Genomic DNA, 131,869 nt, shown 5'->3' on the forward strand with positions numbered 1-131,869 from the left:
TGGGCTTCAAATTAAAAGCACAATGATCGTTTTATTGCTGAAATGCTTTTATTCAAAGTTATTTCTGAGGATTATGTTGATTGCTTAACCGACCTCTGAAATAGCCGACATGCAGTGTATGACAAAATAACATCAGTTAAATCAATCATTCAAAATAGTATATAAGCCGCACACATGATAGTAAAGTATATTACGTTAAATGTTTTGACAAACTTTGACTTTAACATCTTCATTGAAGATAAACCTGGTAGGATGAACACAAAGTTTTCTAACTTCACACTGTATCGTAGACTTTTTATAAAAAAAGGTCTGCACACAATGTCCAGTACAAAAACAATAAAAAGTGAAAGGATATTCCAGAACTTTTTCAGGAGGACTCACTAATGACAAGGAATAATTCTGATGTAGCTCTGGAGCATTAACACAGGCCAAGCAATTTCAAGCCAGCCATTCCAAAGAGGGAGGTTCAGAGCAGACACTGCAGTAGTCATTAAAATTAATGTTAATAATTTCAGTTCAAAATCCTCAAATGTGGATGTACAATCTTGCAGGTTATATTTATTTTTTATTTAAACATTAAGATAGATAATAAAACTGTGATTTTTGCATTTATGTGAATCTAGAAACATAGTAAATGTATATTCAAATCCAACTAACTAACTATGTGAGGTTCTGGTGAAATGGACACAAATAAGACAACCTGTCAAAGTCTAGTCACTGAGTCATGTATTTAGTCCAAACACTGCTGTAGGTTCACGTGAGGTCCAGTTAGTGGGACATTGATTATAATAAACAATCTTAAACCAGTGGCTGATTATGCATGAAGCCTTTTGTGAAGACCCTGACCTCTGTAGGTGGGGAACCACTGGTTAAGATTTTTAGAGAAAACACAATTCCACCATCACCAACATGGAAAGATGTCAATCTACTTCAATGTCATGGAAGGAGCTAATTAACTTTACCACAGCACACAGCTCTGTTTCCGTTCAGTTGAGAAGCAACTTTTCTGATACCAGTGCTCTTGTCTTCCCTGATGAGTGGGAGGCAAATCTTGCCCTGAAGCATTTCCCTACCTCCAAACCACTTTAATGTCCTAATGATTCCTTCTGTTGCCGACGTGAATGCTAATAAGAAGATAATGCTTCCTGCCATGATAGCAATTTCCAGAGGCTTTCCTGCTGCTGTTAATTCAACTGGTGAGAAGCTTTTAACCAGATGTTTGATGTTATTAGGCGTGCTGAGGAAACTGAGCGCTACCCACACAAGTTTAATGAGCCGAAGGCATTCACAGAGCCAGAAATACATTACATTTATGTCTGCATTCAGGGAATTTAGCTGCTGCTATTATCCAGAGAAACTCTAATGAGTGCTTCAACACAAGGAGATTGTTAACATTATGGACAGCTACATGGGTCAGACCCACAGAAATTAGGATATGATCTGCCAAAGGTATTTATTTCTAATGGACAGATGCAGGCAAACTAATAATACTAGAAACAGGTATAATGATGTAATCTGTCGGGGTGATTTGTCCCCTTGGTTTCCTTAACTTTCAAAACCTTCTGTATCTAATAATTGATTATTGCAATATAAGCCAAACTTCTCAGAGTCATAAATTTGAGCTTGATGTAGTCATCTCTCAATATCATTATCTCTGATGTCCATTTCAAGTAAACACCCATACATCCATTCCTTATAACTTCAGAACCTACCTGAAAAGTTTTCAAGTTTTCTTAAGTATCACAGTGATTCACTGAAAGCTGTTTGTACAGCCATAGCTACACTACAAACAGGGGCTGCTAGTAGCTAGTTCGGCATAGTTTTAATGCTTCTAATTTGACAAATTGTAAACAAATAAAGTAAAAAAAATGGGGCTCTAGTTGAAGCTGACAGCTATTTTACGTTCTTGACTGCAAGCCCCACTGCTGTAATGTAATCAAAATAATGCATCAGCAGGCTGGCTGACAGCAATATACAGATGAAAAAAGACTCTTTTATTGATTATTCAAAGTCTTACTTTACAGCTTTACCTCAATTTCATTAATGTATCAGTGCATTTACATTTTGAGGAAATACGTGACCAGGGTTTTGTATAGAAAACTGGGGAATTTGATCTGATAAAAACTTGAATTGTTTGTCACTCATTAAACCTGCTTAAAATACATTTAATCATTAACTAGTGGATCTTTCAACCAAAAATAAATTAGGTCGGGAGTGCCAGAGGTTGGCTAATAATATTAGTATTCACTGCCATAATAACTTTTTTACCAGGATGTGTACCACACCCTCATTAAGTAGTTTTACTCTTAATAATTCAAAAAACACTTTATACTTGTGTTTTACCCCTATTATCTCTTCAATGTAGTACAGTGTTGGTTTAGATTTTTACTAACTGCCTAGCTATCAGGGGGAAATCTAAATCACCCAGGTAGTGAAATCTCTTGTTTAACCCACGTGTCCCCAGATATTATGTAGTTCCACCGGGCATCCCTCCTGACGAGCAGAGTGAGCAGCTGGAAGATGGCCGCCACCTGTCAGATTATAACATCCAGAAAATGTCAACCCTACATCTTGTGCTCTGTCTGAGAGGAGGTATGCAGATCTTTGTCCAGACCCTCAAAGGCAAGACAATCACCCGGGAGGTTGAGCCCATTAATACTATTACGGATATGATATCCTGTTGGGCTACGCCGTTCACTTGAAGGCAGAAGGGAACCACCTGCTGCTTGGCAATATCTGCTGTGCACTGGCCGAGGACCACAAAACGGGTTTTTAAGAGCCACCCCACTTCTCATGAAGAACATTCATCCTATGTAAATTATAAGTGCTTTGTTTGGATTAATTTTAGTACACTGCTCAAAAAAATTAAAGGAACTCTTTTTTTATCAGGGTATGGCATGAATTCAATTGCACCTTTTTGATAATTATCTGGTCAGTTAAGTAGCAGAGGGGGTCAGTTAATCAGTTTCAAGTTTCTCCCTCTTGATCACTTCGACTGGTTTTCCATTAGTGTTGGCTTTAGCTAGAGTCATTATCTCTACTGGGAGCATGAGGCGATTTCTTAACCCTACAGAAGTTGCACAGATTGTCCAACTCCTCCAGGATGGCACATCCATGCGTGCCGTTGCAAGGAGATTTGATGTGTCTCCCGGCATAATCTCCAGAACATGGAGGAGATTCCAGGAGACAGGCAGTTACTCTAGGAGAGCTGGACAGGGCCGTAGAAGGTCCTCAACCCATCAGCAGGACCGATATCTGCTGCTTTGTGCAAGGAGGAACAGGTTGAGCACTGCCCGAGCCCTACAGAATGAACTCCAGCAGGCCACTGGTGTGAATGTCTCTGCCTAAACAGTCAGAAACAGACTTCATGAGGGTGGCCTCAGGGCGCGTCGTCCTGTAGTGTGCCCTGTGCACACTGCCCAGCACCGTGGAGCTGATGAGCATCATCATCAACACGCAACGCCAGGAGGAAGACCCAACGAGCCAGGAAGGCAAGACTGCCTTGTGAATCAGCCAACGAGGCACTGCCGCGAGTACAATAACCTCTGTCACGCCCAGTATATCAATATATAAGCTTTGTGCGCACTCTGTCTAAGCGCCATTTTTCCTGTGCAGCTTACTGTGTAGGATCAGTGGACCATGCATGACCATTTGCTGGACACCGCAGTTTCCTGACCTGTGACCTCTGAATAAACCTGCTTAATTTTAACTTGAGAACGACGACTCCTCCTTTTGATTTCCACCCGCAACACATTTATCCCTCCTTCTACACCATTTCAAAATAAATGCATCAAAAACAAATAGTGCAGTGGTTCTCAAATGGGGGTACGCATACCCCTGGGGGTACGTGAAGGCACTCTAGGGGGTACGTGAGATCTATAATTAAGCTCATGAGTTCAGTTTGAGGGGGTACTCGGCTGAAATTTTTTTTCAAAGGGGGTACATCACTGAAAAAAGGTTGAGAACCACTGCAATAGTGCATCTGTTTAGACAAATTAACACAGAATTCAGAATATATATCTCTAAAATACATTAAAAAAAACAACTAATATTTAATAGGTCATTCATGGAAAATGTCCTAATGGGATTAATACTAAATTTACAAAAAGCACTTAACATGTGTATTTCCATCACACATCACATGTACAACTACTCCAATGTCCTTTTATAAAAAAATTGTACTGTTTACATGTTAGCTTACTTACTGACATTAAAATAGCATGCTCTATTTTAGACTGAATCAGTAAATGACAATAGTTAAAATGTTCTTAGATGCAACTCGACCAGCTACAGCAATAAAATGCATCTCACAAGTGAATGCATCTGCCATAATGACACAAACGATTAATAACTTCTTGAAGTTGTTCTGGATTAATTATGGATTTACAGATTCATTTATTAGTAACTTCAGTTCGAAATGTTGTGAATTGCAAGTAAATTTAAACTACAGCAATTCACATTCAACATAATTAATGAATCCTGATGAAGCTATACAAACAGCAAAATTACAAATAACGCCATAACTAAGAGAATCAAATGTAAATCAAAAATACACCAATAGGTTTTCATAAAAACATGGGTTTCAAGAGTAAAAGTATGGTTTTCTTTCCTTGCTCCCACACATCTTCAGACAAATCAACTCAACAAGTTTTTAAATGCAGTTTTATTACATGTTCAGGTCGTAACATCCATAGTGCACATAAACCGTAGTGCTCAGCAAATCTGAACAGTCTCAGAACAGGCTCTTGTATTTATTCTTCACTCATTTTGTTTGTATCTTTCTATTCGTGTCACTACAGGAAACTGGTTTATGAAGAGCTAAGATAGTTTTAGGTTGGGCAGCTTTTAAATAAGCTGTTATCACATCTGATAAAAATCTATTCATGAAGTTGGAAAGAGCAGTCCAGCATCTAAAGCCCTGAATTCAGTCAGATACACGGAGAGTATGCAACACTTTACCCATTCCTGCTGTGTGTGTGTTTGTATTTTTGTGTAGGTCGTGCTTACGTAATGGTCTCAGCACAAGAGTCAAAAAGGAGAGCATGCAGGTGTCCGTCAAAGACTCTGTGTTTCAGGTGGTGGTGGGTCCACAGCTGGGTAACTTTGTTTGGAGTAGAGCTGGACTCTGAGTCTCACACTGTAACTGATAGTAGGAATACAGTCTTTGAGTTCATGTGGATCTGATAGATGTGGAGCTTTTCTTGATTAATTATGTGTCCAACCCTCCGAGAGCTAACTACTATCTAATTAACTTTCATAAACCAGTATAAATCACAAACAGCTCTAGCTATTACTCTCAGACAGTCTGGCAATAGAGGCAGCTGCCGCTACTTGACCGTGTGGCAACAGAGGCAGCAGCTGCCTCTAAACATTATGGAAACACATGCAGCTGCCTTTAAACTCTGTACCAACAGAGGTGTAGCTGCCTCTAAACAGTCTTAAAACAAAGGCAGCTACTTCTTAACAGTGTGTCTTCAAAGGCAACTGACTTAAACAGTGTGTCATCAAAGGTAGCTTAATTCACATATCAGTGCCAGTTTCTGTTGACCCCAACACAAACACTTTAATGTTAGGTGCCACCTGCCATTAAACAAGAAGAAAAAGAAAAAAGAAGACACCGGAAGTGCCTCTACGAGCTACCGCTGCCACGATTTGAGTTTGCTCTTATTGAGAACGAAGACGTCCAACATTGTCCGAAACAATTTGTATGTAGCTTTTCTTTTTTAACTACAATTACCGTATATATGCCAACTATCAATCTTCATGTTGTTATGTGTGTGTTGAATTAACGGTGATTCAGCCGCAGGCGACAATGAATAAGTGGCTTCATCAGCTGTTTTGGTTGTTAGTCGGGCCTTAGCCTAATGATGTTAGCCTTAGTGTTTATCGCAGTTCAGCTTGTGACTAACTCAGTTAAAAAAAACCTAAGAAGAGAAACTCAGTGGCAACATCCATAGTAAATGACAAAGGCAGACTTCATGCTGTCATTCTGTGATATCAACATGAGCTTATTAGCATTAGCTGGTTAGCTTTGCTGTTTGGGCAGTAGGCCATTAACAATGGAAAGCGTCTGGTTTATGTCGCTGAAAAACTGAACACTTCTACTCTGTTAGGTTAATGCTGCTTTGTTTGGTACTTCAGCTTTTTTCATTTTCATCAAGTGAGTTATTAAACGTAAACGTTATAATGTGTGACTGTTAGCTTAGCAATATAGATGATGACTCGACATCTTTAACTTGTCTGTTTGAGATGGAGCATTGTTTCATAAGCTCTCAATGATCTCAATGGCTGGATAAGTTTATGAAAAATTTGATGAATTTAATTAAATACAAAATTGGCTCTATTCTAAATTGTCAGTTGCCTTGAAAGCTGTTGAAGGTTTATTACTAATTTTAACTGTGGCTCAAGCCTTTATCTAAATTAACTTTATTGACGAAAATAACGATTTTAAAAATTCCTTCAACAGTGTCAAGATGCAGATCTTTGTGAAGACCCTGACTGGTAAGACCATCACTCTGGAGGTTGAACCCAGTGACACCATTGAGAATGTCAAAGCTAAGATCCAGGATAAGGAAGGCATCCCTCCTGATCAGCAGAGGCTGATCTTTGCCAGCAAGCAGCTGGAAGATGGTCGCACCATGTCAGATTATAACATCCAGAAAGAGTCCACCCTCCATCTGGTCTTGCGGCTGAGAGGAGGTATGCAGATCTTTGTGAAGACCCTGACTGGTAAGACCATCACTCTGGAGGTTGAATCCAGCGACACGATTGAGAATGTCAAAGCTAAGATCCAGGATAAGGAAGGCATTCCTCCTGATCAGCAGAGGCTGATCTTTGCCGGCAAGCAGCTGGAAAACGGCCGCACTCTCTCCGACTACAACATCCAGAAAGAGTCCACCCTCCATCTGGTCTTGCGGCTGAGAGGAGGTATGCAGATCTTTGTGAAGACCCTGACTGGTAAGACCATCACTCTGGAGGTTGAACCCAGTGACACCATTGAGAATGTTAAAGCTAAGATCCAGGATAAGGAAGGCATTCCTCCTGATCAGCAGAGGCTGATCTTTGCCGGCAAGCAGCTTGAAGATGGTCGCACCATGTCAGATTATAACATCCAGAAAGAGTCCACCCTCCATCTCGTGCTCCGCCTTAGAGGAGGTATTCAGATCTTTGTGAAGACCCTCACAGGCAAGACTATCACTCTGGAGGTTGAATCCAGTGACACTGTTGAGAATGTCAAAGCTAAGATCCAGGATAAGGAAGGCATCCCTCCTGATCAGCAGAGGCTGATCTTTGCCGGCAAGCAGCTGGAAGACGGCCGCACTCTCTCCGACTACAACATCCAGAAAGAGTCCACCCTCCATCTGGTCTTGCGGCTGAGAGGAGGTATGCAGATCCTTGTGAAGACCCTGACTGGTAAGACCATCACTCTGGAGGTTGAACCCAGTGACACCATTGAGAATGTTAAAGCTAAGATCCAGGATAAGGAAGGCATTCCTCCTGATCAGCAGAGGCTGATCTTTGCCGGCAAGCAGCTGGAAGATGGTCGCACCATGTCAGATTATAACATCCAGAAAGAGTCCACCCTCCATCTCGTGCTCCGCCTTAGAGGAGGTATTCAGATCTTTGTGAAGACCCTCACTGGCAAGACTATCACTCTGGAGGTTGAACCCAGTGACACCATTGAGAACGTCAAAGCTAAGATCCAGGATAAGGAAGGCATCCCTCCTGATCAGCAGAGGCTGATCTTTGCCGGCAAGCAGCTGGAAGACGGCCTCACTCTCTCCGACTACAACATCCAGAAAGAGTCCACCCTCCATCTGGTCTTGCGGCTGAGAGGAGGTATGCAGATCCTTGTGAAGACCCTGACTGGCAAGACCATTACTCTGGAGGTTGAACCCAGTGACACTGTTGAGAATGTTAAAGCTAAGATCCAGGATAAGGAAGGCATTCCTCCTGATCAGCAGAGGCTGATCTTTGCCGGCAAGCAGCTGGAAGATGGTCGCACCATGTCAGATTATAACATCCAGAAAGAGTCCACCCTCCATCTCGTGCTCCGCCTTAGAGGAGGCATTCAGATCTTTGTGAAGACCCTCACAGGCAAGACCATCACTCTGGAGGTTGAACCCAGTGACACCATTGAGAATGTTAAAGCTAAGATCCAGGATAAGGAAGGCATTCCTCCTGATCAGCAGAGGCTGATCTTTGCCGGCAAGCAGCTGGAAGATGGTCACACCATGTCAGATTATAACATCCAGAAAGAGTCCACCCTCCATCTCGTGCTCCGCCTTAGAGGAGGTATTCAGATCTTTGTGAAGACCCTCACAGGTAAGACTATCACTCTGGAGGTTGAATCCAGTGACACTGTTGAGAATGTCAAAGCTAAGATCCAGGATAAGGAAGGCATCCCTCCTGATCAGCAGAGGCTGATCTTTGCCGGTAAGCAGCTGGAAGACGGCCGCACTCTCTCTGACTACAACATCCAGAAAGAGTCCACCCTCCATCTGGTCTTGCGGCTGAGAGGAGGTATGCAGATCTTTGTGAAGACCCTGACTGGTAAGACCATCACTCTGGAGGTTGAACCCAGTGACACCACTGAGAATGTCAAAGCTAAGATCCAGGATACGGAAGGCATCCCTCCTGATCAGCAGAGGCTGATCTTTGCCGGTAAGCAGCTGGAAGATGGTCGCACCATGTCAGATTATAACATCCAGAAAGAGTCCACCCTCCATCTCGTGCTCCGCCTGAGAGGAGGTATTCAGATCTTTGTGAAGACCCTCACAGGCCAGACTATCACTCTTGAGGTTGAACCCAGCGACACCATTGAGAATGTCAAAGCTAAAATCCAGGATAATGAAGGCATCCCTCCTGATCAGCAGAGGCTGATCTTTGCCGGCAAGCAGCTGGAAGATGGTCGCACCATGTCAGATTATAATATCCAGAAAGAGTCCACCCTCCATCTTGTGCTCCGCCTGAGAGGAGGTATTCAGATCTTTGTGAAAACCCTCACAGGCAAGACTATCACTCTGGAGGTTGAACACAGTGATAACATTGAGATTGTCAAAGCTAAGATCCAGGATAAGGAAGGTATCCCTCCAGACCAGCAGGGGCTCATCTTTGCTGGCAAGCAGCTGGAAGACGGCCGCACTCTCTCTGACTACAACATCCAAAAGGACACCACCCTCCATCTTGTGCTCTGCTCTGTCTGAGAGGAGGAAAACTAAGAAGACCCCTGGTGGAAAAAGCATAAAGATTTTGCAGTGCTTTTAATAGTTTACAGTTACTGTTAGAGATGAGCCGGATACCCAGCTGAAACGAGTATCCGGTACGGATAAAGCACTTTTGCCGAGCACGAGTATTATACGAGTAATACGAGTCAATATCTGTGCTCGGACTGAATGAAAATCCTCACACAGCGTCACAGCGCTCCTCCCCTTCACACACCGCTCTGCTCACTCACTCACAGAACAGCTCTCCGTCACTCAGGTTTGCGGGTCTTTTCCGTTAACGTTTAGGGTTTCTTCAGCTTGAAGTTTGTTTTTATTTCAGTTTGTACTTACTTATTAACCAGTAGAGTTCTGTTAAACGTGGGTTCGTTCAGACGTGGTGCTGGTAGAAAGCGACTCGCGTTGCGTCTCTGCCTGTTTTTTCGCTGCATCGCTCTTGTTCACATGAATGTGATTATACCGTGTTTGTTTTAATTACCCTCATCCGAAGCAGGAGAGACCCGCGTCTCCTGTCAATCTTGTCCCCGTGAAATAGCAAACAGCATCAGACTATTTGATCTGTAGAACACAGTCTCCCCGCCCCCCTCTCTCTCTCTGTCTCTCTCTTACTCACTCATACACACACTCACACACACAAACACACACACAAACACACACACACACACACACACACACACACACACCTGGTTTGGAAATAAATTTAAAAAAAATAAAAATAAAAAAATCATAACAAAATTTCAAAGTTAAAAAAGAAAGTTATGTTGAGTATGAAAACACTTGTAACACTTCTAATCAGCAGTAAATATAACAATTTCTGATCAACCCATATCAATTGCATGCTTAAAATAACATACTGGTTAAAGCCCCGCCTGTTTCATATACAGATAATGCTGTACTCGCTCATCCCTAGTTACTGTATTGGCTTATCTTGTTGTTACGTGTTGATCATTTTTTAATAAAAGGCTTACCACTGTCAAATGCCCTCATGTGTTTTTTTTAACCGAGAATGTTACCTTACTGCTTTTGAAACATTTTCTGAAACAAATGTTTAATTTTTTTGTTCTTTCCTCAAGTTTTTTGTAAAATGTCAATTACAGAAGATGCCTATCAATCTCTAGAAACCTGATGAACATTTTAGATGTCCTGTTTGATTGGCTTTTTTATGAGTGATTTTATTTTATTAAAATATCTTCACAAATGAAATGTTTGACTCTGGTACTGCTGGTTTTTCAAAATAGATATTGGAATAGTATTTTAATAATGGAATTTAGCCACAAGGTGTCACCAGATACTAACAAATCTCTAAAATTGCAACTTGATATGTTGAGCTGTTTCATGTTTTGCTTCAACAGTGATAGATAGATAGATAGAGTACTTTATTCATCCCCGAAGGGAAATTAAGTTGTCAAAGCAGCCGGTATATTTGAATACAATAAAATACAATACAATACAATAAAATAAAAAAATATTGAGGTAGAATAAAAAACAGAAACACAAGATAAATAGGTAGATAAGGTGCAGTGGCAAGATGATGGTAATAGTACTGATGATATGATGGTAATGTTATTGTTAGACAGTATATAAAAATAGTACAGTACATATAGTATATAATATAACATAATATATATTTATATATGATAGTAATTATACCAATATAATAGCAGTATATAGTAATAATGGCAGCAACAGGATATATAATAATAATAGTAGTAATAATATAATAATAATAATTATAATTATAACATGTACACATGTATAAATATGTGTATATAGACTTATATATACAAAGAATATACAGAGAGTATGATATAATATATGATATATAGTAGAGGTATAGATATAAGTATTTGACTATACAATAGGTAATATAATATACTATGAGTGTAAGAATATGTAGACAGAGTGTGCAAAAGACAATATTATTGTATAAAATGATATATAATATCAGTATGGTTTATATTAACACATATCACATATGATGTGAAGTAAGTGTTCCAGTATATGGAGCGGAGTGTTGTACAGGGTACACAGTGCAAGGAAACACGTTTAGTTCAGTTCTGTGATGGTGGCTCTGACAGAGGTAGATGAGTTGTACAGTCTTATTGCGGTTGGGAGGAACGATTTCCTGTATCGTTCCATTGAGCAGCGGGGTTGAATGAGTCTGTGGCTGAAGCTGCTCCTTAGCTTGTCCAGTGTTTTGTGGAGGGGGTGAGAGGGATTGTCCATGATTGCCAGCAGTTTTGCCAGCATCCTGTCCTCCACCACCTCCTCCAGAGTGGCAAGCTTAGAGCCAACCACAGACTCTGCCTTCCTTATGAGTTTTTTCAGTCTGTTGGCGTCCTTTGCCTTGATGCTCGCACCCCAGGACACCACAGCAAAGAAGATGGTGTTCGCCACAACAGATTTATAGAACATCTGCAGCATCTTGTTGCAGACATTGAAGGACCTGAGCCTCCTCAGGAAGTAAAGCCGGCTCAGGCCCTTCTTGTAGACGGCCTTTGTGTTGGTGGACCAGTCCAGTTTATTGTCCAGTGTGACACCCAGGTACTTGTATGCAGACACCACCTCCACATCCGTCCCACCGATGCAGACAGGAGAGGGCAGGGGCTTGTTCCTCCTGAAGTCCACCACCATCTCCCTTGTCTACGCCACGTTGAGCTGCATGCAGTTCTCCCCACACCACTTCACAAAGCGGTCAACCAGGTCCCTGTACTCAGCCTCCCCCCCACCCTCAACACACCCCACAATGGCCGTGTCATCAGAGAACTTCTGCAGATGACACGACTCAGTGCAGGGCTTAAAGTCAGCAGTGTATGTGATGAAGAGGAAGGGGGACAGTACAGTTCCCTGGGGGCCCCCGATGTTACTGATCAGACGATCAGACACACAGTTCTGTAATCTCACAAACTGCGGTCTGCCCGTCAGATAGTCATCGACCCAAGTGATGAGGGGAGCACTCACCTGCGTGCCCTCCAGTTTGGCCTTCAGCAGTCTGGGCTGGATGGTGTTGAAGGCGCTGGAGAAGTCGAAGAACATGATCCGGACTGAGGTGTTGGGTCTGTCCAGGGAGGAATATGCCTTCTGCAGCAGGTAGATGATTGCATCATCAACCCCAACATGGGGCTGCAAACTGCAGGGGGTCTTGTGATGGGCACACCAGCGGTCTGAGGTGTGCCAGGACCAGTCTTTCCATGACCTTCATGATGTGAGAGGTCAGTGCCACCGGCCTGTAGTCCTCCAGTGCAGCAGGACGTCCTTTTTTAGGCACTGGGACCAGGCATGGTGTTTGTTTTATAATGGTCATGGAAGAGGTATATTCATATACATTTGTGACGTAGATATAGTAGCAATACACTAACAGCCCTCAGATCTGTTCTCTTATGGATGTGTCAATTACAGAATAGTACAGCACGCCATTATGGTTTGTTTTATTTGAAAAGTAACTAGCTGTTATAAAAAAACTGCAATAATTAAATTAATTCAATCCATTAATTGTGTCATTTTGGTTTACAATAGCTAGCTACGTATTTTGCAAAGTAACACAGCGTGATCTGCGAAGAATCAAGGTGATGGTGTACTTTTGTGTGGACATACATACATCCTATTCTCACTGCTGTAATAGGTTAGCCTACTGTATACACATAAACTTGGTATTGAAATGAACATGGCTTCAGTGTAACAAGTAATCTATGTGCCTAGGTAATGACAAAGACGTTCAAAAACAACAGAAAGGTATAGGTTTGAGTTTCTAGCAGACAATGTTCCCAACCAGCTGCATCCAGGGTCCAGCTGAGCTAGGCTTGCCTAGTCTTGCTTTCAACTACATTTAAGTTCCCTGTTGTAGGATAACTTTTGCCAAAAAAGTGTCAACATTTCCAAGCTTAATTTCCCAAGGAAAGTTTCCGAAATTGTTTCGCCCCTTTGTAACCCTTATAATGACACAAACGATTAATCACTTCTTAAAGTTGTTACAGATTAATTATGGATTTACAGATTCATTTCTTAGTAACTTCAGTTGTCAATGCTGTGAATTGCAAGTCAATTTGAACTACATCAAACAACATTCAACATAATTAATGAATCTATAAAAATATCAAAATTTCAACACCATAACTAACAGAATAAAATCTAAATAAAAAAAGCACCAATAGATCTTCATAAAAACATGGGTTTCAAGAGTAAAAGTATAGTTTTTTTCCACCCTCCATCTGGTCTTGCGGCTGAGAGGAGGTATGCAGATCCTTGTGAAGACCCTGACTGGCAAGACCATTACTCTGGAGGTTGAACCCAGTGACACTGTTGAGAATGTTAAAGCTAAGATCCAGGATAAGGAAGGCATTCCTCCTGATCAGCAGAGGCTGATCTTTGCCGGCAAGCAGCTGGAAGATGGTCGCACCATGTCAGATTATAACATCCAGAAAGAGTCCACCCTCCATCTCGTGCTCCGCCTTAGAGGAGGCATTCAGATCTTTGTGAAGACCCTCACAGGCAAGACCATCACTCTGGAGGTTGAACCCAGTGACACCATTGAGAATGTTAAAGCTAAGATCCAGGATAAGGAAGGCATTCCTCCTGATCAGCAGAGGCTGATCTTTGCCGGCAAGCAGCTGGAAGATGGTCACACCATGTCAGATTATAACATCCAGAAAGAGTCCACCCTCCATCTCGTGCTCCGCCTTAGAGGAGGTATTCAGATCTTTGTGAAGACCCTCACAGGTAAGACTATCACTCTGGAGGTTGAATCCAGTGACACTGTTGAGAATGTCAAAGCTAAGATCCAGGATAAGGAAGGCATCCCTCCTGATCAGCAGAGGCTGATCTTTGCCGGTAAGCAGCTGGAAGACGGCCGCACTCTCTCTGACTACAACATCCAGAAAGAGTCCACCCTCCATCTGGTCTTGCGGCTGAGAGGAGGTATGCAGATCTTTGTGAAGACCCTGACTGGTAAGACCATCACTCTGGAGGTTGAACCCAGTGACACCACTGAGAATGTCAAAGCTAAGATCCAGGATACGGAAGGCATCCCTCCTGATCAGCAGAGGCTGATCTTTGCCGGTAAGCAGCTGGAAGATGGTCGCACCATGTCAGATTATAACATCCAGAAAGAGTCCACCCTCCATCTCGTGCTCCGCCTGAGAGGAGGTATTCAGATCTTTGTGAAGACCCTCACAGGCCAGACTATCACTCTTGAGGTTGAACCCAGCGACACCATTGAGAATGTCAAAGCTAAAATCCAGGATAATGAAGGCATCCCTCCTGATCAGCAGAGGCTGATCTTTGCCGGCAAGCAGCTGGAAGATGGTCGCACCATGTCAGATTATAATATCCAGAAAGAGTCCACCCTCCATCTTGTGCTCCGCCTGAGAGGAGGTATTCAGATCTTTGTGAAAACCCTCACAGGCAAGACTATCACTCTGGAGGTTGAACACAGTGATAACATTGAGATTGTCAAAGCTAAGATCCAGGATAAGGAAGGTATCCCTCCAGACCAGCAGGGGCTCATCTTTGCTGGCAAGCAGCTGGAAGACGGCCGCACTCTCTCTGACTACAACATCCAAAAGGACACCACCCTCCATCTTGTGCTCTGCTCTGTCTGAGAGGAGGAAAACTAAGAAGACCCCTGGTGGAAAAAGCATAAAGATTTTGCAGTGCTTTTAATAGTTTACAGTTACTGTTAGAGATGAGCCGGATACCCAGCTGAAACGAGTATCCGGTACGGATAAAGCACTTTTGCCGAGCACGAGTATTATACGAGTAATACGAGTCAATATCTGTGCTCGGACTGAATGAAAATCCTCACACAGCGTCACAGCGCTCCTCCCCTTCACACACCGCTCTGCTCACTCACTCACAGAACAGCTCTCCGTCACTCAGGTTTGCGGGTCTTTTCCGTTAACGTTTAGGGTTTCTTCAGCTTGAAGTTTGTTTTTATTTCAGTTTGTACTTACTTATTAACCAGTAGAGTTCTGTTAAACGTGGGTTCGTTCAGACGTGGTGCTGGTAGAAAGCGACTCGCGTTGCGTCTCTGCCTGTTTTTTCGCTGCATCGCTCTTGTTCACATGAATGTGATTATACCGTGTTTGTTTTAATTACCCTCATCCGAAGCAGGAGAGACCCGCGTCTCCTGTCAATCTTGTCCCCGTGAAATAGCAAACAGCATCAGACTATTTGATCTGTAGAACACAGTCTCCCCGCCCCCCTCTCTCTCTCTGTCTCTCTCTTACTCACTCATACACACACTCACACACACAAACACACACACAAACACACACACACACACACACACACACACACACACACACACCTGGTTTGGAAATAAATTTAAAAAAAATAAAAATAAAAAAATCATAACAAAATTTCAAAGTTAAAAAAGAAAGTTATGTTGAGTATGAAAACACTTGTAACACTTCTAATCAGCAGTAAATATAACAATTTCTGATCAACCCATATCAATTGCATGCTTAAAATAACATACTGGTTAAAGCCCCGCCTGTTTCATATACAGATAATGCTGTACTCGCTCATCCCTAGTTACTGTATTGGCTTATCTTGTTGTTACGTGTTGATCATTTTTTAATAAAAGGCTTACCACTGTCAAATGCCCTCATGTGTTTTTTTTAACCGAGAATGTTACCTTACTGCTTTTGAAACATTTTCTGAAACAAATGTTTAATTTTTTTGTTCTTTCCTCAAGTTTTTTGTAAAATGTCAATTACAGAAGATGCCTATCAATCTCTAGAAACCTGATGAACATTTTAGATGTCCTGTTTGATTGGCTTTTTTATGAGTGATTTTATTTTATTAAAATATCTTCACAAATGAAATGTTTGACTCTGGTACTGCTGGTTTTTCAAAATAGATATTGGAATAGTATTTTAATAATGGAATTTAGCCACAAGGTGTCACCAGATACTAACAAATCTCTAAAATTGCAACTTGATATGTTGAGCTGTTTCATGTTTTGCTTCAACAGTGATAGATAGATAGATAGAGTACTTTATTCATCCCCGAAGGGAAATTAAGTTGTCAAAGCAGCCGGTATATTTGAATACAATAAAATACAATACAATACAATAAAATAAAAAAATATTGAGGTAGAAAGAATAAAAAACAGAAACACAAGATAAATAGGTAGATAAGGTGCAGTGGCAAGATGATGGTAATAGTACTGATGATATGATGGTAATGTTATTGTTAGACAGTATATAAAAATAGTACAGTACATATAGTATATAATATAACATAATATATATTTATATATGATAGTAATTATACCAATATAATAGCAGTATATAGTAATAATGGCAGCAACAGGATATATAATAATAATAGTAGTAATAATATAATAATAATAATTATAATTATAACATGTACACATGTATAAATATGTGTATATAGACTTATATATACAAAGAATATACAGAGAGTATGATATAATATATGATATATAGTAGAGGTATAGATATAAGTATTTGACTATACAATAGGTAATATAATATACTATGAGTGTAAGAATATGTAGACAGAGTGTGCAAAAGACAATATTATTGTATAAAATGATATATAATATCAGTATGGTTTATATTAACACATATCACATATGATGTGAAGTAAGTGTTCCAGTATATGGAGCGGAGTGTTGTACAGGGTACACAGTGCAAGGAAACACGTTTAGTTCAGTTCTGTGATGGTGGCTCTGACAGAGGTAGATGAGTTGTACAGTCTTATTGCGGTTGGGAGGAACGATTTCCTGTATCGTTCCATTGAGCAGCGGGGTTGAATGAGTCTGTGGCTGAAGCTGCTCCTTAGCTTGTCCAGTGTTTTGTGGAGGGGGTGAGAGGGATTGTCCATGATTGCCAGCAGTTTTGCCAGCATCCTGTCCTCCACCACCTCCTCCAGAGTGGCAAGCTTAGAGCCAACCACAGACTCTGCCTTCCTTATGAGTTTTTTCAGTCTGTTGGCGTCCTTTGCCTTGATGCTCGCACCCCAGGACACCACAGCAAAGAAGATGGTGTTCGCCACAACAGATTTATAGAACATCTGCAGCATCTTGTTGCAGACATTGAAGGACCTGAGCCTCCTCAGGAAGTAAAGCCGGCTCAGGCCCTTCTTGTAGACGGCCTTTGTGTTGGTGGACCAGTCCAGTTTATTGTCCAGTGTGACACCCAGGTACTTGTATGCAGACACCACCTCCACATCCGTCCCACCGATGCAGACAGGAGAGGGCAGGGGCTTGTTCCTCCTGAAGTCCACCACCATCTCCCTTGTCTACGCCACGTTGAGCTGCATGCAGTTCTCCCCACACCACTTCACAAAGCGGTCAACCAGGTCCCTGTACTCAGCCTCCCCCCCACCCTCAACACACCCCACAATGGCCGTGTCATCAGAGAACTTCTGCAGATGACACGACTCAGTGCAGGGCTTAAAGTCAGCAGTGTATGTGATGAAGAGGAAGGGGGACAGTACAGTTCCCTGGGGGCCCCCGATGTTACTGATCAGACGATCAGACACACAGTTCTGTAATCTCACAAACTGCGGTCTGCCCGTCAGATAGTCATCGACCCAAGTGATGAGGGGAGCACTCACCTGCGTGCCCTCCAGTTTGGCCTTCAGCAGTCTGGGCTGGATGGTGTTGAAGGCGCTGGAGAAGTCGAAGAACATGATCCGGACTGAGGTGTTGGGTCTGTCCAGGGAGGAATATGCCTTCTGCAGCAGGTAGATGATTGCATCATCAACCCCAACATGGGGCTGCAAACTGCAGGGGGTCTTGTGATGGGCACACCAGCGGTCTGAGGTGTGCCAGGACCAGTCTTTCCATGACCTTCATGATGTGAGAGGTCAGTGCCACCGGCCTGTAGTCCTCCAGTGCAGCAGGACGTCCTTTTTTAGGCACTGGGACCAGGCATGGTGTTTGTTTTATAATGGTCATGGAAGAGGTATATTCATATACATTTGTGACGTAGATATAGTAGCAATACACTAACAGCCCTCAGATCTGTTCTCTTATGGATGTGTCAATTACAGAATAGTACAGCACGCCATTATGGTTTGTTTTATTTGAAAAGTAACTAGCTGTTATAAAAAAACTGCAATAATTAAATTAATTCAATCCATTAATTGTGTCATTTTGGTTTACAATAGCTAGCTACGTATTTTGCAAAGTAACACAGCGTGATCTGCGAAGAATCAAGGTGATGGTGTACTTTTGTGTGGACATACATACATCCTATTCTCACTGCTGTAATAGGTTAGCCTACTGTATACACATAAACTTGGTATTGAAATGAACATGGCTTCAGTGTAACAAGTAATCTATGTGCCTAGGTAATGACAAAGACGTTCAAAAACAACAGAAAGGTATAGGTTTGAGTTTCTAGCAGACAATGTTCCCAACCAGCTGCATCCAGGGTCCAGCTGAGCTAGGCTTGCCTAGTCTTGCTTTCAACTACATTTAAGTTCCCTGTTGTAGGATAACTTTTGCCAAAAAAGTGTCAACATTTCCAAGCTTAATTTCCCAAGGAAAGTTTCCGAAATTGTTTCGCCCCTTTGTAACCCTTATAATGACACAAACGATTAATCACTTCTTAAAGTTGTTACAGATTAATTATGGATTTACAGATTCATTTCTTAGTAACTTCAGTTGTCAATGCTGTGAATTGCAAGTCAATTTGAACTACATCAAACAACATTCAACATAATTAATGAATCTATAAAAATATCAAAATTTCAACACCATAACTAACAGAATAAAATCTAAATAAAAAAAGCACCAATAGATCTTCATAAAAACATGGGTTTCAAGAGTAAAAGTATAGTTTTTTTCCACCCTCCATCTGGTCTTGCGGCTGAGAGGAGGTATGCAGATCCTTGTGAAGACCCTGACTGGCAAGACCATTACTCTGGAGGTTGAACCCAGTGACACTGTTGAGAATGTTAAAGCTAAGATCCAGGATAAGGAAGGCATTCCTCCTGATCAGCAGAGGCTGATCTTTGCCGGCAAGCAGCTGGAAGATGGTCGCACCATGTCAGATTATAACATCCAGAAAGAGTCCACCCTCCATCTCGTGCTCCGCCTTAGAGGAGGCATTCAGATCTTTGTGAAGACCCTCACAGGCAAGACCATCACTCTGGAGGTTGAACCCAGTGACACCATTGAGAATGTTAAAGCTAAGATCCAGGATAAGGAAGGCATTCCTCCTGATCAGCAGAGGCTGATCTTTGCCGGCAAGCAGCTGGAAGATGGTCACACCATGTCAGATTATAACATCCAGAAAGAGTCCACCCTCCATCTCGTGCTCCGCCTTAGAGGAGGTATTCAGATCTTTGTGAAGACCCTCACAGGTAAGACTATCACTCTGGAGGTTGAATCCAGTGACACTGTTGAGAATGTCAAAGCTAAGATCCAGGATAAGGAAGGCATCCCTCCTGATCAGCAGAGGCTGATCTTTGCCGGTAAGCAGCTGGAAGACGGCCGCACTCTCTCTGACTACAACATCCAGAAAGAGTCCACCCTCCATCTGGTCTTGCGGCTGAGAGGAGGTATGCAGATCTTTGTGAAGACCCTGACTGGTAAGACCATCACTCTGGAGGTTGAACCCAGTGACACCACTGAGAATGTCAAAGCTAAGATCCAGGATACGGAAGGCATCCCTCCTGATCAGCAGAGGCTGATCTTTGCCGGTAAGCAGCTGGAAGATGGTCGCACCATGTCAGATTATAACATCCAGAAAGAGTCCACCCTCCATCTCGTGCTCCGCCTGAGAGGAGGTATTCAGATCTTTGTGAAGACCCTCACAGGCCAGACTATCACTCTTGAGGTTGAACCCAGCGACACCATTGAGAATGTCAAAGCTAAAATCCAGGATAATGAAGGCATCCCTCCTGATCAGCAGAGGCTGATCTTTGCCGGCAAGCAGCTGGAAGATGGTCGCACCATGTCAGATTATAATATCCAGAAAGAGTCCACCCTCCATCTTGTGCTCCGCCTGAGAGGAGGTATTCAGATCTTTGTGAAAACCCTCACAGGCAAGACTATCACTCTGGAGGTTGAACACAGTGATAACATTGAGATTGTCAAAGCTAAGATCCAGGATAAGGAAGGTATCCCTCCAGACCAGCAGGGGCTCATCTTTGCTGGCAAGCAGCTGGAAGACGGCCGCACTCTCTCTGACTACAACATCCAAAAGGACACCACCCTCCATCTTGTGCTCTGCTCTGTCTGAGAGGAGGAAAACTAAGAAGACCCCTGGTGGAAAAAGCATAAAGATTTTGCAGTGCTTTTAATAGTTTACAGTTACTGTTAGAGATGAGCCGGATACCCAGCTGAAACGAGTATCCGGTACGGATAAAGCACTTTTGCCGAGCACGAGTATTATACGAGTAATACGAGTCAATATCTGTGCTCGGACTGAATGAAAATCCTCACACAGCGTCACAGCGCTCCTCCCCTTCACACACCGCTCTGCTCACTCACTCACAGAACAGCTCTCCGTCACTCAGGTTTGCGGGTCTTTTCCGTTAACGTTTAGGGTTTCTTCAGCTTGAAGTTTGTTTTTATTTCAGTTTGTACTTACTTATTAACCAGTAGAGTTCTGTTAAACGTGGGTTCGTTCAGACGTGGTGCTGGTAGAAAGCGACTCGCGTTGCGTCTCTGCCTGTTTTTTCGCTGCATCGCTCTTGTTCACATGAATGTGATTATACCGTGTTTGTTTTAATTACCCTCATCCGAAGCAGGAGAGACCCGCGTCTCCTGTCAATCTTGTCCCCGTGAAATAGCAAACAGCATCAGACTATTTGATCTGTAGAACACAGTCTCCCCGCCCCCCTCTCTCTCTCTGTCTCTCTCTTACTCACTCATACACACACTCACACACACAAACACACACACAAACACACACACACACACACACACACACACACACACACACACACACCTGGTTTGGAAATAAATTTAAAAAAAATAAAAATAAAAAAATCATAACAAAATTTCAAAGTTAAAAAAGAAAGTTATGTTGAGTATGAAAACACTTGTAACACTTCTAATCAGCAGTAAATATAACAATTTCTGATCAACCCATATCAATTGCATGCTTAAAATAACATACTGGTTAAAGCCCCGCCTGTTTCATATACAGATAATGCTGTACTCGCTCATCCCTAGTTACTGTATTGGCTTATCTTGTTGTTACGTGTTGATCATTTTTTAATAAAAGGCTTACCACTGTCAAATGCCCTCATGTGTTTTTTTTAACCGAGAATGTTACCTTACTGCTTTTGAAACATTTTCTGAAACAAATGTTTAATTTTTTTGTTCTTTCCTCAAGTTTTTTGTAAAATGTCAATTACAGAAGATGCCTATCAATCTCTAGAAACCTGATGAACATTTTAGATGTCCTGTTTGATTGGCTTTTTTATGAGTGATTTTATTTTATTAAAATATCTTCACAAATGAAATGTTTGACTCTGGTACTGCTGGTTTTTCAAAATAGATATTGGAATAGTATTTTAATAATGGAATTTAGCCACAAGGTGTCACCAGATACTAACAAATCTCTAAAATTGCAACTTGATATGTTGAGCTGTTTCATGTTTTGCTTCAACAGTGATAGATAGATAGATAGAGTACTTTATTCATCCCCGAAGGGAAATTAAGTTGTCAAAGCAGCCGGTATATTTGAATACAATAAAATACAATACAATACAATAAAATAAAAAAATATTGAGGTAGAAAGAATAAAAAACAGAAACACAAGATAAATAGGTAGATAAGGTGCAGTGGCAAGATGATGGTAATAGTACTGATGATATGATGGTAATGTTATTGTTAGACAGTATATAAAAATAGTACAGTACATATAGTATATAATATAACATAATATATATTTATATATGATAGTAATTATACCAATATAATAGCAGTATATAGTAATAATGGCAGCAACAGGATATATAATAATAATAGTAGTAATAATATAATAATAATAATTATAATTATAACATGTACACATGTATAAATATGTGTATATAGACTTATATATACAAAGAATATACAGAGAGTATGATATAATATATGATATATAGTAGAGGTATAGATATAAGTATTTGACTATACAATAGGTAATATAATATACTATGAGTGTAAGAATATGTAGACAGAGTGTGCAAAAGACAATATTATTGTATAAAATGATATATAATATCAGTATGGTTTATATTAACACATATCACATATGATGTGAAGTAAGTGTTCCAGTATATGGAGCGGAGTGTTGTACAGGGTACACAGTGCAAGGAAACACGTTTAGTTCAGTTCTGTGATGGTGGCTCTGACAGAGGTAGATGAGTTGTACAGTCTTATTGCGGTTGGGAGGAACGATTTCCTGTATCGTTCCATTGAGCAGCGGGGTTGAATGAGTCTGTGGCTGAAGCTGCTCCTTAGCTTGTCCAGTGTTTTGTGGAGGGGGTGAGAGGGATTGTCCATGATTGCCAGCAGTTTTGCCAGCATCCTGTCCTCCACCACCTCCTCCAGAGTGGCAAGCTTAGAGCCAACCACAGACTCTGCCTTCCTTATGAGTTTTTTCAGTCTGTTGGCGTCCTTTGCCTTGATGCTCGCACCCCAGGACACCACAGCAAAGAAGATGGTGTTCGCCACAACAGATTTATAGAACATCTGCAGCATCTTGTTGCAGACATTGAAGGACCTGAGCCTCCTCAGGAAGTAAAGCCGGCTCAGGCCCTTCTTGTAGACGGCCTTTGTGTTGGTGGACCAGTCCAGTTTATTGTCCAGTGTGACACCCAGGTACTTGTATGCAGACACCACCTCCACATCCGTCCCACCGATGCAGACAGGAGAGGGCAGGGGCTTGTTCCTCCTGAAGTCCACCACCATCTCCCTTGTCTACGCCACGTTGAGCTGCATGCAGTTCTCCCCACACCACTTCACAAAGCGGTCAACCAGGTCCCTGTACTCAGCCTCCCCCCCACCCTCAACACACCCCACAATGGCCGTGTCATCAGAGAACTTCTGCAGATGACACGACTCAGTGCAGGGCTTAAAGTCAGCAGTGTATGTGATGAAGAGGAAGGGGGACAGTACAGTTCCCTGGGGGCCCCCGATGTTACTGATCAGACGATCAGACACACAGTTCTGTAATCTCACAAACTGCGGTCTGCCCGTCAGATAGTCATCGACCCAAGTGATGAGGGGAGCACTCACCTGCGTGCCCTCCAGTTTGGCCTTCAGCAGTCTGGGCTGGATGGTGTTGAAGGCGCTGGAGAAGTCGAAGAACATGATCCGGACTGAGGTGTTGGGTCTGTCCAGGGAGGAATATGCCTTCTGCAGCAGGTAGATGATTGCATCATCAACCCCAACATGGGGCTGCAAACTGCAGGGGGTCTTGTGATGGGCACACCAGCGGTCTGAGGTGTGCCAGGACCAGTCTTTCCATGACCTTCATGATGTGAGAGGTCAGTGCCACCGGCCTGTAGTCCTCCAGTGCAGCAGGACGTCCTTTTTTAGGCACTGGGACCAGGCATGGTGTTTGTTTTATAATGGTCATGGAAGAGGTATATTCATATACATTTGTGACGTAGATATAGTAGCAATACACTAACAGCCCTCAGATCTGTTCTCTTATGGATGTGTCAATTACAGAATAGTACAGCACGCCATTATGGTTTGTTTTATTTGAAAAGTAACTAGCTGTTATAAAAAAACTGCAATAATTAAATTAATTCAATCCATTAATTGTGTCATTTTGGTTTACAATAGCTAGCTACGTATTTTGCAAAGTAACACAGCGTGATCTGCGAAGAATCAAGGTGATGGTGTACTTTTGTGTGGACATACATACATCCTATTCTCACTGCTGTAATAGGTTAGCCTACTGTATACACATAAACTTGGTATTGAAATGAACATGGCTTCAGTGTAACAAGTAATCTATGTGCCTAGGTAATGACAAAGACGTTCAAAAACAACAGAAAGGTATAGGTTTGAGTTTCTAGCAGACAATGTTCCCAACCAGCTGCATCCAGGGTCCAGCTGAGCTAGGCTTGCCTAGTCTTGCTTTCAACTACATTTAAGTTCCCTGTTGTAGGATAACTTTTGCCAAAAAAGTGTCAACATTTCCAAGCTTAATTTCCCAAGGAAAGTTTCCGAAATTGTTTCGCCCCTTTGTAACCCTTATAATGACACAAACGATTAATCACTTCTTAAAGTTGTTACAGATTAATTATGGATTTACAGATTCATTTCTTAGTAACTTCAGTTGTCAATGCTGTGAATTGCAAGTCAATTTGAACTACATCAAACAACATTCAACATAATTAATGAATCTATAAAAATATCAAAATTTCAACACCATAACTAACAGAATAAAATCTAAATAAAAAAAGCACCAATAGATCTTCATAAAAACATGGGTTTCAAGAGTAAAAGTATAGTTTTTTTCCTTCCTCCCACATTGCTGATGAACCTTGTTCATTTTCTGACAAATCAACTCATCAAAAAAGTTTTTAAATGCAGTTTTATTACATCTTCAGGGCGCAACATCCATAATGCACATAAACCAACATCTCTACCGTTTATAGATTCTCGAGAAAAAAAAGGAAAAAAAAGTAATGTTCAGCAATTCTGAACATAGTCTCAGAACGGGTTCATGTATTTATTCTTCACTCATTTTGGTTGTTTGTTTCTATTTGTGTCACTACTGGTTTCTGAAGAGCTAAGATAGTTTTAGGTTGGGGAGCTGTTAAATAAGCTGGCATCACATCAGATAAAAATGTATTTATGAAGTTGGAAAGAGCAGTCCATCTTTCCATCTAAAGCCCTGAATTCAAGCAGATACACGGATAGTATGCAACACTTTGCACCTTCCTGCTGTGTGCGTGTGTGTATTTTTGTGTAGTTTGTGTTTACAGAATGGTCTCAGCACAGGAGTCACCAAAGTGAGCATGGAGGTGTCTGTCAAAGACTCAGTGTGTTTTAGGTGGTGGTGGGTCCACAGCTGGGTAACTTTGTTTGGAGTAGAGCTGGACTCTGAGTCGCTGTCCGACTGCACCAGGATGGTGACCTGGGGCCAGCGCCGCCGCTCCCATAACGCGCACTACGCGCTGTGCGTAGGGCACCAAGTCCTGAGGGGGCACCAGAAAATAGGCAACTGAAAAATCATCATAGTTATAATAATTATGTAGCCGAGCGTTTGGTTGTATAATAGGTCCGGCCTCAGCCGACAAAGGACACGAGAGCAGGTCATGCGCTCGGGACAGCACAACCGTTTATTCTCGGTTCATTTTGCAACTTCACTCATCACAGAATCCACTTCCTTTAAAACCCCCTTTCAAAATAAGAGTCACTACCAACAACCCGCTTAGAACAAGTCATCCCTCCACAATACCGTCATTAAATAAAATAGCTTACAATTATAATGCCGATATTATTTCAGTATAGCAATGTTAGGCAGCTTTTGGGCATGTATATCACAAAACAGGCAGAACAAGAGATATATTTAATTGCTCAAAAAAAAAGTTACATGACAAGTCCTGTCATTGAGAGTCCATCAGCAGGTGACAATGTAGAGACCTGTGTGCCCCCTCCAACTGATCCTGCTCTTTGGCCACAAGTTTTAGAGGCGGATCATGTTGAAATAGTACGAAGAAGTCCATTTAAAATCCCATCAGATTTTAATTTTCCAAGGGGACTAGATGGCAGGGCGTATAGCCTACAATTCAAAACACTCTCAAATGGAGAGAAAATCACGAGAAGTTGGCTTGTTTACTCGCAACAAAGCAAAGCTGTGTGTGTTTGTTCTACATAGTGTGTTTACAAAGTAAAGTAAAATTGTGTGAATTTTCTGCTTCTAAATCTTTGCTTTATTGAAGAAGATTGCTAACTTGTATACTTCTGCTATTAGTTTGTATTTATGGATGACTATTTAATTTCTACGAAGATTTTGCACATCCCAATACTTGTGTGTATGTATGTTTTGGCTGTTCTGTGTACTGTGTTTACAGAGTAGATTTTCCTTTTTCGTTTTAATAAAATGTTTAACTGGGGGGGGGGGGCATCATAAAGGAGTTATGCTTAGGGCACCGAAATGGCTAGCAGCAGCACTGCCTGGGGCACAGGCTTCTGGGGCGGCGGTTCAGGTGCAAGGTGATGCTGAGGAACAGTGGTGGGAACCGGCCTTGTTACGCCTCTACTCACTATCACACACACACACACACTCACATACACCTGACTGAATCTTACACAGTCTCATCATATGTCCTGCAATTAATCCTGCATCAAATATTTTTATATATATATATAAAAAGGTGCAAACTAAGTACAATTACTCAAGTGCTAGTTTACTTGTACTTCAATGAGGTATTTGTACCTTATGCAATTTGATTCCTTTATTGTAGCTATATGTGAGGGATCCCTCGCCCAGGACGGACAGAGGTGCAATGGATGTCAAGTGTAGGAAAACATCATCAAGATTAAAGTTTTTTAGCAGCATTGATAGGGTAAACATTTTGAAGGATAACTTCAATACGGTATGTCAAGCAGTCCTGCTGCAATCATAGTCTATGGTCAGCAACCAGCAGGATCATGATCCGCCATCCCGATCAGAGGCACTTAAGTCCACAGTCATTGACCACTGCCGCTTATTAGGATCCATCATGGGCTGCAGCCTCGGTCCTGGTCCACCGCCGTCCGATGCCAATGCAACAAAGGATCCGCCATTCCCTCTACAGTCAGCCCGCACGATATAGAATCCGCCATAATGGATCCAGCATTGCAACCTCTGATGCGCGATCCACAAATCGTAATCCATGGTACGGCCACAGAGGCCCTGGATCTGCGGGAGATAAAGCAAAGGGATTCCGGGGAAGGGGGATAGGGATGGAGAAGAAGAAAGAGAAGGGGGAAAGAGAAGCTCCGTGTGTCATGTCATAAATTCCCTGTGCGTCATCAGGGTTTTTTGCCTTGTAATCATACAATGATACAGGCCGAACTTGAGGGTACACTGAAGCTCAAGGTAAATCTGACTGGCTACTGGTTTGTATGGTAGTACGATGAAAAACATGTGGCCCACTCAGTAGATCAGACATCAATACCTCTATGCCTTTTTCGAACTAAACGCTACCTATTTTAGAAAATAGAACAAGTTACGTTCTGCCGCACTAATTAGCTCTAACTATACGCTTTATCAAAAAGAAAGGTTTTCAGTCTACTCTTAAACGAACAGATGGTGTCCAACTCCCGAATTGAAAGTGAAAGATTATTCCACAGGAGTAGAGCTTGATGGCTGAAAGCTCTGGCTCCTACTCTACTTTTAGAGACTTTAGGGATGACAAGTAAACCTGAATTCTTGGATCGGAGTGCTCTAGCTGGTTGATATGGTACTAACATCTCTTTAAGGTAAAAGGCGCCATATCATTAAGGGCCTTGAAGGTGAGGAGGAGAATTTTAAATTCTATTCTAGATTTAACTGGAAGCCAGTGTAGCGATGATAATACTGGAGAAATGTGATCTCTTTTCCTGGTTCTTGTCAGGACACGTGCTGCGGCATTTTGGACCAGCTGCAGAGTCTTTAACGACTTACTGCTGGAGCCTGATAATAATGAATTACAATAGTCCAGTCTCGATGTAACAAAGGCGTGGACTAGTTTTTCTGCATCTTTTTGCGAAAGGATATGTCTGATTTTTGAGATATTACGCAAGTGGAAAAAGGCGGTCCTAGAAATTTGTTTTAAGTGACTATTAAAGGATAAATCAGGATCGAAGATCACTCCCAAGTTCCTGACTGTGTCATTGGAAGCAAGGGCAATGTCGTCTAGCGCAGCTATATCATTAGATAATCTTTCTCTAAGGTGTTTGGGACCAAGTATTATAACCTCTGTTTTATTTAAGTTTAATAAGAGATAATTGCGGGTCATCCAGGTTTTTATGTCCTTGAGACATCCTCGAAGTTTAGTTAATTGATTACTTTGTTCAGGTTTTATTGACAAATATAACTGGGTGTCATCCACATAGCAGTGAAAATTTACCGAGTGTGTCCTGATAATGTTTCCTAGTGGAAGCATATATAATGAGAATAAAATCGGGCCGAGTCTAATGTTAACCGTAATGAGTCTGCAGAGCTATCGACGAGGTGGTCAATCTCAATGGAGCTCGGGTTTTTAAAGAATTTGTTGTTTATATCGACGGATAATACGGGTTTGAATGTAATCAAAGTATTTCCTTTGTGCCACAGCACTATCAGGTAGACATCTAGAAAATTATTTTTTTATAAGTGGCATATATTCAGATAATAAAAAATCGAAAGGTTATTAAATAATGGTGTGATAGTATTGGATTGCGCGGAAGTAATGTTCAATTCCGACACGATACTGTCAGTGGTGGATGGGTTAATTCAATAGCCACAAAATTTGACGATTTAATCCACTTAGTTACTGTTTAAAGAATCATGACAAATGTTCAATTGTTCAAGCTACTCTTCTTTTACTTGTTTTACATCAGAGTAGATTGAATATTGTTTTATAGAGCAACAATTTATCAGGAAAATCACTGAAATATATTTTATTTGCATGCCTTGTGATCATATGTCTCAAATCCAATTTAGGTTTCTATTTTCAAAGCACCTGCACATCCACACTCCTATACATACAGGTGTATAAGTCTGTGTGGATCACATCTCCCTCATGTTAACATTGCTCATTGAATTTTCGTTTTATTATTTAATTTTATTTTCCAAATAAAAGACAAAATAATTCCCTCTAAAATACACAATAACAGTTAACGAGCTCCACAAACTACATTCTTCAAAATGATCACATAGTTGAATCAACCTTTATGAAGGAGGATGTATTGTAGGACTGTTGCATTAGGCTGCTTTCCCTTTGAGCTGGTGTACCTAATAAACTGAAAACTGATTGTAGTGAGCACATACACACATTCACATTGGAAGTCCTGAGGCTTTCAGTGGTATATTTTTCAGTATTTCCATCTACAAATTGCTACACGAGCAGTGGCATCTATGCATCATTGTTATCATGGAGTTATTCACCATCTTATGTAGAATTTAAGGCAAGGATAACAATAAAAAAAAAAGTCCTTTGGTTTTTTCACAGTTTACTCCGGCATAGTATCAGTCACACTGTAACTGATACTAGGAATATAGTATTTGAGTTCACATGGATCTGATAGATGTGGAGCTTTTCTTGATTAATTTTGTGTCCACTCCTCCGAGAGATAACAAGCTATCTAATAAACTTTCATAAACCTGTATACTGTATATCTCATTGAATAAATCACAAACAGCTTGTAGTCAGGCAACTGTGAAAGATGCCTCCACACCGTATGGAAACAGAGGCAGCTGCATCCAGACATTGGGGCAACAAAGGTGATCCAGGCGACATAGGCGGTTGCCTCGGGTGCATAATGCCGAGATGGCGGCACAAGAGCCTGATTTATCATGACGTGACACATGCAATGTAAAACAATACATTAACGTCGGACCATCAACCTCTAACCCCGGGGACGATCCGGAGGTAGAAGCGCCAAGAAAAGCAGTCCGCCTCCTTTCCGCGCCCATGTTAAATAATTGGGCTGTTTGCACCGGCAGTGTAGTGCCAGGAAGCACCGGGAAGCGCCGCGGCCAGCTTGCGATCAACTGCGATGGTTTCGGATTCTGTTTTATTTTTTCGCTCGCCGCGAGCAAATCGGGCCGGTGTGAATAAACACACCTCATGTCTTAAAAAAAAAAAAAGAAAAATAAGAAGGAATTTCCTAAACTGCAAAAACATGATTTGGTGAAAAAGAAGAGGAGCTGAGCTAGCAAATACAAATGTGCGGACAAACAGAAATAAAGCACAAGCTGCAATACATTGTAGGAGTTTCATTTCCCTTATTTTTTCGCCCACATGATGAAATTTCCCCATCTTTAATTATGTACTTAATCCACATATTTGTCAGTTGTTTCTAAACAGACAGACATAAACACACAAGCACATAATCTCTTATGGGGGGCGGCTACAGGCTTGCGTAGGTCATTCACCTGTGTAGACCATCATCATGTACCCCTGACCCAGCGCTGAGAAGTGCGCATCCTGTGTGAACAGTCAGGTGGCTGCTCGCACGAGAATCTGCGCTTCCACCTCAGGTGTGTCCCTGCCGTACACGCTGCGGTGTTAGAGTCAAAGATGAATCAAAAAAGGATTAAATTATCAGGTGCACAATTCAGAAAGCGCCTCAAAGTAGAGGAGGAGAAGAAAGAACAATATAGAGGTAAGAATCACCCCCCCGATTGTGGACATCATTAATGTTTATTTTTGTCGACATGACATGATATGCTGTCAGTACAGCTGATTTCAGACTCTTTTTATATTTTTTATTATATATATATTTTTTTAGCTTACAATTTTGTCTGCCTGTGTGTGCATCTGTATACAGTCCAAATGTTATTGGGGATGTATGACAGTTTGCTTGTGTATGTTGGGGGGCGCCAATCTGAAACCTCGCCTAGGGCGCCAACATTGCCAGTGCCGGCTCTGATCTAAGCATTGAGGTAACAAAGGCAGCTTCATCGAGACAGTGTGGCAACAAAGGCAGCTGACTCTAAACAGTGTTGCATCAAAGGCAGCTTAATTTACATATCAGTGCCAGTTTTTGTTGACCCCAACGTGCCACCTGCCATTAAACAACAAGAAAAATTGATTGATTTGGAGATCGAGCCTAGCGACACCGTTGACAATGTCAAAGCTAAGTTCCAGGATAAGGAAGGCATCCCTCTTGAACAGCAAAGGCTGATCTTTGTGAAAGAGTCCAACCTCCATCTAGTCTTGCGGGTGAGAGGAGGTATGCAGATCTTTGTGAAAGCCCTAACAGGCAAGACAATAACTCTGGAGGTTGAACCCAGTGATACTATTGAGAATGTCAAGGCCAAAATCCAGGACAAAGAGGGCATCCCTCCAGACCAGCAGCGTCTCATCTTTGCTATCAAGCAGCTGGTAGACGGCCGCACTCTCTCTGACTACAACATCAAGGGAGGGTCCACCCTCCCTCTGGTTTTGCGGCTGAGAGGAGGTTGCAGATCTTTGTGAAGACCCTCATAGGCCAGACCATCACTCTGGAGGTTGAACCCAGCGACACCATTGAAAATGTCAAAGCTAAGATTCAGAATAAGGAAGGAATCCCCTCTGACCAGCAGAGGCTGATCTTTGCCGGCAAGCAGCTGGAAGATGGTCGCATTGTCTCTGACTACAACATCCAGAAAGAGTCCACCCTCCATCTTGTGCTCCGCCTCAGGGGAGGTTTGCAGATCTTTGTGAAAAACCTGACTGGTAATACCATCACTCTCACCAGTGGGAACCGGCCATGTTACACCTCCACCCACTATCACACACACACACGCACACGTACACACACACACACACTCACATACACCTGACTGAATCTTACACAGTCTTAATCATAAGTCCTGCAATTAATCCTCCATCAAATATTTATCTATATATATATATATATATAATATATATATATATATATATATATATATGTGCAAACTAAGTACAATTACTCAAGTGCTGGTATACTTGTACTTCAATGAGGTATTTGTACCTTATGCAATTCGATTCCTTTATTGTAGCTATTATATTTCAGAGGGTTGTGCTGCAGACGAATTTTGTTCTGATAAACTGGGAGTATTTCTGTTACAATGTCCGCCCCCTGAGTACTGTCAGTGGTGGATGGGTAAATTCAATAGCCACAAAATTTGACGATTGATTAATCCTCTTAGTTACTGTTCAAAGAATCATGACAAATGTTCAAAGGTTCAAGCTACTCTTCTTTTACTTGTTTTACATCAGAGTAGATTTAATTTTGTTTTATAGAGCAACAATTTATCAGGAAAATCACTGGAATATATTTTATTTGCATGCTTAGTGATCATATGTCTCAAATCCAATTTAGGTTTCTATTTTCAAAGCACCTGCACATCCACATTCCTATACATACAGGTGTATGAACCTGTGTGGATCACATCTCCCTCATGTTTACGTTGCTCACTGGATTTTCGTTTTGTCATTTGATTTTATTTTCCAAATAAAAGAGACAAAATAATTTCCTCTAAAATGTGGTAAACTAACAACTGATTGTAGTCAGCACATACACATGTAGCGCTCCCCTTGGTAGTCATGGTGATAAGGGCAGGGCTTTTGGGTTCTTTATCAACTATTTTTAACCCTGATTAACTCAGTTTTAATGTTAGTTTTGAATCTCTCTTTTTTGTTTTAAAGTACACACATGAACTGTTTTTAACTTACTTATAAATTCACCTTTAACCTCTGTTTTTCATAAAGATGTTAACCCCTCAGGTCTCTGTGTATTAAAGATAAGTAAATGAAATACACCACACACGGTTTTAAGAAAATAAGTTCTCAATTATTTACTTATGCAATGATTAATGCAATATAACAATAAAATAAAAATATAAATGTTCTTTTTGTCGTTAAACCTTCACAATAAATTCCCCTTTTTTAAGGTAAAAACTCTGAATTGTCCCTTTTTTCACAGGAAACACAACAAAGGAATTATACCTCTTTTGCAAGAAATGTAATAACTGAAATAACCCTGTTTCTTCTTTTCAGGTAAACACAGTAAATAAAAATATCCTTTGTTCTGTTTTAGTGAAACACTATCACAAATATTCACAGATATCAATAGACTTTTTAACCCAAAAATATCAATGCAGAACCTTCAATTCACTCAAATTCACTGAAATGCAATATGTGGGCCCACACACCTGATAACTAAAGCCGGTGATCCAGTTTAACTGGCGACAAGATTAACTGGCGATTTGTTTACCTTTTTCCAGATGTTGATGGTGGGTTGCAGTGCTGGTCGCAGATTCGTCATTTTCACAAAGCGCATGTGTGTGAAGTGCGGTGATCTACTGAAGGTCTCGCTGAAATAAAAATCCTACAAAAACCCTTCCCGAGTACATGTGTCCGTGTCAGCATCACGTTGAGACAGCAATATATATTAAATGTTAAAAAAAAGAAAAGAAAATAGTACAAAACTCTTGACCGGGATTCGAAACAGTGACCAGAAGCACTATCAGCTTCTGATCAGATGACGATCGCACTACGCCACCGAGCCGCTGAAATCTTCGTCGAGTGATAGATAAATGTCTCGTTCTTTGCTTTGTCAGCTGTATGTCACCAGATGTGCTTTCGGGTAACGCCCAGATCAACTGGTGATAGTCCCAACACAGACAAAACGCATATATACTTAATACCAGGCTTTACAATCTATTGCTCCTCTTCATGGGAGACACAGGGAGTTCTGAAGAACACACACGCGTGACCAGCTCCACGCAAAGTGCTTGTGTTTGACGCTGGTGATCATTACAACGCGCACACACCAAAGCAGTGTCAGATGTAAACATCGCCTCACAACAACAAGGCGGAAGCTCCAGCGGTGTTTTTATGAGTAAAGTTGGTGAACGTTCTTCTAATGGACGGGTGAAGCTTCACGTGTCCTCCTGTCGCTGCTGGTTAAAGTCAGCAGACGTGATTTTAAAACACAGATTATAATAGTGATAAATAATAATAATAAAACTATTTATATTTTGTTGTATTTTCACAAACAATGTGGTCTGGTGATACAAGCAATTGTGGACGCTTCATGAAACATCATCATTACAAATAAAGTGCATTTTGTGTCACTATCATCATATCTGTGGTCCACACCAACCATGATATCAACGAGCACATGAAACGCCCACTCATAGTAAGCAGGCGAACTATTTGTGGCTTTTTCTTTGTCTGTGCGCAGGATATAGCAGTTTTTCATGATGTCGTATATACGTGTGGTCGGCACACGGGCGCAGCGGTGTCCAAATGTGTCAAGTATGAATGATAACTCCGAGTTTTTGGGTTAAATTGTGACTGTCACAAGTTAACCTGGGCGTGTTCCCTGACACAATAACTCAAGGTAAGATGTGCACAGGCTTCACAGTCAGCGGATCATAAAGGTGACTCAGTTTCCATCCTCGATCAGTGGCGCAGTGGGCAGTGCCATGGGCACAACGTTCCTTTTTATGTGAATCTCAGCAGATCGATTCCCGTGTTGGGAATTCTTTCACATTTATATTTAGTCTGAAGATGATGAAATATTTTTAATGCTGATGTTTCCTGACGCGTCCTCATTTGGTTGTATCATCACACCACATTGTTTGTGAAAATACAACAAAATAAAATTGTTTTATTATTATTATTATTTATCAATATTTTAATTTGACAGAGTTGTCATAGTTACACAGGGAACTGTATTTACTCCTTCGACTGACACAGCACCAGCATAGCACGCAGCCATCTGACAGCAGAGAAAAACACATTTGCATTACAGAAACTATGAAAAACAAACACACCCGTCCTCTGATGAGCGTTTGAGTTGTTTTCATTCTCCGATGACTGAACCTGATCACCGAGAACATCTTTTAAAACCACGTCTACTGACTTTTACCAGCAGCGACAGGAGGACATGTGAAGCTTTACACGTCCATCAGAAGCACGTTCACCAACTTTACTCATAATAACACCGCTGGAGCTTCCGCCTTGTTGTTGTGAGGCGATGTTTACATCTGACACTTGTTCTGTGTGTGCGCGTTGTAATGATCACCAGCGTGAAACACAAGCACTTTGCGTGGAGCTGGTCACAAGTGTGTGTTCTTCAGAACTCCCTGTGTCTCCTATGAAGAGGAGCAATAGATTGTAAAGCCTGGTATTAAGTATATATGCGTTTTGTCTGTGTTGGGACTATCACCAGATGATCTGGGCGTTACCCGAAAGCACATCTGGTGACATACAGCTGACAAAGCAAAGAACGAGACATTTATCTATCACTCGACGAAGATTTCAGCGGCTTGGTGGCGTAGTGCGATCGTCATCTGATCAGAAGCTGATAGTGCATCTGGTCACTGTTTCGAATCCCGGTCAAGAGTTTTGTACTATTTTCTTTTTTTTTCTAAAAAACATTTAATATATATTGCTGTCTCAACGTGATGCTGACACGGACACATGTACTCGGGAAGGGTTTTTGTAGGATTTTTATTTCAGCGAGACCTTCAGTAGATCACCGCACTTCACACACATGCGCTTTGTGAAAATGACGAATCTGCGACCAGCACTGCAACCCACCATCAACATCTGGAAAAAGGTAAACAAATCGCCAGTTAATCTTGTCGCCAGTTAAACTGGATCACCGGCACTTATTACTTTACTTCAAATAAACCTGGGTACCCCTTTAGTGCATCGGTGCAAGCCTGGATGTCGCTTGGGATGGGCTGGTGGGTGGAGAAGAGGTGAGTTGAGGAGAAGATCCGTCCGGAGGAAACGAAGACCCGTCACTGCCGATGTCGCGGTGTTCGCTCGTCGTCTGCAGCTCCACGCTCCTTTCCCCACAGTCACTGCTGAATAGGTAGCTTGCTGCTAACTAGTACAGTCACTGTGAGCTAAACTAGCCGCTGTGTTAGCTTCTAGCTTCACGTCGTCCTCACGGTTTGAGTAATCCACTCACACCCACAGGAAAATCACCACTGAGTCCTCTGGAGAGTCCGGGTTGAACGCCTCCACGACGTGGTCACTAAACGTCTGTATAACAGTCTCTTTTCGTTACTGTTCTTCCTACATACTCCGCGTGTCTTCTCCTTTTTCGTCCGCCGCTCTCTCCTTTTTCGTCCGCCCTCTTTTCTTCCCGTCCCGAAACAACCTCAGAGGTTAGGTTCCGGCCCATCTCAATAAACCCCATACATGCTGGTACATATTACGTTTACAGATACATTATACTTCAAATAAAACAATAAACACATAATATATACTTTTAACTGTTTTAACACTTCTATAGTATTTTAATGAATTTCAACCTTTTTAATCACACTATTTATATGCTTGGAAGAAATGATATTACTTAATATTTTTAACCGGGTTACACACACATAGACATTGGAAGTCCTGAAGCTTTCAGTGGTATGTTTTTCCATAATTCCATCTACTTTGCTACAGTTGTAGTCAACAAATTGCTACACGAGCAGTGGCATCTGTGCATCATTGTTATCATGGAGTTATTCACCATCTTATGTAGAATTTTAGGCAAGGATAACAATAAAAAAAAATCACATGGATCTGATGGATGTGGAGCTTTTCTGGATTCATTTTGTGTCCACTCCTCCGAGAGATAACAAACTATCTAATAAACTTTCATAAACCTGTATACTGTATATCTCATTGAATAAATCACAAAGAGCTTTTAGTCAGGAAACTGGGACAGATGCCTCCACACCGTATGGAAACAGAGGCAGCTTCATATAGAGTCTAGATTCTAGACATTGTGGCAACAAAGGCAGCTGCATCTAAGGAGTGTGGTAACAGAGGCAATTGTCTCTAAACACTGATGTAATAGAGGCAGCTGCCTCTAAACAGTGTGGCAACAAAGGCAGCTTCATCCAGACAGTGTGGCAACAGTGGCAGCAGCCTCGAAACAGTCTTGAAACAAAGACAGCTGCTTCTTAACAGTGTGGCATCAAAGGCAGCTGACTCTAAACAAGAAAGAAGAAGAAGACACTGGAAGTGTATGTAGCTTTTCTTTTTAAACTACAATAACCGAGTTTATGCCCTCTTTCAATCTTCCTTTTGTTATGTATTTGTTGAGTTAACGGTGATTCAGCCGCAGGTGACAAGAAATAAGAGGCTTCATCAGCTGTTTTGGTTGTTAGCCGGCCTTAGCCTTATGGCGTTAGCCAGAATGTTAACGCAGTTTAGCTTGTGATTAACTCATATTAAGGCATGATGTTAAAACCTAAGAAGAGAAACTCAGTGGAACATTAACTTCGTAGTAAATGACAAACGCCGACTTCATGCTAACATTCCATGATATTAACATGAGCTTGTTAGCATTAGCTGGTTAGCTTTAACAGCTATTAGGGCAGCAGGCCATCAACGATGCTAAGCGTCTGGTTAACGTCGCAGAAAAACTGAAAGCAATTACTCTGTTAGGTTAATGCTGCTTTGTTTGATACTTCAGCTTTTTTCATTTTTATAAATGGATTGAAAGTGACTTATTAAACGTTAATGTTACAATGTGTGACTATTTGCTTACCAATAAAGATGATGTCTCTACATCTTTAATGTGTCTGTATAAGATGGGGCATTGTTTCATAAGCTCTCAATGATCTCAATATCTGGAGATGTTTAAGAAAAAATTTATGTATTTAATTCAATAAAAAGTTTGTTCTATTCTAAAGTGACACTTGCCTTGAAAGCTGTTGAAGGTTTATGACTAATTTAAACTGTAGCTCAAGCCCTTATCTAAATGAATTTTAATGATGACTCCTAATCCTTTTAAAAATTACTTCAACAGTGTCAAGATGCAGATCTTTGTGAAGAACGTGACCCTCTCACACCAGACCATCACTCTGGAGGTTGAACCCAGCGACACCGTTGAGAATGTCAAAGCTAAGATCCAGAATAAGGAAGGAATCCCCTCTGACCAGCAGAGGCTGCTCTTTGCCGGCAAGCAGCTGGAAAACGGCCGCAATGTCTCTGACTACAACATCCAGAAAGAGTCCACCCTCCATCTTGTCCTCCGCCTCAGGGGAGGTTTGCAGATCTTTGTAAAAAACCTAACTGGTAAGACCATCACTCTCGAGGTTGAGCCCAGTGACACCGTAAAGAATGTCAAAGCTAAGATCCAGGATAAAGAAGGCATCACTCCTGACCAGCAAAGGCTCATTTTTGCCGGTAAACAGCTGGAAGATGACAGCACCCTGTCAGATTATAACATCCAGAAAGAGTCGACCCTTCATCTTGTGCTCCGGCTGAGAGGAGGTATGCAGGTCTTTGTAAAATCCCTGACTGGCAACACAATCACCCTGGAGGTTGAGTCCAGTGATACTGTTGAGAATGTCAAGGCCAAAATCCAGGACAAAGAGAGCATCCCTCCTGATCAGCAGAGGCTGATCTTTGCCGGGAAGCAGCTGGAAGACGGCCGCACTCTCTCCGACTACAACATCCAGAAAGAGTCCACCCTCCATCTGGTCTTGCGGCTGAGAGGAGGTATGCAGGTCTTCGTGAAGAGCCTGACTCATCACTCTCGAGGTTGAGACTAGTGACACCATCGAGAATGTCAAAGTTGATCTGAGACAGAAAATAGTCTGGTTTTTATCTTAAAAGAGGAGCAAGCATTGAATTCCTGCTGTTACGTATTGATTATTACTAATAAATGGCTTTCTACTGTCACCTGCACTTACTTTTCTTTTTTTTTAACCGATAGCATTACCTCACTTGTTTTGCATCAGAAGATGCCCATCGATCTCTAGAAACCTGATGAATGTTTCAGATGTCTTGTTTGATCAGCAATCTAATGCTGAGAGATTTTACTTAATTAAAATGAAAAATTTTCACAAATGAAATGTTTGACCCTGGTACTGCTGGTGTTTCAAACTAGGTATTGAAATAGTATTTAAATAATGGTATTGAGCCACCAGATGTCAGCAGATACTTACAAATCCCTTAAATTGCAACGTGGTATGTTCAGATGTTATCATGTGTTACTGCAACAGTGCAGCATTGTGTTTGTTTTATTATTGTCATGGAAGAGGTATATTCATAAAAATTTGTCACGTAGATATAGTAGCAATACACTAACAGCCCTGCATTCGAAAGTATCAAGAAAACACTACTCATGCAGACTGGCTGCAGTGAATTGTATTTGATCAGATCTGTTGTCTAGACATAAGGTAATGTCCCCATTATATTTCAAATCCATTGGATCCTTTTATGTGTTTATTTTGCTTATAGAAGGGCATCCACTGCTTTAACTTAATCAGCATCTTATCTGCAAATAACATGGTGAAGAAGTGCAAGGAAATCCCAATATGTTATGATCAATGTAATTTATTATGCACTCAAATTAATATAAGGCAGTTGCTGGATATGTGATGATTATCAATGCTCATGCAAAGAAAGTTTAAAAACTACAAAAATAGTGGAGCAAAATAAATATGAGAAAGATTTAGAGCACTTTAAGATACTCAAGGTCATGTTGTACAGGTTACAAACAATCCGACGTACACAACAACTATACAAACACAACATAGATTGGTAATCCTGAATAAGTGGGTTTTGATTAGTGATTTGAAACTAGACAGTCCATTCTCTGATGTGTTTGGGAGAGGGGAGTTTCAGAAGGAGGTATGGAGAAAGTTCTGTCACTCCAGGTTTGCTGCTGTTTGGAGCACAGTGGTACAGCTTCACTTGATAAGAACTGAAGGACACAAACAAACCATAGTGTTAGAAATATCAAGATGGTTCCCGTTAATTGTTTTTTTAAAGATAAACGTCAGACAGGCAGCTACAAACTAAATATGCTAAAGCTAACAGCTACCCAATACAAAGCTAAGGCCTTCCTAAGGTGGCCAGGGAGTAGCAACAGTAGCAGTGCAGCAATCAGTGGAGAATTAACTCCATGTTTTCCTCTTCAGAGGAGGAGTCATCCAAAGACATTGTTGCCGTCCAGAATATGTCGGACCCGCTGCAGCCTGATGAGCTTGAACTTTGTGCAATGTTCTCTTGAGCACGCAGATTAGACCCTCACGTCCCGTCTAAGTAAATGCCTCAGTACTGGCTGAGAATGTGCGTGTGTGTGTTCTACATACACTACCGTTCAAAAGTTTGGGGTCACCCAGACAATTTCGTGTTTTCCATGAAAACTCACACTTTTATTTATCAAATGAGTTGCAAAATGAATAGAAAATATAGTCAAGACATTGGCAAGTTTAGAAATAATGATTTTTATTTGAAATATTAATTTTGTTCCTCAAACTTTGCTTTCGTCAAAGAATGCTCCATGTAGCAATTACAGCATTGCAGACCTTTGGCATTCTAGCTGTTCATTTGTTGAGGTAATCTGTAGAAATTTCACCCCACGCTTCCTGAAGCACCTCCCACAAGTTGGATTGGCTAGATGGGCACTTCTTGCGTATCATACGGTCAAGCTGCTCCCACAAAAGCTCAATGGGGTTGAGATCTGGTGACTGTGCTGGCCACTCCATTACAGACAGCAAACCAGCTGTCTGCTTCTTGCCTAAATAGTTTAATAATTTGGAGGTGTGCTTTGGGTCATTGTCCTGTTGTAGGAGTAAATTGGCTCCAATCAAGCGCTGTCCACAGGGTGTTCCAAAATGGAGTGATAGCCTTCCTTATTTAAAATCCCTTTTACCTTGTACAAATCTCCCACTTTACCAGCACCAAAGCAGCCCCAGACCTTCACATTACCTCCACCATGCTGGACAGATGGCATCAGGCACTCTTCCAGCATCTTTTCACCTGTTCTGCGCCTCTCAAATGTTCTTCTGTGTGATACAAACACCTCAAACTTTGATTCATCTGTCCATAACACTTTTTTCCAATCTTCCTCTGTCCAATGTTTGTGTTCTTTGGCCCATATCAATCTTTTTTTTTTATTGGACAGTCTCAGATGTGGCTTTTTCTTTGCCACTCTGCCTAGAAGGCCAGCATCGGGAGTCGCCTCTTCACTGTAGACGTTGACACTGGCGTTTTACGGGTACCATTTAAAGAAGCTGCCAGTTGAGGACCTGTGAGGCGTCTATTTCTCAAACTAGAGACTCTAATATACTTGTCTTCTGCTGAGTTTTGCACCGGGGCCTCCCACTTCTCTTTCTACTCTGGTTAGAGCCCGTTTGTGCTGTTCTCTGAAGGGAGTAGTACACACCGTTGTAGGAAATATTCAGTTTCTTTGCAATTTCTCACATGGAACAGCCTTTATTTCTAAGAACAAGAATAGACTGGCAAGTTTCGCATGAAAGTTCTCTTGTTCGAACCCACAAATGTGATGCTCTAGATCAGGGGTCTTCAATGTTTTTCAGGCCAAGGACCCCCAAACAGGTGGAGAGATGGAGCAGGGAACCCCTACTATATATATTGTATAAAATTGTGTTTTATCTCTGGAAAGACTAAGATTTCGTATCAACAGTCAGAATGACCTTTTTACAGCTAAGTTTGATAAAGTGGTGAGGTACCTGGGAGCTCAGACTGCAACTGCCTGAAATGTAAGACCTAATTAGGACTTTTGAGATCATTGCTGTAGATGTATTTTGGATTTGCTACATATTTCATATAATCTGTATGTACTGTGCTGGACTGTTATAATTTCTGAAAATGTTCAATAAAAAGAATGTTAAAAAAAACAAAAAACAGCAATAATATCAAAGGATGTCAAGCATCTGGCATAGCACAATGTAAGTTGTATTAAAGTAAAGATTGCTTAAATTGACCTTTTTAAATACACAACATAACTCCACTAGGAAAGTAAATCTACGTAAACTGTCTTTCAACCTATTTTAGCATTCATTGAGGTGAAGGCCCCAGTACATAGATTTTGGCTTTTTACAGATTTTGTTGTTTGCAGTAATCTGATACTTTTCCAAAATATAGTTTCTTGTTTTAGCAAATATATCATGTTTTATGTGCTGCATGTGAAGACTCCCTTAACAGGAAAGGCCTGTTCTGTCACTTTAGCCGCAAACATAGCACACGTGTTTCAGTGAGGCAATGACATTGTGTCGTTTTGGCCAATAAATTCCCCAAGGAGTTGTAATATGGGACATTAGTGTTTTCTTGTTTTTCCACATATTTTTATATTATATTAAAATCTTCTGCACAATGAAAAAAAAAAAAAAAAAAAAAAAAAAAATTGTGTTTTATATTAAACTGGGCCTAGTATGTAGTATGGACCGTGTATAAACATAACTACCCTGATATTGTGCATTCAATACTAAGCTATTCAAATATTACACAGGTTCATGTATTCATGTTTTTAATTTAAACATGTGCAAGGTACAGGGTGGCCATGCCACTGCCATTTATAAACATACAGTGGGTACGGAAAGTATTCAGACCCCTATACATTTTTCACTCTGTTTCATTGCAGCCATTTGCTAAAATCCAAAAAGTTCATTTTATTTATCATCAATGTACACTCAGCACCCCATCTTGACAGAAAAAAACAGAAATGTAGAAATTTTTGCAAATTTATTAAAAAAGAAAAACTGAAATATCACATGGTCATAAGTATTCAGACCCTTTGCTCAGTATTGAGTAGAAGCACCCTTTTGAGCTAGTACAGCCATGAGTCTACTTGGGAATGATGCAACAAGTTTTTCACACCTGGATTTGGGGATCCTTGGCCATTCTTCCTTGCAGATCCTCTCCAGGTCCGTCAGGTTGGATGGTGAACGTTGTTGGACAGCCATTTTCAGGTCTCTCCAGAGATGCTCAATTGGGTTTAGGTCAGGGCTCTGGCTGGGCCAGTCAAGAATGGTCACAGAGTTGTTCCGAAGCCACTCCTTTGTTATTTTAGCTGTCTGCTTAGGGTCATTGCCTTGTTGGAAAGTGAACCTTCGGCACAGTCTGAGGTCCAGAGCACTCTGGAAGAGGTTTTTTTCCAGGATATCTCTGTACCTGGCCGCATTCATCTTTCCTTCAATTTCAACCAGTCGTCCTGTCCCTGCAGCGGAAAAACACACCCATAGCATGATGATGCCACCACCATGTTTCACTGTTGTATTGGGCAGGTGATGAGCAGTGCCTGGTTTTCTCCACACATACTTAATACTGAATCTTATTTCTCATAGTCTGGGAGTCCTTCATGTGTTTTTTGGCAAACTCTATGCAGGCTTTCATACGTCTTGCACTGAGGAGAGGCTTCCGTCAGGCCACTCTGCCATAAAGCCCCGACTGGTGGAGGGCTGCAGTGATAGTTGACTTTGTGGAACTTCCTCCCATCTCCCTACTGCATCTCTGAAGCTCAGCCACAGTGATCTTTGGGTTCTTCTTTACCTCTCTCACCAAGGCTCTTCTCCCACAATTGCTCAGTTTGGCTGGACGGCCAGGTCTAGGAAGAGTTCTGGTTGTCCCAAACTTCTTCCATTTAAGGATTATGGAGGCCACTGTGCTCTTAGGAACCTTGAGTGTTGCAGAAATTATTTCGTATCCTTGGCCAGATCTGTGCATTGCCACAATTCTGTCTCTGAGCTCCTTGGGCAGTTCCTTCGACCTCATGATTCTCATTTGCTCTGACATGCACTGTGATCTGTAAGGTCTTATATAGACAGGTGTGTGCCTTTCCAAATCAAGTCCAATCAGTTTAATTAAACACAGCTGGACTCCAATGTAGGAGTAGAACCATCTCAAGGAGGATCAGAAGAAATGGACAGCATGTGAGTTAAATATGAGTGTCACAGCAAAGGGTCTGAATACTTATGACCATGTGATATTTCATATTTTATATTCATATTTTAATCTATACAAATATCAAAATTACTAAATAACACCATAACAAACAGAATCAAATCTAAATAAAAAATACTACAGCAGGTTTTCATAAAAATATGGGTTTATAGAGTAAAAGTATAGTTGTTTTTCCTTACTTCCGATCTGCTGATGGACCCTGTTCATCTTCAGACAAAAAAAATCAACAAAAACTGTTTCTAAATGCAGTTTTATTACGTGTTCAGGGCGCAACATCCATAATGCACATAAACCAACATCTCTACCGTTTATAAATTCTCGAGAAAAAAAGAGAAAAAAAAGGACAAAAAGTATTGTTCAGCAATTCTGAACATAGTCTCAGAACGGGTTCATGTATTTATTCTTCACTCATTTTGGTTGTTTCTTTCTATTGGTGTCACTACAGGAAACTGGTTTTTGAAGAGCTAAGATGTTTTAGGTTGGGGAGCTAATAAATAAGCTGTTAGCACATCAGATAAAAATGTATTTATGAAGTTGGAAAGAGCAGTCCAGCATCTAAAACCCTGAATTCAGTCAGATACGCGGAGAGTATGCAACACTTTGCACCTTCCTGCTGTGTGCATGTGTGTGTATTTTTGTGTAGTTTGTGTTTACAGAATGGTCTCAGCACAGGAGTCACCAAAGTGAGCATGGAGGTGTCTGTCAAAGACTCGGTGTATTTTAGGTGGTGGTGGGTCCACAGCTGGGTAACTTCGTTCGGAGTAGAGGCTGGACTCTGAGTCGCTGTCCGACTCCACCTGGATGGTGACCTGGGGGACAGGCTGGTGGAGCACAGGCTGGTGGGGCACAGGCTGTTGGGGCTCAGGCTGGTGAAGCACCGGCTGGTGGGGCACAGGCTTCTGGGGCGGCGGAAGTGACACGACGTCTCCAAAGACTAGGCCTTTCTGGGAGTGTACAGGTGAGGGGGGGCAGGAGATCTTCAGGTGCAAGGTGATTCTGAGGAACAGTGGTGGGAACCGGCCATGTTACACCTCTATTCACTATCACACACACACACACACTCACACACACCGGACTAAAGCTTACACAGTCCTAATCATAAGTCCTGCAATTAATCCTCCATCATATATTTATATATATATATATTTATAAAAATGTAGAGGTGCAAACTAAGTGCACGTAAGTAATTGCAAGTAATTACTCAAGTGCTGGTGTACTTGTACTTCAATGAGGTATTTGTACCTTATGCAATTTGACTCCTTAACTGTAGCTATTATATTTCAGAGGGTTGTGATGCAGATGAATTTTGTTCTGATAAACCGGGAGTGTTTCTGTTACAATGTCCGCAACCTGAGTATTGTCAGTGGTGGATGGGTTAATTCAATAGACACAAAAATATGACGATTGATTAATCCTCTTAGTTATTGTTCTAAGAATCATGACAAATGTTCAAAGGTTCAAGCTTCTCTTCTTTTACTTGTTTTACATCAGAGTAGATTGAATATTGTTTTATAGAGCAACAATTTATCAGGAAAATATCTTGCAGATAAATGAATGAAATATTGTTTATTTGCAGTCCTAGTGATCATATATCTCAAATCTAATTTAGGTTTCTATTTTCAAAGGTCCTGCACATCCACACGCCTATACATACAGGTGTTTAGAACTCTGTGGATCACATCTTCCTCATGTTTACGTTGCTCATTTGATTTTCATTTTATCATTTGATTTTATTTGTCAAGACAAAATAATTCCCTCTAAAATGCGGTTAGATAAAATTTGAAGGTGCAAAACACAGACATACATACAACACAGATACCTAAATATTGTATTCAAGTAACGAATGGGGCTAACAGTACTTTATTTCTTTCGACGGATGTATATTAAATAAAATAAAAGCACAATAACAGTTGACGAGCACCAAAAACTACATTCTCCAAAATTATCACAGAGTTAAATCAACCTTCATGAAGGAGGATGTATTGTAGGACCGTTGCAGAACGCTGCTTTCCTTTGAGCTGGTGTACCTAATAAACTGACAACTGATTGTAGTGAGCACATACACACATACACAGTGGGAGTCCTGAAGCTTTCATTAAAAATGTAAAGTGTAAGTCTAACTTTCATTGAAGGTGCAGTGTGTTACATGAGAAAAACGAGAATTGCATTGAAACAGCATTGACACTGCATTTTATGGTTTGATCCAGAGGACCAGTTTGATTAGACCATTAAATTGTTAAAGCTGTTTATCAGGCCTTACAAGAACTGAAGCAGTCAGGGTGTGGCACACTGGCAATACAGAAATTAAAAAGACGCGGGTCGCAAGGAGTAGCTGGCTTAGAAACGTCTCAGGGTAAATAAGTTACATTTTCTAAAGTAGCACATTTATTGGCTGTGGCTCAGGAGGTATAGAGCTAGTCGTCCACTAACCAGAAGGTCGGTGGCTCGTTCCCAGTTTCCCCAATTCCACGTTCCGAATTCTCCTTGGGCAAGACACTGAGCCCTTGTGTGGGTGTGGGAACCTTCCACTGAAGGGTGATACACACTTAAATTGACTGATTTGGATAAATGAAATCTCAAATATCAGATGACAGCCTTGAACTTATCCTTTTGGATTTCAGCGAATGCATTTGTGTTTAGAACACAGTTGGCTGACATGCATCAAACCAATGGAAATGAACACTTTTCACACATTGCAACTTTCTGCCAAAAAGGAAAGCAATAGCATTGTACTGTTTTGACAGCTTCGAGCAGTTACTTTGTAGTGAGAACACTGTGGCATGCCAACACCTGAACGCACACAGGAAATGTAAAATGCAACATGACGCCCGAGAGCCCTCTGACTGAATCAATGTGCCTTTTCACACTGCATGAAATAAGGTACGCTATATCTAGAAAAGCGCAGGAGCCAATTTAAAAAGTGAAATTGGTATTTTCAAAAGAAACAACCAAAAATCCCGTCATGGTGAAAACCCTTGTACACACTCATTGATTTAAAGGGGATGGACATCACACTCGAAACATCTCCCAGCATTGCAACAATGCATTTCATTAGCAGCACTGACTACATCTTCTGGAATGCTTGAGTAAACAGCTTCAACAGAAACTTAACATTGGAATCATCTTGAAGGAGGATTTGTTACAGGACTGTTGTATTGGACCAAATAGCCTGGTGACTGGGATGGACAGATTTTTTTCCATTCGAGAAATGTGGTTAAGACGATTCATCTACCATCACTATCATGAAGAATGTGCACAGCATCCTGCTGCAGTTCTAACACCTCTAACTTGGAAATGATAACTCATTCTAACTTCTCACAATATTATTTATACAAAGAGTAGAGGTAATGAGACAGCTATGCAAGCCTGAAATTAGAAAGGAAATTAAATGAAATCTTAATGAACTGTTAACATCAGTGGCAGGTCACAGTGATCATCCAGATCAAAATACAAAAGCGATTGAGGCAATTTGGATACAATAATCAATGTAGATATGCCAGGATGTACAATGATTCAGATACATGAAAAGCAGGGGACTACTAGAGATGAAATGATAGACATTGAGCAGAGGTTTTCAAGCTGCAAGGCGTCCCTCCCAAGGGGGCGTAGATTTAGAGAGGTGAGGCAGAAACTGGATACAGTTAAAGGGGATGGACACATGCTAACACAACAGGAATTCACTTGATGCAATGTGCTGAACACTGTAAGCTAACAGAGGCACTAAGGTACTTTACAGCCCTTGCGCCTGTGTGGCTTAATGTGTGTCCAAAGTGTTTATTTTTCCTTACAGTCATATCACAGTTGGACACATGTTTGTAGATTCACTTTGCATTACACAATTTGGTTATATTATGTCTGGTGCCCATTGAAAACAAATGATCATAAATCTGATAGGATTCATAGGAAAAAGAGGCTCCTTATAGCTGCAGAACAGGATCCAGTGGAAATGGGTAACTGGATTTAATAATATCTAATTTGGCATACCTTAAATAGTGGCAGTTTGTAAAAGTTTTAACTTAAAGCTTAACTCTAAAGAAACTTTCACTGCAAATATTCTAACACTCTATATATTCAGTTCTACACTATATTATCCATTTAGATTTGTCATATTCTTTACATTTCCTTACTTGTATAGGTATTGCATGTGTATGACTAAAATGGCAAAGTTCCCCATTGTCGGATTAATATAGGATGGTCTTATCTTCATTGTTAACATTTTACCTCCTGTAGACAAAGAAGAGTGGGGATGGTCTTGGTTTTGTCTAAGGGGGATCCTGCAGAGTTGTGCTTTAAAAACCTCTGACCACCAGTATGTACAACTTCTCAATCACGTCACTGTACATGGTACTGTCTATGCATGTCAAAAACAATGTACGCAACCAAAATAGTCTATGTTTAAAAATAAAATGTCTAAAATAGTCATCCAACATACACATAAATCCAAGAGATGCAACAGCCGACAAGTGAACAGAGAGTGTTGTTTCTATGTTGTAACTTTAGTTTGTGTGTTTGGCTGCCTGGAGGTGACAGGGCTGGGATCCCAGCCAGTGTTTGTTGAGTCAGGTGTGTGAAACAGATCACTGTAGGGCACGTGCAGTTTCAGCACACAGTACCTGTGGTCTAGTTCATTTTGATCATATGTGACTGTCGAGTAAGGGTTCTCCTCCTGTAAGGAAACAAACACAAACACATACACACACACACACACACACATAGAGAGAACAAGTGCACAAAACACGCATTCACACACACATGTACAGTTCAACATATACAAAAACATACACAGAGATAATCAAGATGAACAAAATAATTAGAAAAGAGATTGCTAAAATTTTGCACCAGCTTCACATGAATTGTCAAAGAAACAAGTGTCTATTTTTTTTACAGTGGCTACCTGTGATGTTACCTCAAGTACATTTGATTCAAGTATTGCATTACCAGATATTTCACCCACAGTCACTAGCAACAGTAAAAGCCCACTAGACAAGACATAACAAAGTGGAGGAGAGGGGTTGGTGTACTCACAATCAGTTGTCTGGTTTTGGGTTGGGTTGGGGGTTAACATGGGTGGGGTCTGGCTCTGTGTATGGCTCTATGGGCTCCATGGGAATCTTCACTGGAGGGGGAACAGAGCTGTTGGGCTAAGTGACAGAGAGAGGAAGTGGACATGCAGGACAAACTGGGCTCTTAAAGGAAAAGGACAGATGAATTCTATATTTTTGCCATCAAAATATGTGTGATAGAGCTTCACCAATTTCCCAAAACTATCAAAGTTTTAGTGTGTATGATTCGGGAGGATCCTGTAAGATGGATGAAGCCAAAGGGTCTTGACCACTTCCTGGTGGCTGGCTGTAGTATAGATCATAAATTCCCATAATGTTTTTACTTAAGATCATTCTTACCACACTGACTTATGTACAGTAAGTTCTTGTATGTTTGTTTTTATTCACATATGTTATAAAAAACGGTTCTGATTGACAGCTGAGACTGAGTTGCAAGTGGCTGAGCTTGTGTATCAGCGAGACCGTAGAGAGCTATACTTCTCAGAGTTTGGCGCCAAATGATGTCACCCGTGCAAATAAGGGATACGTTGTCGATCTTAATTCAGAGTCTATGGTATAATACAATATTATTGGAATGAGCCCTTTAATATCTACAATATCAGCGGGTCCTCTTCCACACAATCTATTTATTTCCTCCAATGAGTTTCTGTTTTAGAAAATCAGTGTATTTTCTTCCTTACAAATACTATATTTACAAAACTATATATGGGAGGTGTTTTTAAAGATTTACAAACAGCATCGACTATTTTGACAGCAAAAATCTATAATGCAGCAGGAAGCCAGAGAATCATAAATCTAGGACGACATTGACACTGTGAGTCCAGTTTTCTTAGTATGACCTTAGAGGATAAACTACAATGCAAACAATGCAGAAGAATACTCAAGTAGAGTATTCTGGCAATTTTCATCATTAGACATAAAATGTACTCACACTGTACTCATACATTTTACTCAGTCTACATTTGTACCTAATTTAATAAATATTAACCATATAAAATTAACTAGTATTTACTCAACATATGTTTCAGTAAAATTTACATTATAGTTAAATAACATATCTAGACTACTTTTCAGCACGATTCTACTATGGATTTGCTGCACTTTTAACATAGACTGCTTTTTGTAAGTGTTAAGATGTGACTTCTACAAAACATGAACTAACAGATGTTTTTAAAGGAATAGCATCTTTCATCCCCAACCCCCCAAACCTATTATGAATCCGCTCTGCTGACCATATATGTTTTTGTTAATCCTTTTCTATATTAACCCCTTATTTCAATTTACAATAACCCCTCTAGTGTCTCACTCACTTCCTGTGAAGTCATCAAGCCCCTTGAGCTAAATGTTTCAGGAATATTCATTCCATTGTGCCACGCTCTGATGTGACCAAGACTCGACACATTGTTAGTTTTGGACTTCACATGTTTTTTATTCGACTGTTACAATTATATAGAACAGCACCAGCCTTGTCTCGGACATCAGCACTGTCCTCACACCAAACAACAAGGACATGAAGGGACACTGAGGTGCTAAGAGTTTGAAGTCTAAAGTGTAGGAAAACAGACAGACAAAAAGGTTGTAGTAAGTGTTGTACAGTGCCTTTTCAGCAACACTGTGGGACAGAAAGGAGAAACATACAGTATTAGTTGGAGAAAAAAAAACTCAGGAAAGATACAAAAGATGGAGTGACACACATTTAAAAACACAGTAAATACCAAGAAAACAGACGCGCACTCGCCAGCTCAGGAGATTACAGTAGCTGACACCACATCTGTTTGTGTGTGTGTCGTGTTTGATTCCATGTTTGACAACATTTTCCTCACCTCCTCGTCGCTCTCTGGCTCTGCCGCCTTCTTCTCTTTCTTATTCTTCTTCTCATCCTCCTTCTTCTTCTTGTCCTTGTCTGGCAGGATGTCGTCCAACCAGGCCAAGTCATGCTGCGAGAACATCAGATCCAGCAGCTTCCGTACAACCATCAGACCCAGAATCTTCACACGATGGAAAAAGGGAAAACACTCCATCAGTTTCCTCTCTTCTATCTAATCACTCTCTTTCCTGGAAACATCTAGTGATTAGAAAATGACTTTAAGTCTCTTCTTAAAACATCAAACTAAAGCATTTCTTGATTTGACCTGAGAGGTTTGTTATTTTAATTAATTAATTTGTTCTATTCATTTAATTTTTTTTTTTCTTAAATTTGTAATCATGTTTTGAAAAAGTGCTTTATGGCTAAAGTTTGTTATTATCATCAACCACAGTCTATAATTAAAGAAGGCTAACATAACATACCACCTTCTACAATAATGTGTTTTCATAACATTTCAACTTCAGACAACTTTATATTTGAGTTACACACTGACCATCACGGGGAAGATGATGGCAAGGAACGTGGACTTGAGGGTCCAGAGGACAGCCAGACAGATGATCTGGACCAGGGTGAAAAGATGGACGCGTCTCAGAGGGACGTGACGCAGGAAGGAGAAGTCTGGCTGGTGTTTGGCTGGCATGAGATACAGCTTGATACGCTCCCAGAACTGAAACAGACAGATACAGAACATGCTCACATGCACTCACAGGTTTGTAACTGCAGGGACTAGTCAGAATGGTCATTCTTTAGTTAATTATTTATCAACTATTTCAATAATCAGGTTTTAGTTTTCCAGCGGTTCTCCAATAAGTTTTAATTTGTTATTTTTTCAGACTGATCATTATCATGTTGTGAGGAGCATCCGTCACACTTTTCTGACATTTTATAGACACACCAATTAACAAGAAAATAATGAGCAGATTGATAGTGAATGTTTTTCTGATTTGCAGTATTGTGTTGTATTGGAGTAAAATAGTACGTGGGTCATGTATGTGATAATCTTCAGTCTACCTGGATACCACTCAGTGAGGCAACTCCCATGTAGAGGAACACTCCATACAGGACTGGCATGGGGATGTACTGGATTAAAGCAGAAAAACACATTATTAAAATACCTGGTAAATGATTTTGGGGGGTAAAAAGCAACATCCTGAGACTCATGTGCGAACTGACCTGGAGGACCGGAGCGAGGAAGATGGAGAGTCCGGTCATTACAAACACCAGGATACCTGTCAATCTCTGCTCCCTAGAAATAAAGCAACGTTATACTCAATATGAAAGATTCACACGTGTATTTACAGTTTTAACTCAAACTCCACTGACTAAATTTACTTTCTTACTTAGAAAGAAGTGGACACCATTAAATGTGACACAGGAAGCAAAACACCAGTGTCAGAATCATCCTACCGGACTCCCAGGAACTGTGGCTGCTCTCCGGGGGCGCTCGACTCGCTCTCCATCTTCAGAGAGTCGATGTGGGCGATGGAGATGACTGTAGCTGCTACGTACCAGGGCAGACCCATGAAGGAGCACACAGCCATCAGTACCCCCACCCAGAACAGGTCCAAGTGGTAGCCACAACCTTTCTGCAGTCAGACACAATAACAGAAAGTGAAAAATCATTCAGATCAAGCCATGAGAGTAGGGTTGAATGATTTCAGGAATAAAATTATTTCTCTTTGATTCTTCTGACAAATGTAGCTATTTAAATAGTATTGTTTTCTATACAATGAACTTTTAGGGCACTGAAAGTATTTAATGATCCCATCTAGGCACAGTGAAAGGCAAACCAACAAACTCTGCATTCAAAGTTAATTATCTTATTTAAAATATTGTTATTTTGTTGATGGACTGCATTTATGAGCATCCTTGTTTTTTGGTAGTTTTTTTCTCATCATAGTAACACCCCACGTTGATTTGTAAAAACAGGCTATGTAAATAAACTGTGATTGATTGATTGAATCATTATTTATGTCTGTTCTGTTATTTTTCTCCAGCACGTATTTCTATCCCTTCAAATGTCTTTGGGTGATCTCTCAAACGGCTTTCTATCTCTGGAACACTAAACACTTAAATTACCTACTTGCTTTTCATTTATCTTGTGCTGTATGGAAAGGTGCTACACAGATAACGTTTATAATTAGTAGTATTGTAAATTACACAAAGGGGTCTTCCTTCTTTAACAAAACCATCTTCGACCCAAATGTGTAGACAGGAGTTGAAAGGGAGCCCAAGATCCCAGCAACACCCTGGATTTCTTTGCTTTATATTTTTTAGCAACGCCGCTGAATAATCAACGTTAACTTACATTAACTTTGACTTGCTGCAGTAAAGCTTATTAAGACACAATTACGCAAGTAAGTAAGCTTCATTTTTTGGAAATGAAACAACATGTCTGGAATGTTGAGTTTATAGAATGCAGACCTTCAGTTTGTTTTCCTTGCGATTTACGATGACGGCGCTAATCTGTTGGTCCATGAAGATGAGGATTGTGACGAGGAGGGCGGGAACGAAGCTGGCCACATACCACCACCAGGGGTTCTTTCCAAACGGCATCACCAACCAGCCACGCTCAGGACGTGTCGGCTGCATGATAAAGAAAAATGTATATATGATTTAACTTTAGATAAAAAAAATCTCATTGCTATTACATTAGTAATAAATCTAAAATATAATAACATGTAGTGGTGGAGGTGATATTCAGATCATTTACTTAAAGTACCAATTTAGCTATGTAAAATAACTGCACTGCATTTACTAGTCATTCAGTATTCCACTTCATTAAAAAGGACAAAGGTCCTATCAATAAATAGGACCTTGCATTCATTCTGCAGTTAATGCCTTCTGACTGACTCTTTGTCACATCATTAATCCTGAGTTATTAATGTGACAGCAGCATTTTACTGTTGTAGCTGCTCCAGATGGAGCTGCTTAATAGACTTTCTATTCAGTCAAGACCTGTGGTTTTCAACCTGGGGTCTGGTCCCTCCAAAGGGTCCCAGTATAAATCTGAGGGGTCCTCGGATGATTTATGGGAGAGCCAAAAAATCTTTTACTTGAAATGTTTATGTTATTTTGATTATTCTTTGTTGTTTTCATGCTTTTTGTGAAATGTTGGATAACTCCTCATGTTTGGCTCTTGGCAAGTTGTAGACCTCTGAAGCATGAAACTCTTATTTTGGAAAAGGTGAAAAATATAAAAAACTACTGGTTGATGAAAAGTATATTATGAATTCATTATATGTTTCTTCAATTCAAAATCTTACTCTTAAACATTACCACTAACTGTTTTCATCAGTAAAATGGAATGAAGTCAAAAATACATTATTGAAGTCAAAAGTAGCAGTAAATACAAATACTCATTGAATGTGTACCTCTACTTTACTTTCCACAACTGCTTGCATGCACACAAAAGAAAACATCTACACAAAAGCAATATGACAAATATATATTTCTGCACATAATAAGGTGAGAAATCAAATACCTTGAACTCAGTTGGAACGATTAGTTTGGGAGTGTCTAACCCAATCAACATGTCCAGACCCACAAAGGACATGATTGACATGAAGATGGCAAAATCACTGATTAACTTCCTCAGCTACACAGACACACACACCAAGACAAAGAAAATGGACGAACAAATACGTGAAGAATGACAGTGAGGTGGGAAAACACATGGAAAGTGTGTGTACATGGTGGAAATGAAGACAAGAGAGAAGAGAAGAGAAGACGAACTCTGTAAACGAATCTTCACATTTATAAATCCACATAAAAAACAATGAACTATGTTAAATGTACAAAAAACACATCCCTGAGGAAAGAAATACATGCAAGTGGTGAGAAAGAAAAGATAACAAAGGAGAAAGAGGTATTTAGGGAAGAGCCGACCTTGATGTCAGTGGGCACGTGCAGCTTGGGGGTGTCCAGCTCCAGCAGGCTGTCCAACCCGCAGAAGACCAGAATAGAAAGGATGATGGCAAAGTCACTGATCAGGGTACGGAGCTGGAGCACATTCAGGAGGGGCAGAGGAGGGAGAGAGCATGGGAGAGGACACTCTAGTACAGCTATGGAGGTTGCAAAGGTCACCAGGTGGAATGAAGTGATGACAGCTCCTAATATTTCATGAATATTCTCAGAAGCTTGAAGGAATAATGCTTGCAGTTTTTTCTATTTTTCCTGCTGTGACCAAAGCCCACGTAAAGACCAAACCAACAATGTGTGAGTCCCTCACTCAACACTACCTGACTTGCTCTTGCCTTGTGAATGGGTGAATGGCATTTAGTGTAAACTTGTACTTTGAGTGGTCCTCAAAACTAGGAAAAGCAAAATATTTGAATTTTAACTAGAAGAGTAAACAACATACCTGATGTGTTCTGAGCTGTTAAACAGTTGGGAGTTTAGAGTTGGTTTGGTCTCTTGTGACGAGTCAATAGAGAATTTCATGCTCTTATGAATATCTCACCATTACAATAATCCATGCTTCACATGCAGGTTAACTTCGAAGGAGGGGAGAGCCTCTAACAGCAGGAAGCCTTCGAACATGTTCTGCTTAAAACTGTGAAGTGCGAGGCTGTCTCACCTTTGTCGGGAAGTAGCGGCTGAACTTGAACTTCTTAAGAGAAACGGTCAAGGAATAGGTTCCGAAGAAGAGGATGAAGGACATGAGGGCCAGGTCAGGAACATACTTACAGGAGTTCCCCACCAGAGTGCCGCCATACTTGACGCACTCTTTCTTACTCAGCTGACTCCAGTCCTGGCCAGTCAAGTTAAACTACAGAGAAAAGACAAGACAAGGGAGGTGGAGGAGGAAGAGAGGAGAAGAGGCAGACACAAGAGAGACAAAAGAGCAGCGATAACGGAAGAAGATAAAATACAGAGCAGAAGAACTGAGACCCACAAGGCTCTATAACAATGACTGAAAAATAAAAAATATCGAGCATTTCATAAATACAATCTGAGGATAACACTCAATGAATCATGAAGCTTCTTCACTGACACTGTCCGAGGACGAGAGCGTGCAAAATCTTAAAGGGGACAAATGGGGCCTAACAGTGGCCCTGTGATCGCAGTGAATCACATTCATGTGATCACAGGTCACAGCTTTGTGCGCAGCTGTAACCTGATCCAACATTTGTTATCACAGCAGCACCATTTTTCATATATAATAGGGTTTATTCATAGGGGTTGTTAACTTAGGTAAAATGTTGAACAAAAAGCTTATGCATAAAATATGATGCGAAAATGAATAAACTGATCATGGCTTCTGATTTTTTTGTGCTAATTTTACTAATCACAACACAAATCCCAATTTGCCTCACAGGTCTCAAGTGCAGTATGTAATAGAAAGGTTCCATAACAAGAGTTTTATTTCTCTAATATTGCCCAGTCTTGGGACACTTGAACATGTCTCAGATATTATAGCCTATCAATAATCCATAAAACACTATAAGACCATCATTTAAATAAATAAAAAAGTTTGCAATGCGTGTTTCTCTCCCTATCCTACACAAGGTTGCTAACAGGTTCTTTAGCTCATTTTACTAGACTGGTCTTTCCGTTACATTAAGAATAGATTTAAAAAATGTCCTCCTCACCTATAAGGCCCTTAATAATATGACACCATTATACCTAAAAGAGCTCATATCACCATATCACCACACTAGAGCACTGCGCTCCGAAAATTCAGGCTTGCATGTCGTCCCTAAAGTCTCAAGGCGCTTATAGTTAGAGCCAGCCAGTCCAGGCTTGTTTTAGACCTGCTCTTAGTTATGCTGCTATAGGTCTAGAATGTCCAGGGAGACATGACACAGGGAGCTTCTCTTTCTTCCTCTTCCTCTTCATCACATTAATGTCTCATCAATACATCAATGTGTTACTGACTTGACCTCCTCCCAGGAGTCCTCATTTTTATTTTTTGCAGATCCAGGATCACTGTGTGTGGCCACATCGTGAATCATGATAGTGGATCGCGAATCAGAGATTGTGATGGCAAATCATAGATCGTGTTGGCAACAGATCATGGACTATGATTACAACAAGACTGCTTGACATACAATATGCCTACTCACATATTCTACCATTACTGACAATCACTCCTCAATTAATTTGTCATTGCTGCTCCCTTCATCTCTATCAGACATTTTGTTATGTATAAATACTTTAAACATGGACACACTTTCCCATTATGTTACAAACTGTTTCCACTTATCAATGTTGTAAATACTGTTATATTTCTGATGTTCTCAGTTACACGTGGCAACTATTGCACATTCTCCGTCCTGGGAGAGGGATCCTCACTCTGAGGTTTGTGAACATGGGCTTTGCTAATAAATTTCATTGGTAGATTGATTTATTACATATCAGCAGGGAGTAATTATTTACCAAATTAGAAAGCTGATAAATGCCTTTTAATCATAGGAAATAAAAATAGGACCAAATGCTTCTTTGTTACTGAGAGTGTCGGGCTGGTCAGGAGCGATTTCCTTCTATGGGTCAAACTTGAGCTGCAACATTTATTCAACAGATCATTTTCATCTGGACATACAGCTCACAGATATGAATAGGAAAGATTCATCAGTGTTGTCAAAGTTCACTTACCAGCAGAGTCATGTTATCATCTCCGAGTGGAGCTGAAAAATTAAATCCCAGCACAGATGCTTGAAAAGATGAAGAAAAAAACAATTAAATCATGAGCAAGATGATGGGTAAAACTTTCCTTTCGGTAATAGTGGTGATGGTATTTTTTACATTCTGAATATCAGACTACAATAATATATCCCAGCCCCATCACTACTTTTCTCAGCATGCACAGTAGTTGGGTCGACACATGCACACTCACTTTTTCAGGCAGCATCCCAAAGTGAGGCAAGAGACAAAAGACAAGACCCGCAAATCATCACAGAGTAGGAATCACGTTTCCTCTTAAATCTGTTTCCATGATGAATCATTATGTTGACATGCCGATCAAATGTTTCCATGTCAATATATCACAAGGGTGACATTAATTATGTTGATAAATTAACAAATGCTGTAGCTCTCAATGTTATGATTGTTATTGTTATATTGAATATCTATCTTTGCACAAAGGAAGCAGAGTGAAACAGCTGCCCTTGGCTCTGTGCCCAAAACAGTCATAGGCCAATTCTATTTCACGTATTTTGTTTGTTTGGTCTGTCCAGTAACAGAAATGTGACACCAACTATTTGTTACCTAAGTGGTAACGGTAGATGAAGTAGTTATTTCCGAATGAACAACAAACTATCTGACTGGTAAATACTCGTATTGTTTCCTAAGAAATAGTATGGATGTAAATAGAAACACCACTTCCTATAAATCCACATACTTTGTGGACTGATTAAACAATCAACCTAAAAATCCTTCATCGGAGAGCATTTAGGTGTTTGTACATGTATGTTTTTAACCTCGGGACAAAGCTTGGCCAGTTGCATCTACTCCATCCTGATTCCAATCTTTCAAAACACACACCAAACTGTTATTCATCTTCTCAGATCAAAAATCCCAAATACTGAGAGGTTGAACTATTCCCTGAAGTGAACAAGACAACATTTGTTATCTCTTAATATTTTATTGGTGAAATCAGTCATTCAGGCAGTCTTTTGGTCATTGTGAACATTTTAGGTGAGAAGCTCACTAAAATTATATTGTTGAATATATATAACGTTCAGAAAACAAAAGAAAACAAAAAGCAGTTTGCAGACTCACCCTGGTCTGGAGCGATGCATTCACATTTGTAGGCTGTTACATAGTCCGGCTTGAAGCCACGGTTAATTGGATAATACTTAAAGGCTCCTACCTGTGAAAAAGACAGTTTGTGTTTTTAACCTTACATAATGTAAAAATGGATTTTGATTGTTGTGCTGTGCATCTGTGTCCCTCCTGTGTTATGCAGTTGTGCCAGTGTGTCGGTCCACGTTACCCACCATCTTCTTAATGGCGTCAGAGATGAATATGAAGGAGATGAGGCTGGAGAAACCCTCCTCTGTGAAGCGGGTCATGTACTTGATGATGTAGCTGGCGTCTGAGATGACCAGCACAAAACACTGCAGACACGAGTGAAGGCCGATCCAGAGACGCAGCTCCATGTAGTCTATACCGTTACTCCTGCAAAGTGTGACATGTTAAAAAGAGATCCTTTCTCACTGTAATTGTATTCATCTGTTCATGTTATGTGTGCATCTTACTTGCTGAATTCATAAAGCAGCTTTTCAAAGATGAGAATGGGTCCTGTTGAACTGAGGATGATAAGAGGTTGTCCACCAAACACACAAAAGACAGTTCCAGCCAAGGCAGTGCCAAGGAAACTCTCCATCACACCCTGAGAGAAAGAGAGGCGACAGGCAGAGAGTTAATCTGTCAGAAAACTGTAAGACGTAAAACACAGGCTGGAGGATTTCAGAGTTACGTTGGATTGTTTAAGTTGGGTAACAGTCCCTCCAATGTTATGCTTGCAACACTCATCCGAAATTCAACCAGTCTTTGTGAATTCCAATTTTTGGTAAAACTACCAAATGTGGGCTCTTTTTCATGTTAAGATGAATTATATTTTAGAGAAAGCCTGTTAAATCCTGGATGGACTGGATTATGATAACCTGGTAGTTGTCTGTAGCCTCCCCCAGCAGGCCTCCAAAGGTGATGGCATTTGTGATGCAGCCAAGGTAGATGAAGAGCACAGCAGAGATGGACTGAATATGGAAGCCATCATAGATATCACTGCAAAGCCATGGGGCCTTCCTTTTAATGTCCAGCCACAATCCACCGCAAAACCTATCCAAACAAGTTGGAGGGTGTAGTTAAAAACCTGGACATGACTAGATCTAATGACATCGTACATGAAATAGTCATCTTCAGCCCTCTCCCACCTCCCAGTGAATTTCAGCTCCTCTCCGAGCTCATGCGGAGCAGGCATCTCTTCATCTTCTCCTCCAGCTGCTCCACCTGCTGAGCCGTTCACCTGACCCAGTTCGTTCAGGTTCAGCACTGACTTCCTGGGACAAAGAGAATTGAGAGAACTGTTTTATATTCAATCCAGCCAATTTTTGATGATAAAAGGCTATTTTTCCCATCCAGCTTCAGACCAAAGCCCAGAGAATATGCTGATAAAGGTGTTTAATTACATTACTCCGAAAACTGCTGCAGGTTAATCAATAGTTCTGGTTCTGCCTAACCTGTGATATTATCTATTATTATATTAACTATTAAATGCTTTCTCAACAAATTGGGAAAATGTGTTGTATTATTTGGTAAAGTCTTCTGTTGGTTCAAATTTTGTGGTGGAACCATGTGGAATCCCCCAGGGTTCAGCTATATGGACTCTATTATTCAACCTGTAAGTGTTGTAGATCAAGTAAAACATGACAATAATTAAGGTTATTTAACTAATTAAGTTTAATTTTATCAAATGACTATAGCCTCACTCTATGTCAAGTCAAATGACAAGACAGAAATAACTGGGTTAGACAGGAAAAAATAACGGACTAATTTTTATTTGCTTACCTTGGCTCCAAAACTATAGAGAACATAAAACCTTTAAATAAAACAAAGAGGCTGGAGCAGCCTGGGTTCTAGTCGACATGTGTTACGTCAATGTACGTGCCTCATTTCAGCCGATGGAACCTTCTTTGGAGGTTCAATGCGAATTTTTGGATCCCATTCCCCTGGAGGGAGGACAATCACCTCATCCAGAAACTCGTCAACACCTGCAATAAGGTCATCACGGTCCCTTGCCTTGTAGGCAACATCACTGAACAGCTGGTATGAAATAAAGAAATAAAATCAAAGTCATTTGTTAGAAATTGTGCATTGTGTGGACAGCATCTATTGGCACGTTTCTAGTCCCAATCACAGCACTTTTGAGTTGGTCACATGCACCCGTTCACACGCATATTGATACAGTACTTCGATATAATCATCCTATGTGCGCAAACAGTAGACAGCACAGCTATTTTATTTTGTGCCTTGGCCAAGGACGCCTAAATCCATACTGGAAGACCTGGGAATCGAACCCCTGACCTTCCTCTACCTCCAGAGCCACAACTACAAATGCCTTTGTCTGTCAGTGGGTGTTGTTCACTTACGTCATCCACCATGAGTGTAGCAATAGCTCTGCCGATCTCATTATAAGATTTGGTTTTGCCATGAGGACCCAGCAAGATGAATAGAAACCTGTCAGAACATAAGGTTAAAAGATTAATTACACACACACATACACACATAGACACACTCACTATCACACTATCACACTATTTGTACATCTGGACATTCATTAGCATAATGCTTTCCCCAGCCCCTTACCCGAACATTAAATATCAAAACTAAATACCTAATCCTTACCCTGTGCTGCATAATAGATGTTCTTATTAAGGGACGTGTAGATCCTACCGATAGGAAATTGTGAGCACGTTGGGTTTTCTGATAGCCCACCGTCCACTAGTCAAATTGCTCCAATAACCTCCAATAACCCATTCATCAGAATATCTTCATAGACCATAATATAATCATATAGTATAACACCGACATAGATATAAAGCTACCTGTTACCCATGCTCCTGTGTCTCCTAATTAGGGTTGCAAAGGGGCGAAAGTTTCCGGTAAATTTCCGGAAACTTTCCGGAAACTTTCCACGGGAATATATAGCTCGGGAATTTTGGGAATTAAAAAAAACAAAAAAAAAACTATGCAAATTAGACGCTGAGCAATTAAAAACATCATTCAAAACTCAATTTTAAGATGTATGGAATGCAGCACACGCTGCAAGTTGAATTTCAACCCTCCACTGTGCATTCTTCCATCACATGCACAGATAGTTCCCAGCATCCTTCACACTACAGCAGGGCTGATTGAGGCCTGCTGTAGTGAGCAGGACTAGTCAGGTAAGTTTCGATGATATTACTGGAGAAAATATTATTATAAATATTATTAGCATGCTGATTGAGAATTGTTCATCTGTTCATCTAGCCTATTTCCATTCATTTATCCATCAATTGTAAAATATTTTTACAGACTATTCCAATTGTTTGGCTAACTATTTATATCTCTGGCATTGCATTAGTGTTTTTTTACAAACTTTTTTCTCATCTTATTCTACAGAACAATGCCACGTGCACTATCTCATATGAGGAGACATTTCACCTTATCCAATGTAGAAGGAAAGGCTGTGTACATTTGCAAATACTTGCAAAGACCTATGTTAAGAATGACACAAAGATGCAGAAGCATATAGTCAAGTGCCCAAAGTTTCCTCAGGGCTCAAATCAGCCTATGACACAACAAAATGTTTAAATTTATGTCTGTATATGACAAGGTAAATACAGTGAGTATAAATTACCCACAACATTTCCAGTTTATTCCCGTTAATTCCCGTTAATTCCCGTTAATTCCCGTATATTCCCGTTAATTCCCGTTAATTCCCGTTAATTCCCATGAAAAGTTTCCAACTTTGAATATTCCCGGAATTTTGCAACCCTTCTCCTAATCATAACCTAATTCTAACCCTAGAAACAAGTCTTCACCCTGAAACAGCCCATTAAAAATGGGTCAGAAATGGTAGGTTGTACATTTTAGGCTCAAAATGGTCCACAAAAAGATACACACACTTTTTGAGAGTGTGTCTCCCTGTCTTGAGAGAAAAGACAAGACATCAAAGACACTCACCTGGTGGGCACAGGGACCTCAGTGAGGCCTCCTAGTGTTGTAGCTTGAGCCAAACGAACAAAGGAGACAAAGGGCTTGTCCAAAAAATCCACCTCGCCAATCAGGACGTTGGATGCCTCGGCATCGCGTGGAATCTTCTTCATGAACTTGTTTTTCAGCTGGAGGAGCAAACGAAAAAAGGTAGCAGGAGAAGTTGAAATCACAGATGGAGGGACGGTGCACTGAAGCTGAACTTTCCTAGCTGACTGCATTATGTGTTCCAAGATCAGGTATTTGATCTTGATTTAGTTGTCAGTGGTGATATCAAATGGTTGGATAGTTACGATGGATTCGGATTCAGAAGCACCGGTAAGCTACGGTCGCTACTCGCTACTGTCTGCCGTGGAATCAAAACAAACCCTCTAGTTGAGGACCGCCTTGATGACGCGGTCCCGAATGCGCCACAAGAAGCAGGCGGAAAACCTGCATGTCCATGCAGCAAACAGACAGGTCTGTCGGCCAATAAGGTCCTTCGGTCCGAAGAATTTTATTGGTTGAAGTTTTCACTAAATATTATGAGAGTGAAATAATTGTTTGTTTTTACTCCTGGTGGGTCTGTCTTGCATTTTAGAGTGTCATTACCTTATTAATACCAATTTAACCTTATCCAAAAAAAGTGTAAAAATGCAACAAAGGTGAGAGTCCCTTTAACATAAGTCAACATCTATTGGATGACCTGCCTTTACATTTTATATTACTATTCATGGTCCCCAGAGGATGTAGCAGACTGACATTTCCTGTAGGCCCACTAGGAGCCGTTATGGAAATGTGGTTAAAATGTTCATGCTCCCATCAGGAAGAACATTGATAGCTTTGGTGAAGGAAAAATAAAATCTCACAAATGAGATTAAATGAAAGTTAAAAACAGTCTAAATCGATTTTAGTTAGAGTTCAAGTACAATTTTGTATTCACTTCACAATGAATGTAAAGAATCTAAAACACGTTTTTTTTTTCCCTAAAGCATCAAAGAGTTGCTGTTGTGGCCATGGCACAGATTCTTCAGTCTTGTTTTCCCCAAATGAATTGCAAACTGTATTTAAAAAATCACACAACACTCCTACGGCCAGCCCGCCCCCTTCTTCTCCTAACCAAGGAAGCACGTGGCAGTGGAGTGGTGGAGGCTTAAATGAAAAGCTCCTGATAATCTGTGTTTAATGCTGCTTTCAGAGTCAACTCACCAACTGTTCCTCTTTCACTCTCTAACTTCTTGGTCCTAACCATAAACAAACATTTCAGTGCCACAAACAGCACAACCAGCTCATTTAACAACAATCCACCCACTCACTGTAGCTGCTGTCTGCAGCAGGGAGTTTACTCTCAGAGTTGCACACCCCTTTAGTGGCATGATATGATGTGATGAACCTCACTGTAGTGTAGTAGTATAGTCATATTGGTCAGATCGAGGAAGCCAGCTTTAGACTCATGAGTTCATTTCTTACTCCCTTTGAAGTTCTTTTCATGATATTTATGCAAATAAAGCACACACACACACACACTAAATTACTACTGCTGGATAACAAAGGATACAGTGATACAGAACCTAGAGTTATTGCATACTTTGGCCCAAATCAAAAGGAAAAGCTAATGGCTGAGGCAGAGATTATATTCACCACTGTTCTTTTGTTCAGAGAAACAGAAGCCCCAACACAAACATACAGTAATGAATAAAAACACGCACACAGGGAGAATATAATTGAAAAAATGACCACCTCAGATGCCTGAGTGTGTGGATTAGAGGGATAAAATACCTCTCTGTATACCTCCTCATAGAAAAATACTCAATTCATCATAAAACACACAAGCAGCATGCAACAAAACACACAAATACTTGTGCTTTTCAATATATGCCATCCGTGTGCAAAACTGACACAATCCAATCTCCCGCAGGCAACAGGAGATTAGCTGCTTACAAATCAATAATGAGTGCAGGGTCTGCTTATATATCCAAGCTAAAGTGAATGTGTAGGATATACAGATAAAGGGGTCTGCATTGGTGTTACACATTAAGTTACCTGTTTAGTTTACTCATTATTCAATAATTCTTATTTTTCCGCCTAGAGAAAAAATGTAATATGTTACACACTGAAAAAATGGAATTTGACACCACAATCATGAGATTCCACTAAGTTTCATTATGGGAAATGCAGAACAGAGTATTTTGGAGCTTGACCTAAACTGAGGGCCAGAAGGGCTGCTTTGATTTTGAAATTTCCTCATGTTGAAATGCAACAGTAAATCACACCTGCATCAGCTTTATTGTGTTGAATTTATGTCAAATTTTTGCACTGAAGTGTTAATCAGGGTTTACAAATGTCAAACACTAGGTCTTTCCAGGTCCACTCCCTGAAATTCAAATACCCAGGATTTTAATGAATCATTGCTACAACACCAGAATATTTCTAATGAGATCTAGCAGGTTGTACAGAAAAACAGAAACGAAATAGAATGGCCCCGGGGCTCCGCTCCTCACAGCGCAACACACTCGCCCAGAGACAGAAGCATTGAATGAGACTTGAGCTCATCACCGCGAAGGAGCCGCTAAGTTACTTTGTAGACAGTGTTGGGGAGTAACGGAATACATGTAACGGCGTTACGTATTTAGAATACAAATTATGAGTAACTGTATTCCGTTACAGTTACAAATTAAATAGATGGTATTCAGAATACAGTTACATTGTTGAAATCAGTGGATTACATGACGGTACTTCTCGAGTTTATTCACTCTCTCGTAAATCCACCGGCGGCAAAACCCCCAGGAAGCAGCTGGAGACCAGGGCTGCCGTAAGAGCGCACCTTCCCCCGGCGGCGTGAAGAAGCCTCACCGCTACCGGCTCGGGGCCGGGACCGAAGCTCTGAGAGACTTCCGTCGCTACCAGAAATCTACGGAGCTGCTGATCCGCAAGCTGCCCTTCCAGCGCCTGGTGAGAGAAGACCGACCTGCGCTCCCAGAGCTCTGCTGTCATGGCTCTGCAGGAGGCCAGCGAGGCACGCCGGGTTCACACCGGACGCTGAAGCGCCGGGCAGCTCTAATAATATCACCCGTTGATCCAGAAGTATAAAAGCATATGGTCACTTGTTGCTCCAACATTAACTGTAACAGCGTCCCAATTTAATGTCATCCATCTTCAAGAACTTCTCCGCTGTTTGCTCCGTTCAATGTCGGGTGTCGAGGGTAAATTACGTATTCTCCGCCCCCCCCTCTCTTTTTATCTTTATGACTGCTTGTGTGTCTGTAGTGGATGGGCAGAGGGGGGCATTTAATAATGTGATCGGTAAAATTGGTAAAATTAAAACTCCAGGACACCAGAAGGGGAATACAAACTATGGGATGCATACTTTATCATTTATATCATATAAAATGTCATCAATATCGTTTCAAATCATTTTTCAGTGTGTTTCCTGGAGCGATACGCTCGCGTCAAGCGCAAAGAGAGAGAGAGTTTAAACTGCTGCTGCTCCACTGACTATAACAACGCCGCAATCATACACTTAAAAAATGCAATACAAACCGGAAGTATTCCAAGTATTCAGAATACGTTACTCAGATTAGTTAATGTAATGGAATACGTTACAGATTACATTTTTGGGCATGTATTCTGTATTCTGTAACGGAATACGTTTTGAAAGTATCCTTCCCAACACTGTTTGTAGAACAGTGGAAACAGTGAAAACATCGAGTTTCTCTGGTCACATCTGCTCAGAGATCAGCTGCTTCATGGGCAGAGCAGAAGCTGAAGGTGGTTTGTACCTAGCTGGAGTGTTTCCTTCTCCTCTCTGCTCTCTCCTTGTGCTCAGTAGAACACGAGACGTGACGCTCAAAGTCAGGATTACTGACACCTTAATCATCCCAATAAAAAATAACCTGAACTAACCCTCTGAACTTGAACTACTTCATTTTAAGTGTGAACCGGCTCAACACTGCAAACAGCTACTGGACTCCAGTCAGCATTGAAAGGCAGAAGTAGAAAGGCTGGATCATCACACTCCTGTGACCAATCTTGCATGAGACTGCGGTAAGGCCCGCCTTTCTCATTAGCATAAGCACACATAAATGAGGGATTAAATAAATGTGGAAATATATTTAAGACATTTATTTAGACATTTCTGTTGTTATTAACGTATTTATTTATTTATTTCTGTATTAATTTATGTATTTCCTTTTTTATTTATTTATTTATTTCTGTATTTATTTATACATTTATTTATTTATACTTAAGTCATGTATGGTCCTCCATATAAAGCTCCACTGTTATCCAAAAGCTAGTAAAAACACATGACATGAAATGGTTGAATACAACATTTACCTGGTCTGTGCTCGGTGTGTCTGAAATGTCGTTCATGCTTCGGCTCTGGGCAGGATCTGTAAATGAAGCATTATTATATTTGATACTAAAACACACAACACATCATAGATAGGATGAAGGGATATAAGGAGATATTTGGTCAGTAACTATTCAGAAATATGTTAAAAAATAATTGTTTACAGGTTATAAATTCAATTTAGCGGCCAGTGTTCCCAGAGTGTTCCACAACTTTCCCATGTTGAATTGTTTCAGTTGTGGATTATATTTTAATGAGCCATTTACCCCCTTTCCTCCTCAAAGCAGATTTGGGAACAAATAAAATTGAACAGAGAGAAAGAGAGAACGAGAACATACTGCAGAGCCCAGAAAATCCTCTCATAATCCCCTTCATCCAGACAGATTCACAAAAGAAACCATCAAAGGATCACACAATAGGATCAAATTCTCTTAAGTAAACACACAATTAATACAGTATGTCCAGCACATTGTGTCCATGGTGAGTATAAACACACAAAGCCATCAAAAGTGTTGAAATCGTGCAGTAGCTGGGAGCTGCCAGGGACCAGTGGGGGTTAGAAAGTAAGAGGTGTGTATCAGTGGGTGACTAAAAGTAAAAAGTAAAGTAAAGGAAGAACAACTATTGAAAAAAATGTGCCATAATAAGTTTATGTCCTGTCCTCAAATTTCTCTGAAAAGTTGCCCTGAGGTGTTTATTGTAAACAAACTGGTGTTTACTCAAACGATTTCTCATAAAACCACAATGTATGGGCTGTGAGTGCATTTCTTTCTTTATAAACACAAAGCCAATGAGTTTTAGATTTCAACTGTGCATTGTTTATATCCATGTTTATTAGCGAACAGTCTTTTTTAAGCCATTGCTAATGCAGATATAAAAACACAAATTTTACATTTGTTAACATAAAGTAACTGTTATTTTAATTTTTTTTTAAACACATGTGCAAACCTGATATGATGCATGCATGTGTGCATGATTGTATGTTGTGTGTTTTAACTCACGCAAGCGGCCAAGGCTGCCTGACTGCCGAGGACGTAGGTCTTCTGTGGAGCGGTGGTTCCCAGAAACTGAAATATTGCTACGACTCAGATTAACCTGAGGACTACGGCCTGACAGAGCAGCAGCAGCAGCAGCAGCAGCAGCAGAGGATGTGAAACGATGGCCACAGCAGATGTGATTTTAACAAGGAAAAGGTGAAATAGATAGAGGTCAAAATGGCAGAAAATAAAGGAAGCGTTAGGATGTAGTTATGGTTTGAAAGTTTTGATTGGTAGTAGAGAAAGTGTACAAACAGAATACACACATACAGAAACCCACAGTGGTGTAATGCAAGGTATATGCAGGTATATGGTGTATCACCACTTGCTTCTCAATAATCATAGCGTATACCCACTTCTAAATCGCCCCTCTGGTGCAGTAGTGTCCTGCAAGCCTTTTTTTCCTAGGAGTCGTGATTGGTTAGTTAGATTAAAAATATCAGAGTAAGCCAAACATAGGCAGGGCAGGGTCATGTCTATGTTTGTTTTCCTCTGAAAATTTCACCTGCCCATTACGTAAAATGCAGTAGAGTTATGTACATAGTAATATTTGTAATATTTTCAAACTGTAACATTATTATTTGGAAACTGCCCCATGAGAAATAATGTAAATTGTGTCATGGTGGCACACTCTGGCCAAAGAGTCTACCCACTACACCACTACACCACTGCACACACTCACACACACACACACACACACACACACACACACACACTCACACACACACACACACACACACACTTACTCGAAGAAGTGTTGGAGGACTTCCCTATGTCTGCCAGAGAACGGTGCATTGGTTTCTTGGTCTGGTGACGGTGTTTCCTCAGCAACACAAAGGTGATCTTCTCCTTCAGATCAGGAAGGATGAGACCGTCGGCAATTTGTCGATCCACGATCTCATCTGGAAAGAGTCAAAGTTTACGGCACAGCTGAATTTGCATGAACAACGTCTTTGACTTCATATGATTTAAACCTTTCCCTACAAATCTAATATTGATATTTCCATGGAATACCCTCGTAAATTCAACAATATTCTGAAAATGGCTGAAGTCTTGACACTTCTGGATGTGCTGCTATTGAACACTCCAGTCAAAGACTGGACCCAATTCTTCAGAGTTTCTCGGTTTACCTTTGGCATTAGCATTTCAAGTTTCTGTTGTATGAAAGACAGAAGTGCAGTCTCAAATTTCACTAACATGTTCTGGATAAGGGTGAGCAGTGTAATTATTTACTACAGGTACAGACACACCAGGGGAGAGGCTGTGGGACTCACCCACTATCTGTGGCAGAGAGTAGCCCTCCAGGTCCAGCAGAATGCTTCCTGTCTGCAGACAGGTCCTGAGCTCAAACAGGCTGTGGAGGGTCAGTGTGGAGACATGAGGCTTGCTCCATCTTTCACCTCCCTCCTCCACCTTCTCCTCAAACTTCACCCACCTACACAGGGGGAGGAAATTGGGGGTTTGGAATCGGAATTCGATAGCTGTAAATCCCATCAAAAGTGTTCCCAAATCCTTGACTAATGAAAGCCCTGACACTCAGGCTGCATGTTTGTGTGTGTCCTAGTACCTTGCAGACTCTTTCCACTCTAATTCCCCCCCCTCGTTCTGTAGTGTGTCCATCTCAGTGAATATGGTGGGTGTTGGGGTGTTGTCATCTTCCCCCAGTATGTGGCGCAGCCGCTCCGCTGCAGGAGACACTGAAGACAAAGGCCAAACAACAGACAGGGTCAGTTTCAGATTTCTATTAAATATAAATTTGCAGGTCACAAATCCCAAGCAACAGATATAACACATATTTACACATGTAAAGATATTCTCGTATTTTTTTTTAATACGCCTATCATTTTTTATTTGATACCATTCTTTTACCATTATTTTTCATAGCTACCATTTGATAGAAGCTAGATTCATCAGTATGTTGTATGTTGTGTTTTGTGGAATAAACACTGCTGCCACAAGTAGACTATAGGTTTTTATTCGTATATTTATCAGTTTGGGATGTTTCCTTTATGCACAGTGGAGACAACAGAGTCTAGAGAGTAAGGTCGTCACATGTGACAATGGTCCCAGGACATGACCAATTTCACAGAATGGTCCTTTGACCAACAAGACTAAATAGTTAACAATCTAAATAGTTAACAATCCCCAGTTACCCTTTTTTAATGAGGATCAAAGTCAGCTCCTCTAATTACTATCTGAAAGAGTTGTGTAATCTATCAGCTGGCACCTTTTCTAAATTTACTCTGAACTGATCAATCTGCATTAACGTCTGAGCCTGGAGGCGCTGTGCAATTGCATCCCAACGATGTGTGTGTGTGTGTGTGTTTGTGTGTGTGTATGTGTGTCTCACAGATCTCCCAGTTTTTCTGTTGCACAGTTTATTCCCCCAAAAGCTTAAAAAGGCAAAAGTCAATAACACACAACCTCATAGATCTGAATGGGTCCAGTTTTAGCTACAATTGTCCGAAGCCTCATGTGAAAGTGCACATTCACAATTTCAATCAACACTTCCGCCTGGAGGGGACAATTATGTAATCCATGGCTACAACAGCACAGTGCATGATTATAACACACTAGAATGTTCCACAATGAGACCAATCAGTCATGTTTTCATGACTTTGTCCGCTCTGTCAGACTAGGAGGTCTGCTGTTCCCTCTTTGATCTCTGACCAAAGTTATCCCACAGAGGCAGATCATGCTTTGTTGTGTTTGCTGTGTTTTCAGTTCAGTCGTGGATCATTGGGTAAAACACAAATGCACAATTCTATTTACTACTTTAACTTCTTGTAGGCTGCACTCTTTTCATACAAAGAGAGGATCTGAAGGACAAACGCAGGGACCAAACTGCATCCAGCACACTTCAGCTTATTTTGTATGTTTGGTCTGACACCTCTACTCATCCCCATCTCAAGAAGCAGCAGGCAGGCGTGGAATATAAAGGTTCTGTTACATCCACTGTACCATGTTGGCCCAGCACCAGATGGCTTATCCACACACACACACACACACACACACACACACACACACACACACACACACACACACACACACACACACACACACACACACAAATAGTGAAGACATGTTTTCCAGCAATGTCACTTCAGCCATTCCCCTTGGGAAGAAAAACTCGTCAGAAGAATGACTAGGAGCATATTGGGGGAGGTAAACATGAGGAGTTGTTCTTGCTTGATATTTTTTTCAGCCCAGTGTTCTGTATTAGTAACTATGGGCATGTTGTGATCTGGTAAGAGAAGTCCTATTTAATACAGTGGTGAATAGTTCTACTATAGTTTAACTGCAGAGGGAGAAATGCCGGTGACACAGCTTAGTGACTGAGACTGTGCTCGTGGCCGTTCAAATAACAGTATGAAGGTTTATCAGGCTTGACGAGCAGCGCTTGAGTGCTCAGTTTAACGAGCGTTTAGTTTCAGTGTGGGACTTGAAGATAGACTTGTGACTCCTGGTGGAAATTACTTCATGCTGAAACTTCTGAGATGAATTATTCACATATTTAAACATGATCACAGGTGTGTAGAGACCCTGCACACGGCTGATAAATAACACACTCACACACACAAACACCGTGAAGGAGGAGAACCACAACCAATTTACCATATGCAACGCGTGCTAAATGAAGTAGTGAAATACTGTAATACTGAAATACCTTGAATGTCTGAAACCATTAAATCACTAACTTCTGATACACATTCTGGATATCTGTGGTGAACCCCAGCTCTAATACAGACTGACTGAATCTTGTTTCTTCAGGTGTTTTCCTCCTCCATTTCTCTTTCATGTCATCTTTACCTATTTGAGAGCCTGGCAGGGTCCAGCAGGAGGCCATGATGGAGGGGCAATAGGCCCTGGGGTCCTGCAGGCTCACTGGATCCACTGAGGTGCTGAAGAGGGGTCCTCAGTCTGGCTTTGGTCAAGAAGAAAAAGACGTCTGGGTTCCTGAGGGTTCTTAGCTCACCCCCATGAGTGGAGAGAAGTGACACACTTTGACTCTTACTCGCGTACGTCCTTTCCCCTTCTTCCTGTGCTCTGCTGCGTTTACAGGTATTTTGCCCCAGCCAGTTCTGTTGTTTCAGTCAGCCGATTTGGTGTGTGGTGGGTTTATGTGAAACCTGCGCCATTCAATCAGTTGGTCTCCTCTAAGCTGTGGCAGAAATCCACCGAAATCTCCAAAGCAGCAAAGAGCCAAAGGCTTTAAGAGGGTTGACACACACCACGGGGCCCTCGAGCACTCTCCTCCCAGAGGTCCATGCACAAACACTCAAGCACACACACTCAAACTCAAACATGCATGAGAACAGCGCGGACTTCCTCGCCCACAGAACTCCTATTGCTCAGAAGACCCAGGTAGTCTGGTGCCTCCAACCATCAACTCAGGCCTTGTGTTTGCGGCACACATTTGGGACGAGTCCTTTCTGGAGCAGGCCAAAAATTAAGCATACCAAAGGCAAAACACTCAAATAACCAAATAACATGCACGTACACAACACATGCACACACATGCACACACAGCTTGGAGTTCCTCAGCTCTAATCAGCTTACAGGCTTCAGACTTCGTGGCCCCTTGCTGCAAAAATATTCATCACATACATACATACAAGCACCCGCAGCTGCAACCTCATCACAGACACTCTTAGTGCAGGCAGACCTGCAATTGTGTGCGCAACAGCATACATCCAACCTGATCATATGCCTCTCACTAATGTGTGTGTGTTTGTGTCTGTGTGAGTGTAAAATCAACAGGTAAAGTGTTGTGTGTTTTATATTTTTAAGGTCTCTTCAAAAAATTGAAGAGTAGAGATACCTTCACATTGACAAATAAAGCGATTTAAGGGAAGCATAGTATAAGAAGACTCTTGGCTCTACTGTACATTGTAAGTTTCATCAGCTATATTATATTTTCAACTTGTTTTAAGTTTGTAAGTTTATTCTATTTTTTAAGCTTGTATGCCCCTTGTATATGATAATTTTCTATATATAATATTAGAATAGCTAAGCCCTAATGGGTTACTTTAGAAAAGTAAAAGAAACAATAGGATCATGGGACACACGTCTGGTACAGACTCAGTTTACCTAACCTGTGAGGTTGATTTGCCCATGATGATCAACACTCCCCTCCTCATCGTCGTAGTGCTCCTCTCTGTCGTGATGATAGCTTCGGTGCGAGTGGTCACGATGCGTGTGGTGATCGTAGTGCTCGTGTCGTGCGCTATGTTCGGCATCACTGGAATGGGAGTGGTGTCTGCGCCTCTTCCGCCTGTGGGAGACTGGGACACCAATGTACTCCGGCTGTGCCTCTGAGAGAGAGAACATGTTAGAAAAAAGATCAAAACACTGACTGCTTGTGGAGTGATGTGAAAGTCCTTGCTAATAAAGCAGTGTATGTGAACACACACTCACATTTGCAGTCTGCAAATATATTGTGTTGTCACAAATATAAACGATGGCAACATCATTTAAGACAAAGCTTCAAAATCAATCTGATTGTGACCCTGACTTGGAGAGAAAGTATGATGCCTCAATTGGGTTGAGTGGGTAAGATCTCCCTTGAGTGAGTCTTCAACTTCTAGTAAGAAGAAATTAGTTCTGTACTGTCGATGTCATGCAGAAGTTTTCAGATGCTTTTGGCTCATCAGAATAATTTAATACTGACATGAGGCCAATAGGTGTTCTTTTCTGTACATGACCGGTACAACCCCTGAGCTTCAAGTGGTGCGCTGCTTCCATTTCCCGAATAATTATCAGACTATCAGGAAAAGTATCTGCCAGCATGCTGTAATAACCACTTGTCATCGGCTTCAAATAAATGCTTTTGTGTGTACTCGATGAAATAATCAGGAACTGTTTGCAAAAACTCAGCATATGTGGGACATTTTTTTGAGGACAGTGGTGCAACATCCCCTGTCTTTAACCCTCAACAAGGGTAAGAAAAAACAACCAAAATGTATTGTCAACAGCTCATTGCCAATTTTTTTAGTTGAAACCATCAGTCTTGTTGAATCTGATATTGAGGTTAGAAAGTCCTTTGTGACAGTTGATGGGATTGAGAAGTGTATATTCCAATTTTCCCCACTACAATACGGCTAATAACATTTTACAAACTAATTGCCATGTATTTAACTTTCTTTGAGGTGATCCAGGGCTGTGCCCACTTTACTCAGCTGATAATCCCGCATTTCTTCCAGGGTTACTGTTGTCTCACCATCATCGTCGTCATGGTGTCGATGACCTCTGCTCCTTCCCCTCTGCCAGTCATGATGATCCATCCTGAAACAGATAAGAAACAGGGAGGAAGAGGTTTACGGAGGAAATATAGAAGCTGGAGGAAAGAAAGAGAGGCGATCGTTATCAATTCATTTTTATTTGTATAGCCCATCTTTACAAATCACAGTTTGTTTCAAAGGGCTTAACAGGTGCGACATCCTCTGCCCATTCCCGATGTAATATAAAGTATTTAAATATAAATATAACATCACTAGGATTATTTTATATTCAATATCTTCCAATAGATCCGATCCACCTGAATCTTACACACTTAGCCTTTAACAGGGCAAAACTTACATAAAAACCCAAGACAGAGCCACATGTGAGGGATCCCTCACAACCGCAAGCATCAGAGCACATCAACAAAATTAACATATTTACAGCGCTTAATATTATCAACATTATCCCTGCCCTCTCTTTGATTCTCCATCAGCAATTACCTAATATACACCCCACTTCCATGAAAAGTTAAAGTGTACAATATGATGTATCAGGGAATCCTCCTCACATTGCTGTACCACATTGGCTGCCAGACCACATGGCAACACACATGCCACTGCAACATCCACAGATCGAAGGATGACAAGAGGAAAACTCAATCGAGAACCCCAGCAGCCCCTCAGGCCCCGGCTCGCGCTCAACACATGGAAACTAAAGCCAACGGTGATACATTTCCACCAACAATAACGGCTACACTTAAACATTTGAGGCTGTGAATCTCTAGATACATCAGTGAGATGTCTGAATATGTATGTTGTCTAAAAAGATGATATATCAAATCCTACCACAGATGTAGCTGGAGTTTTACAATGTCGATTGAGGCCAGAGGCCATTTTTACAGGATGATGAGATAGCCATGATTAACATTAATATAAACAAGTCTAGGATTTGCCAAGTTGTGTTCATCCTAACGCTACAACTCCTCTGATAAGGAAACATTTATTAAGGTTTCAACCAATGGTTAATAAATCATTAATTTATAAGAAACCTTAATGGATTACCCACAATTCTCTCCAAATAGAAATTGAAAAGATTTTTCTTCAATCTTGTTCTTAATTCCAAGTTTTTTCAACTTTAAATGTTAAAGAGTTATTAATTACAGACTATTTCAAAAATGTTATTGTAATTAATTTTCACACACTTGCTGTAGCTAAGTGTTAGTTCATCAAATGAAGATTGAAAAGAAACAGGATTTTTGCCGACATCCCATCAGGCACCAAATTGTCCAGATGCTTAAAGGAAACATAACAGCCCATGACTGACATGCTGCCATCATGTTTCCTCTGATAATTATGTGTATTCTGTTATTCATGATAAAGATTGAGTCCCTACAAAGTAGCTGGGAGCAATGTGACGCACTGTTGTTGTACAGTGTTCATGCTGGGACAGACTGGAGGGAGCAAACCTTGGTGTACTACACTTGTTGTTAACTGAACTGAATTCTTTGAATTCCTTATTGAACCTTAGTGGAATTCAATGCTGGTTTAACATTTTCACAACTCATGAGATGGAAAATTGGATCTGTCAAGTTTGATTTTGTCAAGTCCCACATCTAAAGGCAGCATGCTTAATTTGGACCAGCTTGCAAGGTTTTCCAGTTAGTTGCCTTTAAAAGATCAACACTTTTAGAATGTGATATCTTTATTGTTATAAGACTGAGTTGAGCACAATAGAATTCTCCGACAGATTCATCAGGGAGGGGATTTGAATGAATGATGAGAGCAATCTAAGGTCAGAAATATGATTTCAGTTTACAGCCACCAAAAAGAAAAGACAAGAATTACTACACTGGGATCTTATGCCTCCGCCAAAGACATGTATTTTTCTCAGATTCACATAAGGTTACGGTGACCTTTGACCTTTGACCACTGGTACTCATCTTTGAGTCCAGGTGATAGCTGATCAAAAGTTGAAAAAATTCCCCCAATTCGGTGTTGAAATATCACATTCACAGGGTCAAAAACATGTCACCGTGACCTTTGACCAGCAAATTCTAATCAGGTCATCCATGAGTCCAAGTGAATTGTACCAGAAGTAATACAATTCTCTAGCACATTCACAGGAACATGAGGTTACTGTGACCTTAAACTTCGACCACCAATTATAATCAATTCATCTTTGAGTTCAATTGAATGTTTGTACCAATTTTGAAGACATGAATTGCCTCAAGATGTTACATATTTAGGTGTCATGTTAACAAGAACAGGCCGGACAGACCGAAGTTCTGACGGATGGACGGACAACCTGAAAACATCATGCCTCCGGCCACTGGGTGTTGCCAGCACGGAGGCCTAAAAAATTAACAACACACACACACACACACACACACACACACACACACACACACACACACACACACACACACACACACACACACACAACAATCTACGTATTTTTTTCTATCCAGACATGAACTTGTTAGCGTTAAACATACATTTGTACAGGAATTGATCCCTGAGTTTCCTATGCACTGATGACATATAGCTTTGTCTTTCTAAAGCCGATTTGGGGGAGTTTTCTAGGCTGATCAATAGATGTCATTTCTGATTGCTTACTAGTTCCTGAAGCCTGATCACTGACTGTGAAGGACAGTCACATGAGTCCAGTCATGCACACACACACACACACGCACACACACACACACACACACACACACACACACACACACACACACATGCACAAACATGAATGCATACTTGTGCATGTACACAGTACACGCACATTGTGCTGAAGTAAACTCTAAAAGGTTGTAGTTTGGCATCATACTTCAGACACAGAGAGTCAGGGCAGCTCCTCTTCTTGACACACAGCTATCCTCAGGTTAGTGATAACTTCAACAAGGGTGGATTGAAAAACATCCTTTTCTGAGGCTGACCCCAACCATGAATCTAAAGGGCCAAGCAACCGAAACTCACCAACAAATCCCAAAGTGAGGGAAACGAGCAATGGATCTTAGTGTAGCCCTTAACACAACACTAACACACAACATGAGACAACATCCAAACTGTCTAAAGTCATTGTTAATGACAACCACCTCAAACGGTCAAATTGCAAAATACAACCAGAGCTAAATACAGTTTTCTTGTCCAAATTAAACAAATAAATGTTAGAATCATGCTATTTAATACAATTCAAATCTTTTAAAAAAAGCATTTTTGACGGTATTGGAACATTTACAGCCAAATCTCTAAATTACATCTAAAGCACACAGTTCTCTCTTTTCACCAGCCATTGACATTGGCATTGGCATCAATTTCATCTGTGATCAGTATCATTTTCACAAAATCGCAAATTATCTAAAATCTGATTTTCTCTCTCAATCGAGTCAGAAGGACATTGTGACAAAAAATGTAAATGTCTTACCTTGTGCGACAGATGAAGCTGACGGAACCAAAATTAAGAAGTTAATGGAGGGTGGTTTATATAAAATGATACAAATTAATAGAATAACACAGCTTTCAATATGGTTATGTATATAATTTGTTGAACAAAATGCTGCAGCAAACTGTTCTCAATGACTGCATGGACAATCTGAGTATTGAGTATTAGATGCTGCAGCTGTATGTGTGTGTGTGTGTGTGTGTGTGTGTGTGTGTGTGTGTGTGTGTGTGTGTGTGTGTGTGTGTGTGTGTGTGTGTGTGTGTGTGTGTGTGAGAGAGAGAGAGAGAGAGAGAGAGAGAGAGAGAGAGAGAGAGAGAGAGAGAGAGAGAGAGAGAGAGATACAGAGAGAGAGAGATTGTTTCTGTGTGAGAGAGAGAAAGATACAGAAAAGTATGTATAGTGTTCACTTTGAACATCCATTCCCATCTTCCTCAGTTTTCTATTTAAGATTATCACGGAGGCTGACAAGCATTTCTCCAAGTATTGTATGTACTATTTATGTAATGTTCTATTTGAAGTTAAATTATAGTACACACCTACTCCACATTTCAGCTGGAAATAATTCACTTTTCACTTCATTACATTTATTTTATGGGTTTAATATTTAGTTAGAGAGGATTTTTTTTTAATTTTTTGGCTGCAAACAATGAGAATTGTAGTAATTTAATCAATTAAAATAATAAATCTGACTTTCTAATGTTGTTAGATTTGTTTTGGTACTTCTTATTTCACCATACAAATTTACACATTGAGATAATGACTTATGTTATTAATGTATCTAATGAATGAAATAACTTATTTTCAATTGTCTTGTTTTATTAACAGTCTAAACCCGCAAAATATTCAGAATAAAACAAAGAAAAACTGAAAATGATCAGCACAATGGTGAATGTACTGAAAGAAAATGTCACCAAGTTTAATAATGTCACTCACAGAGATGTTTTATCTTGAGACTAAAGAGGAATAAGTTATATCATGGTTGAGATACATACATCCTGTGAGTAGTAGAGACATTCAGTGTTGATTTGGGTCTTTCATGAGATCAGTTAACTATTAACAAACAATGGAATACATAAACTTAACATCTAGAAGATGACTAACGATGTTGTACTAACCACATGGGAGGCTGTGCTATAAAATGAGCAAACGCCCAGTTGTCTCCTTGACTGTATCTGACTCTTTCAGCAGCATGTGTCACCACTAGATTGCTCTCATAACTAGTTTCCTTTCCCAACTGAGAACATGCTGATGCCGGTGGTGGCTTGCAGTATAGTGAGTAATCCTCTTAACTTCATAGACAGCATAATACATTTGATCCATGAATCTGTGTTAGTAATATATGTGGGGGCAATCCAGGAATCTAAAGACTGGGGCACCTTGGAAAATGTAGCAGGAATTAATTAGTAGCAGGGACTTTGAAGACATTATCACAAAATATATGGAAGGGAAACAGTTTCCAAACTATCTGCAATATGCAAAGTCTTCTAATGGGCGTGATACATTAGAAGAGATTAGCTAATTTATAATGAATGTGCAGAGGCTCTGTGTTGCATGCTGTATTGGAAGGGGGCCCACAAAGACTGCTTGTGTAGGGCCCAAACTTTTGTGCTACGCTCCTATGTTTGGTCAATTGAATTTACGAAAAGCATAACTACTGCTTGATGAAAACAATATAATTACATTTGCTTTATCAAAAGTAAAAACCTCCTACTGGACTCACCAACACTCCTTCACAAACAGCTGTTCACCAGTTTATTCAAAGTTCTGTGAAACTCAACTGAACTCAGTCTGCAGAGCCCCGAACTGGAGAATCAGATGGCGTTGCATTGTCATGAGTGCACCGTTGTTATGATCAACAGCATCACTTACGTTGATAAGACCCAGCCACTGCTGCTGCAGAGTGCTGATTGCCTGATCAAAGATGTTTAATATTGAACGTATCACATGTCATAATCTCAAGCAGGGTAGAAACAGTTACGTGGTTACCTGGATAGAAACAGTTAACTAGGCAGAAACAGTTAACTGGGTAGAAACAGTTACCTGGTAGAAACAGTTACCTGGTTGAAGCAGTTACCTGGTTGAAGCAGTTACCTGGTAAAAACAGTTAGTTGGGTAGAAGCAGCTTTAATTCAGCTAGGTATGTTTCTGTTGAATCACAAATGATAAAGACAGTGGACACAAACTGGCTTACAGTCATGAAAACATGTCCTGGATAACTTTTACCGAACTATTTTGTTTTTCTCGTTAATTTTCCCTCTGCTGCATGCTAATATGTCCTGCGCGTATGTGGCACCCTCCTTTGTACACTATTAAAACTGCAGCAGGAGCCTTGTCATTTGACAGTGTATCTGCTAACTTAAGAGTTAAAGAGGCCCGTGAGCTGTGAGACGTACACTATTCAAATCTTGTTTTATTATGTACAAGTTAAAATACCATGGTCTAAAAATACTCCAATACAGCTTAAAGTCCCTTCAAAAGGATGCCCTGATTTTCAAGAACTTTTTGATGCTATAATACCAATATATTTATACATTTATTTTGTGAGAAGCCCGAGGCTATTTAGCAAGTGTATAATTCTTGGTAAAATATTTAATCATTAAATGTGACCTGGATAGTGAAAATGTATGGATAAATTAAACAATTATGTATATCCTGTGGCCATCAGCAATAATAAATTATGATATGAAATAACAAGCTTAAAGAGATTACAAACCTAAATTAAGTTATGTCAATGTTATTTAAAACAACCTTAAAAATGCCTGAAATGATACATCAGGTTTCTCACTCACAACGTTTGTTACCCATTTACAGTAGTAAATGGTAAATGGTCTGTATTTACATAGTGCTTTACAGTACAGTTTTTTTGTCATTCACCCATGCATTCATACAGTGCATCCATGGGCAGCCCTTTTTCTATCAGTGGCCATTCGGGGGTTCAGTATCTTGCCCAAGGGCACTTCGGCATGCAGATGGGGAAGATGGATCAAACCGCCGACCTTCTGGTTGGTTAGGGTCAATGCATCGGAGTGTAAAAATGCCCTATATAACAATATGTCAGTCATATGAGACAGTTTACTGCAGTATTCTCTTACTTTTTTTGTCATTAGTGCTCTTCATAGACTGACTGTGCTTTTACTACAGTATAGGATCATGTGATGGAAGTTTCCTGGAAGCTGGTGAAAGGAGAACTCAGGCAGCAGCTGATGTCTAATGTAGAAGATTTTAATGTAGACTTGATGCATCAAGGAGACCAGAAGGTGCAACAATAAACAAACGCTAACAGAGTAACATGATTAACTGTCACCTCCAAGTCTGAAGATGTCTCCCACAGCATCCCCATTTATCTTCCACTACTTGTGTCACCCATTCTAACAGCACATCTATGAATGGCTAGAAGAGCTGTCACTCTCTATGTTACATGTAGGTGTTCACATCCTATTGGATAGTAAAGCCTAAAGTATGCATTCCTAAATCACACTGTGTCCTTAAGTCTTGCCACTGGTGAAATACACAAAAGAGTTGAAGTTATATATGAAAATCCCTATAAGCGTAGAAACTACAATGTACTGTTGGTTGGCCCTTTATCTATAACCTGAATTTGGGTACTGCTTAGAGAGAGCATGGAGTATCTGTGGAATTAGACAGGCACTATATAGGCGGATCTTCTCCAGTGTTTACGGTAAGCGTGCTGCGTCATTTCGTCACTTCCTGTTATTGCCACGGGACACGGGTGGTGTAGTCGCTATCTGAATTAGCTCCTCCGCTAAACACAACTGTCTTTCTGTTCTACTACGGCTAAAATCACCGGTATATAGTTAAGGACCCTCACATACCAGCCCCTCCTCTCTGGTGCTTTGTGATTCTGTGTTCTGTTTAAATCTCACACTCATAGTTTTAGCAGCGATGTGTTCTCTCTCTCCCTCTCGCTCCACCGCTCTCTCCTGCTCCGAGTGTCTCATGTTTACTTACTCCTCCGCCTCCATTAACAGTAGTGGTAAATGTAATAAATGTAGTATGTTGGTAGACATGGAGGCGAGGCTTAGCAACTTAGAAGCTCGGCTCCTCAGCTTAGAACCCCCGTTAGCTATAGTTAGCCGGCCCGTGCTAGCCGCAGCGAAGCCACCTAGCTTAGCTTCAGCTAGCAGTCCCTCGACTTGCCCCGGGCAGCCGGGAGCCCAGGGTGGCTGGGTGACGGTCCGGAGGGGGCATAGTACCACCCATAGAAAGCCCACGATTAAAGACCCACCAGCTCACGTCTGAAATAGATTTTCTCCACTCAGCGACGCACCCGCTGAGAATCAAACTCTGGTTATTGGCGACTCGGTTCTCAGAAACGTGAGATTAGCGACACCAGCGGCCATAGTCAATTGTATTCCGGGGGCCAGAGCCGGCGACATCCAATCCAAATTGAAGCTGCTGGCTAAAACTAAACGTAAATACAGTAAAATCGTAATTCACGTCGGCAGCAACGACTCCCGGCTTCGTATGTCGGAGGTCACTAAAGTTAATGTTGAGTCTGTGTGTGCTTTTGCTAAAACGATGTCGGACACAGTAGTTTTCTCTGGCCCTCTCCCTAACACTACAGGTGATGACATGTTTAGTCGCATGTTTTCTTTTAACCGCTGGCTGTCGAGGTGGTGTCCTGTAAACGGTGTGGGCTTTATAGATAATTGGCAAACTTTTTGGAGGAAACCTGGTCTTGTTAGGAGAGACGGCGTTCATCCCACTTGGGATGGAGCAGCTCTCTTATCTAAGAATATTACTAAGTCTATCACATGACAACCCAGAGTTGGGACCAGGAAGCAGAGCTGCAGTGCTAAACACTTCTCTGCGCTCCCTCTGGATCAGTCACCCAACCGCATAGAGACTGTCTCTGTCTACCGTCCGATTCAATTATTTAAATTAAACAATAACAGAGCGAGAACTCACAATAATCTTATACAAATTAACACAACCTCTGGAACAACACAGGAAACTAAGACTTTCAAATGTGGTCTTTTAAACATTAGATCACTGTCCTCAAAGGCTATTTTAGTTAATGAACTAGTCTCAGACTACAATATAGATGTAATGTCCCTTACTGAGACGTGGCTGCATCCTGATGAATATGTCAGTTTGAATGAATCTACTCCCCCCAGTCATATAAATTCACACGTTCCCAGGGAACTCGGGCGAGGAGGTGGAGTTGCTGCTATTTTTAACTCCAGTCTATCAATTAATCCTAATCCTAAACCTAAATTTAGCTACAACTCATTTGAATGTCTTGTTCTTAATCTTCCACGTCAATCCAGGAAACACCAACAGCCAATCATATTTGCTGTAGTTTATCGTGCTCCTGGGGCTTATACTGAATTTCTAACAGAATTCCCTGAGTTTTTATCAAACCTAGTCCTAAAGACAGATAAAATTATTATTGTTGGTGACTTTAATATTCATGTTGACAATAATAAAGATAGCCTGAGCGTAGCATTTATTTCAATACTAGACTCAATTGGTTTTAGTCAGTGTGTGCATCAACCTACTCATTGTTGTAACCACACACTTGACCTTGTGTTATCATACGGTGTCAAAATTGAACATTTAACAGTACTTCCGCGCAATCCAGTACTATCAGACCATAATTTAATAACCTTCGATTTTTCACTATCTGAATATATGCCACTAATAAAAAACTCATTTTCTAGATGTCTACCTGATAGTGCTGTAGCTAAATTTAAGGAAATAATTCCGATTACATTTAAACCCGTATTATCCGTCGACATAAACAACAAATTCTTTAAAAACCCGAGCTCTATTGAGATTGACCACCTCGTAGAAAGCTCTGCAGACTCATTACGATTAACATTAGACTCAATAGCGCCTCTAAAAAAGAAATGTGTAAAACATAGTAAATTAGCTCCGTGGTATAATTCCAAGACACATGAGTTGAAACAAATATCAAGAAAATTAGAAAGGAAGTGGCGCTCCAGCAACAGTGTTGAAAATCTCCTAGACTGGAAGAGTAGTGTTACAGAATATAAAAAGGCTCTCCACAAAGCAAGAGCTGCCTATTACTCAAAACTAATAGAAGAGAATAAAAACAACCCCAGGTTTCTCTTCAGCACTGTAGCCAGGCTGACAGAGAGTCACACCTCCACCGAACCCAGTATTCCTCGATCCCTAAATTGCAATATCTTTATGACCTTTTTTAATGATAAAATTCTAACTATTAGAAATAAAATCAATCATCTCCTGCCCTCAATTGGCACTAATACCCTCCCAACAATAGAGATCTCAGAAACGGCTGAGAATCCTTCCCATTATTTAGACAGCTTCTCTCTGATCACCCGTGATCAGTTTACCAAAATAGTCTCAGGTTCTAAACCAACAACCTGTATTTTAGATCCGATTCCAACTAAATTACTTAAAGAAATTCTGCCCCTAATAGATAATTCGTTACTTAACACAATCAATCTGTCATTATCATCAGGTTATGTACCACAATCTTTTAAAATAGCTGTAATCAAACCCCTACTCAAAAAACCCACCCTAGACCCAGAGGTTTTAGCAAATTACAGGCCAATATCTAATCTCCCCTTCCTATCTAAAATCTTAGAAAAAGTTGTAGCCAATCAGCTGTGTGAGTTTCTCCAGGAAAATAATATATATGAAGACTTTCAGTCTGGGTTTAGAACCAATCATAGCACAGAGACAGCCCTGGCAAAAGTCACTAATGACCTTCTAATAGCTTCAGATCAGGGACTTGTGTCTGTCCTCGTTCTGTTAGATCTCAGTGCAGCATTCGACACAATTGACCATCAAATTTTATTAGAGAGACTAAAACAGTTAATTAACATTAAAGGAACGGCCTTAAACTGGTTTAAATCTTATTTTGCTGATCGCTCCCAATTCGTTCAAATCAATGATGAGTCATCGGTGCGCACCAAAGTTAACCATGGTGTCCCACAGGGGTCTGTGCTCGGCCCAATTTTATTCTCATTATATATGCTTCCACTAGGAAACATTATCAGGACAAACTCGGTAAATTTTCACTGTTATGCGGATGACACCCAGTTATATTTGTCAATAAAACCTGATCAAAGTAATCAATTAACTAAACTTCGAGCATGTCTCAAGGACATAAAAACCTGGATGACCCGCAATTTTCTCTTATTAAACTCAGATAAAACAGAGGTTATAATACTCGGCCCTAAACACCTTAGAGATACATTATCTAATGATATAGCTGCGCTAGATGACATTGCCCTTGCTTCCAATGACACAGTCAGGAACTTGGGAGTGATCTTCGATCCTGATTTGTCCTTTAATAGTCACTTAAAAGTAATTTCTAGGACCGCGTTTTTCCACTTGCGTAATATCTCAAAAATCAGACATGTCCTTTTACAAAAAGATGCAGAAAAACGAGTCCACGCCTTTGTTACATCGAGACTGGACTATTGTAATTCATTATTATCAGGCTCCAGCAGCAAGTCGTTAAAGACTCTGCAGCTGGTCCAAAATGCCGCAGCACGTGTCCTGACGAGAACTAAGAAAAGAGAGCACATTTCTCCAGTATTAGCATCGCTACACTGGCTTCCTGTTAAATCTAGAATAGAATTTAAAATTCTCCTCCTCACCTTCAAGGCCCTTAATGATATGGCACCTCTTTACCTTAAAGAGATGTTAGTTCCATATCAACCTACTAGAGCACTCCGATCCCAGAACTCAGGTTTACTTGTTGTCCCTAAAGTCTCTAAAAGTAGAGTAGGAGCCAGAGCTTTTAGCCATCAAGCCCCACTGCTGTGGAATAATCTCTCACTTTCAGTTAGGGAGGCAGACACGCTCTGTTCGTTTAAAAGTAGACTCAAAACCTTCCTTTTTTATAAAGCTTATAGTTAGAGCTAATTTGTGCGATGTTCCAAATTTGATTAAATGGCAAAAACCCCTGATGATGCTAAGACGCACAGGGAATTTATGACACAAGACACACGGAGCTTCTCTTTCCTGCTTCTCCTTCCTTTTCTCCATATTTATCACATCAAGATAATTCTTATCTCATCAGTACATGTTACTAACTTGACCCCTTTCCCGGAGTTTCTGTGCCTTAGCGCCCGCGGATGCAGGGCCACAGCTGTGGCCGCACCATGGATTATGATTGTGGATCGCGTGTCGGAGGTCGCAATGGTGGATCCAGTTCGGTGGATTCTGTATCGTGCCAGCTGATCGTCGTTGTAATGGAGGATCCTTTGTCGCGTTGGCATCGGATGATGAGGGACCACGACCGAGGCGGCAGCTGATAATGGATTCTAACTGGCGGCGGTGGACAATGACTGTGGATTATAGTGGATCTCATCCTGATGCTGGATCGTGGTCTTGCTGCTGGCCAGAGACTGTGATTGCAGCGGGACTGCCTGACACATAGTATTGAAAAATGTTTAGCCTAATGGATGCTGCTAAAAATCCTGATGATGTTTTCTTACACCTGACATCTATTGCACTTCTGTCCGTCCTGAGAGAGGGATCCCTCACATGTGGCTCTCTCTGAGGTTTCTACATATTTTTACCTGTGAAAAGGGTTTTTAGTAGTTTTTCCTTACTCTTGTTGAGGGTTAAGGACAGAGGATGTCACACAATGTTAAAGCCCCATGAGACGAATTGTTATTTGTGAATGTGGGCTATACAAATAAAACTTGATTGATTGATTGATTGATTGACTATTCTCCTGTTCAGATATAATATAGACTATACATAATATATAATGGCACATACAGTAATGTGTGAGGATGATCAAAAATTCCTCAACAGATCTGAATACTTGCACCACTTTGTGTGTGCTACAAATAATGTTATTGAGTTATTTCTGTATGGACTCTTGCTCTTGGCATGTGAATAATTATCTTCTGTTTAATTTCTGAATTCTGTGTGTATTCAATCATTTTTAATATATTCATCCATATGTCAAGAAAATGTAATTTCATATTCCCGATTGGTTACGATTTGCTTCCGTCCACTGTATCTGTTCATCACCTCAGTGTCTTCTTCACATTTTCATCTCTCTTCAGTAGTCGCTACTTCCCCATGGTATTCATTTCTGCTGCACTGCTCAATGAACCAAGCTATTTGCATTTTGGAGAGATAAGGAGTTAGCCTTTGTTTCGAGATTAATCGAATTAAACCGTGCAATCCGACACACACACACACACACACACACACACACACACACACACCCAAAGAGAGAGTCTTCCATATCTGATGATTTATGTGTTGCTTTGATGGGGACCAATACCTCAGGGCAAAGAAGAATGACTTTACTTGGCTTTCTCCTCTCTCACACATTCTAATATTCACACACATATGCACAAGAACACATTATATAACTAAAATGATGATTCTATTAAAAAAAAAAGTTTTTGGGACGATTTTTTAATCAAAACTATGGATAATTATTCCAGTCCAATTTTAAAATGCGTGTTCATAATTTTTCTTTTACCACCCGTGAGAAGTTTCTAAACCAACTCACAGTGTAGTAGTTTCATCAATTAATTATGATGTTATTGTTCCTTTGTCTATATCGCAAAAGAAGAAGTATAACAAAGGACATCTGTGCCATTTTAACCTCACCATTGTGGCAGGGATAGAGGGTGTTTTATCATATGGCATGTTAGGCGTTGTAAATCAACTTTAATCAAGTCTGACTCTCGCGCTTGGCATTGTCTTATCCCCTTTAACCTCTTCACTCCCATTTAGGAGCATGGCGAATTGAACTGCTGATGCTATTTTGGTTTTCACCCTCACAGCTAAAAATTATAACAATACAAAAATGAGTGGTGACCTTGGGACTTTGGTTTCAAAGACTGGCTCTTGGCAAAGGGAGTGTAAACTCTTTGACAGCAAAGGAGTCTGCAAGGAGACAGTTTGGACTCACTGCAGCTGAAGATGCCTCTGAGTATGTCATCTGCTGTGACCTCTTTAAACTGTAGAGCACACACACACACACACACACAAACACACACACACACACACACTTACAACTCAGTGAACAAATAAAAATTACAAAATTGTCCAGGATGTTTTCATCTGCTTCACTTTTACAGACAATTAAACAACATGGAGGTCAGTGAGTGATCATGACTCACTATTTGATATGTTTACCATGTTCATCAACCATCCACATCCGCATGTGCATGGTTTGCTGTTTTTTAAATCTTTTTAAAATAACAAATTGTGGAATAATGGACATTTAGATCAACGCTGGGTAATCAACATTTTAGGTGGATGGATTATCATGGAGATTTGCAATCAAACATGAATTTAAACACATTTGTGAAAAAGCCTTCCAACTAATTTAATCATCTGACATGTTTTATATTAAGTAATAAGAGGAGCATTGACATAAACAATAACATTGTCTGCAAAACAAAACAAAAGCACATACAAATAATCAATGCATTTTTAAATCCAAGTATTAAAGATGGAAATAAACAGTGACCAGTAGACACATTTTAAACCATGAGTGCTAAAGACGAAGAAAGGTGACGTCACATAGAAGTTTACAGAGATATGTTTTTTATTGTAATTTTTCATTATATGCAAGTCCTTGATCCTGAAGATGTTCCATAATTGCAGGGCCCTGACCGAAAAGGTCTCCCTTTGTTATTAAGGAATGTACGAAGGCAAATGTAAATATTGCAGACTCTCAGATATGGAGATTTGATGCTTTTCTTAGTCACAAATGACAGCAAATGAATCTTGTTGGATTTTGGAACGCTGGTCACCTCTAGTAATTCTCCTCCGACTTAGATTTCCACTGCCTCAACATGTTCCTGTTTACCAAATTTTCACCTTTTAATTTGACTTTTTTATGAATCCAGGTGTTCCATGCTGATGAACAGATAAACGGAGAAAGCTCCCTGCCACCCTCGGGTGAATTCTTCCTCTCTCCATGTTCATGTCACATCCTTTTCCTCTTCACTTGTTCAGGCGTGAGATTTCACTACCTGCGCCGTGGCGTAGGAAGCAGCAGCTGTGAGGGGAGCAGGTGACAAATGAGATTGAATTGCTGTCTCCCCTGCAGTGGAGTTTAATAGCTCCGATGTGATGCAGCAGACAGACAAACAGTTGTGGAGATGCTGAGAGACAAACGCACTCCATCTGTTTTTCCATTCCCTTGGTGAGCTGACATCTAATCTGACCATGGCTTGCCACAAACTACACTGTAAAAAAAGAAAAGTTGACTCAACTTAAAAAAGTAAAGCAACCAGCTGCAACGCTTTTTTGAGTTGACCTAACTTAAGGGCTTGTGAGTTGTGTCAACTTAAATAATTAAGTTCACTCAAAATGTTATATAGAGTAGCTCTGAATGGTGATGTTCTGTTAGACTAACTTAACATCTCCATTCAGAGCTACTCAAATCTACAAGTTAGGAATACTAGATTATATGCATGCTAATGATTTGAAAACATACATCAACAGAACTGGATCGTTTCAGTCGAGAGAACTTAAACTTAAACTTGAAATGCTTAGTTAACTCAACTTTGCTGCCCATCAGTTGAGCTAACTCAAGTTTACTCTATTCATACTGTTGTGGAAATTCAATAATAACACCAAAATTCTATAAAGAATCTGTTTATTAAGAACACAGGGGTTAACATTATATAAATCCAATAACTACAAAAAAGGCAACATTGAAATTGCAGCAGCAGGGATGCTTAAGTGAACTTGGTAACATTATACAATTATTTTCAAAGATAGAATATGTAAACACATAACAAAGTGCAGAACCAGCTCTCAATACTTTAGCTATAATATAGAAAACAGTATGATTGACACTATGAATCACAAAACATGTGTTAGTCAGATACTTGAGGAAACCACTGGCCAAACCCAGCAGTGAAGAAAGTGCATCCATAAAAAACATGTAACAAGACACAAACGTGTTCAGTTGCAGAGATAACCAAATCCAGCACTTAGTAAACACTAACTTCCAATGGGAACATGGGATTCGTAGCAACACTACACAAACTTGTGTAGCTACTACTGAACTTGAAAACATATTTTGAGGAATAAAGTGACATGTCTATAGAAAGTGCATCCATAAAAACGTGTAACAAGACACAAACGTGTTTAGTTTCAGAGACAAACAAATCCAGCAGTTAGTAAACACTAACTTCAAATGGGAACATGGGATTTGTGTAGCTACTACTGAACTTAAAAACATATTTTGAGGAATAAAGTGACATGTCAATGTGTGCAAATATGTGCATTGAACACATGTCTATGTGTCATGGTATCGGGCTACTTTAACAAGTTGTTTTTCAGAGCCTGAACACGGGCAGAACACTCTGTGCCAAGGTTCATAAAAATCTTTTGAAGGGCCTCAAAAGTGTACCTCAACCCTTTGGGGTAGTCCAGGTTGAGGTTGTAGATGCATCCAAAGAGAAGTACAATGGCTGTACTGATGTCAGAGATGTCCTCCACAACAACCTTTTCCCCGATGACAAGGGCAATGTTGATTGTTCTGGGCATTGAGTGAGCTCTCCCAACATCATCTTCAACAATGGTGACTATGCCAAGTTGAACACCTGCAACGGACGTTTCCTCCGAGTCTGTATCATAGAGAAAACAAACAGACATTACTTAAATTTTTAATGTTTTCATCACCACATTTATAAATAAATTATATACCCCTGCCCATGAGTAAAGTGACATGCACCTTTATGAGTTAAACTTTGAGTGCAAGTGACCACTGTTCAAAATATGAAGAAATTTCCTAACGACAAATTTAAGATGCATTAAAAAATACAATTTGTAAGGCCACCAGATAAATTTTGACCACCCAGATGTCATCAATTAATCCATGTGAAGGGATAATTTGTGCGAAATCTGGCATTTTTTTTCTAAAGGTGCTCTTAAAATTCAGCTGGTGTGCAGTTTAAAAGGTGTGGGATAATCCTTTGATTCCATAAGTGTTAACAATCCAAAAAGGATGGACAATATCTCACCCTGACAGTGCATATAAAATCGGCCACAATCCAAACACTAAAACTTGCAGCAAAATTTACTGATTTAAGGTTTTTTTTAGGTCAACCCTCATAGATTACCTCTTGATAATGTGTTTTTACTTTTATTGTTAAAGATTTCAGCCTTAATTAGGGATAACTACTTCTATTACATTAAAGGGAATATAAATAAGTGGTTTTATGCATATTCCTATCAAATGAATGCGTTTGCTCCCTAATCAGAGATGTACTGGCCCCTTGTATATTTATATTGGCCCAGCTATTAAAAAAATGGAAGAAAAAAACTTCAATGGTATAAACCGAAGTATTCTTACCAGACATGTCTTCAGGACGTTGCCTGGATTCTCCCTCAAATAGAGAGGTAGACCTCGGAGAGCTGTGGCCTTCCTTTGTGCAAGCACATTGGTTGTCTGAAAGACACAAATAAAGTTAAAAAAAATATACCATGGCCTGAAAATAAAATCACACCACACCTATTCACAATTTATGTTAATGTCTGTTTGCAATGTGAAAATGCACTCTCAGAAAACCTTAATTTATCTCCTACTTGCATTACCTGTTCATCAAGGTTGTCAAATAGGGCCTTTAAGTCCTTTCCTAGTGTCCCGCTACGTGTTCTGTAAAGCTTTATCAGGTTTGAGGCGTGTGCATCCAAAGATGTGAAGAATGTCTTCTTTAGATCCACTTGAGTGATTCAAAAAAACTCAGCATATATCTAAGAGAGGAGAAATAACAGTATTAGTGTTAATACAGACTCCAATTACAGAAGGTGCCCACATTGTACAGTTATAAACTAAAAAGGTTTGCTACATCCGGAAGCTGAGCAGAATGGTGGAATTGGTAGAGCATTTAGGACATTACACATTATATAAAAAAAAAATCTTACCAACAGTAAACAGTAAACAATAAACAGTCACATGCTGCCTCAAATTAGTCCTTAGATGGGCTATGTATTTCTTTGGGGCACAGATGTCTTTAAAGTCACACAATTGACAAAAAAAGGTGACTTCTACTTCAGTTTTTCTGGACTTTGTGTGTACTCTTGAAAGGTGGCATTTTAACCCACCGCTTGTTTTGAAAGTGCAGCAGCAGTCAGTGTACAGGCACGGCAGTGGCCAGAAGCGTCCCCGGTAGTGGCAAAGTCGGTAATGCTTGAGGAGAATATCCTGATTAGGGTGCGAGAACTTGCACTCCTTACACTGCATCCAAATCCTGTGAAACAAGGAAAACACATTTAGTTTATGAGTTTAACACCACCCAAATGAACAAACTCAATTTGGCTGAGGCAGAGGTAGGCAACCTTTAAATCAAAAGAACCATTTTGCCCACTCTTCGCCCAAATAAAATTAGTCTGGAGCTGAGAAACATATTTGATAAGAAAGCTTATAAAGTTGCATTTATGAAATTATAGAACAATAAAGAACTGTTGACTTTTATAGCTATTTTTACCTGTTACAAAGGAAAAAACACCAAACTCTTATGAAGAGAAGAAAAATACAGAGGCAAGTGTAGGTGTACTTTGAAATAAATTAAACACAGAACTATGTAGGGCTATTTGAGTTACATTTCCCCATATTTGTGGGAAATGTATGTAATAAGTAGTTATTTTGAAATAAATAACACGTGAACGAGCTCTGTATGAAAGCTTAATTGTTAAATTCACCGTTATGCTAAGATTCAAACAGAAAAGACACCAACAGACGACACATACCCCAGTATACACAAGGAGAAGATCATCAAAATTTACCATTATTTTATTGATAACTCAACTTAACACGTTGGTAGTTTATAAACGTAGCACGGTGGTTTGGGTGGGGTTGGTCTACAGATAACTGAAAGTTAGCAAACACGTGGCTTTCACGGGTAGCTAACAGGTAGATTTTATGGATAGCTTACACAAGTAGTTTTGTAAACGTTGTGAATCATTGCATTCGAAAGACAACGGGTCGCAGAATAACCAGTAAAATAGCGGCGGGAGTCTTACCTAGTTAGTGCTGGAAGAAAGTGAGGAGGACACGCAGCCGTAGGACATGCGGTCGGAGGACATCAGTCGACAAAACTTGCCGTCGGGCGATATCAGGCGGCGGAACTTGCGATAGAAGGACGTGCATCTGATCAACTACACCCCAACATGTCCAGACAAGCCCACTCTACCTGAGCGCGCTGGGCTGGCGTCTCAAAACACGAGTGCGCAGTGACGCTGACTACGTCATGACGTCGCTTTCCGGACGCGGAAGCCACGCTGAAGCGCCGTGCAGCGCTTGCTCCAACATTAACCAACATTGTCCCATCATTAATCTTTTTTTTCACTGCACTTCTCCACTTCAATTATTAATTTAATGCCATCCATGTTGAAGAAGTTCTCCGCTGTTTGCTCCGTTAAATGTCGGCTGTCGAGGGTAAATTACGTATTCTCCACTCAAGCCTGTGTGGAGAATACGTAGCCCCACTCTCTCTTTTAATCTTTATCACTGCTTGTGTGGCTGCAGTGGATGGGCAGAGGGGGACATTTAATAATGTGGTTGGTAAAAGTGGTAAAATTAAAACTCCAAGACGACAGAAGGTGAATACAAAGTAAGGGGTAAAAAGAAATCTGAACATGCTATATATATATATATATTATATGTGTGTGTAAATGTGTATAATAATAATACAAGACATAAATATATATGTTCACATATGTATATATGTTTGTTTGTGTGTGTGTGTTTATATATACATATCTAAGTAGATATATTCCATATATAAATGCATTCATATCATTCAATCTGAACTTATATTTGCATCCCGGAGCTGGCTAAGCAATATTTGAAGTTTCCTCAACTTAAAATGTTCAGTTGACTGCACTACTTATTTGTAAACTTGAAACTTTGGGTTTGCTCAACATTTTAAAAAAAAATTTGCTCACTCAACTTTTAAAAATAAGTTAGACCAATGATTTTGAAGTTGGGCTTTTTACAGTGTACCGACTATATGACCTGAACTAATCAAGCCCTTAATGCACAGCAAGACAAACAGGGCTGCAATAAACTGTTCAGCTTGACTTTCCTGTTGCCTATTTTAGAATGAACATACAATTTAGCTGGAGTGGATACAGTATTGAAGCATGAAATCCATATGGCAATTACCAGATTGGCAGGTCCTGACAAAGTGAGTGTGGGAGGAAATTTATCAGGGACACAAAACGTTGAAACCTCAGAGAGAGACAGAATTTCAATAGAAGATCAACAAAATGACAATACTTACAACATAAATGAGAAAAAGTACACTTTCAAATAAATGAAGAGGTGTTTTAAAGTATTGTACAAAAGAAAAGGTCTGACAGAGATGGAGGGAGCAGTAATGACAGATGTAATTATAGAGGTATATAGATTCAAACATGGTAGTATATGTGAGTCTGCATATTATCTAAACAGTCTAGTTGTAGTGTAGTTTTCTCTAACAGCAACAGTATCAGTGTTGGGTGTATAAACTGTCAATGAATGACTCACAGTATATATACCAATTTGATTATATGTACAAATCATACAAAGGCCGCAAACTCATGGTCGCCTTATTGGATTTCTTACAGAGCTTTCAGTCTAGCTCTAGTATTATGGACACACTTAAGAAGCCATTGCCAGGATAATCCATGATAATAATAAAAAAATATATATAATATGAGCTAATAGGCCAAATGTTATCAGAAGATTGCTTTACAACACTATATCTGCTTGCAATAACATTATGGTGTGTTACAAGCCATAGATTATTTACTCAGACAGTTACCTGTTTTGGACATTTTGACTCATGGCATTATATAAACCATTATCATCAGGGCGACTGAGGGCTAATCAGGGCCGGGTCTAGGCAGGGGCAAGAGGGGGCCTGGCCCCCTCAAATAAATGTTGTGCCCCCTCAAACTAAATCCCAATTTATAATAATAATAATATAATAAAGCACAATGCCCCCTCCAGATTTGTGGCTGCCCCCTCATACATGCCTGTCTAGACCCGGCCCTGGGGCTAATCCTGCTGGGATCGTATTAGAGGGTCCGGATAAATTGTGGTGCACAACAGGGGCATATGAAGTGATTTCGACTTCGGCCAAATCAGACCGAGATGGATCATTTGGTGTTATAGGTGTGTATGTGTGTGTGTGTGTGTGTGTGTGTGTGTGTGTGTGTGTGTGTGTGTGTGTGTGTGTGTGTGTGTGTGTGTGTGTGTGTGTGTGTGTGTGTGTGTGTGTGTGAGGGGGGAGGGCAAACAACCTGAAGAGCGTCGTTCACGCGGTGCGTCGTGCGTATTGGTCTGGTGAGGTCCTCCAGAGCGCAGCGCGCTCTCCTCGCTGTGCGTAAAGAGAGCTGTGCCACACAATGCGCCGAGAGTACTTTTTCATATGTTCACCAGCGAGGCTTCTATTGCTCATCGTAGAAGGGAATCAGCTCAGGTGACGGGATATGATCTATTTTTAACATCCAACTCACCAAACAGTCAGACAGATGCCCGGAAGATGGACCCGCTGTACAACGCCACCGATTGTAACGGGACGACCGGCTCCGTTAACTGCAGCGACGGCTTCAACCAGTTCGTCCAGCCGGTGTGGCAGATCACGCTGTGGGCTGTCGCTTATTGCAGCATTGTCGCGGTGTCTGTGCTCGGTAACATGGTGGTTATCTGGATTATTCTGGCGCACAAATGCATGAGGACCGTCACCAATTACTTTCTGGTAAGTAACCGCCGTTTACTTTCAGGCTTACTTTAAATGTAAAGTATTGTTTAATAGGATACAACTTAAAAACATATATATTTTGAGGAATTGAATGATGATATGTAATGTTTGGATTGTTATAAATCAAAAGCTGCATTTCTTTCTCATCATTTTGTGAATTGTTGTAGGCTATATATTGCATCAACTATCGATAAGAAAGGCACTGATTTAATGAGCAACATGATCTTTCTGAGCAAGAAATGTAGTGAGAAAATGCAAGAATTCAAAATTATTTAAGAGATTAACTAATTAATCAACTAACTTGAATCCCATATAACATTAGAACAGACTACTAGTAGTAGTACAATAACATACATACTGATAATCAACAGTCCCCTCAACATCTATGAGCACAGGGGAATATTTGAAATGACTTCTTTGCTAAGCTTTTTTCCTCACACATTGCAGCTCTACAGTATGGAATCATGAAAAACCTCGTATTCAACACACGCTTGCTCTGTAGCAGCTAATGAGGGATGTAAATAATGACTATTTTCAGTATTTCAGGTGTTCATGGAACAATTTATATTTTTGATTATAATTATAGATATTGAAGCTCTGTTTTCAAGTCGCAAAACTATGGAGCATATTACCTCACAGTTGGCCAAAATATATTTATCAACTGCAGCAGCTAGTTTATTTTATGAAATCTTTTTTAAAGAAAACGTGTGATTTTGATGAAGACAAGCATTTCAGAATGATATTTTACTTACCTTTTTTAGTTTTTAACACATTTGCTCCAAAAGTATTTTGTATATTTGTGTAAAAATGTCCTCCGTCTAATCAATAAATTGTGCAGCACTAATGGAGTTTCATAAACTGAGAGAGCTCAGTTGTCTTCTTCATAGAACAAGCTTAAAAATAGTGACCAGTGAGCATACTTTTGGTCATGACGAGACCCTTTATCTTCTCTATTCATTCAGCTCTGAAGGGAAAAGACAGATTCATGTACAGAATTTTGTCTCCCTGTTGTTGTTGTACCTATATGGTTGCAACATGTCATTGGGGTTTTGATTATGTCTTCATAGGGAGAAAGTCATGCATCCCACTGGGCCAGTTCATGTGGACTGTTATATCTGCTGGGTTTCTCACTGGGACTCTGTTGTTCCTCTGCAGGTCAACCTGGCCTTAGCTGAGGCTGCCATGTCTGCGTTCAACACAGTGATCAACTTTGTGTATGCTGTTCACAACGAGTGGTACTTTGGTTTGGTTTACTGCCGCTTCCACAACTTCTTCCCCATCGCAGCCATATTTGCCAGCATTTACTCCATGACGGCCATCGCTCTGGACAGGTTTGTGTGTGTGTGTGTCTGTGTTTTCAGCAGTGTCTGTATTACAAAATAGATGTCTTTAGATTAACAGGAATACAAGCCATTCTTAACGGCAGCATTGTAAATAAATAAGACTGGAAACTCTGACAATCAGATTATATTTTGAAATTTTATCACTATTATTTTTTGAAAAATCACACAATTTTTACCGGTCGAAAAGGATGAGAAATTATGAAACATAAATGTGACTTAAGTGCAGTGGAAGGAAATTCAGCAAATATATCATGAAATACAGTAATCCTATAACATAAATGCAGGAGAGATGAAAAATGGCTGCTTAAACATTGCAATGTGTGGACCATTATGGAGACTGAACTGAAGTCTACTGTGGTGTCTACCATCTGAGATTAGCTTGTGCGCATTCAAAATTAGCTAATAAGCTCGAACAGCTCCGGGAAGAACTGGAAGAAAAAGCTTTATACTGTGGAACACCAAGTTGTCCCGTTTAATACCAAATATCACATCATAGCATTATTGTGTCAATTCCAACAGGAAATGGATGTTTTTTAATAACAAATATTGTTTAAAATGTGACATGCACATACCGTCTGTCTTGGTTTACACAGATACATGGCTATCATCCACCCCCTGAAGCAGAGGATGTCTTCCACACAGACTCGTGTGGTGATTGGTGTGATCTGGACCCTGGCTCTGCTTCTAGCCTTCCCTCAGTACTACTACTCATCTACCGCCCTGCTGCCCGGACGCGCCGTCTGCTACATAGACTGGCCGGAGTACTCCACTGTGGACTTCAAGAAGATGTGAGTATAGAATGTGAGGTTTCTTTTCTTATATATGAAGAGTAGCTAGTGAATAAAGATGGATTACATGACAGCTCCCCAAGTGATGCCACAACGTCTTGTTCGCCCCCTGGTGATTGGCTGCATTGTAGGTCTGAAAATTGAATATGGACCAAACAAAAAAAATAACTTCAAATCTTAAATACATTTTTTTTATGATGGTTTCTTATAACACGTATTTTCAAGTAGCCATGTTTCTGATCTTTTTGGTTATGACTCTGGTGGATGCATGTATCTGTGAGACCTCAAAACCCGAAGCTCCACTCAGAAATGGCAATGCTGTTATTTTGGCTTATTTTTTGTGCAGTGATAGGAAGTTGAGGAAGTTCTAGCATATTTATTTACAGTTCATATGATCAACAAAGAGAGTACAATCGTTTTTCTTTAAGTATCAAACTAACTTTGAGCCTTCTGACAGTAATTGTAATTTTCATGCCTCTTGTTTTCAAACCTGTTGCAAGTAGCTGAGGGTTGTTGCTGCCCCTATACCACAGATTGCCACTTTCACACCTCTATTCAATGAAAAGCAATACATGTCTTATGAATTTCAGGCCTTGTTGTGTTATATATTGTGGAGGTGAAGTATTAAACTCATTTGTTGACACCCTGAACATCTGCTTGGGCCCCAACAGTATTCAGAATCATTTTCAGACTAAATTTTTAATAAATGAATAGGTTCCAGTTTAGAGTATTATCTTACTCCGCTTCAGGCTGCTCGGTGTCCTGCTTCTCGGGGTGGTTTTTCATTTCAAGCCATATTGAGAGTCCTTATTTTATGTATTTCATGCCAAGAATGTCAGAACTGGTCCATCTCTATGCTTAGTATATATCCAGCAGCATTACATCGTACAGGTTAATAAGGTTTGATCCCCATGGTCATCCCACAGCAGACAGAAACACCTTCTGCTTCGTGCTACACTCTGTCTGAACCAGAGCGATAATCATTCTTATGCAGAGTTCATGAATATGAAAAATAAACCCTGAAGCTGAAAATGTGTCCATGAGGAAGTGTATCTGCAGCTAAAAGAGGAAAAGGGCGTCAGTCAATTTTATTTCCAAAATGAATAGGTTAATATTATCCTTGAACACCCTGCTAACACACCTTTTTAAGTCTCTTTCTTAAATCTTTATTAAGTAAGGTTAGGTTCAAGGGGACTTTTCTAGTTGATAAGCAGGTGGAATATTTGTTTTATTTAGAGACTATCCTCTTGGAAAAACAACTTAGCCATGGTTCATCTGTGCAGCTGTAAGACCATACTTATGTTACATTTTTGGCTGACATGGAGAGGACGACCTAAGGAGCGAGACAATCTAGGAGGAGGCGGGTGTAGATTCATGGGTTAATAAATCATATGACTGTTATTTCCCATGTGAAACCAACCATTTATGTGGTTTCTTTTATCCAATAAAAAAATCAAGTCCATATTATCAAAAGGTGTCCTCCCTTCTCTTCTCTCCTGTTGACATGTCTTATTTCTCTGTAGATACTACGTGTGTGTGACACTGCTCATCTACTTCCTGCCCCTGTGCGTTATGGGCTGCGCGTACACAATTGTAGGTGTCACCCTCTGGGCGAGTGAGATTCCCGGAAACTCGTCCGAACACTACAAACAACAGCTCATTGCCAAACGCAAGGTGAGGCGGACGCTCACTATAACTACATCTACTGTTTATTATGTCTTCCCCCTTCAGCCCCCTAACATCCCACTGTCCCCACACACTATCATGTAATTTAATGGCTTTTTAATCCCCACACCAGAAAACAAATAAAATCAACAGATTAATTTTAAACCCACCGTGCACCCCCCTCCCCTGTCTCCACTGTGTTGTCCCGTGGCAGGTGGTGAAGCTGATGATCGTGGTGGTGTGTACGTTCGCTGTCTGCTGGCTGCCCTATCACATCTACTTCTTACTGCACCAGTTCTTCCCGGAGCTGTTCGAGCAGCGCTACATCCAGCAGGTGTACCTGGCCGTCATGTGGCTCGCCATGAGCTCCACCATGTACAACCCGATCATCTACTACTGCCTCAACAGCAGGTTGGAGGTCTTGTCTGCTTTTCACTGTCAAAATGTTGGATTCTTTTAGTTCCTGACTCTCACTTGTTTAGGTGATCTCCTCATGTGACAGGTAATCTGTATTAGTGTGTGTAAAGTGCCGGTTGTTTAATCCACCCTGTTATGAAATATTTGCCCTCCACTCGGCAGGTTTAGAGCAGGCTTTCAGAAGGCGTTTTGCTGCTGCAACGCCACCATCATCAAGGAGGAGCTAGAGCTCAAGTCACCCCGTTACCTGCAAACACAGGTTTGTTTGCGTGTGCGTGTGTGTGTGTGTGTGTGTGTGTGTCGATGTGAGAGAGTTGTCTTCTTCTGTGGTGGAGAGATGAAGTCCTGATCGTCTATCCTGTCTCACCTCTGTTCGACCAGTTTCAGTCAGTATTATCTCTTCCATCAGGATGGCATAAAAAAACTGGCAGTCTTTCCATAGTCCACTGCAGCAACTGCTATTGAAAACATTCAACTCAGTTAGCGGAGAAAAAACTAGAATGACATTTGAGTGTAGGACCCAACAGACCCCTTATGAGACCACATTTAAATCCACTTGATGTTGGTCAGATCTGCATTACAGGCTGTGGGATAGCATTATATTCACCTCATGCTTAAAGTTTCAAATAAACCATGAATTTAACCAAACAGGGTAATGAAATAAGAGTCTGATCTTATATTTTTACTTTTAAATCACTAGGACTAAATGGTTCCACACAGTAATACAAGAACGTCAATATTTCTATAATTCCAAGGAAACATAGCATTGTTAAGCAAAAAAAAGGTAAATGAAGCTGATGATAGTTTTGTTTCTCTTTTCAGGCGAGCATATACCGAGCCAGCAGGATGGAGACCGTTGTCTCCGCTGCCGACCACCCTGCAGCAGAGGATCAGAAGCGGGCAGAGCCTCTCACACCCCGCCTCACTTGGGGGTCACAACCAATGGCTCAGGCTCCGAGATGTTGACCGCATGAGTCCTCATAGTAGAGCAGACACCTCGAAGAGTGATGTGCTGCAGTGTGGAAACAAAGTGCTGACATGTGGTTCAAACCTGGCACTGTATGGGACAATCATGATCAGATGGCAAAGAAATCTGCACTTGATCGGGTCCATTAGTGATATTTTGTTCAAGCCATTTTGCCAAGTGCATGAATATCCAGTCGACATCACGGGGGGAGAAGAAACACTACAGTACACATCACACTGGTTCTTTTCAGCGCTCAGCACGAGTGCGGTGTCGTCACTTGACCCCACAGCATTCTCGGGCTGCCTTTGGAGTGAGACCTTCGGCTTCCCCTGGCAACGGCGCCGCGTCAATTTCAGTCTGTGGCGACGTGTTTGTGTTGTGTGGAAATAGGGAGGGCGGCTTCAGAGCGTGTGCGTGGAGATCTAGCACCTGTTGGACGGGATTAGCCCCTTGTTTTGACAATGTGTAGAGCGGGGTACAGCCGCAGCAGCTAAATATAGAGGACGGAGCGGCAGAAAGGGAGACACATATGGAAGGATTGATAAAGTCGGGGAGAGGAAAAGAAAGGATAGGAAAACATGTGGAGCTTTACTGCCAGCGAACTATCTGTGTGCTCTCTTTACAGGCTAAAGACTGGGGGAAGTGATTCGTCGCTGGTGAGGAAGGAGCGATGCTATTTCAGCCTCAGAGACAACAGCTGCACAACGCTGGTCAAAGAATGTCCACATACAGTTTACTGAACTTTAACAACTCTTTTTCTCATTATGTGAGCAGGGACCAAATATTTGATATCTTGTGGCTCAAGGACGTCTCGCTATTTATGGGTTCATTTCAATAATCTGCAAATGATCCATGTATTGTATTTGTTGTTAGAGAGAATTGATTTGTATTTATATGGGTTTTAACTAGGACTGGAACGACATGTTGATTTGCATGGAGTACTTGAATCCAATCATCAGCGATTCTCAAAACACTGAAGGAAGACACTGACAATAATGATGCTCTGTACACTTTTTGAAACTGAAATGTCTGACAGCAGCTCAAGCGCTTTGCTCAATGTGAACTCCTACTGCTGCTCATGACCCCCCAGGTGGTCCCTCTTGGTTTGGGAGCCACTGCTGTCGTGCAGATCCTAATGGCTCTTGTTGGTAAAGCCTTTTTTGGGGGAGCACATTTACGAGCTGTAAATAGTTTGGTTATGTGTATATTTACATAAAAAACAAAGTGAAGGAGATTTCACAGTGCATGTAACTTTTAGCAGATCCATAATATTAAATGATGTGTATCTCCAATTACAAAGTGAACCATATTGAGCACCATCTACAGTGACTACAGACTTGAGTAAACATTTCTGAGTGATCCCTCTACTTTAAAATATTAGCTTCTGAGATGGATAGTATCAAAATAGATTCCATGTTCAAATATGTCACATATTTTTTTTCAAGTCTTTTTATTTCTCAGGATTAGGGCTATATAAAAAATTGGGATATAAAATAATTGTTTGTAGCAGCCAAAGTGTCAACAGAGACGGCCTCCATGATTTGGTATTTAAACTTCGTGAATCCATCCTCAAAGTATCGCTGCCTAGTTATAAAATTGCTGCGACTCTGCTGCCCTTCACAAAACGAGCATTTGTTATTTACCTCCGATTGAGTTGTCAACACACAATAGTTTATTGATTGATTTGGTGGTAATGAAGATGAAGCCTGTTAATTCAATTCACCTCATAAATTATGACATATTTCTCTCACTTAGATGATGAAGTGAATCAGCTGATTCTAACTATAAAAAGTGTTGGTACTGATAATGGTGATCTTTGTCGTGGGATCTCTTTGTATTGCATCTTTGAAGTGTCATCATTATGTATGTAATGTAATATAGTTAATTTGTGTTGAAGAATCAGATTTTAGACTGCCAACTTAACTTAACAAACAAAATAGTGCCGATCATGATAAATAATAATTATAACAATAATTATTAAGTAATAAAGTATCTATCTTACAAGTGCATATCAGAGAGCTGGAAATCTGTTGCTATAGAAACAGCTACTGAAACTCACAGTGCTACCAGAAGAAATCTGATAACTGGTTTCAGGTCAAATGACCTCCTCATAACATGGATGTGTTTCCAGCTTTGACAAAATGTCCAGTCGGCTGTTCGACTGTGCTGGTTCTCCTGTGTGTTGTGTTGGTTGTGTGGGTTTAGTGTGCTGCCACCACAACACAATCATTCTCATGTCTTCCCAGTGGATATCAGATTAACCAGCTTCAGCTCATAGTCACACTGAGGTACTAATTAGTTTGCTCTTGAAATTAAATATAAATATGCATTTATGTTTTCCAGAGCTGTGAGCATGTGCAAGGCTTCCACCCGAGGTTTGTCAGGAACGTTAGTGAACCAAGCCTTCAGCCACATCTGCACATGCTGTATGATGGGAGATACTTTTTTCAGAGAGTGTGACATGTGCCTTGCATGAGTGCATAGTAGTAGTGTTCCCAGTGTTCAGCACGGGCTGATATTTGACTTTTAAATGAACATCTGGTCGAAAAGAGGAATGTGATGGTAACACTGACTGACCGGATGATGCCTGTGGTGCATAGTGCCACTGACAAGGATTTTTTTTTAGAACAAATCAAACCTGAACATCACTCAGTAGAGCATATACCTCTGCCAAGGCTCAGCAGTCCCCTTCAATCAAGCTGCACCAAATTTCAAATGCTCATGTAAGTCAGCTTTATATGTTTGTTTTTATTTATATATACTTGAATTCCTTCCTCAAAATTTCCTGGATCTGTCTATTTCCCTCTTGGTCCATGTCCTGTCCTTCCACTGAGTTTTGTGAGAATCTGTTCTATAGTTTCTGCATAAATCACCTGACAACAAACACACACACACACATTAAAATAAATTGTTGGAGTCACCAACATATTTTTGGGAGACCATTACTATATAGAACTTCTGCTTTACTTGAATGTAACATTTTGTGCTTCTTTATATTTTTTACTCAACTACATATATATGATTTTTACATGTTACTCAATAAACATATTTTAAAGATGAATAAAGAGATTCCCAACTTGTTGAAATTCTTTCCACGTGTTTCAGATGTCTATGAGCTGTGATCTGTTCGTTCACTGAGGTGATTTCTTATCTCAATGTCTGTTTTCATTTCAATAACTCTTCCAGGCCTGATACATCACAAACAAAAGCAATGAACAAAAACTGACTTCAACAAGCTCTGCACATCAAACCAAGCAAGACAGAAACTAATCCGTCTGAAATGCACATTAACTCAAGTAAAGCATCCATGATGCCACCCACAGTGATATAAGTTCACTCCCCTCAGGAGGCTCCAAACTCTCCAATGACGGTGGTTTACACTTGTCATCAGGTCTTTAAATATATACAAACAAGTCCAGTTGCTCTTGATCTGAGCGACCTCTCTTAGATAGATCTGGACGACTGAATGACCACAAACATGATATAAATTCACTTATAGTATAATCTTAGAACTTCTTCGACCACTGACAGGCCTCATTTCAGATGTTGATTACAAAACATGATACTTAACTGCAATTTTCAATGTTAGTTTGCACAGTATGACTATTACCTGTCATCTCGACTTGCATGATACTGTGTTTTTGGCCACTTGGGGGCAGCAGTACAAACTGCAAACACAACACTGTTCTCAATTATACGAGGCAGATCATGTTGAGTCTATTGTGGGATGAAGACAAACTTTCAATTTAGAGTAGAAAGTGCTTGTTGTAATCTTGTGTGAATTTATGTTTTCTCCACAGGAGAAGGCTTGAAGGATCCTTTCTTAAGTCCTTCACACTAACTACGAACCGACTAACTTTATGTGCCTGCAAATATTTTGCAGATACGGCAGTGACACAAATTTGTAAAAGGTGCAACACGTGTTCAATAAATCTTTTGAATCAGGTTAAATATCATCGTTTGATGATGATCTGGTCCTTCTCCTCGGATGGAGTAGGAGTTAAAGTTAATGATGAAAAATTCTTCTTCTCAACATTTTAAGCAAGACTATCGTGTTGCTATTGTTTTGAACTTTTTAAGGTTAAAAAAGTAGCTTGAAGATATTTGAGCCCTCAAATGACTTTCACCAAATTCTCTGATCTTGTGAAGCTTCTTAGGTCCTTCGCTTGTTTGCAGTCATTGTTAATAAAGGCCTAGTGATGGAAACATGTCAGATAACCATGTTTCTTTTTATATTCTGATTTCTCAAACCTTCTCCAAAAAATCAGAAGCCATGGACTTGTCTAAACATCTGCCTGTAGTGCTCTCAAAATGATTAATTAACTAACTAATGCCCATGAAGCAGGAGAAGGCTTTAAGAAGAAAGTATTTTCAGCAGGCCTCTCTTTGTAATGTAATTAAGGAATGTCAGTGAGCAGGAACAGTGGAGGTCAAACTGAGTCCCTTAAAGTCAAAAAACTTCAAGAGACTATGTATGTTTGATAAAAAAGCAAATCCAACCCCTTGCAGACTGCAAAAGACCTTCACTTAGCAGCAGTGATGGAGGTGCACTGTTCTACTGTGCAGCCACGCCTGAACTATTATGACCCTCAAAAAGAGTCATTGCAAGAAAACATTTCCTGTGGCCTCACCACAAATTTCATCATCAGACGTTTGCAAAGGAACATTGAGTCAAGCCTGATGCACTTTGGCTCTGCAGTGAGCCAGGATTCTGTTTCATTTAGATGACTTGTGCAAATTAGATCTGGACATATTCCCCATGAATCAGAAAAACACTTTTCACTTATGATCCCGGGTGGATGCTCAAATTGAAAGCAGATTAACCGAGCCATCATCCAGTCAATCCTCAGTGCCTCTGCTTAGCAACAGTGCAGAACCCTGCTGCTCGCATTTTTACCAACACCAAGCAAACAGGGTTCATATCTCTCCAACTCTTGGCTTCCTTCTATGACGGCCAAACAAAATTTAGGCTTGATTTCAAGATTATACCTTTTAAAACTCAGCACAGTCCGGCCCGAGTTATATTACAGAGATACTACCATCCTATGTTTCAAGACATCAAGGACCTGATACGTGGCTGCACTTTACCTGTTTTTAAATCATTGCTTAAAACATTTTTATCAAAATACTTGCTACTGGTTTCAAAATGTAAAACGAATCACTATTATTCTTAATATTGTCCGATATCAAAAATCACTTTTCGGTCCTTGTAACTGCTCGGACATACGTTCTGCCACAAGGAGAAACCATCACACACAGAATTTTGATTTTCAAACAAAGGCACATTTATTACCTGATTTATTTATGATGGAGTCATTCACATCAGTTTCATGAAGAAACATTCACATCTTTACAGAAGGCAGTAGGATACAAAAAGTGCTCAGCTTGACCCACCGATGGTTAGAGTGTGTGATACACACTTGCAGGTCATTAGTTCCCTGGTTGTTACTACAGAACCATTTCTTTCAAATAGAGAGGTAAAATAACAGCCACCACAGTAACTGTTTATATTGCTCCTGATGAAAGGGATGATGAGGACATTTTCAGATCAACACTGATAATCGTCAGACCCCAAGCTGAGCCTGAGCATGTTCACATCTGTCACATTTCACTGGAAATAAAGAGTTTGTTTGGTTAGTTATTTGTAGAAAAAAGTGTTTTGTTCAGACACAACAGTGTCTTCACTCGCTCTGCCTGAACAGACAAACAGTCTCAACTCCAACAGCCTCAACACAAATGCATAAAATAAAGACAAGAGGAGTCTTTGGCTGAGAGTTTCATCAACTTTACAGTGCAGGAAAAAAACGGCACAAGTGAACTTGTGCACGTCTCATTAGAGTATACGGAGTAGAGATCCTTGTGGCAGCGTTTCAATTCAACATCTGGAATGATGTTGGCCTTCAGCAAGTCCACAACATCCTCTGTGTGTGTTTGTGTGTTTGTTTATGTGTGTGTGCGCCTGTATGTCAGTCCATTTCATCCTGTAGTAGAGGGTCTCTCTCTTCGCCGGAAGTGCTTATTGGGGCATTTGGTGTGGTGCCACCTTCACGTTTATTTCTCTGTGTCAGGGCCAGAAGAAAGAGGATGTTAGGATGTGCTCAGGAGACAAAAAACACCATCAAGCCAAACTGCACCTGAACACTTGACTTTCAAACTTTGGAAAATAAATCAGACCAGCTTCATTTCAATTTGGACAAGATGTAACATCCAACATGAGTTTGCAGTTTGCAGGGTGTTCCCTCACAACCACCAATACAGGACAGTATCTATTTTAATGAGACACAGCACGTTTACACATGGACAGCTGACAGTGTGGTGGCAAAGAGAAGCTCCTGTGTTCAGGGAATGTCAGGGAAAGAATGTACTAAATGAATGAGCAACAACAGAATATCCAAACAATTAAATTAATTGAGTTGCCAAGGTTAAATACATCTAAGAATTTAAAAAGAAATATCAAAAATGTAAAAATAATGTCAGTCAACAATTATACATGGGTCATGTCATGTCTCCTTACAAGGAGAGTTCCAGCAGATCTGTTGCCTGTGGAAAATGAAGAATGTGAAGTTGTACTGAAATAGATTTCACAAATAATGCGATACTTCATCTTGAATGTTTTTATATTATGAGTTAGAAAAGATTGTAGAAGATGGTTTGTATTCTGAAGAAGGGAAGGATCAAGATGAGATTGGTTTTGGGTCAGGAGGGAATGAAACTCTGACGCATGCTTTTCCTTGAAAATGTTTTAGTGTTGTTTCACAATTTTTGTCAAATTATGACTTGATTCTCATAAATCTATGACTTTCTCATGTGATTTCACAGCAAAACACTACTCTAAATTGCAACTTTAATCTCAAAATCATGGCCCTAATAAGATGCCCTAAGATGGCAATCCACTGCAGGTACAAGTGTAGTATTAGTCGATGAACAAAACTCTAAAAAAGTTTTACATCATGCCAAGTTACAAAATGGAAAAAAAAAGCAGTTTGATTTAAAGCATACTGCTCGCTTGTATTCTCTTGTAATTTCTGCAAATGGAGCTTCACACTATGTGGAGAAGTTAGCTTACTCCACAATACATTACATATTTTATTTTCTATCACAGAAGCAGCATATGAGGTAAATGTTAGCGCTGGTATAGTACATAACGTAGTGCCATGAGTTGTAAAGACATTAACCATTTAAAATGTAATTAAATAAAAATAAAACAAGTTTATAAAATCTTAAAAATAAAGCAGCCACATTTTCATGACAGTTGGCCAAGACAGAGATCTTGTCACTGGGACCTCTTCAACACACCTGCATATCAAATGTATTTATTTCTGTATATTAAGGAAATCTAACTTGCCTTTGGTCGTGTCCAAAGCTTAAGCACAAATGAAAAGAGAAGCAATGAGTACATGTATACATCTACGTCTTTGTGTGTTTACCCACCTTAGTTATTTATGCTATATTTCTCCTGTGTGTCATGGCCATGTGAGCCTTTTACTGGCTTTTTGTCGGAGGCCTAAAAAAAAAACGATCACACCTCTTTACACATCAGCCAATCAGAATAATACAAAGATGATCAGCAACTGGTATGATTCAAAGTGCTTGGCAGCATCAGGTTTTGCTATATAAGGATTCATGCAGGGAGTAATTTCCTGTGGTAATCCATTGGACCATGCAGTAAATTATGAGGACGGGCTATTAGTTCATTAGTGGGTCTTGTTCATATGATCATACGCAATTAAACTTGGGGGCATTTGGTTTGTTTAACTCAACAGCTCATTTTGATCAAGAGATTATTATGCAGCAGAAGGAAATATAAGAAAAGCATCAATAATGAATTAAAAAAACTTAAAATGTATATTGAAGGACGATGATCAAGAAATCAAGGATTTGACAGTCACACATGCAGCAAGCCTGCCCTCACATGAGATTAAAATGTAAGTGCACTTATTGCCTGGTTGATGCAACTATCAATCAATTGATTGATCGTTTCAGCCATAAATAAACAAATTCTGAGCTGACACCTGTATTGTCCAAAGTTCAATATTGAAATTTGAGATTCTGAAACCATTAAAACAACTTGAACAAATAAATGATCGTTGCCAAGCAATTATTGGTGAACTCAACAGTATGTTTACCGTCGAACAAAACCCTCACTCGAACAAATATCGGATGAGCTATTACAACTTTTTATTATTATCGTTAACTAAAGGAAAACAGGCATCTGAATCTCAAGTTAACACCAGTTCCCTCAATGTAGAAGAAGTTGAGTTAATATAGATGCACCGATAACTCTCAAAAGAAATTTTTTTTTTTTGAATCAGGTCTATTTTGAAAAATCAAGTTGACAACCACAATACGAAATCACAAGAATCAGAATTTGGCAAGGTGATTTGGATCTTGTAGATTGGCAGTGTTTGGAAACATTTTACAAACCCCTGGGTTCTTCACCACTGTGGAGATCATTGAAGCATGTCTATCAGACTTCTGCAAACACACATCAAAAACGTTCACACTTTAAGAACTAAACCACGTCACTTGACACTTGAACTTCTTCAGCTGTCTGTACTGACTGACTGCTGCTGATATAACAGACCATAAAAACACTGAGTGAACTGAAAGTACTTATGTACTCATTAACTTCAACTGGTTGATTTATGGCATTATTATAAAACATCATGTGTAATGTGTTTCATAACACACACACACACACACTTGACATAACAGACATGCTGGGAACTGTTCGTCTTTTTTGTCCCTGGCAGTACTTTTGATTGGTTTGAAGGAATTCTTTGACATTTTTGAAGGTTCCAATTTTTGTTGTGAGTTAGATGAGAAGACTGACGCTGCTCTCACATCTGTTTGCTAAAGCTAGGAAAAGGAGAGACTCTCTGCACACTGACATTTTCTCTCCAAGTCTTCGTCATGCATAAATCAATGAAAGGAAACGAAACAGAAAACTGGCTATACAGTAACTTTCCAGGCATACAAAACAACAGCCCTATCAATTTACTTTGTTCAGAAAAAAAACACATTGTAGTTTATGAAGGACATTGAATAAATATTTTCACATGCAATATGTAATATATATAATATATTGTGCATATATTCGGCTTACAAACAAATATATATTTAAGGGATTGGCTCGTGTGGGACACACACATACTTCAGGTGTATATATATATTTTAGATATGTATATTTTATTTCAATTTACATTTTTATATTCTATTTTATTTTTTTGTCTGCTTGTAATATTCTGAGCATTGCCAATAGAGAGCCTGTGACCCAAGCATTTCATTGCAAGTGACTGCTTAATGTAATCGTTGTTCATACGACCATAAACTCTTGTAACTTGAAAACACAAACACACATATTATTTAATATTAAATATATATAACAAATCAATGGACATTTTGTAATTCCTGCTAGTTTTAAAAAGTTTATATAAAAAAAATCCTCTTTATACATGCAACACAATTGCAAGAGTTTTAAATAAATTACAACTCTGAGAATCTGAGTTCCTATGTACGCAGCTGTGCTCTTATAAGAAGATGTTTTGACAGCTGAATGTATATGTGAGAGTTCAGAGGCTCAGCTCTGATTGAGATCAGACTTTTACTGACTCACTCACAACAACCTGAGCCCAAACCAGAGGGCGGCAGTATAAAATTGGCCATAACTCTGACACCACAGCACCGGCAAGCTTGTGCTTATTAGTCAGAACCGATGTGCCACAGAAAAAGGCTGTCAAACCAGATTCACACTTTTCCATCATGGTGAAGACAAACAGGCCGTTGGGGCACAGAGGAGCCTCTGGAGGAGTTTACCAGCTGACATGACAGACAAACATCCTGTAAATATTAATCATGATTCTGTTCATGCTATTATGAATCTATTATCCACTATCTTTGACGTTTGGACTGACAAGGAAGCCTCACCCTGACTTCATCTATTTGAACTGATAAGGAGGCCCGCAGTGACTCTGCATTAACGGATGATACAGCTTTTCTATTAATATTGCAATAATTCTGATCTGGTTAGTTTGTTGCACAAAACTAATTTAAACTCACAAGTCTCTTCAGTCTCTTCTTGTGTCACATGACAGGGACACGACACTCATCAGTCAAATTCCACTAAAACTGAGAATCTTTTTGTATTTGAATTTCTAATTTGTTTCCTTAATTTAACAGTCAAACCAAGGTCCCCTGACCAGGGGTATGTTGTTTGACAATACAGGGATACTAACAATAACTGAGATTATTTTTAACCGTAGCGTCACTTGTCCACCTAAGAAAAATATAGCACTACATTTGAAACATTGTTTAATCTCTCAAAACTCACTGTTACTAAACAGCTTTTACGGTTTTCTGTGCCATCTTTTTTAAAAGGGTGTTGGTGTTTTTATCTGCCTTTCTTTGAGAAGCAATTTCGAAATGTTTACGACAACTTTTCAGCATAGCACAGTTTTTGGGCTTGTATGCCGTCACATCTGATCATCACATTTTATTTAGCCAAACAGACGAGACCCTTAATGTATAAAGTGTCAATCTTTTTCAACTCCATTCCATTGGTCTGAGGGGAAACATGCACAACTGTGCAACATGCTGCATGCAGTTAAAACAAACATGTCAGTACATGCTGTGTGGCAGCTTTACCCGCACTCTATGATGCACCAGGGCGGCGATTATTATCGTTGCCAGGCCGAGCGCTATGAAGCCGTACTGCATGTACTCCATCACAGCAGGAAGAATGACCAGGCTTGTGTGGAACGTTTTGAGGATAGGCCCGTCTATATATCCACTCTGAGGGGGAAAGGAGAAAAATGAAAAGGAAGAAGGGTTGTTTCAGTATTTCAGTTTCCAGAGCAGAGAATCATTGAGCATTGACAATGCAGGGAGACAAACTGACTTTTACTTTTTCGTCAATATCAAATGTTCAGTTAAACTAAATAATCATATCTCCAATCTTATTGATTAAGTAAGTAAATACATAACTACACTTCATGACATAATTTGCGGATTTAATAGTGATGTCTCATGATGTCACTAATTGTATGAATTAAAAATATGGGGAAAAAAGTATTTTCAATATAAGCTTTAGATATTATATTTGATGCTATCAATAGAGTAATGCAGTATTTCCACACTGCAGTATTACTGCGTTTATCTTAATACTTCTGAAATCACAAATTAACTGTCTAACAGCGATTATTTAAATGATTTCCCTAGTTAGTACTATTCATCTCAACAGTCATGAACATATCTAAGGTTTAATGTTTCTTTATGCTTAGTAGAGATCATGTATTGTATGAGTTTGATTTACACTTACATTTACAGTAATTTACAAATGTTAAGTACTGCACAACAAGTCTCCTGATTCACTCTTCCTTATAAGCAAAATAACCAAATCAAAATAGAAGTTTATATGCACATTTTCTTCTTGTTGGTTGTATAAGCCTTAAGGAAATGACCAATGAGTGATTTAATAATAAATATCTACGTTTTGTACGCATTATTTGATAATGGCTAAATAAAACTTTGGATTTTAGTGTCCAGTATCCAGGAATTATTTAAAGTAGAATCAAAGCACAGGAGACATACACTAAGATCTGCACAACAATTACACAAAACAGAGACAATGATAACAATGAGAACTGTGTATAATAAAGATCAGACATGTAACAACTCACCTCCTCAAACCAGATCATGGGCATCACCACCTCAGCAATCTTGCCAGTTTCTCTACAAGGACAAGAACACAAGACTTCAAACGCCAAGGTTACACAGCGAGTGGTAAGAAAAGCAGGAAATATCCAAAAGCGCTTTATATCGAAGGATGAATAGATTCCAACACAATACACAACAAATGATAATGGTTTGACAATAGCTTAGGGAATGGGTTCCTTACGTAATTCCGGGCACTTTCTTCATGTAAAGGTTGAGCTGCAGACGGATGGCCACATTGAGAGGGACACCGGTTTGCTGGGAAGACAAAAAACAAATCCAAATCTCATATAGGGAAAACAAATTCTTCAGTATCAACTTCTTTAATTAGTGAAAATATCACATCCACTAGAGAATTAGGGTGATAAATCTCTGGGCCAGTGCCGCATGTAACCAAACAGAATAAACAAAAGCAGGAAATCTTCATGTACGAGCAATTCTTCTCAAGGCCTTCTTTTGATGGAAGGGACAAGAAGTGGAATTGGTTTTTTTTGGGGTGCCGCTCTGAATCAAAAGGCTTTTTACGCACGACCAGAATAACCAGAACAACTTCCTCCTATGCACAAGCAAGGTTGATCCTGACGTATTTTTCATTTGAGACGAATAATGCGTCTGGGTAACAGTGTGGTGCAGGTGCATTGCTATGAAAATTGTGTCCTCTGTTGTAAATGTAAATGTCAGGGTTTAGGAACTCTGGTAGCATCAAAATATGTTTTGAATATTCCTGATCAGTGGTTCATTCACCTGGGGCAGGACCACAACTCGTGGATATAATTGGCAGGCGATAGTGTCACACAAACCTGTTCATCTAGTTATTATATAAAGTCCATCTGGCCCCTACTCTGATATTTTTATCTGAAGTCACATTCATCTAGATTTTGCTAATGATATCCTCTCAATTGGTTTTAGTCAACATGTAACTAACCCCACTCACTGTTTAAATCATTGCCTTGAGATAATGTTTTGATTTGGCGCTATACAAGTAAAACTGAATTGAACTATGTCATTCTACTGATAAATGGGAAAAAAATAAATCAGCATTTTACAGAAACAAATACTGTTTTACATCCAAAGGGAGTTTGTGCAAGGACATGGAAAGTTGCATAATAACACGGCATTCAGGCTTTTCTGGTGTTTCTGAGTTGGTTTCTGGCAGAACATATTGTGATACAGACATCTCCAGAGCTTCAAATCAGAAACTAAAGTCGCTGATTACCGGGGTGTATTTTATCTAGCTTGAAGTGTACTCGCACAAACCTTGATTCACCTAATACGTTAAACCTTCCCTCTCCAACACTTTATCACCGTTGCCTTGCAGCTCTTTCAAGTCCTAATGTTTCCTCAGTCATTTGGCCCTTTAACTACACATGACATGTTAGAGCCGGAAATTAACAGTTTGAGCCTGCAGGAAATGAAATGTCCCCGAGCACCAGGCCACATTCTCTGCAGTTAGGGTTCCAAAAAGAATGATTAAAGAAGAGGCATTGGACATTTTAACCACTTAAGTACCAAACTTTTACAGGCTGATGAGTTTGTATTTGTGTGTTGATGATTATAATAAGCAGCCACATAACAAAGTCACATATTAAAATCATGATAGGATTATTCATTGAATTGAAATAAATTGTTTTGATGTGCAAAGCTGTCAAGATTTCCCCCATGATTATAATAAGCAGCCACATAACAAAGTCACATATTAAAATCATGATAGGATTATTCATTGAATTGAAATAAATTGTTTTGATGTGCAAAGCTGTCAAGATTTCCCCCATGAACACACATGATGGAGCTGCTGTGGCCTTCCCATCAGCGGCAAGCTCATGTTCAGCGTTCAAAGGTCACTCGGACACATGGACAGGACGATGGGATTAACCCGTGATTAGTGGATGACCCGCTCTACCTCCAGGGCCACAGCTGCTCTAAAATACACATACAGACAGAGATGGGTGCACACAGGGGTAACGAGCACTGAGAATGTGCAGGATCTTGGTAGCTCTTGGTTGTTTTTGTAAATTTAAGTGATGTTTGTCCTAGCCCCATAAAGAAAAAGTAAGAAGGCAGCGGAAAAAAAGAGCGAGTCATGATTCATCTAGATTACAGAGATAACATTAATGTGAGCGTGCAGTGGTCTGCATTGTCCAAAGGGAAGATACAGAGACAACACATCACAATACAGCCCTGACCAAGCGCTCATGGGGAGATTAACATGATGAGCTAATCATAGAAGTATTGCAAGTCATATGTTCAGTATTCCCAATAGGATTGAAGCATTGGCTCTTAAGCATCAAGTGGTCAGGTCAGAGCTCTGGGTTGTAATTAAATGGTGGAAGATGAGTGGAAACAAACTACAAAAGGTGGTCAGGGTGAGTCCCAAGGGTGAGTCCCTTTTCCTGATCCACTGTTTGATGCAGTTTGTTATAAGTTCTGCATTAACTTTACATCTGGCATAGAGTGCATCAGTGTTTGAGTATTTTGAACGAGAAAATGGGAGGTAATACTGTTGATCCCAATACCAAAGGTCCTAACTGAAAAATATTAGGTTTATAATCATTTATTACCAAAGAGAACTCAAGTAACATGAAACAAACCTGCGTTCTGTCAGGGGAAAGGTCCTCTCAATAAGTATAAAAATAAATAATTCCAAACCCAGAAATGAAACTTTTCCCATTAAATGCAGGGAGTCGCCCAGACACGTTTTTTCTTGGACAACCAAATTTAAAGCTACAGATACAGAAAATCTCTTTTTCTAGAAGCCACACCACACCACAACAATCTCGAATACACAGCAAAACTACAGTTAAGTGCTTCCTAACAAAGCTCTAGAGAGAGTCAAAATAACAGCATTCATTGTAGATTGTACATTATCAGCAAATCTGCATTAAATTAACATGTGTATAAAATCAACAAAATTAAAGGCAGCTATTCCACTCAAATTGTACTTACTTTACACGTGTCAGTGTGCTATACACACATTACACAAGTGATTTCCCTTAATTATTAACTTGATATCAATCTAGACGTCCTGGATTCACCTGAATATTATGTTTGGAAACATCGTTAAATCTGGCTTGGAAAAAAAAAAGTTGTTATCAAAGCTGATGCTTATTGGGGCCTTACAAAACTTGTCTTACAGCTGTATTTATGGGGATATAGCCCAATTTCCAATTACCTTATCACCCTGCAGGTTACAGTGGTTTACAACAATATGATTCATGGCAGTCAGTTATAAAACTTATCAGTCCCTAGTGCTTACAGATAATTGAAACACCAATGACATTATCTGAAGTACACTTTTACTGTGTTATTGTATGATAATAAAATCTGTTATCATCGAGTACATTTTCTAAGCAAGGTGCGACTTTGAAACCAAGGAAATGAACACAAGGGTCAAAGCTCCTCCTCTCAGTTTACATACACAGCCAGCAGCAAGCAAGAACCACCAAACACGTAGATCGTGATTATCAGTTTGACTTATCGAGAAGTGAGAGATTGCAACAAGATATAGATAAACTTAATTTGCGTTTGTTGCATGTAAAAATCTGCCAGTAGCAGAGGGACAAGGCAAAGATATCCTTTTAACTGAGGAGACCAATGTTCTTAAACAATGATGAATTAAATATCTACCTGTTCCTCCATCAGTCTGTCTTTGAGTGTGTTGAGTTGGAAAAAGGACATAGATTTCTAATATAATGAATTATAAGTCACAACTGTCATTTTCAAATCTTTTTAGACTTAAAATGCCTATAGGACAATATATTATAGACGTGTGTATGCTCAGTTGCCAGTAAATGTTAGGTACCTAATTATTATTATTATGTAACTGAAATGAATGCAATATAAGATGTCAGTCTTGTCGTCACATCATGAAAGTTAGAATTTTCAGTTTTTGTTGCATGTCTCTTGTTGTGGAATCTTTGACCATTCTCACACATTACTCTTTATGCCACTATATATTATACATCATATCTGGACAGGAGAATAGAGCCTGTCTAAGTCCACAGACAATCCCTTTTCTCTCCAAGCAGTACCTAAGGTTGGGTTATAGATAAAGGGCCAACCAAAACTACAAAACAGTACATTGAAGTACGTTGAGGGACTTTCATATATAACTCAGATGCTCCAGACAGAGATACACCAACTTCAACCCCTTAAAAAACGGTACTGCACTGAGACATATTTAAAGAAAGAGCTCGTATTAATATTTAAATCGTGTGAGAATGAACCATATTTAACAGTAAAAGTACCAACCTTTCACCTACACTCGATCGGATATTGTTTGTTTGCAGAAAAGCAAAAAAAAACTCACCCTTGACCATGACTTGCAAGTCATTTGATGTAATCAGTCTACATCTGGAAAAGAGGACTTCAAGGATAACAGCCCCACTAAAACAATTTTCTTGCTTCCGATATCCTGAGTGATGCCCCTCTCGACATCCACTCCTTATAGTATATGACAGTGTTTTGTCTGTAGTGCTAATGCAAGTACTTGTAGTAATTTAAATACATATTTTCTCTTACTGTTGTATGTTCTGCACTATATATTCTATACACATCTGTATACAAAATAAAACAAGTGTGTCCACTTTCTTGAGGCAATACAGATGTGCTAATTTCTGACAATGATTTAACTGAAATAAGTTAAAGAAATTAAATGTAATTTAATGTAATTAAATATTGACATGAACATGAGAAGGATGTACTCATGCATCATTTAATCCATCTCTAGGGTGTAAAAAAACTTCTTGGAAATTGGAAAAATTCTTAATTGCTCACTATCATCAAGATATAAGAATATGCATCGAACACAGTGAATTTCAAGTTTGAAGGATTTAAAAATTTAAAAATTCAAATGCACCCACAAACGCAACTCTTTCTGTGTGTGTTTTTCAGGGATTACTCATGTTGTGGGGACCTGATTCTGTTTACATGGTTGCATCATGGGGACTTGTATTCCTTAGGACAACAATCTAATCTCCATAATGTACATCAGTACAATGTAACTCGGTTAGGTTTAGGTTCAAGTTCGTGTTAGGCAAGAAGTAACAATCTTAAATCTTTAAGTCTCTAGGAAATCAATCTAAGTCAATGCAATGTCCTGTGTACTTACTGGGTGAATGTCGATGAAGAGACCATGCTCCTCCTCAGTGGGATGGAGGCCATCCACATAGTCCAGGAGGACAGGATCAGCATTAAAGAAGTGAGGATGAGAGATGAAGACCGGAGATTCTGTGGAAAGGAGACGAAACAGGACAATTCATAATCTGAACACCAATGAAAATGAAAGACTTCAGGAGAACGTTTGCTTGAGCCTCCAAACAGAGGCTGATGACTGACTTGCATGTTTCTCAAAGGGGGAATTTAAACCACAATTTGTGGGACTTAACAGTATCTACATAACAGACTTGAGTCAAGATGTGATACTGCGGTGTCCCAACAGACATGAAGATAAAGACTTGCTGACAAATTAGGAAATAAATCAAGTTGTGTATTTGTCATGAATACTCACTGTGTCGACAGCTGCTGACGTTCAGCAAGCCAGATTGTCTACAGGGGCAGAAGCCTTCGTTGGGGGCGTAGTCTGTCCCATTGGCAAACAGGGTCTTGGGTGCCACATATCGATAAAGAGGGATTCCCTTCATCACACCAGGACGCTGGTAAACAAGCTCCATAGACCTGCAAAGACATGGAAATCCGTTTTGTACGTTTGCAAAAGGAGCAACGAGAGAAATGCAGAAACAAGAATCACTTACCTGCAGGCGTCAGGGCTGTAGAATGGCAGAGTGCTTTCTTTGGTCATGAACGGAGGCCACATCTGCCCAGCTGTTCCATTGATCATGTTAGACTGAGGGCTCTGCCAGTAGCTCAGCTGTTAAAGATAAAATATTGAACAATTCCTCGTTAAAATGTCTAAAAACAACTAGACCTATATATATGGTTATAGTTTTGCCATCTACCCATTCACACACACATTCATACACTGCATCTATGCGCAGCACGTTTTCTATAATACGAACATTGCTGGCTCAGCTGTCAGGGGCAATTTGGGTTTAGGCAACTTTCCCAAGGACACTTTGAATCAACAGACAGGACTGATAAAGGAGGTGACGTCTCACCTCAGTCAGGCCATTCCAGGAATCAACTTTATGAACATTCTTGATGTCGTCCTGTCCGGTGAAGATGGTGAACAGACCCGTGTTGGAGTTGTTGAACTAGAAAAAACATGAACACCACATGCTGACTGAAACAAGTGGAGAAAAACAAACATCTGTGAACTGGACTCAGCAGTTATGGCCTCAAACAACAAACTGCTAATATCCCAGTCTCTCTGACCAGATGTACACTGTGGGTTTCAGCCCTCCATTGGATGTCTACGTCAAGCTGCATTCTCCTTTCACTTCCACCCAACAAAAAACACCTTCATGCTGAAATGACATCCTCTCTATCTTTGGTGGATTCTTCTCTGTTTGGAGAATTTGCCATTTTTAAAACTTTAATTTATTAAGACGGTCATTTTACTGTAGTGACAACGGTCTCCTCCGTAGATAAAAATATTTTAACCAAACCCCTCCCTCACGGACACTAATTTGCATCCTGACCCTCGGCTGCTCAAGATAACTGAGATTGGTTTAAAGAATTACAAACCAGCCAGAGCACATTTTTCCACTAATGCAGAATGATAAAGGCTGGTCACACTACGCTCCAGCAATGACACAGCTCTACAAGATTACTTGAGGCTCAATTATCACAATAGATAACTCAATTGATGACTATTGGCTGGTGCAAAGGTGTCTTCATGTCGTCTGCTGAGGCTTGGAGGTGATAAACCTCAACTCCTGTCAGCATAATTTACCAGTTTGAACACTCACTTCGGCAAAAAGGCCAAACTTTCCAGTTGAGGGCAGCATGCCGGGTAGATATTTATTAAGGAAATCGACCAGTCCACTGTCATAACCCCACATCAGCTCCCCGACGGTCTTGGTCATGAAGGGTCCTTCCTTGAAAGTCTTGAAGGTGGCGCTGATCATTAAACGAACTGCGTACGGGAGTTTTTCCATCATCACCGCTGCACCCTGAAAAACACAGACTGGGGGTGAAAAGGCAGACAACTGCAGAGGGTGTGAGTCAGTTTACTAAAAGATGTGTGGGGAACGATGAGAAATCATGTCCTACCAGCACCAACATATTTGGTATCGTTACGATGTCGGACTCGTTCCCTACAGACATGGAAGGCTCGAAGAAGTAGGTTCTGTATTCCATGTATGACACTGTGCCGTTTGGATGGAATGTGATGTTGTCTTTCTGACAGCGTTTTCTGAAAAAGGAAAGAAAAACATTGATGCATCCACAAGCCTGTTCTCCAGTAGTCCAGCCATAGACTTGAGAGCAAAAGTGGTTCAAGGTAAAAGAATCGTACCAAAGTGATTGTGCAATTTAATTTATTTAATTATTTAATTGTATTGTTTAGTTGTTCTACTACTTACTATTTATTTGCTTATTTACTGTTTACTTTTTTTTTTTTTTGCTCATTGTTGTTTTTGTTTCTTACTATGTTGTTTTGCTCTTTCTTTTGCTCTTGTTGCGCTGTGCCTGCGCTGCTGCTGTTAAACCCTCAAATTTCCCCACTGTGGGACTATTAAAGGATTCTGATGAAGAAGATGATGATAGCTAAGATAGTGAGCAGAGAAGAAGTGAGTACTGTCCATGTTGACCCTGGTGTGGACCAGGATACAAAAAGAGACAATCTAGGTTAACACATGCTGCTGCAGACATGCTGAGCGATGCTTAAGAATGGATATAACCCCCACTTCCCCACTTTTATACACACGGTATAGTTACATAACAATGTTTAGGCTACATCCCCTTTTGCATGAGTGGCTAGAGACGGGTTCAGACTAACCTACATACTGGATGCAGGGAACATAGTGTTCCATAGTGAGCTAATCAGACTCAAAGTCACAGCTCTGCTTTACCAAGGCAGAAGCATATAACCAGTCAATATCAGGACAATGTTTTAATGGATAGAATTGAAAGTTAAGACAAATGGTCCAAATTTATTTTAGTTAAGTACATAGACTATACATAAAGATGGACAATAATCTCCACTTCCAAGGTCGGCCCAATACAAACACTGGTCCAGTCGCGAGACAGTCTCAGTTGTAAATCATGATGTTTCACCCCATTCTTAAAACATCAGACCAAATCTAATAGAAAAATTAACACTAAAATAATTCAGTGTGATAAAAACTACCTAAACTCAAACCATGTTTGACAAAAGTAACTATTTGATGTTGTACTTTGATTTTTTAAAGTTTGATCCATGTCCCATCTTCTAACGTGGAGGAGGACGGTATTATAACTTATACTGAAACCAGCAGAGAGCTATCAAAATGCTTTGGCTTCACTTTTGGGATGCAGTCATTTCATCCATTTTTATCTACAGTCTGTCTTAGGTATGCAACTTGAATGCACCTTGCAACAGCTCTCAAGGTTGCAGGACAAAGTTTACTGATAGGAAGGTACAATACAGCACAAAAAGCCATGCACGGGTGATGACAGGGTGCTGTCCAGGATGACGTTGATCTAATTATGTAATTGTGTACCTGTACACGTAAGGTCCTCGCTGCTCCACCATGGGCTTTTCTCCATTCAGCATCTCCTTGGGGTTGAGGATGTTGAAGAAGTAGACCGACATGAAGAACGGCACAGGGATGTCCTTCCACATGGTGTAGGACAGGTCATTCTTTGGGTCGATCACTGTGTTCTGACATGAGAGGGATGAAGAAAAAAGTTAATGAAAAGAATGGGTTTTTGCATTATCTTTGTGCTTTATCAGCTAATCTACAAAGAATTTTAAAAGAATGCATTGAATCTTCCAGTTAACAAAGCTGGATCAACACATGACATCTCACAAATGAAATAATCCACTGATTAATAATTATTATTTAATCTTTTCAGCTCTAACAATATTCAGTGTGAATGAACGGACACAAATGCATACATTTTATATTCAGCAAATTGTAATTCCCACCAAAAGACCAGTGTTAGCACCATAGATGCCATGTGTGTTCTGTAAAGAACAGACTGAGTGCCCACAACCTTTTTTTTCTTATCCACTTGGCACCATTCACTATTGATCCCACTTCAAGTGGTTCAATTCATTCAGCACAATTTCTGTTAACAAGTGGTATTTAGAATTTTGCATCTTTTGGGATACAAACACCAATCTAAGTAGGATAGGAGGATAGAGTGGGAGTGAACAGTTAATCCTGATAGGACCATGGCTCTGTGTCATTACAAATTCTGTTGCAGATTTTTTTACTGATAGTTCAGTTTGAAGTTTTGATCATGATTTCCAGAGTGAGGCATTCATAACAGGTAAAAAGCAACAAACGTTCAGATTGTAGAAGCTTAAACAAGCAACCAAATAATCAACTAATCCGTTTGTTGTTTAGGCTCCAGACTGGAAATCGGTGCTCTGCAGCTCCAGTGAAAAATGTTTGCTGTAAAAAGGCATTGTACAAAAAAAAAAGCACACAAAACCACATACATAGCCTACCTACACATATATACCTATATAAAGACATATACAAATACCTATATAAAGATATATATACATACACATACATACGTATATATGCTTCCCAGATGTAAATCTTTTCTTTATGCAATAACCCATTCAAAAATATTGTTTAAAATCACTTTTAGCTAAATTACAGCAACGTTTCAAATATATTATAACTTAATTTAATGATCAAATGTATTGGAAAAATCTTTATAATATTAATTAACAGGAGTTTTAATGTGGCAGTACTTGAATTATACATGGATGTATTTAATCATATACATATCCATATAATGCTCATCATTATCAGTGTTTTTTATGAAGCTGTCTTTTCCACGCGTGTCTGTCTGAAGTCGACACTTCAGGTGAAAGTCCGCACAAAGCTCAGCCTAACCTGAGTCCCAGTCGAACACTGTCTGTTAGCGTCAGTCTCACCTTCACGATCTGGTCGTCGATTATCAGCGGCCCCACAAAAGTGAGGACTATCCCAAACACCACGGCCAGGACACCGGCCACCGCGAACCCCACCGCCACCCGGGACTTATTCACAGGCATGTCTGCTGCCTGTGCTCAGGGTCTGTGTCCCGGTTTGTTTCTGTCCCGGGTTTGTTTATGTCCGCGGAGAGGAGCGTCTGAACGGAGCGGACTCACTGTCAGTGACCAGCGCGACGTCTCGGTATCAAACTGTGTCTCTCTCGATGTCACAGTCTACTGACCCTGCGGCTTTCTATCCTCTGATCGATCATGTTGACCTGCTGCTGTTATCCTCCCTATTTATCCAGCTACATTGTCTGCAGACCACGCCTACCCAGTGCCGAGGGTTCTGGGAATTGTAGTGCCCGCTAATTCTACACACGCGCACCGATTCTCTCACAGTGAAAGCATTTTTCTAATTCCTCGTTGAAGAAAAAATGCCTAAAAAAGTGTATGAATGATGCATTACTATGGAAGCCCATTTCCGCCACTGTGATAAAAAAAAAAAAATTGGTATCTCATTATTATGAGATACTATCTCATAATTATGACTTAGCATCTCATTATTATGAGATACTATCTCATAATTATGACTTAGCATCTCATTATTATGAGATACTATCTCATAATTATGACTTAGCATCTCATTATTATGAGATAGTATCTCATTATTATGACTTAGTATCTCATAATTATGACTTAGTATCTCATTATTATGAGATAGTATCTCATAATTATGACTTAGCATCTCATTATTATGACTTAGTATCTCATTATTATGATAGTATCTCATAATTATGACTTAGCATCTCATTATTATGAGATACTATCTCATAATTATGACTTAGCATCTCATTATTATAAGATAGTAACTCATAATTATGACTTAGCATCTCATTATTATAAGATAGTAACTCATAATTATGACTAAGCATCTCATAATTATGACTTAACATCTCATTATTATGAGATAGTATCTCAAAATTATGACTTAGCTTCTCATTATTATGAGATAGTATCTCATTATTATGACATAATATCTCATAATTATGACTTAGCATCTCATTATTATGAGATACTGACTGCAGGGTCTGTCATGCAAGTCAAATGTTGTATTTCTGTTACAGTGGCGGGCGTAGTTATCTTTAACTCAAACCTTAACTTTACTTCACTGAGTTCCCAGCCTCTCTACCACTGCTCACCTGCTCTGCTGCAACCCGCCCACAGTCAGACACTAAGTCATAATTATGAGATAGTATCTCATTATTATGAGATAGTATCTCATAATTATGAGATGCTAAGTCATAATTATGAGATGCTAAGTCATTATTATGAGATGCTATCTCATAATAATGAGATACTAAGTCATTATTATGAGATACGGATTGTGGGCGGGCGCCACAGAGCAGGGAACCCGAGGCTGAGCGGATGCGGGGACAGCAGCCTTACTCGCGGAAGTGGGCGACTGTGCATCGATACAGAGACATAACAGGATCGATCCATGTTTTCTGCTCCGTTCATTGTCTTAGCGATGTGCTGCCGCTGAATAATTATAACAAGCGCTGCTCCAGGATCAGAACAGACGCTCTTTAAAAGTCCGGTTGTCTTGTGTGTGTCGGACTCTGCTTCCGCCTCACTTCCCTCTGACCCGCGCTCACTTCACACTTTAACAATAAACACCAGCACCGATCACAAGTTATTAGGACACGTACAGGACTGATGTTTACTTTGTGTTTGTTTGAGTTCATGAAACACGTGTTGTGTGGAGCTGGGGACTACGTGCACACGGTGTTTAAACATGTGTTTCGTAACGTGAGATGTAACGTGACGCGCACAGTACAGGACCGTCAGCGTTAAAGTGACGGAGCGATCCGAAGTCTTGATCGGTCATCATCGAATAATTACTAAAAAATACATGTGATTATCAGTTTTAGTGAAGAGGAATAGAGACAAGCATACACACACACACACACACACACACACACACACACACACACACACGCAGACTCGCATGACAGACCCTGCAGTCAGTATCTCATAATAATGAGATGCTAAGTCATAATTATGAGATATTATGTCATAATAATGAGATACTATCTCATAATAATGAGAAGCTAAGTCATAATTTTGAGATACTATCTCATAATAATGAGATGTTAAGTCATAATTATGAGATACTATCTCATAATAATGAGATACTAAGTCATAATAATGAGATGCTAAGTCATAATTATGAGATACTATCTCATAATAATGAGATGCTAAGTCATAATTATGAGATACTATCTCATAATAATGAGATACTAAGTCATAATAATGAGATGCTAAGTCATAATTATGAGATACTATCTCATAATAATGAGATGCTAAGTCATAATTATGAGATACTATCTCATAATAATGAGATACTAAGTCATAATAATGAGATGCTAAGTCATAATTATGAGATACTAAGTCATAATAATGAGATACTATCTCATAATAATGAGATGCTAAGTCATAATTATGAGATAGTATCTCATAATAATGAGATACTAAGTCATAATAATGAGATGCTAAGTCATAATTATGAGATACTAAGTCATAATAATGAGATACTATCTCATAATAATGAGATGCTAAGTCATAATTATGAGATAGTATCTCATAATAATGAGATGCTAAGTCATAATTATGAGATAGTATCTCATAATAATGAGATACCAATTTTTTTTTTTTTCATCACAGTGGCGGAAATGGGCTTCCATACATTACAGGGAAAAGTCCCGTATTCAAAATTATACTGAAGAACAGGTACAAAATAATATAGCACACCTCAACACATTATTTGTTTCTAATCATGCAAAAGTTGTAGCAGTAATGCAGGGTGGTCCCGTACAAGGTGAAGCTTGTTACATTAGAGCATTTGAAATATTTCAAAAAAACATATTAGATTAAAATTATAATAAATAATATTATTTTTGTGTAAACACTGCAGGGGATTAGATCAGCAAAGTTTCAGTTCATGTTATCAAAATGTAATTTTTTATTATTTTATTTTATTAATCTTATAGCAATTATTTGAGTTGTAAAACAAGGTAAAAAGAGTTACCTCTTTGTTGGAGAGAACAAGTAGCCTACCTCAGAATTGTACTCAAGAAGATTCCTTGAGTAAATGTACTTTATTACTTCCCACAACTGTTAATATATAACAATGATAGCCTGTCTTTATTTTTAAGTGCTTCAAAAAGAAGCACGACTAAAAAATAACTATTATACATCATATATGATTATAATTGTCTTGTGTTATTTTGTCTATAGACAACAAGTGAATTGGCACAAATAGGAAAAAAAACTTAAGTAATGGATGAAAATAATAATGTGGAAGTCATTTGGGCAAATGGAAGATTTAAAAAAACACAGTGAAGTTGCTGGTCCTAGTTCCCAACCATCTGGAAAAGATAAATATATTCCAGGGGGCCAGGATCCTTGCCTAATCAGAAACGCTCAGGCTATGGGTTGGTGATTTAGAAGCTCAGCCAAACTCTCAGCCAAACTATGCAGAGCCTTAAAATCGCAGCCAGTTTTCAAGGGATGCTAAAATAGGGGAGATATGATCATTCTTTCGCAATTTAGTTAATCGCCTTGCGAATGCATTTGGAACAACTGGAAGCTTAGCAATAGTATTTGGTTAACGTCCCATTAACCACAATAGGTTTTGGTTAATGGCCCGTTAACATAGCATTACAAGTTCCTATAGTGAAAGGAAGTAAAAACATGATTGTAATCTGGATTTGTTTGTCTTTTTAATATGTGACATGGTGAATAATACTCGAGGGGGAGCTGGTGGAGCTGGTTTTAACCGGAGTTCAGGCCCTGTCAAAGGCTCATCACATCAATCTAAGGGGGTCGACGCATGATAATGAAAGAGGATAAGAGAAAGAGCAAAGTGCAGACTCTTCATGCTGAAGTGAAAACAGTTCATAGACATCTATAGAGCACCAACTCAATATTCGTGTGCAGACTCACAGGCCAAATAAAAAAAAATTCACGCAAAATCTGAAGAGCTAAAGCTATGCGTGTACTGATTCAAAAACGAATCTATATTTAATTCTGAAAAATGCAAATAGAGCTGACTCGGGTTCAAATCAAGCTCTCCAACATTTTATTTAAATTTGACTTCCAACAGCTGACACGGAACAGCCTGTGAATGGTACACTTCCAAGACTGGAACCTTTCAGGAACAGCAATAAGTCGTCTCCTCAACAAGTGTTGTTTAAAACTTTACCTGTACTTCACTGTTTAACACCAAAGCCTAATTCATTTGATTTTTTTTGTTTGATTTTCATCAATGGCAACGTTAGTATAGAATAGCTTAGAATTTATATAAACAAGTAAACTGGAAAAGTCAAGCTGTCATTATAGCATCAATAGAACTCATTAGGATTATATCATAGATGGAAATGGGTCTAAATTAAAAGTACAGGTGCCAAGTCACACAAACACTCACACACACACACACACACACACACACACACACACACACACACACACACACACACACACACACACACACACACACACACACACACACACACACACACTTGCTGCAGTAAACCCAAACATCCCCACACCTTACACCTCAGACCCAAATTTCCTCTTTCTAGGGTTAGCACCTTAATCACTGGTTGGTTTTCTAAGCCATTTGTTATGTATATGGCCCTAGACGATGTCACAGCTATAGAAACACACTGAAGGCATTTGAGTGTGCCCTGTGATGGAGATGTATAAAACCTCATCATAATGGAAAAATTGCTTACAGTAAGTAATAAAGAAAATAAATATTCCTAAAACAATGTGGAATAATTGGCTCATAAAAAAAAGAATTTGAATCCATAAACTCTAGACGTGATTTTCACGACTCCTACATATTGAAGTGATGGAGTGACTTACTTTAATTATTTGGTCCTTCATCACCCCAGGTCCCACGAACAGAAGAACCACTCCAAAAACCACCGTCAGAACCCCTGACACTATAAATCCAATGGCTACTTTGGATTTATTTATGCGCATGGTTGCGAGCAATGATCGACGTCGCCCGAGAAGAGAAGAAAGTTTAGACAGTCACCGGGCCAGAATATGAGCTGCAGTGTCTTCAGGTCCGAGCATGGACGGTGCAGGATGGGTGGAGAGGAGGCTGTGCAGCGTGCAGGCTCTATTTACACTGTGCAGACCCCGCCTATGCACGCACTGAAGGGGGCGTGGGTTCATCCTGTAAAGCGTCCAACCCCAAATCCGTGAAAATCCATGTGGAGTCACATTGAAATCAGATGACAGCTTTGTATGTTACTTAATGCGTTCTCATTTTATAAATTTTAAACAATGATTTCTGGCAACACAGATCATTTTGACATGTCCCCTAGGGACTGACCATGCATGTGACGCACATGTGTTTGTCAGCTGCACACAAGATGTTCTGTTGTGACATAGTTGCCACCATGGCTACATTGCTTTAATGTATTTCATTCATTACCATACTGAAATGTACCAGACCAAGTCAGTGCAAAGTACATGAGCAGGTTGGCCAAATGACCAAGTGGGCTGTCGTGCACTATTCTATAATTTCTTATTATTTAAGTCATCACTAGATCTTATTTAGAGTAGATCATGTGGTGCTGTCACAGTATTTCCCTCAGTGATAAAGAGCAGCCATTTGTCATTTTTAAAACACACACAGATCAGAAGGTTACACATATCAAACATATACAATATTACCTCATATCAAGGCATTCTAAACATGTTGATATTTAGTGTGCAGGAATCCTCTTATTCAGTGCCAGTGGGTCCCTTCATATCCATATCCTGCTGTGTGACATATTTCTGTTGCTTTAGTAAGATACTCTGTTGATAAAGTCTGCTCCTAAGGTGGTCCAACTTGGTCCAAGGAAAATGCAAAAAAAATTATAAATTCTAGATTTTCAAGTAACCCAGAACCCACTACCTGCTCAGCATAACTTGTAGGTTGTCTTTCAAATTCCACTCCACGAACTTAATGATTACAGACAAGTGGATAAACTGATCACTACATGGTAAATGGAACACATTTATATAACAATGGCTTAGGGTTAACCTCCAAATATTTGAAGATGCAGACAGGAGAAGCAGGAAAGGAACCACCAACCTTTTGATTAGTGGACAACCCACTATGTCCCGAGTCACTCCCCAGTATGTAAGGGGGATAAACATTCACTGTGCAATACCTGTTTATCAGCAAACAACCAAAATATAAAGAGACAGACAGTTATACCCTTTGGAAGGTAGTGGAGACCAAACACAGAGCAAAGAGAGAGGTGATATGGATTATTACTCATACCCATGTAACTGTGTGTTCGCTAACCTTTGCATCCCTCTTTCCTGGAGGACAGAGGGATGTGGTGGTATCTCTTTCTTTGACCTTTTAATCAAACAAGCCTTAAAAGAATGAACTTTCCCAGAATTGCCGACTTAGTTCCAAATTTCCTGAAATAAATGGTTGGTAGTGGTTAATCTTCAACATCTAACAACTAGCTTTTGAGCTCCTAGTGGTACAACTACAATCCCAGACCTCAGCAGTTGGAGGGATAATTGCCAAATAGTATTCAATTGCCATTCATTACCTTGGAGCTTCTTACTTGATGTAGGCTCTATTTAATTTACTTTGTACAGCATCAAGTCACAACATACATTATCTCGAGGCACTTATAGTCAGTCAGGTTGAGACCTTACAACATTAAAGAGAGACAAAATAGTTCTCACAAAGAGCACTATTTATATAGATATTGTAATTTTTTGGTTTTATAATTAAAATATGTTCAAGGAAAATGTTGCTATTCCCAGAAGCCTCATGTTTCCCCTCTGTCATTAGGCCTTTGTATTTCCATCTAGCGGAAGTCCATGTCGGCAGCTGTGCTTTCACAACTTAACCACTTGATCACCAAGCGTGTCATGTACAGCCCTTTCGAACATTGGAACCACAAGCTCACAAGTTCCCTTAGAAAGTATCACGAGTTTATTGTCCTTGTAAGGTTAATACAAGGCAAGAGGCCTGTGGGGAAAAGTGTTTTGTACAGTTGCGACACAATTAAGCTTGGCAGTGAGCGACCACTGATTTTTATTTGTGTTTAGCCATTAAAAATAACTGAATTATAATCGTATTTGTGTTGATTCTTTCATACAGAGATATATCCTATAGTACTCAAGAAAGAGCAAACTAACAAACTAAAGTCTTTGCTTACAATAACTCTTTAACTACTTTAACAACCAAAACTTTCAGAAATTAGGGAACCAGAAGAATTAACCTTGAGGACTAATCTAGGAACTAGATTTCATTCCTGTTTTTATCTAGGGAATTGTGTTGATTTGGCAAATTAGACCCCAGATGGATAAAAAAAAACACTCAGTCATCCCATTTTGCATCATAACCTGGATTGTTACGTTCAGCTAAGAGGAAGAGGATCAGGCACAACACATTGAGACAGTGTTCAAGTTAAAGGAGTTTTTCAAGGATAATCAATGTTTCATTTTTTGTGTTTGTCATTAAATGAGGACAGTTTGCATTATTTCATAATATTTTATTGTATTTATCTGTATTTATTTCTTTTTTGTTTTTTTTCTACCTTTTTTCATATAGGATTTGATCAGAGCAATCTTTCACATTGATTGCCTGTAACCATGCGACAATAAAACAAAATGTAAAGATCAAACATCTGGTCAATAAAAACTACAAAAGTGCAAATAAAGACATTGATGAATTGGTGAAATGATCAAAAGGTATAAAACCAGCACTAAATAATGATTGCGAAAATAATCCTTTGATCGATACACGTGTGAGCTGAGATGTTGCTCTGACAGTTTGCACAACCTCTTCATCCTGAGCTGATGAGCTGGATGAGTTACCTGGAGCTCATCCTGTCGGACTAGTCTGATGAACGAAGTCTCTCGCCTCCAATGACCCACCCGAGCAAAACTAATTGTTTAGTAGATATTTAGCATGTGTGAGAAGCACACACCCAACCAATGGTTAAAAGTAGGGCAGCTCTTTCAGGATACTTTGCAAAGACAATGACATTCCAATGGTTTGAACTTGGAGCGTAGTAATATTTTGATTTGATATGTTTTTTTTGTTGTTGTCATTTTTGTGTTGGTTTTATAATTTCCCACTGAGTAGTTATTTATTTTAAGTCAGAGTTACCTACCATGTGTCGCTTACTCCATTTACTTCCGGTCTGCTTGTTTTTCCCACTTTAGTTTAGTTTTCTTCTTGTCTACCAACCTGTCAAAGACTGTAAGCCTGTTCTTGCTAAATATTCTTGTTGCCCACACCTAGAATTTGGCTCCATTGAGGATACAAATAATAATCTGTATCCGGTGAATTTAAAGGTGGACTGTTGGGCCTTGGCCGAGGTATTGTATATCCTCTTTAAATGTGCAAATCGTAATTGCAGATGAATACTACTTATGTCAAGCACTATGAAATCTTGAATTTGAGAGGTGCTATACAAATAAATTATTACCATCTAATAGATAAATTCAAATATTTAACTCTTACGTTGGCACGAGAGGAAAGGTCAGGGGATCGTCACAGTTTTAACAAAGCATAAACTGGACACCATGAATGTGTTTATATCATTTCATGGCAATCCATCATGTACTTGTTTAGATGTTTCCGTTTGGACTGATTGAGTCATGGCTCTTCATGTTATCATGGATAGTGGATATGGTGGATTGTGATTTGTTGCACTTCTGTCCCCTGTTTATCGGGAGTTAGTTTTTCCTTACTCTCGTTGAGGGTTAAAGGCAGAGGATGTTAAACCTTAAGCCCTATTAGACAAATTGTGGTTCATGAATATGGCCCATTTGAAAATAATTATATTGATTTATTGAATCTTAAGTCTGTCTATGTATCTATGTTGGATTTTTCCTTTAGGTGGTATCACATTGTACTGCACGTTGTTATGTAATTATACAGTCTCAAAGTCATCCATAGTCATGTCAAATGTTTTCCTGCGTGTTACAAAGATGTCTCTGTAAGATTGGAAACTGGGAACATTCCCATCAAATGAAGCTCACAAATGCAGCCAGACTTTGCTCCAGGACATATCATTTAAGGCCCTTAACCACTAATGATGTTTAATACCTCACGCATCTTTATACATGGATTTGGTGAATTTGGGTGATGAAGAGGTCCCCTCTTACTCAGTTTGCACATGATCACTTCATACAAATTACAGAGCTATGAGGCCACGACAGCAGTCGACCACAGCGCCTCATCTGACTGTGCTGTGAAATCTCTCGTTCTCAGATCATTTTAGGCTTTTAAAGCAAGACTTGTCCTCCTGCATTACCACAGACTGAGGTGGCATTTTCCTCACATGTTTTCTCCTTCCTACATGCTGATGTTGGCATTAATAAAGCGGAAGTACAAATTGGCTGGCCTTAAGCTTCTTTGAGCTTCCCCCTCAATGTCATGTGTTTTCAATGTGATTTATACTGTATGTGTCATTGCTTAAAAAAATGATGATCCTCCTCAACACTTTGTTGTCATACAGGTAGTGCACACATCAGTCAGGAACACTACCAGCAGATTTTGAGCAGCACTTTACAAACTTACCCATGTATTTCAATACAAAATGGATTTTTTCTTAGGATACATACTCATCATGACAGATACAGTATGTTTTATAGTCACAATGCCTACATTGTCATGCAAACATTGAATCTATTTTTTACGTTTAAAATGTACATTCCCAAAAAGAAAATATGAGAGAGAACTCATGAATCTGGATTTGTGCAGCAGGACATCAGATTTCCTCTTGTCACTCTGTCTGTATATAGTCATTACAGTGACTATATTCTTGGTGTTGTTTAAAAGACAAAGAAATGTAGCTGTCGTCACTGCTTACAGACGAAGCAGTTTCAGGGACCAGACATAAACTACTCTCTAATTATTGAGGTTGGACATTGTTGTCAAAACAGTCAGAATAGTGTAATACCACTGGTAAAATGTCAATAATCAAG

The 131,869-nt window shown here is 39.9% G+C and overlaps 4 protein-coding genes and 2 long non-coding RNA genes across 8 annotated transcripts; 2 read left to right on the top strand and 4 right to left on the bottom strand.

Annotated features, from left to right (window-relative positions):
• Positions 1–6,473: 6,473 nt before the first annotated feature.
• Positions 6,474–38,468, top strand: ubc (ubiquitin C). The gene is given in 7 exon segments (XM_061081866.1): positions 6,474–9,188; positions 13,415–14,803; positions 19,040–20,428; positions 31,035–31,296; positions 31,299–31,556; positions 37,674–38,352; positions 38,354–38,468. Coding segments are annotated over 7 exon segments (6,777 nt in total). The 3' UTR covers positions 38,439–38,468.
• Positions 35,305–35,938, bottom strand: LOC133014608 (uncharacterized). Its single transcript, XR_009681464.1, has 2 exons — positions 35,514–35,938; positions 35,305–35,420 (listed from the first exon to the last, which is right to left on the bottom strand). It is a non-coding gene; the product is annotated as an uncharacterized LOC133014608 (long non-coding RNA).
• A 5,720-nt stretch (positions 38,469–44,188) lies between the features above and the next one.
• On the bottom strand, positions 44,189–73,819 carry slc4a5b (solute carrier family 4 member 5b). Its single transcript, XM_061070717.1, has 27 exons — positions 73,756–73,819; positions 72,632–72,850; positions 69,103–69,232; positions 68,810–68,970; positions 68,282–68,437; positions 67,500–67,607; positions 66,483–66,538; positions 62,139–62,296; positions 60,563–60,650; positions 60,082–60,236; positions 59,348–59,473; positions 59,078–59,252; positions 58,670–58,803; positions 58,409–58,589; positions 58,191–58,281; positions 57,066–57,124; positions 55,048–55,239; positions 53,953–54,066; positions 52,893–53,054; positions 51,876–52,054; positions 51,642–51,714; positions 51,480–51,548; positions 50,962–51,135; positions 50,425–50,589; positions 48,152–48,204; positions 44,462–44,534; positions 44,189–44,404 (listed from the first exon to the last, which is right to left on the bottom strand). The coding sequence occupies exons 1-27, from the start codon at positions 73,817–73,819 to the stop codon at positions 44,189–44,191; spliced, it is 3,531 nt and encodes a 1,176-aa protein (XP_060926700.1).
• A 15,855-nt stretch (positions 73,820–89,674) lies between these two features.
• On the bottom strand, positions 89,675–92,358 carry LOC133004581 (uncharacterized). The gene is made up of 5 exons (XR_009678338.1): positions 92,181–92,358; positions 91,263–91,408; positions 90,753–90,911; positions 90,511–90,606; positions 89,675–89,782 (listed from the first exon to the last, which is right to left on the bottom strand). It is a non-coding gene; the product is annotated as an uncharacterized LOC133004581 (long non-coding RNA).
• A 2,329-nt stretch (positions 92,359–94,687) lies between these two features.
• On the top strand, positions 94,688–100,085 carry LOC133000995 (substance-P receptor-like). The gene is made up of 7 exons (XM_061070730.1): positions 94,688–94,903; positions 96,062–96,237; positions 96,843–97,037; positions 98,561–98,711; positions 98,917–99,113; positions 99,282–99,378; positions 99,942–100,085. Exons 1-7 carry the CDS (start codon positions 94,688–94,690, stop codon positions 100,083–100,085), a joined length of 1,176 nt encoding a protein of 391 aa, XP_060926713.1.
• A 5,262-nt stretch (positions 100,086–105,347) lies between these two features.
• Positions 105,348–122,137, bottom strand: scarb1 (scavenger receptor class B, member 1). 3 transcript variants are annotated; one of them, XM_061079529.1, is made up of 14 exons: positions 121,796–122,137; positions 120,399–120,559; positions 118,969–119,110; positions 118,665–118,868; positions 117,912–118,007; positions 117,549–117,664; positions 117,305–117,471; positions 116,906–117,024; positions 111,983–112,056; positions 111,765–111,816; positions 110,731–110,877; positions 108,511–108,561; positions 107,518–107,590; positions 106,079–106,145 (listed from the first exon to the last, which is right to left on the bottom strand). In XM_061079529.1, exons 1-13 carry the CDS (start codon positions 121,913–121,915, stop codon positions 107,519–107,521), a joined length of 1,521 nt encoding a protein of 506 aa, XP_060935512.1. In that variant the 5' UTR covers positions 121,916–122,137; the 3' UTR covers positions 106,079–106,145; position 107,518. The 3 variants fall into 3 exon arrangements, with proteins under 3 accessions (XP_060935520.1, XP_060935512.1, XP_060935528.1); XM_061079545.1 differs by lacking the exon at positions 108,511–108,561; XM_061079537.1 differs by lacking the exons at positions 107,518–107,590; positions 108,511–108,561 and having other exon boundaries at positions 105,348–106,145.
• Positions 122,138–131,869: the final 9,732 nt, after the last annotated feature.

Source organism: Limanda limanda, chromosome 1, assembly GCF_963576545.1.
Source record: "Limanda limanda chromosome 1, fLimLim1.1, whole genome shotgun sequence".
In the NCBI taxonomy this organism is placed as follows: domain Eukaryota; kingdom Metazoa; phylum Chordata; class Actinopteri; order Pleuronectiformes; family Pleuronectidae; genus Limanda; species Limanda limanda.

What these genes read in the sequence shown, in the direction of transcription:
- LOC133000995 (XM_061070730.1), top strand. Translation starts at nt 94,688, where the DNA reads ATGGACCCGCTGTACAACGCCACCGATTGTAACGGGACGACCGGCTCC. An exon ending in ACTGTGGACTTCAAGAAGAT is followed by an intron (nt 97,038 to 98,560) that starts GTGAGTATAGAA and finishes ATTTCTCTGTAG; the next exon opens with ATACTACGTGTGTGTGACAC. An exon ending in TACTACTGCCTCAACAGCAG is followed by an intron (nt 99,114 to 99,281) that starts GTTGGAGGTCTT and finishes TCCACTCGGCAG; the next exon opens with GTTTAGAGCAGGCTTTCAGA.
- scarb1 (XM_061079529.1), bottom strand. Translation starts at nt 121,915, where the DNA reads ATGCCTGTGAATAAGTCCCGGGTGGCGGTGGGGTTCGCGGTGGCCGGT. An exon ending in TCTTCATCGACATTCACCCA is followed by an intron (nt 112,057 to 116,905) that starts GTAAGTACACAG and finishes TTGTCTTCCCAG; the next exon opens with CAAACCGGTGTCCCTCTCAA. An exon ending in AAGAAAGTGCCCGGAATTAC is followed by an intron (nt 111,817 to 111,982) that starts GTAAGGAACCCA and finishes TTGTCCTTGTAG; the next exon opens with AGAAACTGGCAAGATTGCTG.
- slc4a5b (XM_061070717.1), bottom strand. Translation starts at nt 73,819, where the DNA reads ATGGATCATCATGACTGGCAGAGGGGAAGGAGCAGAGGTCATCGACAC. An exon ending in GCCGCTACTTCCCGACAAAG is followed by an intron (nt 54,067 to 55,047) that starts GTGAGACAGCCT and finishes GTGTCTGTGTAG; the next exon opens with CTGAGGAAGTTAATCAGTGA. An exon ending in AAGGCCTAGTCTTTGGAGAC is followed by an intron (nt 44,405 to 44,461) that starts GTCGTGTCACTT and finishes GTGCTTCACCAG; the next exon opens with CCTGAGCCCCAACAGCCTGT.